Source organism: Hyla sarda, chromosome 6 (assembly GCF_029499605.1).
Source record: "Hyla sarda isolate aHylSar1 chromosome 6, aHylSar1.hap1, whole genome shotgun sequence".
In the NCBI taxonomy this organism is placed as follows: domain Eukaryota; kingdom Metazoa; phylum Chordata; class Amphibia; order Anura; family Hylidae; genus Hyla; species Hyla sarda.
This window is the reverse complement of record NC_079194.1, coordinates 198,444,628-198,588,806: the sequence shown is the minus strand read 5'-3', so window position 1 is coordinate 198,588,806 and position 144,179 is coordinate 198,444,628. Positions and strand designations below refer to the sequence as shown.

At 43.8% G+C, this 144,179-nt stretch overlaps 1 protein-coding gene and 1 long non-coding RNA gene across 3 annotated transcripts; one reads left to right on the top strand and one right to left on the bottom strand.

Moving 5' to 3' along the window:
* Positions 1-48,781: 48,781 nt before the first annotated feature.
* On the bottom strand, positions 48,782-65,736 carry DYNLRB2 (dynein light chain roadblock-type 2). 2 transcript variants are annotated; one of them, XM_056526135.1, is made up of 4 exons: positions 65,656-65,732; positions 63,356-63,431; positions 61,688-61,855; positions 48,782-49,185 (listed from the first exon to the last, which is right to left on the bottom strand). In XM_056526135.1, exons 1-4 carry the CDS (start codon positions 65,656-65,658, stop codon positions 49,142-49,144), a joined length of 291 nt encoding a protein of 96 aa, XP_056382110.1. In that variant the 5' UTR covers positions 65,659-65,732; the 3' UTR covers positions 48,782-49,141. The 2 variants fall into 2 exon arrangements, with proteins under 2 accessions (XP_056382110.1, XP_056382113.1); XM_056526138.1 differs by lacking the exon at positions 48,782-49,185 and adding an exon at positions 51,505-51,620 and having other exon boundaries at positions 65,656-65,736.
* Positions 65,737-65,844: 108 nt separating this feature from the next.
* On the top strand, positions 65,845-121,592 carry LOC130276577 (uncharacterized). Its single transcript, XR_008845174.1, has 4 exons — positions 65,845-65,980; positions 84,655-84,777; positions 88,685-88,836; positions 120,722-121,592. It is a non-coding gene; the product is annotated as an uncharacterized LOC130276577 (long non-coding RNA).
* Positions 121,593-144,179: the final 22,587 nt, after the last annotated feature.

Below are 144,179 nucleotides of genomic sequence, written 5' to 3'. Positions count from 1 at the left end.
AGAGGGAGCGAGAGAGTAACGATCACAATGAGTGACATTAGGGCATCTGAAATTCATTGCTGTACAGAGTTCCGTCACGACTTGTCTATTTTCCCAATGTTAGAAGTTAAACATATAAGCAGTTCTGATTTTCTTTTACTTTCTAATGGCTCATTTTCAAGACCATATTTTCATTACACACTCTGTAAATTTCTCTTACAACCTAGGATCCAGGGGCGGACATATCGCCTGTGCAGCCGGTTCAGCTGCACAGGGGCCCAGCGTGGGAGGGGGCCCGCCCTCACACGCTGGGCCGGTCCTACCATCGGACCCAGTGCACAGGGCCGCCATCAGGGGGTAAACCCATACACTTGTATGGGGCCCGGAGCTTCAGGGAGGCCCGGACGTCCCTGTACTTTTTTTTTTTCCGGCTAGTCAGTGAGTGACTGCGACTGTCACTCACTGACTCCTGGCTGGGTACCCGTCAGAACTATGACCGGGCCTCATAGTCCGGGGGGCCCGCAGGACTATGAGGCCCGCTCTTTCTAGGGCGCGGGCCCCTTAAGAAGTACAGCAGGGCCGGACAGGCCAGGGGCTGATGGGAGTCGACGTGCCCCGCGCAGGCACGCACGTCTACTCCAGTCACCTGACCTGTCCCGGCGCGATCTCCAGAGTCCAGCAGCCTCCCGACGGATCCTCCCCATGCAGTGACACTCTGACAGGAGCAGCAGCTGCACCGAACCCCGGCAGGGTAAGTGAACGGGGGGGGGGGGGGTTGGATGGGGGCTATGTTGTTTGCAGACTACAATGGTGATGAGAGGTGCAGGGGAACTTTTGCTTGGGGTGTTATAGGGGTGATGAGAGGGGGGGGTAATGAGAGGTGCAGGGGGTGTTATGGGGGGATGAGAGGTGCAGGGGGTGTTATGGGGGGATGAAAGGTGCATGGGGAGGTTATGGGGGTGATGAGAGGTGCAGGGGGGTGTTATGGGGGGGATGAGAGGTGCAGGGGGTGTTATGGGGGGATGAAAGGTGCATGGGGAGGTTATGGGGGTGATGAGAGGTGCAGAGGGGTTATGGGGGTGATGAGAGATGCAGGGGGTGTTATGGGAGTGATGAGAGATGCAGGGGGTGTTATGGGAGTGATGAGAGATGCAGGGGGTGTTATGGGGGTGATGAGAGGGGGGGGTGTTATGGGGTGATGAGAGGTGCAGGGGGGGTTATGGGAGTGATGAGAGATGCAGGGGGTGTTATGGGGGTGATGAGAGGGGGGGGGTGTTATGGGGTGATGAGAGGTGCAGGGGGGGTTATGGGGGTGATAAGAGGTGCAGGAGGGTGTTATGGGGGTGAAGAGAGGTGCAGGGGGGTGTTATGGGGGTGGTGAGAGATGCAGGGGGCATTATAATAGTGATGAGGAGAGGTGCGGGGGTTATAGTAGTGATGAGGAGAGGTGCGGGGGTTATAGTAGTGATGAGGAGAGGTGTGTGGGGGGGTTATAGTAGTGATGAGGAGAGGTGTGTGGGGGGGTTATAGTAGTGATGAGGAGAGGTGCGGGGGGGGTTATAGTAGTGATGAGGAGAGGTGCGGGGGGGTTATAGTAGTGATGAGGAGAGGTTTGGCAGGGGTTATGGGGGTGATGAGGAATGATGAGGACACAGAGGATAAGAGGTATTATATTTAGTGGGTATAGTGTGTGGCAGGATTATATTTAGTGGGTACAGTGTATAGCAGTATTATGCTCAGGTTACAGTGTATAGCATTATTATATTCAGGGTACGGTGTGTGGCAGGATTATATTTAGTGGGCACAGTGTGTAGCAGTATTATATTCAGGGTACAGTGTATAGTATTATTATATTCAGGGTACAGTGTATAGCAGTATTATATTCAGGGTACAGTGTGTGGCAGTATTATATTTAGTGGGTACAATGTGTGGCAGTATTATATTCGGAGTACAGTGTGTGGCAGTATTATATTCAGGTTACAGTGTGTAGCAGGATTATATTTAGTGGATACAGTGTATAGCAGTATTATATTTAGTGGGTACAGTGTACAGCAGTATTGTATTCAGGGTACAGTGTCTGGCAATATTATATTTAGGGTACAGTGTGGGGCAGTATTTTATTTAGGGTACAGTGTGTGACAGTATTTTATTTAGGGTACTGTGTGGGGCAGTATTATATTTAGTGGGTACAGTGAATAGCAGCATTATATTTAGTGGGTACAGTGTATGGCAGTATGCTATTCATGGTACAGTGTGTGGCAGGATTATATTCAGGGTACAGTGTGTGGCAGTATTATATTTAGTGGGTACAGTGTATAGCAGTATTATATTCAGGGTACAGTGTGGGGCAGTATTTTATTTAGGTTACACTTTCTGGCAAGGTTATAATGATTACTGTCTTCATGCAGAGGATGAGGATCTGCTGACAGTGAGGAGCCAATGATGTCTGGATGTCAGACTCTGCAGAGAAGATGGAGCTGGGGGAAGACCTGGTCTCTGGACGAGATGAAGAAGAAAAGAAGACGTCACTCAGGTCACTGACATCATTGTATGTTCTTATGACTGTCCCATCAGAGCTGTAGTCACTTGTAAGTTCTGCAGTGATGATGGGTAAAACTGTGTCCAATCTGTGTCTCTTCAGCTGTTACAAAACTACAACTCCCATTGCCTGAGGCTCTCCAGATATGATGGGAGTTTTAGCTTTCCAACAGCTGGAGAACCACTTCAACCGAGGTGATCGGTGGGGGTCTCAGGCCTTGAGTTGTGTAAGGGGCCCCGAAATTTCTGATGGCAGCCCTGCCAGTGCACATATGACAGGGAAACCAGTCTTGCCCAGTCACTAAACTGTTACTTACATCTGCCCATGGGGACTTCCTGGCTGAGGTGCGTGCGGTGAGTGACGTCATCGCAAGCACCTGGACGCTGACGTCCAGCGCAGAGCGTGCGATGATGTGACTTATAGCGCGCACCTCTGCCAGGAAGTCCCCATGGGCAAATGTAAGTAGGCCAGGTAAGAGTGTGTGTGTGTGTGTTTGTTGGGGTTATGCTACGCTACCTTATGTGGGGAATCTATGCTACCTAATGTGGGGAATATATGCTATGCTACCTAATGTGGGGAATCTATGCTACCTAATGTGGGGAATATATGCTATGCTACCTAATGTGGGGAATCTATGCTACCTAATGTGGGGAATATATGCTATGCTACCTAATGTGGGGAATCTTTGCTACACTACCTAATGTGGGGAATATATGCTACGCTACCTAATGTGGGGAATCTATGCCATGCTACCTAATGTGGGGAATATATGCTATGCTACGCTACCTAATGTGGGGCTACGCTACCTAATGTAGGGAATCTATGCTACGCTACCTAATGTGGGGAATATATGCTGCGCTACCTAATGTGGGGAATACATGCTACGCTACCTAATGTGGGGAAATTATGCTACGTTACCTAATGTGGGGAAACTATGCAATGCTACCTAATATGGGGAATATATGCTACATAATGTGGGGAAACTATGCTACCTAATGTGGGGAATCTATGCTACCTAATGTGGGGGAACTGCTGCCTATCTAATGCAAATTAATGTGAGTTGCAGTGCAATTTTATGGCATATTACTTTTTTTTTTTTGGGGGGGGGGGGGGCCCAGGCACATTCTTTGCACAGGGGCCCTCTGTTGTCTGTGTCCGCCCCTGCTAGGATCGTATTCTAATATGTGGAAGGATACTCTAGCTTAGAGGGGTTCTGTGAAGGTGTTTTAAAGAAGGTTTTTGCCTTATTATAAATGGATGATAGGGCATTGTGCTGCTAAGACCCCATCCAATGATCATCTGTGATCTGTGGGGTAATAAAGCAGCAAGTCTTCAGTTTACCTGCCGTGAGATGGGATATTGTAGTGAGATAGGGCTGCGGACATGGTGAGCATGGAGCAGAAGAAAAGCAGACAAGGGAATAGGCGATGTAGAATTTGAGACCGTTTGAGTAAACTTTGTTAGGGTTAATATGCAATTTCTTCTAAAGACTGCATACTTCTGCATAGTATGTTAGGAGGAATTTGTATAGTAAGATCAAGAGGTGACATGCCATAGTGTGAGACGTGATATGAAAAGATGTTGGGGATGCAAGGGTGTCCTGCCCTAGAATTGTTTGGAATCAGGTCCTGAATGATGTTATGCTATACACTATTGTAATACCCCACAATTAGGGTACCTTCTAGCACATACAGTAGAAGCTGGCAAATCATCTAAAAAATGTTGTTATTGCCTGATAATGAAGGACAAAGGGACTGGTGACTATATAAGGACCACTGTTTAGTCCCCAAAAAGTTTAACTATAGGACTGAACTAGAGACTGGACAGTACTGGCCACATAGTGGTCAGGGACCACAAACTGGTAAATAAACTTGATTACTGGTAGAATATACATTGTATGTCAGCACCTATGGGTGGACAGGAATTATTTCTTATCCTCAAAGGCACCAAAGAAAAAAGATACACAAGGCTGGTGGAACCCCGCAAATATTACCTACTGTAGGTTGGGTATACTGTGGCAGCAGATGGCCTCTTTCAGACCCTTAGCAGTATAGAAGGTTCAGGCAAGAGCCAATACCTGTCTTGGTTGCAACCTTCCCTCCCGGAGGCTTTGTGGTTTGGCATACAGTCCCCCAGCAAAGAAAAATCTACTTCAAGTAGATGTATCCATAAATTAAGAGGGAAACCATCATCAAGCTATGTACCTCTGCCAGAGACTAACCATCACGATTGTGCATTACTTAATGTGAGAGAAATGTGAAGAATTACACATTCATTTTGTTTTGCCAAAATTAATCTCCACATGTAAACCCTTTATCTTAACCCGTTCAGGACTGGCTTGTTTTGAGCAGTATGTACTGATAGGTGTTATTGTTTTATCAATGAGTTTGTCAGAACTAGTAGAAGTAGAGAATTCCGCATGGACGAACAGACTTGCGGGATTTATGTAGTGACATACCCACTATATTCAACAAGCCTGTGCTCTGCGGGAGGATTGATAAATGCCCTTATTGTTGGTATCATTCCACATCTCTGTAAGGCCTTGTGGTTGCTAGACCACTACTTTTCACATATCCCAAGCATCCAACATGCACCTTGCACAACTCCCTGTACATTGGAGTACAGTATCCAGGCTTAATCAATGTCAGTCAATTTTTTTTTTAAGCGGTATACCTTGTGATCCTTTCATTGTAACAACAATATCACAGCACCTTGCTGCTAAGCACAAAGAGAGCAGGTCCCCAGGTGCTTTATGCATTCATACTGCTATCTCTGTACTCTACTGCCTAACTTGGCCTTTTATGTGCTCTTCTGCAATCTCCAAGTCAAGATGGATGCACTGATTACAATACACTATGTGTCCCTAAATAACCCTTGTGGAATAGCATGCAATACTTTAGAGAACCTAATACATATCTCAACTTACAGAGAACTGACAAATCCTTTCTAAAAAGCACAAAAGTAATTTTAAACTGTTGTTCAGTCTCACCCTTCTGGGACTAATTTCCCAAACTAGGAAACCCTTTTAAAATTTGAATTCCTCTTTATTAGTCCATTTAAAAAAATGTATCAAACTATGAAAAAAAAACGAAAACTAAATATGATGTGTATTAAAAGCACAGACTATGGGTCAGTTCTTAATGGAGCTTACACTCATATTCCTATCTCTTATGGTTGGTATTGAAGTTCCCAGCCAGGATACTTCTATCTTTACTAATCATTAATTAATCCAACTTATTGAATCCTTTTCTGATCCATGAACTGCTGGTAAAAACACCAAACAATGACACCCCCTGACTTTTCGCCGGCCATAACCAGCTTTATCAAGGGTCAAGGTGTTAATGACATTATACCTATAGTTTGTGGTTTATATGGCCTCTGTTTGTAGGCGTAACCTGCCTCTGTTATTAACCTGGGCCAATCCTTATTTGCCGCTTCATCATCGTCATTAATTCAGCATGTAAAGCTGTCACTGGTTGGTTAATTAAGCTTCCATGACGCTGTCCATCAGCCAATGGTTGACTTACCCATTAGTCGTTCTTTCGTTCCTGCGCAAATAGCCTATTACAGTGGGATGCATTCTTCCGGGTTTCCAATGGTCCTGTGATCAGTCATCTGATCATCCATGTGATTAGTTCCACTCACATGACTTCATACGTTTCTTCATCTTTTAGTATATCCATTACCATGTGTATATAGTCCAATCTGTCAATGAGGACAATATTGCCCCCCTTATCGGAGGGTTTTATTATTAATTCCTCCTTAGCCTTGAGTTCTTGTAAGGCCATTTGTTCCTCCTTAGATTGGAATTCACTCTACTCATTCAGGGTTTCATTTTTTGTATATCCGCTGTAACCATTTCTACGAAGGTTTCTATATTAGAGTACTGTGACAAGTCATGCTGGAGTCATGATGGAGCGTGGTTTAAAATGAGTAAATGGGGCTCTCAGGTTAACCTCCTCCCCTTCATTTTCGAACTCAATATCTATTTATCTAGAATAAAAGAAAAGATATATGGAATCTTAATAATCTATGGAAACTTTATAAATAATGAAGGGATTAATGTCCGAAATAAGGGGTTCAATCCTATAAACAACAACATTAAATATATGAGAAGAGAAATAAGCTGCACCTGAAAGGTTAAATCATAATATATAATGCACATAATAAGCTACACTCAGTTAATTAGGAATAATTAAACATATTTTGGTGGCAGGGATAAGCCACTTAGATACCATCTATTAGAATACGCATGTGCCGAATACGAAGCCTGGGCGTATAAAATATATGGACATAGCGCACAGGAATAGGAATCACATGACTAGATCATGTGAACGGAGGAATAGAGTCACGTGGTACACTCATTTACTCATTTTTCAATAAGTTGGAGTAATTAATAAAACTTCTGAGAGGAGTAAAGATAGAAGTATCCTGGCTGGGAATTTCTATACCAACCATAAGAGATAGGAATAGAAGTGTAAGCTCCATTAAGAACTGACCCATGGGCTATGTTTTCAATACACTTCATTATTTTTTTTTTTCTCAGTTTGATACATTTTTTAAAATGGATAAATAAAGAGGAATTTTACATTTAATAGGGTTCCCTAGTTTGGAAAATTAGTCCCAGGAGGGCGAAAGCCTGAATGGGAATTTGTAACTTGGATTATTAAACCCTGGGAAACCCTTTGTGGGAGATTTGGATTTATATAGCCGTACCTACTGGGACACTAACCAGTCCTGCAGCTGCATCAGGCTTGTCCATGACTCATGGACAAGAGATGACTGATGGACAAGGCAGCATGAGCAGACACACCAATCACCTCCCACCACCACAAGGGAGGGACACGCCCCCTTCCACTAATAGGATTTCTAACAATGTGAGCTAATGAAAAGAGGAATTTCTCTAATAACTACAGGTGATAGAGGCATAAAAATAGATGTACATGTTCAGGATTAGGTACTGAGTAACATACTACATTTTTTGTGTGGGATCTGACAGGTATGTTTTACAAATTGTTCAAGGTAATGATAACACATGTGAATTGCTTGCTGAAAATATTTACAATCCAGCATGCGTCCAAAATGCGTCAAGTCTGAATAGGTGGTCTGTGCAGGTGTGATTTTGTGTACCTTCTGCTAATTTGAAATAAAGCTACATTTCTTTAAGTGCTGGATTGTATGTACTTTCTACAAGTATCCAGAGACGCACCAAAGCGGTTGTGAATCATTGTACTGGGTTGGAAGGAGGTGAGCTGGGTTTTCTCTGCTTTGTACAGAAATTGCTTTCTACAGGAAAGAGTTGCGATAACTGTACTATAACCCTTAGGCTGTATTCAATAACGTATTCAGCTTCAGGTATACATTAGTAGGACTAACAATGCATAGCCTCCAATGAAAAGACGCAATTTATCTCACTGTATGTGCATGCAGTGAAATGTGTAGCCCCCAAATTTATCCACTGTCCATTTTCCCCACTTCAGCCCAAAGTCTGAGTCTCCTACATCCTCTCTAATACACAATGCTCTCTCTGACTTTAGTATACTGATATATACTGTCTAGCTTATGAATATACCTAGCAGGCACATCAAAAGCTTTCATGGTGTTCACACAAAAAGCACCATAATTTGAATGCAGCCTTATGAGTTGTGTATCTCTGTGATCATCAGGTGCCTAGTTTTATCACCTGCTGGTAATGCACTACTCTATGCAGACAACCATGTAGCATCATCTGGCATGTACTGTATATTCTGACTTCATACCCATGAGGCCTTTCACTAGGGCACTGTTTACCCAGAGGACTACTTGTGTTTCAAGAAGGTTATAATTAGACTCTGGAGTCCTATTTCAATAGAAAGAGTTTCATGACAACATTTATGTTTTGCCTGGCAGCTTCTTTAGGAAATTCCTGAAAATATTTTTATTTATTAGGATATATAAACCTGATATCATTAAGTCAATAGCTTATTGTATTGACCAAATTAGATTTAACTGAACAATCTTGTCAATTGGATGATCCAAATTCTAGATATTTATGCCCAAAATGTAAAATATTATAATACAGTAATTGTAATATAATGGTGCCTGTAATGCAGTCTTCCAAACCCAATTTCTTAGTCCATCTCATATGGAGACCCTAAATATGAGTCCATAATATGAAATTAAGGTAAAAGTCCAGCATTAAAGAAGCACTCTGGCTTTTTTTTCTCCCACTATATAGTTCAGCACTGGCTATTATTTAAGAACAACGTAGGCGATTGTATATGGCTTCTAAATACCAGTTTTATTTGCTGTGCAATATATAGACTGTCTAGTATCTTGCCCCCTCGTTCTGTCTAATAGCCCTGCTGTTACGCTATGCGCTCCGGCCTCACACGCTGGCCGTGTGCGCATGGTCCCCTTACCTTCTGCTGCCGACGGGGCTGGGACTCGCACTGCGGGACGCACCCGCATGCGAGCCCCAGTCCGTCACTCTCTGGGTGTTTCCCCTGCCTCTGCTTCCACCTCTCTGCTCCGGCGCATGTGTCCCCGTCCCTTAGGGCGCGCGCGCGCCGGAGCTTTAAGATTTAAAGGGCCAGTACGCTCATTAGTGTAACCACCTGTGTCTTGTTGATAGATTCCTCCACCCTCCTCAGTTCTCTGCCGGATCTTTGTTGCCTTGTGCCCTAGAGAAAGCGTTCCATAGCATTGCCTTGCCGTGTACCAGACCTCCTGCTCTTGTGACCTTGACCTTGCTTCTCTGCCACCTGCCTACTGAACTTCTGCTACGTCCCGACTACGCTACTGTGCTTCCTGCCCTGACCTACAGCTATCCTGACTACGAGTTGTCTCATCCCTTCTGTGCTTCACATCTCCTCAGCCGCCTGTGTGGTCGAGCCGTTGCCGGGGGTTACGACCTGGGTGTCGCCTGCAGTAGCAAGCCCATCCTGCTTTGCGGCGGGCTCTGAAGACCAGTGGCACCATAGACTCCGTTCCCTGGCACGGTCCGAGTCATCTGCCACACAGGTCCAGCGGATCCACATACACCGGAGTTCCTGTCTTCAGAAACGTGAGTGTTACACCTGCAACCTATATTTTTCATTATGCCCTTGGCTTCTTAGTGGCAGTGAGCAGAGGGGTGGAATCTTATTACACAACACTTGTTCAGCTTGTTGGTACTGTTGTTGGTAGCATGTGATGGACCCTTGAGTCTAGTATAGTCCTATGAGAGAGCAAGTGCAAGTTTGCACAACTCTCCTTTGCTTCCAGCTTGTACAAGCGGATAGAGAAAAACCTAGTACAAGTAGAAGGCAGGAGAGACCTACTGAAGCTCCATCTCATAATACACACTGGATTGCCATCAGATAGAAGAGACGGGTAGTGAGAATCAGGGCATTTTTATAACTCTGCAGTTAATTATTGCAGGGAGTAATCTACAATATCACTGCACCCCTGCCCCCATGGATATTGCAATAATGATACCTTCAGCCGCACTTCGATAGGACATACAGAAGAACATCGAGTGCAGTGGAGGGAAGTGATCTGCAATGTGCCAGAAAGGAATTGAAAGATTATGTAATTGTGTAGTATACAAGAAGTCCAATAGACAGAAGAGATTTACCTCTTGTCTACACAGGTGTGAATGCACTCAACTTGTAGTCAGACTAGGATCACATCACTGGTAGAATAGTTTTGATCGAATGCGGTCTCAGCGCAGTAGCGCATTTCATTTCTTGACTTCAGCAATGTTCGTCCTACTTCAAAGAATGGCCCCAACAAGGTGAAAGGGGGGACATGATCACAATCTTCAAATATTTTAAAGGGTTAAATATGGTTCAAAAGTTAAGTGTTTTTATTAAAAGACTTCTAGCAGATGTGGTTGGTAAAACGACAGTAAGTGAATTTAAAGAGGTTCTCTGGTTAACAAATAATAACTTAGTCCCCTCTTTCCTGTCAATTTTTTCATATATATTAATTTATTTATTTTTAAATAGCAGGTTTTCGCCACTTCTAGAATGGTGTAGTATCCTGAAATCATCACAATTCCCCTGTGTTGTGGCATCTCTCATCTCTCTCATATGACCTCTATTTATTTCTAGGGCCTTACTTGTACCGGTGTCTCCTGCTTAACTATGCCCCCGTAACAACATCACAGCAATAACCTGACTTCCATGATACCCTGGTCACATGCTCTGTGAGAGCAGGAGAGAAGCAGCACCGCTCAACGGACAGTGACATAACCATGGGAAACAGAAATATGCTGACCGGTCTTAAAAACAGGGTTGTAGCAGGTTGAAGCACGGTGGGATTAAGTTGCATGGAATCATTAAGGCGGGCTTGGGGATTGGGAATGGATATGTCCGCAACATGGTAGACAGTGGAGAATGGAGCACCAAGAATGTAAAAAGGAAATAATTTAAGGGAAGACTAGATAGATTAGGTGGTCGTTTTCTGTCCACAATATTTTATGATTCTAAACTCACCTAGTTTAGTCCTAATCCTAGGCATAGCACTGCTTGTGGCCACACTTATCACATACTAACATTTTGCAGGAACATCCTTTGCTACAACGAAACATAAGCATTCAAGGCACACTCATCCCAGTGCCTAGTAGTGTTGAGCGGCATAGGCCATATTCGAATTCGCGAATATTCGCGAATATACGGGCGAATATTCGCATATTCGCGTTTTATTTTCGCACATGCGAATTTTCGCTTGCGCGAAAATCACAATATGCGAAAATTTACATATACAAAATTAACATAAGCGAAACTTCGCATATGCGAAAATTAGCATAGGTACATTTTCGTATATGCGAAAATTCGCACATCGGTCTCATACAGTAGTATTACAGCCTTCTTTACACCACACAAGCTGGAAGCAGAGAGGGGGGATCACTGTGATGTGTACTGTGAAAAAAAAAAAAAAAAAAAAAAAACGAATATTCGTAATTACGAATATATAGCGCTATATTCGCGAATATTCGCGAATTTGCGAATATGCGATATTCGCGAATAAAATTCGAATTGCGAATATTCGCGAGCAACACTAGTGCCTAGTCTTTCTGCTGCTGAAGTAAGAAGTTGTCAAGTGGCAGTAGATTCATCACATTGTGTCTTATCTAGTATGGGTACTGTAAGTCAGAACATGTCTAACATATATTATTTTGCTCTGTATTACTTATGGTGTAGCTTATTATGTGGTGTAGCTTATTATATATGGTTTACATTCTCTTTGCTGCCGTCTCTAGTGGATTACATGTAAGCGTATGCAAGGTAGGTTCCATGTTCCTTCTCACTAAGGCTTCTCATAGAAGTCATTAGAAAGTGCTGTGGCCCAAGTCCAACCCCCTCACCCTGTGACTATCATGGCATTGTGTAAAGTATAAATACACCTCAAGCTGCTATCAGTCCATGCTGAAGGGATAGCCCATAGATCACATAGATCTGTGTTTGAACCATGTATCATAGATTTTTAAATACAATGAATAAAGAAGTATTTTAATGTAATCATTAGGTGCTGTAATCTTCTTTTTTGCTCTATTGGTTTGGTATTTGTTTACTACTGGCTGTCTGTGCACAAAGGTGTTTCTAGCAAGGTGAAAGTTGGCCTTTTTTTCTATTATATACCTTGACTGTGTCTTTAAGTTAACCCTCAAAGTGCTGAATTTAGTGAATGAAGAGGGACTTAGGACTCTTTAACCTTGCCTTCAAGCTATCAACAGATCACTTTTTCTTCCCCTATGCTAAAGGGAAAATCTGTGTGAACTATCTTCCTTTTTCACATTAACTGGCTCCAGAAAGTTAAACAGATTTGAAAATGACTTCTTTAAAAAGTCTTAATACTACTAGTACTTATCAACTGCTGAAGTTGAGTTGTTCTCTTGTGTCTGACAACAGTGCTCTCTGCTGACACCTCTGTCTGTCTCAGGAACTGTCCAGAGCAGGAGAGGTTTGCTATGGGGATTTACTGCTACTCTGGACAGTTCCTGAGACAGAAAGCACTGTTGTCAGACAGAAAAGAACATCTCAACTTCAGAAGCTGATAACTAACTGAAAGGATTAAGATTTTTTAATAAAAGTAATTTACAAATCTGTTTAATTATCTGGAGGCGGTTGATATGAATTTTTTTTCCTGGAATACGCCTTTAACGTACATTAAGAAACTATTTCAGTAAAGCCCAAGTTCTCAACTGTGTTATTTTTTTGCAATTATTTGCACCAACATCATGGGCACCTGTATCCTGACAATACAACTATACATAAATGCCCCATTTGTCTCACAATAGTCCTGGTAAAATATATTTATTTTGGCATGGAATAGAGTTTTTTCAGGGTTTTGCCACAACTAGCTAGGCTAAGAAGCTTCCAAGGCCTACAGGCCTACAGAACATCTTCAAAACATACGGGCACTACTAGACTAGTAGTCCTTCACTGCAATTGCACAGGATCAGTGAATGGTGTGATACACCAAACTTTTCCTACTATCAGACTTCATAACATTACTGATGAACAAGAAATTTAAACCTATGTGACTACCGTGTATGGTAGAAAACATATTACAACTTAAAGGAAAAAGGTCACCTGTTTACTCACACTAAACCCAACACACTGGGTTATGGTGTGGGCGAACAGGAGACCGATGCAGGGTTTCTGACCTAGCTGGATTTGAATATTCATTGTCACTGGTCACATGAGCACTCAGTAGGCACAAGCGCTCATGTGACCAGTGCCGATGAATATTCAAATCCAGCCGGGGGGCCCGCCTCCAGCACTGGAAGAAGCTGAACTACAGAGGGACCGGGTGCCGGACTGCAGGTATATATATATATATATATATATATATATATATATATATATGTATAGGTCAGAAACCCTGCCTCGGTCTCTTGTTCACCCACATTATAACCCGGTCTATCGGGTTTAGTGTGGGTGAACGGGTGACCGTTTTCCTTTAAACACATTGGCTCTGATTTACTATTGTAAACTTGACATGTTTTGTCAGGTTGTGCAACAGATTCTGTCTCATTGCACTAGAATTCTGTCTGCGCTAGAAATGAAAAAACCCGACCAACTCTCTATTTTACTGTGAAAAAACAAAAAAGGGGCATGGCTGTCAGGTAAAGGGAGCGTGGTCACAGGAAAGGGGTGTGTTCCCGACATTTTCACAAAAACCTTACATATTTACTAGGGTTTTCACAAAAAATGTGGTGGATAGAGATGAGCGAATTTTTTTTTGAAAAGTTAGATTTAGCCGATTCGCTGAATTTTCCGAAAAAATTTTGGTTCGGTCCGGATTTATTCACACCAAATCGCTTTTAAAAATGGCTATTTCAGGCCTACAGAGAGCCTCAATAGGGGTGTAGAACACTTTGCCTTCTGTGACACGCATAGGGTGTGTGCTGGGTTAGTGAAATAATACTGTTATTAAGTATGACATGCAGATCAGTGGCGTCGCTATTAGAATCACTGTTGCATAGCGGCATAATGACAGAGCCTGGAGGTGGCAGCAGTATGAGGAGACCATATAGTGGCTGAATGACACAGCATGGAGTTGGCAGCAGAATGAGGAGAACATATAGTGGCTGAATGACACAGCCTGGAGTTGGCGGCAGCATGAGGAGACCATATAGTGGCTGAATGACACAGCATGGAGTTTGCGGCAGCATGAGGAGACCATATAGTGGCTGAATGACACAGCCTGGAGTTTGCGGCAGCATGAGGAGAACGTATAGTGGCTGAATTACACAGCGTGGAGGTGGCGGCAGCATGAGGAGAACATATAGTGGCTGAATGACATAGCTTGGAGGTGGCAGCAGCATGAGGAGACCATATAGTGGCTGGATGACATAGCATGAGGAGACCATATAGTGGCCGAATGACACAGCGTGGAGGAGGCGGCAGCATAAGGAGATAACATAGTGGCTAAATGGCAGAGCCTGGAGTTGGGGGCAGCATATAGTGTCTGAATGACAGCCTGGAGTTTGCGGCAGTATGAGGAGAACATATAGTGGCTGAATGACACAGCGTGAAGGTGATGGCAGCATGAGGAGACAGCATAGTGGCTTAATGACACAGCCTGGAGTTAGCAGCAGCAGCATGAGGAGACCATATAGTGGCTAAATGACACAGCATGGAGGTGGCCGCAGCATAAGGAGACCATATAGTGGCTGAATGACACAACGTGGAGGTGGCCGCAGCATAAGGGGACAATATAGTGGCTGAATTACACAGCGTGGAATTGGCAGCAGCATATAGTGCCTGAATGACACAGCCTGGAGGTGGTGGAAGCATGAGGAGACCATATAGCCTCAACAGGGGTATAGAACACTTTGCCTTGTCCTAACACGCATAGGGAGTGTGCTGTGTTAGTGAAATAATACTGTTATTCAATATGACATGCAGATTACAGGCATCACTATTAGAATCATTGCCGCAGAGCATTTGGATGTGGCAGAAAGGAGAACATAGTGCATCAAAATTTAAGAGAATAAAGAGATTTTGTATGTAATTTTAATTTAATTTGAATTTATTAAAATTTTTTGAGTACCTATTTAAGTGAGCATCGAGCTACCGGTCCTCCGCCAGGCAAGATACCTCCTGTTCCAGCCCCTGCCTCTCAGCGCCCCCCTGACTGTGAATGGGCAAATGTTTCATTTAATCAGTTATGGTTTACTGTTATCACTCCAAGCTGTTTCATTGGATTCTCGTTTTAATTCCACAGGTAATGTATGACGTTGACGACCATAGGGCCTCAGTCTTGAAAAGATTACATCGATTTCTTTAAATTTAAATTTAAGATTTATATTAGATTCCCAAGTTTAATGTCCCAGCATTTACTTTCAACTAATACTGTATGTACAAAACCCAATCTAACAAGGAGTCACATGGCGGCACAATGAGTATAGAGGTGGCAGTTGCCTGACGAGACAATAGGGCCTCACAATAGAAAACATTAAAGATATTTTGTAAAATTTAAATTGAAGATTTTAGATACATGAAAATGTTTAAAGTTTAATCTAAGGTGCCAACAGTATAAGGAGACCATATGGTGGCACAATGACACAGCCTGGACGTGGCAGCAGCATGAGGAGACTATAGGGCCTCACAATCCCTAAGATTAAAAATACATTTTCAAATTTTAATTGAAGATTTTTGGTAGCTAGTGCTACCATAAAACATTTTAGGTAATGTTCCAGCAGCATGATGAGACCATAGGGCCTCACAATCCCTAAGATTAAAAGATACATTTTCAAATTTTAATTGAAGATTTATGGTAGCTAGTGCTACCATAATTTTTTTTAGGTAATGTCCCAACAGCATGAGGAGACCATATAGTGGCTGAATGACACAGTGCGGAGGTAGTGGCAGCATGAGGAGACCAAATAGTACCTGAATGACACAGCGTGGAGTTGGTGGCCGCATATAGTGGCTTAAAAACACAGCCTAGAGTTGGCGGCAGCATGAGGAGAACATATAGTGGCTGAATGACACAGCCTGGAGGTGGCGGCAGCATGAGGAAACCATATAGTGGCTGAATGAGACAGCCTGGAGCTAGCATCAGCATAAGGAGAACATATGGTGGCAGATATGCATCATAGCAGCAGCATCAGCAGTCCTGGAAATGACCAGGTGACAGAATGGTGCAGTGGGTGGCAATACCAGTACCCGGTTAAGAAGGTGGATGAAAAAGGAGAACTTGGCATGAGATGTGTGGCATCAGGTGGGTGGCAGGATCAGAATTGTAGCTGAAGCAGGTAGGCAGAAGAAAACGGTCTCTTTTGTAAAAGTGTTACTGTGTACCAGTAAGTATTGAGCATATGCATTGCGTAAAATTAAACTTTTAATAATATGCTTAGGACAAAATATATGACCCCATATTTTTTTTTTTTATTCAAACAAAAGGAAAGGTGTGTAAAAAACACCATGTGCCACCTACACCACCAAGTATTGATGTGATGCAAAGACCTCTAAAATCTGGATGGGAACCTCTTATGGTCCATTGTAACCGGCGGGGAAAAACTTCCCCTGTAAGGCCCTACTCTCGCCCTATTAATTCCCTTCTTGGCAATTGTTAATCACCCTATAAAGGGCGGCCCTACACAGGAAACTCTCTCTATTTCCACCTAAAAACCCTGGGAAATAGCAGCGTTTATAGGGGGAAATAGAGAGAGGTTCCTGTGTGGGGCCGCCCTTTTTAGGGCGAATAACACTTGCCAAGAAGGGAATTAATAATGCAAGAGTAGGGGCTTACAGGGGAAGTTTTTACCCCCACTGGTTACAATGGACCATACTTTGTCATGCTCCACCTTTTAGAGGTCTTTGCATCACATCAATACTTGGTGGTGTAGGTGGCACAAGGTGTTTTTTGCACACCTTGCCTTTTGTTTGATTAAAAAAAAATGGAGTACATATATTTTTTTTATCCTAAAAAAAGTTAAGTTTTAGTTAATGCATATCCTCAATACTTACTTGTGGTCTGATGGCGAGGAATGTCTGTAACTGGGGGGTAGCACCTTAAAGATGTTTTGCACTATCCATATTTGTGGCCGTGAGATGTAGGTGCCACGTCTCCAGTGCCCTGACCAGCCATAGTTTCCAACACGTGTTGTAGTAGATTAAGCAGTGGAATGACGTTGTTGATCCCATAATCCTGGCAACTGAATAATAATGTGGCTTCCTCAAAGGACCTGAGTAAACGGCAGGTGTCACATATGAGCTGCCACTGGGTGACATTGAAGTTACATAGGGTAGTCCCCCTATCTGCTTGGATCATCAAAAAATCGGTGATGGCTTTTCTCTGTTCGTATAGTCGGTCCAACATATGGAGGGTGGAATCCCAACGTGTGGCAATGTCACAAATCAGACTATGTTGGGGGATGCCTTTCTGATGCTGCAGCTTAAGGAGGGTGTGCTTTGCGGTGTACAAGTGGCTGAAGTGCATGCAAAGTTTCCCTCCCATTGTTAGGATGTCTTGCAGATGGGGGGAGAACACTTCAGGAACCGCTTGACAAGCAGATTGAACACGTGTGCCATGCAGAGCGCATGGCTCAAGCTTCTCTGTTGCAGCGCAGACAAGATGTACTTCCTGTAGTCGGTTACCATGGTTCCCATTTCCAGTTTTTGTGAAGTAAGCCATGATTCAATTTCTTTATGAATGCCTTTTAGCAGTTCCTCCCCTGTGTGACTCAGTTTGCCAAGGCCAACCATGTGAAGAACAGCGTGACACCGCCGTGCCCTGCACACATGGTATTCTAGAGGGGAATGGAGACTTGTCTGTGCAGTGGAGGCTGAGGAGACTGTGGGGGACGGGGAGGTGCTCACTGTCGCACACTGTCACAGGACCAATGGCCTGAGAGTGTGGAGGCGGAAGCGGCGGGATCTGTCCAAGTTGCTGTTGTGGTTGTGCAGGAACCACATTCACCTAGTGGGCCGTAAAGTATTGTCACTGACCGTAGTTATAGCTCCACACGTCGGCGCTGCCATGCACTATGGTACACACTGACAGGCTCAAGGACTGGCCCACCTTCTGTTACACAAAATTGTGCACGGCTGGTGCTGCCTTGTTTGCAAAGAAATGATGACTTGGTACTCTCCACCTCGGCTCGGCACAAGCCATCAGTTCTCTGAAAAGTGCTGAGTCCGCCCTTGAAAAGGGAGGGACTGCAGCACCAGCAACTTGGACAGTAGCACATTCAGCTTCTGCGCCATTGGATGAGTGGGCGCATACTGTTGTCTCTTGGACATGACTTCACCGATGGATTGCTGGCGGAATGACTGACTCGAAGTAGTAGAAGCAGGAGCATCTGGAGTGACAGAAGATGTTCATGTGTAGGAGTAAAAAAAAAAAAGAAAAAAAAAAAGACTGCACACCAGTAAGGTCCTGTACACGACCGGTCGAATCAAAAACCTCTAAGCCAAATGACAAGTATATATTAACACCAGCTGACCTACACCAGTGATAAAGAGGTGGCTTTAAAACATAACTTTTAATTATTATTCAATAAAAGATATATATGGTACAATTAGTGCCGTTCCGTGCATGTACACAATAATCTTTGAACCAGAATAGTACTGCTAAAAGACGGAATCTGTTCCTACATCAACCATGTCCAAGTACGGAGTGCTATGATGTTATACACGCACATCCATTCACATAAGGAGTGTTGTGTCAAAGCACAGTCAGCCCGATGTGATTGACCATTAAGTAGTCACTCAGCAATCAATGACTCCCTCAGTCATCCAATGGTGGTGACTGAATCCCCAATGCGTTTCTATCGCCTATTGCAGCAATGTCATCAGGGGAGATATTAGCACAGGAGTTAATGAAAAAAGACCGTCAGGGTATGTGTCGCCTGAACGGACTATTACAAGGGGCCACAATATGCCAATGCACATATCATGCGGTGGTCTCTTGTTTGCAATACTTAGATGTATATAAAATATCAATAAGAATTTCACAAAACCATATGGATATATCTCCTGAGGTCCGATGCCAATGGGGGCCTATCCTGTAAAAGAAAACAGAGCAACACATATAGACAAGTGGCCATATATAATTGATCTTGCTTAATAAATCAACCAGCATAGTGCTGTTCACTCACTTAACCACCTCCGATTGGCTGCCCTGTAAAAAAGGACAATGCCCTCTTCAATATTCGGTTGTCCATTCCACCTGTAAGGAGAGAATACTAGACATGGAGTGTACTCACTGTTCCGTGACTTCAATAGAGAATACCGGTGGTGCGCACTCTCGCAGTGGCGAAGAGGCCGGCTGACATCCAGCCCAGCATGCTGCCAGGGAAGCCGGCGTCTGACATTATATCCTGCGCGACCATTATGTCACGTCCGGTGCGCCCGCCCCGCTTCCCTGGGCGAAGCGTCCTGCGGCGGTGCTAGGTTACCAGCACACGCCGGACGTGTTAACTGTTTGTGGTCCATATATTCGCGAAATATCGCGAATTCGAATATGGCCTATGCCGCTCAACACTAGTGCTCACCATTGTTGTGTATGTGCTTACACAACCCTACCAGGTGAGCAGCTTACATGCTTGTTTAAATATTTTTTTATCCTCTTTTAATACACCACGGAGCGCTGTTTCCCGTTCTTTTCAGAAGATGTGCATGACACACAGCTCCTTTTGGCTGAGGTGGTGGAGCCCTGGCTGGCTGAAAAAGGGATCGTGTGCCACTGGGTGATGCAGCAGGCTGGACCACTACATCGGAGCCACGGTACTCCCAGGTCGCTTTATGGTGACGCTGCATATGTTGATGCAGGACTGTGGTGCCAACATTGGGACCCTGGCCACGCTTCACTTTCTGCTGACACATCTTGCATGTGGCCATGTTTACCTCCTCCAGATGCTTGATGAAAAACTGCCACACCGCCAAGTAGCTGATTGTACCACCAACAGTTCGCACTGATTGACTGCTACTGCCGCTGACTCCAAAAACCCCTGTTCCACTACCTCCCGGGAAGGTAGGCTGTGTCTTAGGAACCCACCCACTGTTGACAGATGTCACTTGATGAAGTGGATGACCATGTTAACCAATTGATGACGGCAGATGGGTTGCTGGTCAAGACACGACCGCTAGCTGATACCGGGAGCTCAGTCCTCTTGCAGCGACTCCTGCTGCCACTCGCCCCTATTCTGCTGCGACCTCTGCCTGATGAATTTAGGCCTCTGCCACTCCTCTATGCATGTCCTGGCACTTCTCTGCCTGACATACTTAGTGCGTATATGAGGGGAGTAAAATACGCTCCACTACGCTTAAATCGTTTTTTGTTTACAACACCAGCAGGTGTGTACTTTTGGCTGGCCTTTCACAGTATCTAGGCCCTTGATACTTTAACAGGAACAAAATAGTACACCACTTAATGTACGTATGTGGTGTGCACTAATGAGCGGAGGACAATGCGCTACGGTACGCTTAAAAAAGTATTTGTGTACAACATTAGCCGGTGAGTACTTTGGCCTGGCCTTTAACTGTATCTAGGCCCTTGAGACTTTAACAGGAACAAAATTATACACCACTTAGATGTATGTATGTGGTATGCACTTATGAAGGGAGGACAATGCGCTCCAGCTCCAAAAAAGTATTTGTGTACAACACCAGCAGTACACACCAGTGCTGCAGCACACGCTGTATACACCCAAAATTGCACTCTCAATCTCACTCCCTTCCCTATCAGTGCTTCTAGGCAGGATTTGTGCTTGAGCTGAATTGCTGCTGTTCTGTGCCAGTGGCGTTGCGACTGGAGTGCGGGGGGTGCGGCCCGCACCGGGTGACACCATCCTGATGGGGTGACACCAGGTACGCCCCCGGTCCTCAGTTGCGCTGTCTCCGTACTAGCTGTGTGTGACTCTGTCAGTGTGTGACTGTGTGTGTGTGTGTGTGTGTGAGTGTGACTGTGTGTGTGTGTCTGTCGCTATCTCTGTCTGTGTGTGACTCTGTGTGTGTGACTGTCTGTGTGAGTGTGTGTGTCTCTCTGACTGTGTGTGTGTCTCTCTGACTGTGTGTGTGTGTCTCTCTCTATCTATCTGTGTGTGTGTCTCTGTGTTGTGTGTTTTTTTTTGTGGGGGGGGAGGGGGGGGTTGTTTGAACCAGCGATCTAATGTGGGGAGACTGCAAGGGAACCTGCGGCCTAATGGGGGGGAAACTACTACCAAATGTGGGGAATCTATGCTACTTAATGTGGGGAAACTGCTACATAATGTGGGGAAACTGCTACCTAATGTTGGAAAACTGCTACCTAATGTGCGAAAGCTGCTGCATAATGTGGGAAAACTGCTACCTAATGTGGGGAATCTGTGCTACCTAATGTGGGGAAACTGCGACCTAATGTGTGGAATCTGTGCCACCTAATGTGGGAAATCTGTGCTACCTAATATGGGGAAATTGCTACCTAATGTGGGGTAACTGGTACCAAATGTGGGGAATCTATGCTACCTAATGTGGGGAAACTGCTACCTACCTAATGTGGGGGAACTGCTACCTACCTTAAGTGGGGGAACTGCTGCCTACCTAATGCTCCCCCCCCCTGGCAGTAGCACCCTCATCATCCACCAGCACACACACCCAGCAACAGCACCTCCATCAGCAGATCCTGATGGTGGATGATGGGGGTGCTCCTGCCAGGAGGATGATCCTGCCGATGGATGATGGGGGTGATACTGCCAGGGGGAAAGCCAGTAGCACCCTCATCATCCTCCAGCAACACCCCCCCCCCCCAGCACTAGCACCCCCATCATCCACTAGCAACACCACCAGATTTATATTCAGAGGGTGCAGTATGTGGCAGATTTATATTCAGAGGGTACAGTATGTGGCAGATTTGTATTCAGAGGGTACAGTATGTGTTGGTATTATATTCAGTGGGTACAGTGTATGGAAGGTTTATAATCAAAGAGTGTAGTGTATAGTAGTATTATATTTAGAGGATACAGTGTCTGGCAGGTTTATAATAATACTTGTTTTCATATAGAGGATGAGAATGCGCTGACATAGTGAGGAGACGTCTGGGCGTCAAATTCTACAGACAGCTTTATATGCTGAAGTGTCGCCCCAGTAACAACTCTAGAATAGAAGCTTATATGAGCCTTTTTACATTACTGACACACAAACAGCTGATCTAATCCTGTTGTTATATGCTACTACCTTCCATTAGATCCAAAATGTATGGGGAAGGAGGAGATTTAAAAAACTCCTGTAATTTCAGTTACAGCGATATAAATCACACTTCTTTTTTCTTCTCACATTTTCAAAGCTGCTTTAAAAATCAGAAAATATGTGAGAGTTAATTTTCGTACCACTTTGGTTTTTATTTTCGTGCCAAAATTGTCAAATTTGGCACCCCAAAAATTTTCTGTTGCCGCCATATATATTTTTATGTGCCAAAATTGCAGAGTTTGGCGCCAAATTTTAAATCTGAGAAAATTCTGGTAGAAGCATCTCACTTAATATTCCATGATTACCAGTGCCCATACAAGCAATGACTGTATGAATAAAACATGTCCAGGGGTTAAATGGGAGTGCAGATGCCATGAAGGAAAAAAAAAATGATTAACATTTGCCAATAGATAAAATTAACATTTTCATAACTGATTAAATAACCCCCCCCAAAAAAAAAAAAAAAAAAAAAAAACATATTTCATAAATAAAATAAAAAAATGTCAAACGTTTCCATGATTTTTACACTAACAAAAGAGCTGGTGTGATTTTTTGATGTAAAATGGACTCTTACCCCTTATATTTTCACCCAAAATATCATGTAAAACTAGCGTGACTAGTGTAAACCTTGGATAATTCTCATGTAAAACTTTGAATATCCAATGGAAACTTTTTAGTGCCACGAAACGCAACAATTTTGATGTGAAGAATTTTGAATATGACCCCCATAGTGTTTGTAGTCTGCTGCCATGGAAACTAATGGGTTTGCATATGTGCTGTATAATCATTTTGTAATATACAGGCAGCACTCTTCCTCTTCTGAGAGTAAATGTGGGTGCACGTTCCCAGAGCAAACCACTTCTCGCCCAATGATATCTAAGGAGTGGGACACTTCATCAGGCTCTTCAGTGAGTTATAGGACAATTGAAGCAGACAGGTTCCCTTTGCACACCTGACTAGTGATGCCATGTCTCGGCCACACTGCAACCTTGTAAAACCCGAGACCTGAGTAATTTTGTATACTATTAAAAATAAATATTGAGGCGAACATTACAGAAGAATTATGAACTACACTAACTTCACAGCCCCTGTGGCCTCCCAGATGTTGCAAAACTTTAAAAAGGACCTACCCTTTTATTTTTCTCCACAATCTGATTTTCTAAATGGTATCAAAATCCATAGTCTTCATTTTCATCTCTACAGCATATCTGTAAGACATTTTTATTTCCTACTGCGGTATGTATTGCTCTGCAGCTCATTCTTTCATATATATATATATATATATATATATATATATATATATATATATATAAATTTACTTGTAATCACCCTCCAGCATAATACAGTATTACAGTAAAACAGATATTATTTCTAGATTTGTAAGAAGACGAGAGATATTATGACAGAATATACTAAAGGCCTTAGGGACATGTAGCATCGTACGTGACCATGTAAGATTGTGCACAATTTAATAGAGAGTACTGCGTAGGTTGTCATGTGCAGTTAGTCTAAATCATGTGTTAGATTGTAACTTTACAAAAAAAAGTGGGAGCTCAACGTAAAAAAGGGAGGGGAAAACCTATACCGAGGATACTGCGTTGCACATACCTATGTGCCAAAAAGAACACTCGTAGTATAAAAAGGAAGGCAGTCCTGCTAGGCTAGGTAAGAGTAGGAGATAGTCTATAAAATAAAAAAAAAAAGAGAAAAAGAAAGAGAAATCGTGTCTAGAATAGCATAAAATATTGACATTTATTTAGAAAATAATGTGAGGTCTGCGGCAGGGCCCTTGTCGCAGACTGGTCACTAGATAAAATGTTATAATGGTATAAAATACTAGATAGATAATAAAAAGTAGATATAAAATATATAAATAGTGATATTACACTTCAACAATTAGACAATGAGACAATGAAGGCGGGGCAATGGGAAAGTGCAAACAGTATCTGTTTAGTTATACTGTAAAGTCATATTATAGGAGCCGGGATTAATGAAGATGAAAGTGCATGGTAGAAAAGTTAATAATCCAATACGGCAGTTTTCAGTAGCGCTGGAGCCTCCCAGATTGGGGCCCACTATAAACACTTTTAGGTGAGGAGATACAGGCGATGCCCCCTCTACCCCGGCGGCACGGGGACTGAGTGCAAGAGGGCAATCGCTATATGATTCGGGCACTTAGTGCCTCTTACCGGCTGCAGTGTAAGCGGTCAGATGCGTGCTGCAGTACTTGTGGTCCGGATGCACGTCCCTCTGTCCCGGCGGCACGGGAGAGATGTAGGAGGGGTCATGGGATCCGGTACTGGGGTCGGAGATGATGGCAGCGCTGAGAAGCCCAGCGATAATAGCGTATGGCAACGCTGGAAGTATCCTCTCTACCCCAACAGCACAGGGAGCAGGTGAGAGGGTAGGTGAGGACCGGCAATGCGGTAACAATTGTCTCAGATGATGTGCAGGGTTGTCTTAACACCATACGCATTTCGGGGAGCGGCATCCCCTTTTTCAATGGTGGAAGTTTAGAAAGACTGTATCTGCTACAGTCTTTCTGAACTTCCACCATTGAAAAAGGGACACAGCTCCCCAAAACGCGTATGGTGTTAAGACAACCCTGCACATCATCTGAGACAATTGTTACCGCATTGGCGGTCCTCACCTACCCTCTCACCTGCTCCCTGTGCCGTCGGGGTAGAGAGGATACTTCCAGGATTGCCATGCTCTGCTACGATCGCTGGGCTTCACAGCGCTGTCACACGCTGCTTCCCAGCAATCATCTCCGACCCCCAGTACCGGATCCCATGACCCCTCCTACATGTCTCCCGTGACGCCGGGACAGAGGGACGTGCATCCGGACCGCAAGTACTGCCGCACGTGGCTGCCGCTCACACTGCAGTCGGTAAGAGGCACTAAGTGCCCGAATCATATAGCGATTGCCCTCTTGCACTCAGTCCCCGTGCCGCCGGAGAGGGGGCATCACCTTTATTTCCGCACCTAAAAGTGTTTATAGAGGGCTTCAATCTGGGAGGCTCCAGCGCTACTAAAAACCTCCCTATTGGATTATTAACTTTTCTACCATGCACTTTCATCTGGATTAATCCCGGCTCCTATAATATGACTTTACAGTATAACTAAACAGATACTGTTTGCACTTTCCCATTGCCCCGCCTTCATTGTCTCATTGTCTAATTGTTGAAGTGCAATATCACTGTTTATATATTTTATCTACTTTTTATTATCTATCTAGTATTTTATACCATTGTAACATTTTATCTAGGGACCAGTCTGCGACAAGGGCCCTGCCGCAGACCTCACATTATTTTCGAAATAAATGTCAATATTTTATGCTATTCTAGACACGTTTTCTCTTTCTTTTTCTCTTGTTTCTAATTTATAGTCTATTTATCTCCTAGTCTTACCTAGCAGGATTGCCTTCCTTATATTGTAACTTCTTTTAAATTGTTATTAAAGGGGTTATCCAGTGTAAACTATCTTATCCCCTATCCACAGGAGGGGGATAAGTGTCTGATCGTGGGAGGGTCCGATCGGTAGGACCCCCTCCCACCTTGAAATCTCCTGAATGGGACCCGTCTCTCAATGAGAGTGTATGCAGTAGATGGCACGCGCTCCATTTATTTGTATGGGAGCACCGATGATGCACAAGTCCAGCAAGGACCCCAGAATGAAATATGATGATGCAACAAAGTTTGTTAGCCTAGTGTCTATGGGGGGTATTTATCAACGGATTTATGTGTTTTATGGCGCATTCTCTCCTCTGTCAATTTGTAAACTTGCTAGGACTTTGTCGGTCCTGTGTATGATTTTTGCAGTGGTCAGTAATTTATCAATTGCATCAATTGTATTTTGGCACTAATTTGCCTGTTTGACGCAAATTACCGCCAACAATATTCTGACATGGAAAACACACATACCATAGGAAGAACATGGTATACACGGGCTTCGGGGTCGCCACACCTGCTCGTGATGTCACGGACTGCCCCTCATCACGCCCCGCCCCCTCAATGTAAGTCTATGGGAGGGGGCAAGATGGCTGTCACTTCCCGTTCCCATAGACTTACATTGAGGGGGCGTGACATCATGAGGTATGGAGCGTGATGTCATGAGAGGGCGTGATGACCCCCGAAGCCCACATCAGCGGTCGGAACTAAATGTTCCAAATGCTGATTTGCTGCACATGTTATGCAGTTGTTTGCAGCTTTCTCTATACAGGATTGACAGAAACCCAAAGGATTAGCCTGGTTGGGCCAATGAACACTGAAAATAACCATACTGGCTTATTATGAAAGTCAGTTTATCTGCAATAGCTGCAAGCATATTATTATTGTTACAGAAAGTATGTCAGGAGCTGTTCCAGGTGACGCATGACCACAACAGAATATGTAGTAAACAACTGCCAAACCATCTGTAAGTCTTATGTTCTATGGAAAATACTACTATATGGAATATAAAGAACATAATTCTGTTTTCAGCAAATAATGGTTATTATTTGCATAATATCAAGTTATGGAATTTTCTAAAATAGTGTGTGTATTAATTCAGCATGGTTTTCTAGAGCTTGGCTTGTAGTCAATCTACTAAATGAGCGAATCGAATCTGACGAATCCGAATTTTTTACGAATTTCAGGAAAATATTCCAATATCACCGCGATTTGATCGCATGAATCACTTCATTAAACTCCATTTAGTGCAGTCCAGGCTCCAGGGCATCTAAAATGGCGGGTCCACGTGTGAGGACATGGGGCAAGCAATCCTGGGAAGGCGGGAACAAGGGTTGGCGGGATGACCCTGAATCAAATGCAGCCTATCAGCAGCCAGCCACTCCTGTGATGTCACAGCCTTATATAATAGGCAGCCATTTTGCGGCCAGTCACTTCAGACAGACAGCAGTGTGTGTTGCACAGAAAAGCATTTTTACAGCAGTGATTCACCTCCCAGTCACATCAGCATTCTATTGCAGAGAGAGAGGGACAGGGAGCAGTGTGTTAAAGAGAAAAGCATTTTTACAGCAGCGATTCACCTCAAGCCCAAATCCAGCCTAGAAGCACTGATAGGGAAGAGATTGAGATTGAGAGAGAGAGTGCAATTTTGGGTGTAGTACACAGCGATTTTGGGCCTAGATACTGTGAAAGGCCAGGCAAAAGTACACACCTGCTGGTGTTGTAGACAAATACTGTTTTAAGCGTAGTGAAGTGTATTGTCCTCCCCTCATATACGCACTAAGTATGTCAGGCAGAGAAGTGCCAGGACGTGCACAGAGGCGTGGCAGAGGCTTGAATTCATCAGGCAGAGGTCCCAGCAGACTAGGGGTGAGTGGCAGCAGGAGTCGCAGCGAGAGGCCTGAGCTCCTGGTATCAGCTAGCGGTCGTGTCTAGACCCGCAACCCATCTGCCATCATCGTTGATTAACACGGTCATCCACTTCATCACAAGTGACATCTGACACCCCCAGTCAACAGTCGTTGGGGAAGTGAGGAAGATCTACTAGAGGACAGTCAGCAGCTATTGCCCAGCCAAGAAGTGGAGGAGACATCCGCTGCTTCCTCAGCTAGGCAGGCAAGTAGTGATGAGGAGAGTGGCATGGGAGGTGGTGTTGCGAGCGTTCAGGCTCCTGAAGCAGACACTGTTGAGAAACCTGAGGAGGACATCTGTGACGTGCAGACACAACTTGATGATGATGAAGCTGATCGCACTTGGGAGCCGGGTGCAGAGGGGCTTCATCATCATCAGGAGAAGAGGGTTGCAAGATGCCCGTGAGGCAGCAGCTGAGCCAGAAAGGTTGGCAGTCAGCATGGTGGCAGAAGTGGAAAGTCTGGAGCCAAACATGCCCGGGGTGGACCACCTGCTTCGCGGCAGCCTACCTTCCCGGGAGGTAGTGGAACAGGGGTTCCTGGAGTCGACGGCAGTAGCAGTCAATCAGTGCAGACTGTTGGTGGGAAAATCAGCTACTTGGCAGTGTGGCAGTTTTTCATCATGCATCCGGAGGATGTTAACATAGTGACATGCAAGATGTGTCGGCAGAAGGTGAAGCATGGCCAGGGTCCCAATGTTGGCACCACGGCCCTGCGTCATCATATGCAGCGTCACTATAAAGCGGTCTGGGAGAACCATGGCTCCGATGTGGTGGTCCAGCCTGCTGCATGCTCCAGTGGCATGCCGCTCCCTTTTTTAGCCAGCCAAAGCTCCACCACCTCAGCCGAAGGGAGCTGTGTGTCATACCCATATTCTGTCGCTTCGAGTCAGACATTCCTCCAGTAATCCGACGGCGAAGCCATATCCAAGAGACAACAGTATGCGCCCACTCATCCAATGGCGCAGAAGCTGAATGTGCTCCTGTCCAAGTCATTGGTGCTGCAGTTGCGGTGTCCCAGTGCAGGTCCTGTCCTGTCCCTGTCTTAAGTCCCCTCAGTTAGAGTCCTTCCATTCCACAGGGCTCTCCTGCAGGACTTGCCCCTTGTTCGCCTCATATAAATGTGTTCCTGTAAAGTGTACAATATTTATATAGAGATGGAATAAATGTTTAGGACCTTCCTAGGTCATGTGATAATGTCATGTGATGTACCCAGAGTTCTCTGGGTTCAGGACCTACAGGCTTTGCAACCAATGGGATTAGTCCAGCACCCTAGTATATAAGGGGCTGCAGTCACTAAATTATGTCTATTGGTTCCTGCTCATCATCCTGTACACTTCAGTAATACCAATTCAAGCACAATTGCAACTAGGCCAAAGCCTAGAGATCCAGCAGCCACTAAAATTGTGAGTTATAACGCTCTATCTACAAATTCTGTGTGACTACTATTCAACTAAAATCCTATAATTAGTAGCACAGTGGCCTGCTTAAAGCTCAAGACTATGAGTCCCAGCAAAGCCTGTGAGGAACCTGCATCCCAGTTACCTCAAGAGAAACTGTTTAATTGTGAAGACTGTTGGTATAAGAAGTTCAGTAAAAGTTCCAGTTATCTGCTGTGGACATTCCTTTTATTATCCTGCCGTTTGTGGACCGGTTGCCGTCAGGGCCTTCTATACAAAACAACCTCGCCCTGGCGTCATGACAAACCAAGGGTTAATACCACCAGACCCTGTAGCATTGTTGCAACACCCCTATATCACTACCGTCCTGGCTTATCACACAGTCCCTCCCTTTTCAAGTGGTGGACTTTGCACCTTTCAGAGAACTGATGGCTTGTGCCTAGCCGAGGTGGAGAGTCCCAAGCCATCATTTCTTTGCGAAGAAGGCAGTACCAGCCATGCACAATTTTCTAGAACAGAAAGTGGGCCAGTCCTTGAGCCTGTCAGTGTGTACCAAAGTGCACGGCAGCACCAACGTGTGGAGCTGTAATTACAGTCAGGGACAATACATTTTCTCTATGGCCCACTGAGTGAATGTGGTTCCTGTACAGCCACAACAGCAACTTGGACAGGTTACGCCGCTTCCGCCTCCATGATCTCACGCCATTGGTCCTTTGACAGTGTGTGACTCCGCCTTCTCATCCTCCACCATGTCCTCAGCCTCCACTGCACGGACAAGTCTCAGTGCCTGTCCAGCATACCATGTGTGCAGGGCACGGCGGTGTTACGCTGTTCTTCACATGGTTTGCCTTGGCGAACGGAGTCACACAGGGGAGGAACTGCTAAAAGTAATTTATCAACAAATCAAATCATGACTTACTCCACGAAAACTGGAAATGTGAACCATGGTGACCGACAACAGGAAGAACATCTTGTCTGCGCTGCTACAAGGAAGCCTGAGACATGCGCCCTGCAAGGCACACGTGTTCAATCTGATTGTCAAGTGGTTCGTGAAGTGTTCCACCCATCTGCAAGACATCCTAACATTGGGAAGGAAACTTTGCATGCACTTCAACCACTCATACACTGCAAAGTACACCCTCCTTGAGCTGCAGCGTCAGAACGGTATCCCCCAACATAGTTTAATTTGCAATGTTTACACACGTTGGGATTCCACCCTCCATATGTCGGATATGAACAGAGAAAAGCAATCACTGATTTCTTGATGATCCAAGCGGATAGGGGAACTCCCCTGTGTAATTTGATGTCAACCAGTGGCAGCCCATACATGACACCGGCCGTTTGCTCAGGCCCTTTGAGGAAGCCACATTATTAGTCAGTCGCCAGGATTACGGGATGAACAACATCATTCCACTGCTTCATCTACTACAACACATGTTGGAAACTATGGCTGATCCGGGCACTGGAGGCGTGGCGCCTACATGGCACGACCACATGAGCCCTGCTGGGGCTGAACTGGAGGAGGAGGGGGAGGGGCACAGTGGAGCATAGTTTAGGTTTCGCGAGATGGGCAGTTTTTCTAGTCATCTGACAGGAGAGGAGGAGCAGGAGTGTAACGCCTGCGCTCTGACCTGACACGCTCGCCGTGAGCACTCTTTACTCATGTCACCACTGCTGGCAGGGCTGGGGCGAGCCCGCATGCGAATCTCAGCCCGTCACTCACCTCCCACTTCTCCGTGTCCTTGCAACCCCAGCGTGCGTGCCCCTGCCTCCTAGGGCGCACGCACGCCTGAGCTCTCACTCTTAAAGGGCCAGTGCTCATTTAATTAATGTCTACACCTGCACCCTGGTCCTTAAATATCAGCTCCTTCCTTGGTTCCCTGCTGGATCTTTGGTTATCTATTGCCAAAGTGAAAGTCCTGTATCTCTGTTACTGTGTACCTCTTCCTTGCTACCTTACCTTACCCTGCACCTGTGCCACCTGCCCTGACCTACTGCCATCTTGCCCCATCCTGTCAGTCTCCTTCTGTGCCACGGCACTTCCCAGCTACCTGTGTGGGTGAGTCGTGCCAGGCAGGGGTAGCGACTTGGGTGCCGCCTGCCGCAGCAAGACCATCCCGCTTTGCCTCGAGCTCTGGTGAAAACCAGCGGCACTTTAGACTACGCTCCCTGGCACTGCTCACGTCATCATCCACACAGGCCCAGAGGATCCATCACCATAACAGTAAGATCTGGCCATGGATCCCGCTGGGGTGCCGTTGCCAGATGTCTTGGATCTATCCACCATCATGGCTCAGCAGTCACAGCAGTTAGCCCGTCAGGCACAACAACTGGATCAACTTTCAGCCATGGTGCAATAGCTCGTTGCCGCTCAGCAGCAACTACAGCAGCAGCCACCTGTTCCTAAGCCTCCTCCTGTGTCTGCAGTTTCCTCTGGGACCAAACTTCGTCTGTCCTTGCATTCAAAGTATGACGGAGATCCCAAGCTGAGTAGAGGCTTTGTGACACAGTGTTCTATCCATATTTAACTCATAGAGGATTCGCTCCCGTGCTAAAGTGGCGTTTGTGTTCAGTGTAATGTCTGGAAAAGCTTTGGCCTGGGCTACTCCTCTCTGGGATCATAGAGATCCGGTCTCCTTAAAACTGTCAGCCTTTCTTGCAGAATTCCACAATGCATTTGAAGAACCAACGCGAGCCTCCTCTGCCGAGACGGCTCTACTGAACCTCTGCCAAGGGAACAACTCCGTCGGCGACTATGCGGTTCCGTTCCGCACTCTTGCCTATGAACTTTCTCGGAACAACGAGGCCTTGTGTGCTACCTTTAAAAAAGGACTTTCCTCTCGAATCAATGATGCTCTCGCTGCATGTCATTCTCCGACTAACCTGAGCGAACTTATCCATTTAGCCACTCGAATAGATGTGCGTTTTGCTGAGAGGCAGGAAGAACTTCCTTTGGAAAAAGAACCTGCCTGACCACGGCGATTCCGTGACCGGTGACCTGGAAAATAAGGGGGTTCGGGGTTGTCTAAGACACCCACGATCCCCATAAAAGGATAGGAGTGAGGTGGCAGGGGTGCCACCCCTCCTATCCCTGCTATTGGTCATCCAGAAGCGACGACCAATAGCAGGTTGGGGGCGATAGGCCAGGCAGAACGGGGAAACCGAAGAGGACTGGCGCCGAAGTCCACTTACCCATCGGCGGCGATCGGCGGCAGAAGAGGACAGCTAGGTGAGTTGCCTAGCAACATCTGGAGGGCTACAGTTTGAGACCACTATACAGTGGTCTCTAAACTGTAGTCCTCCAGATGTTGCAAAACTACAACTCCCAGCATGCCCAGACACCTGTTTGCTGTGTGGGCATGCTGAGATTTGTAGTTCTGCAACAGCTGGAGCGCTACAGTTTGGAGATCACTGTGCAGTGGTCTCTAAACTGTAGCCCTCCAGATGTTGCAAAACTGCAAATCCCAGCATGCCCAAACAGCAAACAGCTGTCTCAGCATGCTGGGAGTTGTAGATGCGTACCTCCAGCTGTTGCATAACTACATCTCCAGTTTTGCAACAGCTGGAGGCACACTGGTTGGAAAATACTGAGTTAGGTAACAGAACCTAACTGAAGTTTTTCCAACCAGTGTGCTTCCAGCTGTTGCAAAAGTACAACTCCCAGCATGCACGGTCTGCCAGTGCATGTTGGAAGTTGTAGTTTTGAAACAGCTGGAGGTTTGCCCCATGTGAATGTACAGGGTACATTCACATGGGCAGGTTGACAGTGAGTTTCCTGCTTCAAGTTTGAGCTGCGGCAAATTTTTCACCACAGCGCAAACTCCTAGCGGGAAACTCACTGTAAACCTCCGCCAGTGCGAATGTACCCTAAAAACACTACACTACACTGACACATAATAAAGGGTAAAACACTACATATACACCCCCTTACATGGTCACCCAAATAAAAATGAAAAACTTATTGTACGGCAATGTTTCCAAAATGGAGCCTCCAGCTGTTGCAAAACAACAACTCCCAGCATTTCCAGACAGCCACTGAATGTCCAGGCATGCTGGGAGTTTAGTAATAGTTGGAGGCACCCTGTTTGGGAATCACTGGCGTAGAATACCCCTATGTCCACCCCTGTGCAATCCCTAATTTAGTCCTCAAATGCGCATGGCGCTCTCTCATTTCGGAGCCCTGTCGTATTTCAAGGAAACAGTTTAGGGCCACATATGGGGTATCTCCGTGCTCGGGAGAAATTGTGTTACAAATTTTGGGGGGCTTTTTCTCCTTTTACCCCTTATGAAAAGGTAATGTTGGGGTCTAACACCAGCATGTTAGTGTAAAAAAAAAGAAAAATAATTTAACAGTTTAGGGCCACATATTTCCGTACTCGGGAGAAATTGCACAACAAATTTGGGGGGGCTTTTTCTCCTTTTTACTATTATGAAAAGGAAAAGCTGGGGCTACACCAGCCTGTTAGTGTAAAAAGTTTTGTTTTTTTACACTAACAGGCTGGTGTTGCCCCATACTTTTTATTTCCACAAGCTGTAAAAGGAAAAAAAGACCACAAAATTTGTAACGCAATTTCTCCTGAGTACGGAAATACCCCATATGTGGGCGTAAAATGCTCTGCGGGCACACAACAAGGCTCAGGAGTGAGAGCGCACCATGTACATTTGAGGCCTAAATTGGTGATTTGCACAGGGGTGGCTGATTTTACAGCAGTTCTGAAAATAAACGCTAAAAAATAAATACCCACATGTGACCCCATTTTGGAAACTACACCCCTCATGGAACGTAACAAGGGGTACAATGAGCCTTAACACCCCACAGGTGTTTGAAGAATTTTCATTAAAGTTGGATGGGTAAATGAGAAAAAAAAAATGTTTCACTAAAATGCTGGTGTTACCCTAAATGTTTCATTTTTACAAGGGAAAATAGGAAAAAAGCCCCCAAAATTTGTAACTCCATTTCTTCTGAGTAAGAACATACCCCATATGTGGATGTAAAGTTCTTTGCGGGCGAACTACAATGCTCAGAATAGAGGGAGCGCCATTGAGCTTTTGGAGAGAAAATTTGTCCGGAATTGAAGGCCACGTGTGTTTACAAAGCCCCCATAGTGCCAGAACAATGGACCCCCCCCACATGTGATCCCATTTTGGAAACTACGCCACTTCCCACCTACCTGTGTGGACAAGTAGTGCCAGGGGTTGCGACCTGGGTGCCGCCTGCAGCAGCAAGACCATCCTGCTTTGCGGCAGGCTCTGATGAAAACAAGCGGCACCTTAGACTCCGCTCCCTGGCACGGCTCACGTCATCATCAACACAGGCCCAGAGGATCCACCACCTGCCGTGACCTTAACAAGGAGCAGCCAGAGGAGCTAGAGGGTTATGAAGAAGGCGAGACAGAGGACCCAGACACACTGTGGTAGTAAGCAGTAGAGATGGTGACAGGGAGTCCCTCCAAGTCACTTCCACAAATGGCACAATGCATGCTCACTTGCTTGCGTAGTGACCGCCGAATTGTCACCATTCGTCAGCGGGATGACTTCTGGCTCTCCACCGTATTGGACCCTCGCTACCGGCACAAAATGGGGGCCTTTTTTAAACCCACTGAGAGGAAGGACAAACTGACCTACTACAGAGACATCCTACGTAGTCAGTTGGACGATGCCTATCTGCACCATTGGATAAAGGAAGAGAAGAAAAAAAAGAGAGAGGACAGCGCCTCGCTGCAATTGAGAAAGGGTACGCAGTGACCCGAGACGCGTCTTGCCTCTGATGTGCTTGTAAAACTGTCTTCAATAAATATGGTTTTACTTGAATAAGAACAGAACCTTGCCTTCACTGGAACAGTGCCAATCTTGGAGTTCTTTTTGTTTTCTGAATTTATCTGCACCATTGTCCATCCTCTAGCAGGTCTGACATTCCACTGCCGTGGCTGCTGGGGAGGGGTGGAGTGGCAGGAGCAGTTCCAGCTCCATCAGCAGCAGCCTGAGTTTACAGTCGCTGATGAGTAGCTTTCTTCATCCGCATAGTGAAGCAACTCATCAGCAGCAGGTAGACCTGGAGCGGGACCTTAACCAGTAGGGGGTGGCATACCTTGACATGACCATGCCAACACACGTTGAAGATCCGCTGGACTTCTGGGCAGCCAAACTTGATTTGTGGCCGAAACTAGCAGAGTTTGCCCTAGAAAAGCTGTCCTGCCCGGCCAGTAGTGTGCCATTAGAGCGGGTGTTTAGTGTGGTGGGGGCCATAGTAACTGCAAGGAAAATGTGGAGAGACTGACCTTTGTGAAGATGAATCAGGCATGGATCAGCCAAGATTTCCACCCACCAATGCCTGATGCATCAAAGTAGATTGACCTTGGTGCCACACCAACACTTCCCAAATATGGATACTGCTAAACATATTAAGGCGCTGCTCCTCAGTTACAGACATTCCTCTCCATCAAACCACAAGTAAGTACTGAGGATATGCATTACGTAAAACTTAACTTTTAATAATATTCTTAGGATAAAATATAGGTACCCAATTTATTTATTTTTTAAATCAAACAAAAGGAAAGGTGTGCAAAAAACACCATGTGCCACCTACACCACCAAGTATTGATGTGATGCAAAGACCTCTAAAAGGTGGAAGGGAGCAATGTATGGTCCATTGTAACCGGTGGGGGTAAAAACTTCCCCTGTAAGGCCCTACTCTCGCATTATTAATTCCCTTCTTGGCAAGTGTTACTCGCCCTAAAAAGGGCTGCATCACACAGGAACCTCTCCCTATTTCCCCTACAAACACTGCCATTTCCCAGGGTTTTTTGGTGGAAATAGAGACAGTTTCCTGATGCTGCTGCTGCCATCTCCAGGCAGTCTCATTCTGCCACCATACGTTCTCCTCGTGCTGATGTCACCTCCAGGCAGTCTCATTCTGCCACCATACGTTCTCCTCATGCTGAAGCCAGCTCCAGGTTGCCTCATTCTGCCACCATATGTTCTCCTCATGCTGATGCCAGCTCCAAGCTGTCTCATACTGCCACCATATGTTCTCCTCATGCTGCTGCCACCTCCAGGCTGTGTCATTCAGCCACTATTTGGTCTCCTCATGCTTCCGCCACCTCCAGGCTGTGTCATTCAGCCACTATATGTTCTCCTCATGCTGCTGCCAACTACAGGCTGTGTCATTAAGCCACTATATGGTCTCCGTATGCTGTTGCCAACTCTAGGCTGTGTCATTCAGCCACTATATGGCCTGCTCATGCTTCCTCCACCTCCTGGCTGTGTCATTCAGCCACTAAATGTTCTCCTCATGCTGCCACAAACTCCAGACTATGTCATTCAGCCCTATATGCTGCCGCCAACTCCAGGATGTGTCATTCAGCCATTATATATATGTTCTCCTCATGCTGCCGCCACCTCCACACTTTGTCATTCTGGCACTATATGGTCTCCTAATGCTTCCGCCACCTCCAGGCTGTGTCACTCAGCCACTATATGCTGCCTCCAAGTTCAGGCTGTGTCATTCAGCCACTATTTGGTCTCCTCATGCTTCCGCCACCTCCAGGCTGTGTCATTCAGCCACTATATGTTCTCCTCATGCTGCTGCCAACTACAGGCTGTGTCATTAAGCCACTATATGGTCTCCGTATGCTGTTGCCAACTCTAGGCTGTGTCATTCAGCCACTATATGGCCTGCTCATGCTTCCTCCACCTCCTGGCTGTGTCATTCAGCCACTAAATGTTCTCCTCATGCTGCCACAAACTCCAGACTATGTTATTCAGCCCTATATGCTGCCGCCAACTCCAGGCTGTGTCATTCAGCCATTATATGTTCTCCTCATGCTGCCGCCACCTCCACACTTTGTCATTCTGGCACTATATGGTCTCCTAATGCTTCTGCCACCTCCAGGCTGTGTCACTCAGCCACTATATGCTGCCTCCAACTTCAGGCTGTGTCATTCAGCCACTATATGGTCTCCTCATGCTGTCGCCACCCCCATGCTGTCATTCAGCCACTATATGGTCTCCTCATGCTGCCTCCACCTCCACGATGTGTCATTCAGCCACTATATGGTCTCATACTGATGCCACCTGCAGGCTCTGTCATTGTGCTACTCTGTGACAGTGATTCTTATAATGACGCCTCTGATCTGCATGTCCTACTGAATAACAGTATTATTTCACTAACCTAGCACAAACTCTATGCGTGTTACAGCAAGGCAACATTTTCTACACCCCTATTGAGGCTCTCTGTAGGCCAGAAATAGCCATTTTTATTATCAATTTGCCACGAATAAATTCGGGACGAATCAAAGTTTTCAAAAATTCACTCATCTCTAGTGTCTATGTATGTGAGTATGTACTGTAGATATATAGTGTAAGCAGCTGGTAAAATAGTGGACAGAAGATATGTATTACTGAGGCTTCTTGCATCAGTAACATAAGACTGGAGTATGGGTCTGGGTTTTGAGAGGGACTGAAGGTTCTGTACATAGCTTCTGATGCTGACATTGTGAAGTGATTTATGAGCACTGCGCCACAACACTGCGCCACAACACTGATAGCTGGGGACAAATAGTAGTCCTTAAAAGATAGTGCTTTGGCACCATATGGGGAGAATGTGTGGTGTAACCACATAAGATGCCAATAGAGGTTGTTTTTGGCCTGTGGACCTTACCATCAAGACCTACTGCAATATTATTAATAAAAAAAAATTAAACAAAATGGTTGCCAGCGCAGATCCCTTAAGTATCCCACTGGTAACAAGACCTTGCTCTTAATATACCACAAACCCAAGTTCTGCTTCATTCTATTATGGTAGAAGTCCCTTACATACATGCTTGAATGTACTAGCATATAAATACACTGCTTAAAAAAACAAAGGGAACACTTAACACAATGTAACTCCAAGTCAATCACACTTCTGTGAAATCACACTGTCCACTCAGGAAGCAACACTGATTGACAATCAATTTCACATGCTGTTTTGCAAATGGTACAGACAACAGGTTGAAATTATAGGCAATTAGCAAGACACCCCCAATAAAGAAGTGGTTCTGCAGGTGGTGACCACAGACCACTTCTCAGCTCCTATGCTTCCTGACTGATGTTTTGGTCACTTTTGAATGCTGAAATCCAAGAAAACTCCTCCAACAATCGGCAGGATCAATCAGGCACTGAGACCAAGGTAAGGATAAGAGAATTTATTACCCACAATGCATCGCATTTCGCGGAAGGTCCGCTTCTTTAGGCTTCTTCTTCAAACCTTCCGCAAAATGCGTTGCATTGTGGGTAATAGATTCACTTATCCTTACCTTGGTCTCAGCGTCAGATTGATCCTGCCGGTTGTTGGAGGAGTTTTCTTGGATTTAAGTTGTATGTTGGTGTGGAGTGGCTGCAGAGACCTATTATCAGATATATTCTACCTCATTGTTGTACTTGGATGAGTACAACTCGCCTTGGTAAATGCAGTTCACATTCAGCGTTTTTCACATCCCAAGGTATCACACTACGGAGCGCATCCTTCTGTTTTTATGTTTTTACTTTTGAATGCTGGCAGTGCTTTCACTCTAATGGTAGCATGAGACAAAGTCTACAACCCACACAAGTGGCTCAGGTAGTGCAGCTAATCCAGGATGGCACATCAATGCGAGCTGTGGCGAGCAGGTTTGCTGTGTCTGTCAGCGTAGTGTCCAGAGCATGGAGGCGCTACCAGGAGACAGGCCAGTACATCAGGAGACACGGAGGAGGTCGTAGGAGGGCAACAACCCAGCATCAGGATCACTACATCCGCCTTCGTGCAAGGAGGAGCACTACCAGAGCCCTGCAAAATGACCTCCAGCAGGCCACAAATGTGCATGTGTCCATTCAAACGGTCAGAAACAGACTCAATGAGGGTGGTATGAGGGCCCAACGTCCACAGGTGGGGGTCATGCTTACATCCACCAACACCAAGCAGGATGTTTGGCATTTGCCAGAGAACACCAAGATTGTAAAATTTGCCACTGGTGCCCTGTGCACTTCACAGATGAAAGCAGGTTCACACTGAGCACATGTGACAGATGTGAAAGTCTGGTGATGCCGTGGAGAACGTTCTGCTGCCTGCAACATCTTCCAATATGACCGGTTTGGCGGCGGGTCAGTAATGGTGTGAGGTGGCATTTCTTTGGGGGCCGCACAGCCCTCCATGTGCTTGCCAGAGGTAGCCTGACTACCATTAGGTATCAAGATGAGATCCTCAGACCCCTTGCGAGACCATATGCTTGTGCGATTTGCCCTGGGTTCCTCCTAATGCAAGACAATGCTAGACCTCATGTGGCTGGAGTGTGTCAGCAGTTTCTGCAAGAGGAAGGCATTGATGCTATTGACTGGCCCGCCCATTCCCCAGACCTGAATCTGATTGAGCACATCTGGGACATCATGTCTCGCTCCATCCACCAACGCCATGTTGCACCACAGACTGTCCAGGAGTTGGTGGATACTTTAGTCAAGGTCTGGGAGGACATCCCTCAGGAGACCATCCGCCACCTCATCAGGAACATGCCCAGGCGTTTTATGGAGGTCATACGAGCACGTGGAGGCCACACACACTACTGAGCCTCATTTTGACTCGTTACATTAAAGTTGGATCAGCCTGTAGTGTGGTTTTCCACTTTGATTTTGAGTGTGACTCCATATCCAGACCTCCATTGGTTGATAAATTTGATTTCCATTGATTATTTTTGTGTGATTTTGTTGTCAGCACATTCAACTATGTAAAGACGAAAGTATCTCATACGATTAGTTCATTCATTCAGATCTAGGATGTGTTATCTTAGTGTTCCCTTAATTTTTTTTGAGTATTTTTTTGGTATATGAATGTGCTTAGGTATGTCTGCCTACAAGAGTGTATGTGTCTAGTTATTGTTATTTGTGTAAGGTAGCACTTTCAAATGTGCAAATTCCTTGCTTAGATACCATACTCATTGACCTTTCACCAGGGCAATATGAAAATTGTATCTTGTGAAAATTGGCACTATGCCTGTGTACATGATAATTGTACTCACACATGACTGCAATGTTTTGGGATAATGCCCTTCATCAGGCTAAGTAAGTAGTTACAGGACAGAATTTGAGATAAAAAAAAACACACAAGGGGGCGCCCCCCGTAGCGATATATTCACTGGCGCGCACCTTCCCCCTTACCAAAGTGATATACCGACCTTTGTAGTAGTGGCTGCACCACAAAGTGCAGCAGTGGTGATGGCAGAGATGATTGTAGGTACTGGCTTCTGTGCTCTAACAAGTATCAGGCTCCCCAGTTGAAGGCCGATGCTTAATCGTAGTGGGTTATTGGAGTAAAAAAGGTTTTGGAGGCGCTGCACAGTTTGTTAGACAACAAGGCAAGACACAAGCAGCACAGGACAACAAATATTTTTATTTTAGTAATAGGGACAACGCGTTTCGGCATTCACCAATGCCTTCCTCAGGTCCACTAGCAGTTCCCAGGATCAGATTGTGCTGCGTGCTGGTCTGGACGTCCTGTCGGAGATCTGTGCTGCCGCAATTCTGTAACAAACCGGCTTTTTTACTCCAGTAACCCACTATAGTTACAGGACATAGAAGCCAGGCACAGTACACGTGTTATCACACCTAGGTGCACACTAATATATTTATCTGTGTGTGAATATTTGTACATGAGGGCATTAGTATGTGTATGTTTATGTGCTGTACTGTATATACAAATGCATGTAAAATCACTTTATCACAGTATAATCCAGTACATGGCGCTGGTTGTGAAATCACTGCCCAACATAAGTACCATGCTTCCAGGATAAACCCCATCCATTTATATCCAAAAAGTTGCCACAGAATAGAACTTTTTTTTTCCATAAAAAGTTGATGTCATGGCAATTGTGTCCTGGTGATTATTTCATTTTCCCGAACCCTCATATCTTGAGAAATGTCAGGATCATTTCTTCCCTGCCCTTTGAACATGTCTGCACTTGTTTTCCTTGGAGAGTAACTATTCTGTCCTTTCCACAAAGATATTATTAAGTATGGTGTCTGGAGGATCAGATGGCATCTCTGTGGATTACTGACAATGTTGATGTAGAGACAGTTCTGAAGGCATTTGCATAAATATAAATAACACTATAGTCAACCATTGCTGCTAGGATAGACTCAACTAAGTGGTCACAAATTTGTCTGCTCCTGTTTATCCGTAGAACTTTACCCAGATCATTCGTTGTACAGCACCATTCTAGTTTGTGGGCAGTGTGTGGTACTTCAAGTAACAGCAGAATATACACTTATATCAGATAGTGTTGAGCGGCATAGGCCATATTCGAATTCGCGAATATTCGCGAATATATGGACGAATATTCGTCATATATTCGCGAATATTCGCATATTCGTTATATCCCCGTTTTATTTTCGCGTATGTGAAAATACGCGCATGCGAAAATTAGCATAAGTGGAAATTCGCATATGCGAACATTAGCATATGCTAATTTTCGCATATGCGAATTTTCGCACGCCAGTCTCACACAGCAGTATTAGAGCCTTCTTTACACCACACAAGCTGGAAGCAGAGAGGGATGATCACTGTGATGTGTACTGTGAAGAAAAAAAAAAAAAAAAAAAAAAACGAATATTCGTAATTACGAATATATAGCGCTATATTCGCGAAATTCGCGAATTCGCGAATATGCGATATTCGCGAATAATATTCGAATTGCGAATATTCGCGAGCAACACTAATATCAGAGAAAGATAAAACACACAGTGTGATATATTCACTTTTTAGCATAGCTATAGGTACTCTGGAGGAAATGAATCAATGGTGGCAAATTGTGGCAATATCATTAGGCGCATAACATAATAAAGATTAATAGTTCACGAGGTTGATAAAAGACAAGAGTTCATCACTGTCAATCTACTGTATATCTCTATTGTGTCCCTACTGTGTTGATCCACAAGAAGGCAAAAAACTCCCCATGAGGCCGATGCAAATTGCCCCATACTAGGGGAAGAATTCCTTCTCGACTCCAAATATGACAATCAGAATAAATCTATGGATCAACATTCTGTCCCTATAAATCTAGTATCCATAACCTGTAATATTATATTGTTCCTGAAAATCATCCAGGCCTCCCTTGAGCTTGTTTGTTGAGTCAGCCATTAACCTGTTAAGGACCAACGATGTAACGTTACATCATGAGTCCGCTCCCGATCTATAACGCGGGTCATAGCGGGTCGGGCCCGGCCTCTAACAACGCCATCCCGTACAGCTGCAGGACACGAGGAGGGTCTCCTACCTTGCCTCCAGGTGTCCGATCGCCAAATGAGCAGTCAAGCGGCATAATCATTGTTCAATGATTTCCTATGAGAAACCATTGATCAATGTAAAAGATCAGTGTGTGCAGTGTTATAGGTCCCTATGGGAGCTATAACATTGCAAAAAAGAAGTGAAAAAAAAGGTGAATAAAGATCATTTAACCCCTTCCTTATTAAAAGTTTGAATCACCCCCCTTTTCCCATTAAAAAAACAAAAAAAAACGTGTAAATAAAAACAAACATATATGGTATCCCCGCGTGCGTAAATATCCGAACTATAAAAATATATTGTTAATTAAACAACACGGTCAAAAGTTCCAAAATAGTGTCTTTTTGGTCACTTTTTTTTTTTTTTTTCCAAATTAAAGGTTTATTTAAAGTTTACCACAGTACAGGTAATAAGCAATAAACAATACAATACTAGAAGCGTCATCACTGGTCAGGTGGAAGGAGTCAATAGTACAAAAAATATGTAAGACGGTCAGGACCCCCCAGTGGGGCTGACCAGTATAATAAACTAAGTCTCATGCATTGTCAAAACTCCGGAGAATAGGATCAATAAATGTCTAGCCGGGCACATTGCCAAGCAGTAATCCTACAACAGCAACAGAGGATCAAATACAATAACCAACAGTGAGACATCGAGTCGAGAGAGGTAAAAGATGAAAGAGGCATAAGAGAAATAGCAGTAGGCGGAAAAGTGAGAAAAGAAGAGGGAGAGAAAAGGAAAGAAGGAAAAGAAATGGAGGGGTAGGAGGGGGAGAAGGGGGGAGAAGGGGGGGAAAGTGATAGGGGAAGCGTACAGCAGGTCAAATATTTTTGGTCACTTTTTATATCATTTAAAAATTAATAAAAAGCGATCAATAAGGCCAATCAATACAAAAATGGTACCGCAAAAAACTTTGATCACAGCGCAAAAAATCAGCCCTCATACCTCCCTATATACGTAAAAATAAAACAGTTATAGGGGTCAGAAAATTACAATTTTAAACGTATATATTTTCCTGCATGTAGTTATGATTTTTTCCAGAAGTACGACAAAATCAAACCTATATAAGTAGGGTATTATTTTAATTGTATGGACCTACAGAATAAAGAGAAGGTGTCATTTTTACTGAAAAATGTACTGTGTAGAAACGGAAGCCCCCAAAATTTACAAAATGGCGTTTTTTTTTCAATTTTGTCTCACAATGATTTTTTTCCCGTTTCGCTGTAGATTTTTGGGTAAAATGACTGACGTCATTACAAAAAAGAATTGGTGGTGCAAAAAATAAGCCATCATATGGATTTTTAGGTGCAAAATTGAAAGAGTTATGATTTTTTTAAAGGTAAGGAGCAAAAAACGAAAATGCAAAAACGGAAAACCCCCTGGTCCTTAAGGGGTTAAAACATCAGGTGACAGAGAGTTTTGTGGTCTAACTGCTCTTACAGTATAAGGCTAAACATAATAGACACATTTGCTTACCTTACATAATGACACACCTTCACCAATACTTTGTCTCAAAAATGGGATCCATGGGGGGGAAGATTTATCAAAATCTGTGTAGAGGAAGAGTGGTGCAGTTGCCCATAGCAACCAATCACATTGCTTCTTTCATTTCTAAAGAGGCCTCTGAAAAATGAAATAAGTAATCTGATTGGTTGCAATGGGCTTTTCCTCTACATAGGTTTTAATAAATCTCCCCCATATATAATAAATTTGGTGTATTTTTGGATCGTCTTAGACATTCACCTTTCTCTTGACACTTTTAATAAAATAAAAATGTTATGAAAGACACGAATCTGTGTATGCCAGGCTCCAATGTCCATTAGAAGAATACAATCCCACACGCAGATATACTGTATAGACAGTGGGGTGAATATACCCAGCAACTAAGGGCATGTGCCTTGGGGACCTCAAGCTAACCTATAAACAAAAGATACGCATGAAATGAGCTTAGGGAGGGCATGTGTGGCTGGAAGACCAAGAGAAAACCTATGGCTGACATTGGGGGGGCAATCTGTGTCTAGCATGGGGGTGTGGAAGCCAATCTATGGCTGTCGTGTCATGTGCTGCAAACAAGAGGGTTATGAAGATAAGTCATGTCATAGCAGGGAACAATATTTGTGGAGGTCTGGGCCATGCAAACGGGCTGGAAAGAAAATGATATTCATTATAATTTTAATAGATTTAATTGCAGTATATTCTGCTACTACGAGCACAATGTGGCAGTATTTTGGCCACTATTGCATTAGTTTTGCAATATATTATTACTAATTATTACTGTGTGTAATTTAGAGGTATATTTTATATGATAAGGACAAATTTTTGTGGGTGCATCAAAAGCTGGACATATGCCTAAGGATTTCTGACATAATACATAATAGTAATAATGATAATATTATCCATCCACTCCCAAATCAACTAATGCCCAATGTGTTTTCATAATCTAGTCTTCCCATAGTCTAGTAAAGTATCCTATTTGTATCAAACACTGTGGGGGAGATTTATCAAAACCTGTGTAGAGGAAGAGTGGTGCAGTTGCCTATAGCAACCAATAAGATTGCTTTTTTTCATTTTTAAAGAGGCCTGTCAAAAATGAAAGAAGTTATCTGATTGGTTGCTATGGGCAACTGCAAAACTCTTCCTCCACAAAGATATTGATAAATCTCCCCCTATATGTGTGCAGAGATTCCATATATATTATATATACACCCACTTGTTAAATAACTACTCAAATCATACCCATCTTTACTTGTCTACCACTGTCTTTCTCAAGCTCATTTGTGGTTTATTTGCATGGTAACCTATACAGAAGGAATGTATTTAAAGGGGTTATCCAATGAATGACAAAGGACATTAACCTTGCATCTATTATTCTACTGTGACCTTTGTATCTCCTGTATGTGTCTCTAATAAACCTTTCTGCCATCCTGCTTGTCCACTTCCCTGCACGCTGTCTATAAACTACAGGTCCCAGCATTCTTTGCTGCCGCTCTGTGCTCACTTCCTCCTAACTGCCGTTTTCTGCCCCAGTCACCTGACCAGCCCCAACACTCGGAATGTTACTAAGCAACCATTACCATCCTGCTTTCATCTGCTGCTGTACTATATAGCAATGATTCACAAAATAGGGGCCTCCATCTGATGCAAAACTATAACTCCCAGCATGCCCAAAAAGTCTATTGCAAAATCTGGAGGGCAAAAGATTGGTGACCACTACACAGTGGTTTCAAAACCATGCACTTCCATCTGTTGCATAAATAAAACACTCAGCATACACTTCAGCTCTCAGTGCATGATGGGAGTTTTAGTTTTGCAACATCTGGAGGGCAATAGTTTTGAGACCACTGTGCAGTGGTCTACAAAATGCACTCCTCCAGATGTTGCAAAACTACAATTCCCAGATAACTGTCAGCATGCTCAGACAGTCCAGGCATGCTGGGAGTTGTAGTTTGGCAACATCTGGCCCTTCACATTTTGCCGAACTACAACTTCCAGCATGCCTGGACTGTCTGAGCATGCTTGGAATTGCAGTTTTGCAAGATCTGAAGGGGCACAGTTTGGAGACCACTAGAGTATGGTTTCCAAAATGAGCCCTTCCAGCTGTTGCATAACTACAATTCTCAGCATGCCCTTCGGCTGTCAGTGCATGCTGGGAGTTGTAGTTAAAAAAAAAAAAACATTAGGTAGGCAACAGTTCCCCCACATTAGAAGCATATTTTTACAGATTCTGCACATTAGTAGTATAGTTTCAAACATCCCCCCTACTATACACCTGGCCTGCGCCGCCCTTCTCTCCGGTGGCATGACGTGTGACCAGACCCGGTGAGCAGCGTGGCACAGCAGGGGACCCTGAACTGTAACAGGGGAGTGGAGGCTGTAGCTGCAAAGAAAAAAAACAGAAAGTTATACTCACCACACTATTGCTGCTCCGGTCAGTGTGACTGCCGCGGCTCACCCGAGTTTCTGCAGCCACTCATCTCCATCCTCTGCGCTAAAGGGCAGTCATCAGTGCCGGGAGCGTAAGGGACCAGACGCGCTGCCTGACGGGTGTTGTTAGGCAGAAGAAGCGGAATTTGTGAATGGAAAATCTGCTTGAAAATTTCCTCCTGAAGAATGACGTTTCTCATTCTTCAGACGGAAATACTCGAGGAACACATTGCAGTCTATTGGAGACTGCGGTGTCTGCGCAGTCCTAGCGCTGACTTATTCAGTTGGCGCTGGCCGCAATCTGAATCTCCGGGTGGAAATTTTCTGCCTGGAGATTCCGCAGTGTGAACCTAGCCTAATAGTTGCCTAATAATTCTGCACACAGATATTCTCCCAAGAAAGCCAAAACCTCACTTTTACTTTCTTAAGGGGTACTCCAGTGGAATTATTTTTTTTTTTAAATCAACTGGTGCCAGAAAGTTTAACAGATTTGTAAATTACTTCTATTTAAATATCTTAATCCTTCCAGTACCTATCAGCTGCTGTATGCTCCAGAGGAAGTTCTTTTCTTTTTGAATTTATTTTCTGTCTGACCACAGTGCTCTCTGCTGACACCTCTGTCCATGTCATGAACTGTCCAGAGAAGGAGAAGTTTGCTATGGGGATTTTTCTAAAATTAAGATCACATGCAAATGACTGATCCCTGAATTGTCAAACTATCTAAAAAGGTTTGTGATCAGGGCACCATAATCTGAGGGGTTGGCCAAAGGTCCTCTTTAAGGTTTGTTAACACTTTGAATGGAGCTTGGAATGTTATAAAGATACATAAGCAAATTTACACATTTAGCATAGAACGCCGGAACTATTTTGAATAGAGAAAAAAAAAAAAGTGATATTATTGATAAGGGTCCATGAGCTGCAACCTGAACGGCATCTGACTCACCTCACTGAGTGCTCCAGCTCCCACATACTGAGAAAAACTGGTCTCAGCAGTGAAGGCCTGCTCCGCCAATCACTGGAGGTGGGGGCCAGATGGTTCAGCAAGGTGAGTTGGGCCCTGTTCAGTCCCCCCCCCCCCCCCTGATCATACACTTAACGCCAATGATGTGGATAGGGGATATGTTTTTATTAATTGAATAAGCCCTTTAAAGGGGTATTCCCATCTTAGCTTTGACTTGAATAGGCCCCACATTACATAATAAAAGACTTACTAATTGCCTTGGTATGTCATACATGAGCCATTGGTGAGCTTATCTGATCTTCATGGCTGTCTGCTCGTTGCCTACGGGTGCTTGCACAGTGCCCAGTCTTCTCTTCCTGGCTGGGTTTACAGGAACGTGCATTATGATGTGTGTGCATTAGCTGCTGGCCCTGTCCATCACCTAACTCCATAGATTAGAATGTGACAGCTACAGGGCAAGTGCATAAGCCCTGGAGCTGTCATATTGGAGGATGAGAGCTGCTGCCTCTTCAATAGTGTCGGCAATGTTATGATATATTGTTACTTATATAATCTACTAATAAGATATTGCACTCGATTAGCAAAGCTTGCTGTGCTATTAGGTTGCACCCTTTGATAGCACCATTTCAGCCTTTTGCATTGCATGGCAGTGCCAGTGACATGCTGCCACTCTGCTTATCTGTCCCATGACATGCCTGTTAGTACAATCTGTGGAAAAGAATTACTGTTAATGCAGCCATACACATTCAATGCTGATCTCCACTAAGACCATGTTCACACGGCAGTAAAATGTGCAAAATGTCCGCCAGGAAAAAATGGGCAGAAATTCCACATATTTGCACGATCCAGACCGCTCGGATTGTCAACAGTGCATCAAAATTCCATTGAAATCAATGGAACTCTGCTGTAGCAGAATGTCCGTGTGGAATATTCCAGTGGAATTCCATCCTGATTTGTATCAGGAGCGCGCACGTTAAGGCACAAGCCGTACTGACGTTACTGAAACAACCCTAGCCTATATTGTCAATCAGTTGCTGGTGTCCTGCTCCACATACATAGTAGTGCAGTTTAAAGAGCACGGCAGGTGGAAGGTAAACACCCTTATGGTGAATATCCCTAACGCCATTTGTTTTTTTTAAACATTTTCAAGTGTCTGTGGTCCCAATCTTTTTATGTTGGTTTATACACTTATGTGAATTATTAATTATAATTTTAACTTGGGGTGCACATTCTTTTGCCTTTTCTTCCCATTTTTTCTCTCTCACTTTTTTTTTGCATTTATTGTTAAAGGGGTACTCCGCTGCTCAGCATTTGGAACAAACTGTTCTGAACGCTGGAATTGGCAGCTAGTGACGTCATAGCCCTGCCCCCTTATGACATCATGCTCCGTCCTTTCAATGCAAGTCTATGGGAGGGGGCATGACAGCCGTCATGCCCCCTCCCATAGACTTGCATTGAGGGGGTGGGGTATCACGTCACGAGCTCCCGGCTCCAGCTTTCGGAACAGTTTGTTCCAAACGCTGAGCAGCGGAGTACCCCTTTAAGCTGTTGTACAATGCAGACTTGTTGTTGAAAAGAAAATGACTGCCAAGTTCCTTCCAGAAACTGTAGAGAGTTAAGGATTGCCTTTACTAACATCCAGGACTTGTAGCAAGATTTATTATGGAGTCAGTTAGTATACACTAGTTTGGAATGTATCATTTATTTGCAAATAATACTTTATTGTAAATTAATAAACACATTTGACTTGTAGGACCGTGAAGTTGTCATATAAAGTTAGCAGCATTGCAAAACAGCAAGGCAGACATGCTGATGTAGGATAGAACTTCTAATATGTCTTCTCCAGGAAAAGCCTAAGCTACAACATAGGCTCTTAAGCACACAATAGTGAACGTAAGTGCCTAGATGTATCTTAGATGTGCTCTCCTACTTCTGCACATCTGTCTCCTTTAGTTCTTAAAAACTTAAAAAGTTGCATCTTTGTCCCATTTACTGCCCTTGGGGGAAGACAAATTCTTATTAAATACAGAACTTTGTGGTGCATTCTTAGTCGGATGGATTCTGGATAACAATCAGGAGATAGTCTTTATCTGAAAAAAAGCAATAGGTGAAAATTAAATATCTTCATGATGTAATGCTGAATAAAATATAAAAAAAGTCACATTAATAACCAACAAGACAATAGACTTCAGTTTGTACAGAGTGTGTCACTTTTGGTGTTATAGTAAAAAGTGTCTGCTGAGGGGTTTACAGTGTGATGGGAATTATTTTCTTTTAACCCCTGTATGTTCTTGGTTATGTAATCCCAAAGAGAAAGAAACAAACACATACCAGGGAATGGAAAGACAAAAAAAATATATAAACAAACCCCATATTCTCTTATGCTCACTTCCTCTTGATCCCGCACACAGCCTGATGGAAGTGCCCCAATAATATCCCCGTATTTACGGCTCACAGCTGATCTTCCTTGCTTTTATAGGACTTGATTTATCTATATTAGTTATCTACAGGTTTTTCTTTAATCCTCACTTTTTCCTATTCTTAGATGACATTTTGGGGCTTCAGAACCATTTACCAGGTTTCCATAGATTTATGGTCTCAACATACAATGGTCGTGACTTGAGGGACCACTGTATATTTATAAAATCACAGGTTTAACATTTCTAGCAGGACTACTCTAGTAGCGTCAAAGTTGTACCCTCATGGATAGGTCAGTTACCAGCCACTTCCAACCTCAAACAAGATGACAGAGTTGGCTTATCAGGAGGGGCAAGGGTACTTTTAAATGTAGGGCTTGCCAATTTATAAGTGTGGGCAGTGAATATGTTACCAGCCTGAATCATATTTTTCCAACTTTGAAAATTCTCTCACCAGCTGCTAAGTCTAAATCTGCATTTGCACATGCGGCCTATGGTGTATATAGGCAAAACTGTGAGAGAGTTTAGAAAAATAATTTTTGAACATGTGGGTGATGTTAATAATCGTAGAGATAAGCCCATTGCCCAACACCTGAATGAAAAGAATGGAGGTAATCTACTAACATTATGCTTCAAAGTAATAAAATCTGATATCAGGAGAGGATTGTCACACAAAAAGAGTCCAGATGGATCTTCAAACTGAATACGGTATACCCGAAGGGGTGAATGAACAATTACATTTTGATAGCTTTCTCTAAGGGGGAGATTTATCAAAACCTGTCCAGAGGAAAAGTTGCTGAGTTGCTCGTTGCAACAAAATCAGATTGCTTCTTTCATTTTTGAAAAGGCCTCTGAAAAATGAAAGAAGCGATCTGATTGGTTGCTATGGGCAACTCAGCAACTTTTCCTCTGGACAGGTTTTGATAAATCTCCCCCTAAATGTGCATTATTTGTGGAGTGGGCATTTATAGACATAGGAATTTAACCATATTGGGTTTACCCCTGATCTGTAGCCCCTCCATTGGAACAATATGGGTCATTATAGGTCATATAACCATGAAGTTTGCACACGCATCATTTTTGTTCTGTATATTTTCTACATAATGGAGTTACTTGCCTGACCTTTAGCATGGCATATATCTGGAGGGTATTTTTTGCTGGTTACCTTACAGTATACCTTGTCTTGACAGATATTTTCTGGTCTTATATAGTGTAGGCCAACCACGTATTTGGTCCACCCCTATAATGCATGGTCTGGTCTTGCTTTAGGCTTATATCATGCTGGCACGATGGTTCAGTATGGGTTTGTTTTTTTATTTTGTTAGCGCATCCTAGTATTGTGCTGGTCCTCACTATTCATGTGCGGCTGCATTCCACCTTGGAACGCACTTCCGCGGCAGGCGCTCAAGGGGGGTGATGCAGTAACCAGTGGGTTTCGGCATCAATGGGAAGGGTGGCCCCTATTTATGACTGCTGGTTAGAATGGACCTAGCATTCCTGACCAATAGGACCATCATCAGTGTTGTGCTAAAGGAACGGATGGATGCTACCATTTTTTGTAATCAGGTGATGCTTATGGTAATTAGTAATGATAAGTCCCCTCTCTGTGATGGATGTAATATTTGTGCCAGATTCTATACACAAACCTAGTTTAGGCTAAACACGTAGGATCACCAAAAAAACAAGGACCATAGTGAACCAATCCATGTAATATAAATCATAGAAAATCTTTATTGATGTACAAAAATATAGATAAAATTACCATAAAAAGCAGAAAGGAGATGGGTACACAGAATACACAGGCAGATAATTGTGAGGTAGATGTAATCATTTAAACATCATGATGCGGGTGGCTGTCTCTCACAAGCTTACGGGGTGAGTATTATATATATATATATATATATATATATATATATATGGTATGATGATAAAGAGTGTGTGATGTGAAAGGAGTGAAAGTTAAAAAAATGAAAATAATGGCGAAAACACTTACCACCACCGAGAATGGGTAGAAACTTTCCTGTTGGGAAGTAGTCTGGCTTGGCTGAAATCCCGATTAGCTTTTCATATTCCTTAACAGGAGCTAAGCTGATACCAGGGAACACTACCTAATAAGGTGGTGTAATGAGCTGCTTTGCATATTCATATATATATATATATATATTATAAATAAAACGCGCCAAAACTAAAATATTCATTCAACCCAAATGGATGAAGAGTTTTCAGTCGATGGATCCATCTGATCTCTAATTGGAGATCTGATCCATCTGATCCCTTTGGGTTGAACGATTATATTACTTTCGCCCCGTTCATCTAAGACTTCGTTGATAGTATATTGTAGCAGGAACACTTTTGTCTACTTTTGTCTAGTGTGTCTGGATTTGGGGGTCATCCACATTTTAAGTGTTTTTAACTGGATGGTTTTGGTATAAGTATTAGTCATCTTTTCATTTCTTTTCTGGTCTGTATTTGTCTATAATAATCATTCCATTCGGTTTTTCATAGGTTATGTTGGCGACCTTCGTTGGGAATAATATATCTATGAACTTCCATTATCATCAATTTCCATATTTTTCCCCCTTTTTATCGCGATATGTGGTTCGGACATTGACATTTTATATATCTTTAATGTATCCACAGGACATATGACCATGCACCTTATTTGTGACCATATCTTTCTGTTTGCCATTATGCAACTACACGACATGATCATGGACTTTAGTTGTCTAAATTTTTGCATGTGATGCACTTTATTCATATTTTACCTATTACATGACCATGGGCAGGTGTAATTTATCTTCCTTTAGTCTTATTTAATGAGTTTTAGGTAAGTACATTTGTGATAGCATATTAATTTATTTTTTCATTCTACCATTATAGTACTTAAACTGTATTTAATCATATTGCATATTAATTGTGTCTGTTAGAGGCAAGTATGCCTAACCTTATATTTTTCTAGATTCATCCTCGGTGGTGGTAAGTGTTTTTACCATTGTTATTTTCCATTTTTTTCACTTTCACATCACACACTCTTATCATCACTGGATTTGTATTTTTTAGTTTTATGTCTAAATGTCTTCAATGTTGTTTTGTATGTCTGGTCCTGTCATGGTTCATGCGTCCCCACTGCATAGCGACACCTGTAGAAGCCGGTGATCGCTATGCAGCGTTGTGCGATCATCTGATTCTCGGTCACATGACCGCTACTTCCGGAAGTGCGAGTGAGACCTTCACCCACATCCCACGCACAGTATATAGTGGCCCCGGGCGGGTCCTGATATATGCGCATAATGGATTCGCCGTGGACACGCGCCTGTCACATCACCCGCCAGTTTCGGCACAAGGGTCATCATAATAGTAAGTCCCACACATGTTGCCCTAACTAGGATTGAATGATTGGTTGCCATACTATTATTTATATATATATATATATATATATATTATACATATATACACATACATACATACACACACACACACACACACACAAACACACAGTAAGCTTGTGAGACACGCCCCCTGACGAAGCATTTCAGCAAAAACATGTTTGGGGTAGAGGTGAGATGTGTTCTGGATAGGATGCATGGTCATTTTTCCATATTTGCACGCTGTTCTACTGTAGTGTGACAATGTATCTGATATGTTTATATGTCACTTATGTATCTTCATTTATTTGTGTGGTAGATAGTTATTCTATTCCATAGCTCTGTGGCTCAGACCTGTTTAGATACCCTAGACATATTTATGGGCCTGATTTGGTCAGTTAATGCCACTTGCTTTTGGTGCTGATACCTACCATGATACATCTCCAGACAGCCACCTGCATCATGTTTAGGCCCCTTTCACACTATGAAAACACTTCCGTTATGAACGCCCGTTAGGAAATCGGCAGTTATGCGGCGGCACAAAATCACTAACGGCCGTTAGAAAACCACATTATAGTCTATGGGATTTTTCTAATAGCTGTTTTAACCCGTTATTGCCAGTTATTAATAACAGCCATTATTTTGTGACGGGCGTATGAACGGGATAGTGCATACACTAATTCTCCCATTACTAATCGCCTGTCACAAAATAACGGTCGGTATTAACGGGGGCGATAACGGGTTAAAAGGCTATTAGACCTTAGAATTAGAATTTTTGGTACAGAATTATTTTTTTTTGGTACATGCAGTAGTTCTTTAACTACAGTAGAATCTTCCAATAGCGGACAATCACGGGGAGAAAAAAAAAGTGTCAGCTATTAAGAGATGTCCCCTATTGGGAAAAAAAAGGCTCAAAAATCTTTCTAAATGACCGAATACTGTACTCGCTCCAGAGTGTAATTACCTATAAAACACGATAAAAAGCATTATTACAGTAGAATCTCTCACTACCCTTTAATCTCCTCTTATTACCCCCTGTACCATTTCGTTCTCCCATGCCATTTTATTCCCCTTGTTGATCCCTCCAATGCCACTTTCCTCCTTTATCCCCTGTGTCACTTTATTCCCACTGTGCCCTGTGCCAAATCATCCCCCTTACACCTTGTGCCACATGACTTTTCCCCTTTCCCCCACCCCCCTGTTATTCTTCTTACCTGGCCATTAGGCTCAGATGATGGGGCTCTAAGCAGGTTTGACATTCTCCTGACGCGTTCTCTGCGCTGCACTCAATGATAGACAACAGTGACAAGTGACACTCTTGACTCTGATCACTCGTCAGTGCCCGCAGCCATAGTGATGTGGCACAAGGGGTAAGAGGGGAAAGAAATGGCACAGGGGGATGTAATGGTACAGGGGGTTGTAAAGATGGAGTGATGAATTTGCACAGGCCCCTTACTGGGGTATTGGCTGTAATCCCCCTGACGGCGGCCCTGTGTACAAGGTATGGGCCAGCACATAAGCCTGGTTGTGTTTTGTCCCCTATTGGGTGTGCCCGCGTCCGCTATTGGGAATGTCCTCTATTCGGAGGGTGCAAATACATAAAGTCTTATGGACTTTGCCGGGGAGGAAAAAAAAAAAAACTGTCCGCTATTGGGAGGTGTCCCTTATTGAGAAGTGTCCGCTAAGGAAGATTTTACTGTAATGGTAGTAATAACCCTCATAAGGGTGGCAATCTTGCTTTGCTAGACAGGGGGATAATGGAGAGGAAGGGACCGCTGAGCCCCCCCCCCCCCCAATCTTACAAGTTCAAGGTTGAGCATCACCTCAGTATACCCTGGTAGTTAGGTGCAAAGCAGCAGAGACAGCCCAGGTCCAAGGCCCACAGTCATCCACACACAAAAAAAAAAAAGAAGTTTGCTGCAGCACACTTGAGTAAATATTCAAGTGGTTTATTCCATTCCAAAGAGCTACGTTTCAGCCACCCATGTGGCCTTTTTAAAGCACGTGCTTGAAAAAGGCCACATGGGTGGTTGAAACGTAGCTCTTTGGAATGGAATAAACCACTTGAATATTTACTCCAATACTCCAGTGTGCTGCAGCAATCGTCTTTTTTGTATGGCTATATATATATACACACACACACACACACACACACACACACACACTTATTTTAGTATGGATTAAATAAAGTTACGTTTTAGAGAGTAATGCATTTTTATACATTTTGTTGATACGAATCATGTTCCAAAATTGTAATTGTCCCTAGTAACGGGGTCCTCAAGTTGTCTGTGGTATGCTCAGTTGCATTGAGGTGAATGGAGCCAAATCGTAATAGCACACACACCCTGAGCTTTATTTTTTTAAATTAGCTCTGTGTGGGACACCTTGGGATTAATTTATTGTCAAGAGACAAGTAACAATTGTAAACACAGACAATCCCTTATGCCTTACCCTAACAGAGTTAAATTACTCAGTAAAGTAGGATGACTCCATCTTTTGTTCGTATTAACCCCTTAAGGACACAGCCCATTTTCACCTCTAGGACGCAGCCCTTTTTTGCACATCTGACCACTGTCACTTTAAACATTAATAACTCTGGAATGCTTTTACTTATCAATCTGATTCCGAGATTGTTTTTTCGTGACATATTCTACTTTAACATAGTGGTAAATTTTTGTGGTAACTTGCATCCTTTCTTGGTGAAAAATCCCAAAATTTGATGAAAAAATTGAAAATTTTGCATTTTTCTAACTTTGAAGCTCTCTGTTTGTAAGGAAAATTGATATTCCAAATATTATTTTTTTTGGATTCACATATACAATATGTCTACTTTATATTTTAATCATAAAATTGACATGTTTTTACTTTTGGAAGACACCAGAGGGCTTCAAAGTTCAGCAGCAATTTTACAATTTTTCACAAAATTTTCAAACTCGCTATTTTTCATGGACCAGTTCAGGTTTGAAGTGGATTTGAAGGGTCTTCATATTAGAAATACCCCATAAATGACCCCATTACAAAAACTGCACCCCCCAAAGTATTCAAAATGACATTCAGTAAGTGTTTTAACCCTTTAGGTGTTTCACGGTAAAAGCAGCAAAGTGAAGGAGAAAATTCAAAATCTTCATTTTTTACACTTGCATGTTCTTGTAGACCCAATTTTTGAATTTTTACAAGGGGTAAAAGGATAAAATTTATACTTGAATTTGTAGCCCAATTTCTCTCGAGTAAGCACATACCTCATATGTCTATGTAAATTGTTCGGCGGGCGCAGTAGAGGGCTCAGAAGCGAAGGAGCGACAAGGGGATTTTGGAGAGTACGTTTTTCTGAAATGGTTTTTTGGGGGCATGTTGCATTTAGGAAGCCCCTATGGTGCCAAAACAGCAAATAAAAAAAACATGGCATACCATTTTGGAAACTAGACCCCTTGAGGAACGTAAAAAGGAATTAAGTGAGCCTTAATACCCCACAGGTGTTTCATGACTTTTGCATATGTAAAAAAAAAAAAAAAAAATTTCACTAAAATGTGTGTTTCCCCCCAAATTTCACATTTTTGCAAGGGTTAATAGCAGAAAATACCCCCCAAAATTTGTAACCCCATCTCTTCTGAGTATGGAGGTACCCCATAAGTTGACCTGAAGTGCATTACGGGCGAACTACAATGCTCAGAAGAGAAGGAGTCATATTTGGCTTTTTGAGAGCAAATTTTGCTCGGGGGGCATGTCGCATTTAGGAAGCCCCTATGGTGCCAGGACAGCAAAAAAAAACGACATGGCATACCATTTTGGAAACTAGACTCCTTGAGGAACGTAACAAGGGATAAAGTGAACCTTAATACCCCACAGGTGTTTCACGACTTTTGCATATGTAAAAAAAATAATTTTTTTTTTACCAAAAATGCTTGGTTTAGCAAAAATTTAACATTTTTAAAAAAGGTAATAGCAGAAAATACCCCCCAACATTTGAAGCCCAATTTCTCCTGATTCAGAAGACACCCAATATGGGGATGAAAAGTGCTCTTCTGGCGCACTACAGGTCTCAGAAGAGAAGGAGTCTCATTTGGCTTTTTGGAAGCAAATTTTGCTCTGGGGGCATGCCGCATTTAGGAAGCACCTATGGTGCCAGGACAGAAAAAAAAAAAACACATGGCATACTATTTTGGAAACTAGACCCCTTGGGGAACGTAACAAGGGGTAAAGTGAACCTTAATACCCCACAGGTGTTTCACGACTTTTGCATATGTAAAAAAAAAAATATTTTTTTTACACTAAAATGCTTGTTTTCCCCCAAATTTTACATTTTTACAAGGGATAATAGCAGAAAATACCCCCCAAAATTTGTAACCCCATCTCTTCTGAGTATGGAAATACCCAATAAGTGGACGTGAAGTGCACTGGGGGCGAACTACAATGCTCAGAAGAGAAGGAGCATCATTGAGCTTTTGGAGAGAGAATTTGGCCATGTGCATTTCCAAAGCCCCCCGTGGTGCCAGAACAGTGGACCCCCCACATGTGACCCCATTTTTAAAACTACACCCCTCACGGAAGGTAATAAGGGGTGCAGGGAGAATTTACACCCCACTGGCATTTGACGTATCTTTGGAACAGTGGGCTGTGTAAATTAAAAATTTTATTTTTCATTTTCACAGACCCCTGTTTCAAAGATCTGTCAGACACCTGTTGGGTGTTAGGGCTCACTATACCCCTTGTTACATTCCGTGAGGGGTGTAGTTTCCAAAATGGGGTCACATGTGGGTATTTATTGTTTTGCACTTATGTCAGAACCACTGTAAAATCAGCCACCCCTGTGCAAATCACCAATTTAGACCTCAAATTTACATGGTGCACTCTCCCTTCTGAGCCTTGTTGTGCGTCCCCAGAACACTTTGCGCCCACATATGGGGTATCTCCGTCCTCAGGAGAAAATGTGTTACAAACTTTGGAGGCTTTTTTTCTTTTACCGCTTGTGAAATTTTAAAGTATGGGGCAACACCAGTATGTTAGTGTACAAAAATGTTTTTTTTTTTACACTAACATGCTGGTGTAGACCCCAACTTTACCTTTTCATAAGGGGTAAAAGGAGAAAAAGCCCCCCAAAATTTGTTAGGCAATTTCTCCCGAGTACGGCGATACCCCATATGTGGCCCTAAACTGTTGCCTTGAAATACGCCAGGGCTCCAAAGTGAGAGCGCCATGTGCATTTGAGGCCCAAATTAGGGATTTGCATAGGGGTGGACATAGGGGTATTCTAAGCCAGTGATTCCCAAACAGGGTGCCTCCAGCTGTTGCTAAACTCCCAGCATGCTTGGACAGTCAATGGCTGTCCGGAAATGCTGGGAGTTTTTGTTTTGCAACAGCTGGAGGTTCCGTTTTGGAAACACTGCAGTAGGATACGTTTTTCATTTTTATTGGGGGGGAAGGGGGGGGTGGTAGGGGGGGGGGCAGTGTACGTGTGTATATGTAGTGTTTTACTCTTTATTTTATGTTAGTGTAGTGTAGTGTTTTTAGGTTACATTCACACTGACGGCGGATTACACTGAGTCTCCCGCTAGGAGTTTGAGCTGCGGCTGCTGCAGCTCAAACCTGAAGCAGGGAATTCACTGTAATCCGCCGCCAGTGTGAATGTAACCTGTACATTCACATGGGAGGGGGGGGGGGGGCAAAACTACAACTCCCAGCATGCACTGACAGAACGTGCATGCTGGGAGTTGTAGTTTTGCAACAGCTGGAGGCACACTGGAAAATACTGAGTTGGGTAATAGAACCTATTACCTAACTCGGTATTTCCCAACCAGTGTGCCTCCAGCTGTTGCAGAACTACAACTCTCAGCATGTACTGATTGCCAAAGAGAATGCTGGGAGATGTAGTTATGCAACAGCTGGATGCACGCAAGTACAACTCCCAGCATGCCGAGACAGCCATTTGCTGTTCCTGAATGCTGGGAGTTGTAGTTTTGCAAGATTTAGAGGGGTTCAGGCTGGAGATCACTGACAGTGGTCTCTAAACTGTGGCCCTCCAGATGTTGCAAAACTACAAATCTCAGCATGCTAAGACAGCAAACTGCTGTCTGAGCATGCTGGGAGTTGTAGTTTTGTAATATCTGGAGGGCTACAGTTTAGAGACCACTGTCAGTGATCTCTAGCCTGAACCCCTCTAAATCTTGCAAAACTACAACTCCCAGCATGCCAACACAGCAAACAGCTGTCAAGGCATGGTGGGAGTTGTAGTTTTGCAACATCTGGAGGGCGACAGTTTAGAGACCACTCTCTAAACTGTCGCCCTGCAGATGTTGCTAGGCAACAGACTCTGGACACGCGGCGTCATACTTACCTCCACCGCCGCCGTGATCACAGCCGCCGCCGCGTAAGTGATCGCCGCCGCCGCCGCTACTGCACGGTTCCCCCCGCTGTGCCCGGACACCGATGGGCGGGCATAGCGCGGGGAACCGAACTTTAACCCCCCCGCCCCCAGTCTTCTATTGGTCGGCCGCTCCGCCGATCAATAGCAGGGATAGGAGGGGTGGCAACCCTGCCACCTCACTCCTATCTCTTCAAGGGGGATCGAGGGTGTCTTGGACACCCCCGATCCCCCTTATTTTATCGCGGCGACGCGATTGATGGGCAGGGGGAGAGCGCTCCCCCTGCAAACACTATAGATGCCGTGATCAGAACTGATCACGGCATCTATGGGGTTAATGCTGCCGGGACCGGCGCGATCGCGGCCCCGGCAGCTGCGGTGGGACTCCGGCTGTGATTGACAGCTGAGTCCCACCCGCGATCTCCTGCACTGCCCGCGGCAGAGCAGGAGATCGCTTGGACGTATGCATACGTCCATTTGCGCGAACGTGTAATTCGCCTGGACGTATGCATACGTCCAATAGCGGGAAGGGGTTAAAGAGAAACTGACAGCTTGTTCACCCAAACTAAGTCCAATTTATTGGGTTATAGTGCACGCGAACAGGGGTTACTCTCATTGGTGAAGTACTTGCAGAGTTTTTGCTGTTTATATCTTCTTTCCTATTGTGCAGCTTTGAGGAATGGAGGCGAGAAGACGGCTCGATAAGCTCCCTTGCCTCCTCAATATTCACTGCCCGGCCCGCCCACATTATGAATATGCAAATAGTGTAACGAGTACACTATTGGACTCCATTACACAGCGCTGCACAATAAGAAAGAAGATCTAAATGGCCGCAACTCAATAAGTACTTCATCAATGAATGTGAGGAACCCCTCTCTTTAAAGCTTTTCGCCCGCACTATAACCCAATATGTTGAGTAAGTACTGGTGAACAAGCTGTCAGTTTCTCTTTAACCCCTTAACGACGCAGGACGTATATTTACATCCTGTGCCGGCTCCCGCGATATGAAGCGGGATCGCGCCGCGATCCCGCATCATATCGCGTCGGTCCCGGCGCTCATCAACGGCCGGGACCCGCGGCTAATACCACACATCGCCGATCGCGGCGATGTGCGGTATTAACCCTTTAGAAGCGGCTAAAGTGAAAGTGACCCAGCTGCTCAGTCGGGCTGTTCGGGACCGCCGTGGTGAAATCGCGGCATCCCGAACAGCTGACAGGACACCGGGAGGGCCCTTACCTGCCTCCTCGGTGACCGATCGGCGAATGACTGCTCCGTGCCTGAGATCCAGGCAGAAGCAGTCAAGCGCCGATAACACTGATCACAGGCGTGTTAATACACCCCAGTGATCACCATAGGAGACCTATAACACTGCAAAAAAAATGTAAAAAAAAAAGTGTTAATAAAGGTCATTTAACCCCTTCCCTAATAAAAGTTTGAATCACCCCCCTTTTCCAATAAAAAAAATAAAACAGTGTAAAAAATAAATAAAAATAAACATATGTGGTATCGCCGCGTGCGTAAATGTCCGAACTATAAAAATATATAATTAATTAAACCGCACGGTCAATGGCATACGCGCAAAAAAATTCCATAGTCAAAAAAAAAGCGCATTTTTGGTCACTTTTTATACCATTAAAAAATGAATAAAAAGTGATCAAAAAGTCTGCTTAAAACAAAAACTTCAGATCACGGCACAAAAAATGAGCCCTCATACCACCCTGTACGTGGAAAAATAAAAAAGTAATAGGGGTCAGAGGATGACATTTTTAAACGTATAAATTTTCCTGCATGTAGTTATGATTTTTTCCAGAAGTGCGACAAAATCAAACCTATATAAGTAGGGTATCATTTTAACCGTATGGACCTACAGAATTATGATAAGGTGTAATTTTCACCGAAATATGCACTGCGTAGAAACGGAAGCTCCCAAAAGTTACAAAATGGCATTTTTTCTTCGATTTTGTCGCACAATGATTTTTTTTTTCTGTTTCGCCGTGCATTTTTGGGTAAAATGACTAATGTCACTGCAAAGTAGAATTGGCGACACAAAAAATAAGCCATAATATGGATTTTTAGGTGGAAAATTGAAAGGGTTATGATTTTTAAAATGTAAGGAGGAAAAAACGAAAGTGCAAAAACGGAAAAACCCTGAGTCCTTAAGGGGTTAAGATCTATAATGGCCCTGAATAAAGCACACTTGGGGAGATTTATCAAAACTTGTGCAGAGGAAAAGTTGACCAGTTGCCCATAGCAACCAATCAGATTGCTTCTTACATTTTTCAGAGGTCTTTTTAAAAATGAAAGAAGCAATCTGATTCGTTGTTTTGGGCAACTTTTCCTCTGCACAGGTTTTGATAATTCTCCCCTATTGTTAGTGTTCTGGTTTTGATAACCCTTTTGAAAACCAGTGCACAGTACAACACGAAAAACAGATGTAAAATACTGTAGTACCTGGAGCAACCATTATCTCATGCTTCTTGGAACGGATCCTGAGGAATGTCAGATCATTTTGAGGGTCCAGATCACGTACTGTGCTTCTAGCTTTCATAGAGAGCTGGTGAAGGAGCGCAGCATACTGTACTGTGGTGGAGTTATCTAGAGTGGTTCTGATAGGAATGCCTGAAAATCAATACATGTACGTATGAAAAGAATGCATTACAGTAAAACTAGTATTGGAAAGAATGTTATCACAAATAGTCAATGACCGGGAGTCATATACTGTACATAGACATACAGTGGTGTTACCTCTAGAGAACAGATTCCACCTATAAGTGAGAAAAAATATGTTCTTCTTAGGAGCTGTTAGATCACTGCAGCAGGCAGACAATAAGAACTTCCATAGACATCAAAACAGAAAGGAACATATATAACAGAAGTATACCTGCTGAATATTAGAACCCAAGTAGACAGACAATAGGATCTTTTTTTAACCACTTTCTCACAGAAACATGAAACAGTGGAAATGATAAATATGGAAACACCAAAATTGGACAAAGTCAGAGCTCTTAGGTAAACCATGCCAAACATGCATATTTACACCAATAATATGTAATAAAGTTATAAACCAACCAAGAAACCATACAAAGGACATTGATTTTTAATTTTCATGATTTTACTATTACTGACTTTTTAAAAGTTTTTTTCATGTGAAACACGTCATTAATATGCTTTTCCTGTGAAGCGCCATTCATACCAGGTAACCTGTCAATCAGGTTTTTTAGTACACGCCTTTTTGTGTTAAATAGTGAATCCGTTACCTATGTCTGTTAAAGCCATTTTTCATTGAGAAAGGGATGTGCGGTCCCGAAACGCGTCTGATACTGGCTAAATAAAATGATATTTGTACTGGCAAATAAATGATATTGCTTATGCATCTATAACTCCTCATCCTTTCTGCGCCTATTGAAGTCCTTTGGGAGTATTTGGAGGTTGCTGTTATCATTACACCTATGTGGTGGCGGGACTGGCTGCATTTTGGAAACTTCTAACAGTGTGGTGCCTGGTACACTAGCACAACTTACCGGGTAAGCGCTTCCAGTAAACCACTGTAAATATCAACTTGCCCGGTTAATGCAATATGGAGCGCTTCTCTTTCTTTTTTACTGGCTATATAAAGAAATCTTTACACAATAATATATTTGTATTGATTTACATCCAAGCGGATTGTGTCTCATCATCCCGGCATTTTTTCAGATAGCACTGCTAACCCCTCATCTATCTACAAACAACTTAAAATGTTAGGAACCAGCAGCAAATTGCTAAGTTTATTTACTATCTGGGTATTGGGATTTGTCCAGCATTGGCTGATACCTACTTTATAAGACTAGGGCTAAACAAATGACTTATCGTTGTGCAACTTTTTAAATATAATACTAAAAAAGCAGTGTCAGAACTAGAAGGGACAGTGGCTTGTCTAATAATATGGCATTGGCCTTCCTACTGAAAATGACAGGTGACGGCACTAGAGCTTCAGTAACATGGAGATCGATGTTGTCACCTGACAAGTGTAGTATCTGGATTGTAACACCACAAAGACACTAATTTCCAAAAAAGATAATAATGGGATAAAATAGATATAGTCATGAATCTAGGTTGTAAGGAATCATCATCATATCTTACCTTCAGCGTTTACTACTATTGTCCCAATCACTCCTTTCTGGGACTGAATCCTCTTCAGGGTTTCTTCTACTTCAGACTTTAAATTAAGCATAAATAAGATAATCAGTCTATGTATGTGAGTCTATGGCAAACTTAAAATGGGCACTGTCATGAAACTTTATGTTCACAAAAAATATGTTATAGTACATATATATATATAAAAAAAAAAAAAAAACATATTTCATTTTTGAAAAATTAGTTTAAAATACTTTCTTTTTTCTTTGAAAATACGGCCATTAGGGTCTCACTCCTGGTGGCATGCTGCAAAGCGGCTGACGTCACAGCTGAGTTTGGACTGATTCAGGCCAGGCATCAGTCCGAATTCAGTCAGCCAGCGCTCGCTCCCTGCCAGTCAACCAGAGAGGCATGAGCGAGCTCTGTGAACGTTGGGGCAGTGCGCATTGGCTCCCTGGCCTCGCTCGATGCCCCCCCTGGTACGTACAGGCTGGCGGCAGTGCGTACTGAATCTCAAGGGTAAGTCTGATCTGAGGTCTTTTATGAAAGAAAATATAATTATATTTACAAGATAATTGCATTTTGGAAGGAGGAGGTAAGGGCAGAAGTCGGCCCCCAGCAGGCATCAGTGACGTCGCACCTGCTGGGGAAGTCGGCCTGCTGCTTGGGGCTTAGTGAGCAGCATTACAGCTCTAAAAATTCACTTCTTAAGTTGGTAAAACATTTTTAAAAAGGCATGGAGGGGGTTTAGGGATAAATGGGCAATAGGTAGGGAAATGTAAAAAATAAAAATGATGGTGGGAGCTACTCTTTAATAGTATGTTAGTTTACTTTTCTGCATTGAATAAAAGATTTCCAGTTTCACAACCAACATATGCAATATAATGCTGCCAGGCCTTCATGCACTGGCTCAAGGAGGTGCATAACAACAATATATCCTGATCCCATAGAGATGGAAGCAGCAGCATTATAGATACAGAGCTGGGTGGGGAGGGGTCTGGGAGCTAGCAGGAGTGATGTGATAGGTGATGATCTCATCCTGTAAATCACAGGTAAGGTGACAAGGACTGACCACTCTGATACCCCAGAAAATCAGTGTTTAATGTAAGACTAGTGATTACATGACCCAGTTACAATAATAAAATGCATGGATGCAGCTCAATAAATGACGGTGCTGTAGGACTAGAGATGGTGCTAGTGCACGAAATGGGCAAATAAATTCCAAAACACCTGAATTCCCTCTTTAATGGGAATTTTCAGTTAACATTTCTACACACATCACATTTCGATGTCAAACCCTGAATAATATAAATGGATGAGTGGTGTTACAAAGGCGCTGCTCATCTCTTACTGTTCAAACAGATTGGTGCAAATCACTGCTGACATGAAAAAATAAATAAAAGCTTACTTCCCTACCCTGATCGCCTGCTAAGGGTGCCCGATCCTTACTGATCCTAACTTCCTCTGACTGGTCGACCCTGCAGGAACTGCCTGCTCTGCCAGGAGATTTATCAAAACCTGTGTAGAAAAAGAGTTGTGCAGTTACCCATAGCAACCAATCAGATTACTTCTTCCATTTTTTAGAGGCCTTTTTAAAAACAAAAGAAGCGATCTGATTGGTTGCTATGGGCAACTGCACCACTCTTCCTCTGTACGGGTTTTGATAATTCTCCCCCATAGTGGTCTTACCTGTCTTAACCTTGCTGCATGCATTGCCACCATTTAGGTCCTCCCTGCACGATGTGCCCTGCGCAATACCCTGGCATCCTACTGCCAATCACTGGCCTCTGCGGTAGTCGGCAAGAGCCCAGTGATTGGCTGTGGTGTGTTCCATCACGTCACCGCTACAGCGATGTAAACAAAGGCGCTGGATGCAGCAAGGCTAATACTGGTGGGTATAGTGTATGCTTTTTATTTCGACACAGTAACAGGATTTTTTTTTTTTATTTAAACAATTCGGACACTCCAAGATGTTCTTCAGCAGCTTCAGTTTGTATCATACACTACTGTACCACAGATGCTGCAGAACATCTTTCTTTATATAAAAGCCACATATCAATGAAAGGACAGTGGACAGCTTGGGTGTGTATTATAATGGATTACACAAAATCTATTATGTAAAATATGGTTTCTTAACCAGGGTGAAAGGCTGTCCGGGCATGCTGGGAGTTGTAGTTTTGCACCCTTGTTGGGAAACATTGATCTAGATCATGTATACACAGACCTATGACCGGCCGGTCATAGGAGAAATAGAAACGAATCACCCATCCCCCGGTTTAGTTATCCCTCAGGAGACCCGCACTCACCATCTTGCTTCCTCCGCTGTAGACAACTGAAAACAAACCGTCGCTTCCCCGGTTACTATGGTCACGCACCGGACATGACGTAAGGATGGGCAGTGGTTAAGGCGCGGTCTTTTCTCCACGAGGGAATCACGTGGCGCGCCTGGCTGGATTTAGTGATTTGCTGCCCCTGCTGGTCACTATGGCGCGGTGCAGTAGTGCCGCCTCTGCTGATCAAGATGGGGCTGGGCAGGGAAGTGCGCACACGATTTGTGTAGGTGTCATGGTGTGTGTGTGTGTGTGTGTCAGGAAGCTGCGGAGGGATACTTCACTTACAGCCATTGAAACTGTAAGAAACCTGTCATAAATACAACTGTAAGAAACGTAATGAAACTATTGTCACAATTTGTAGGGGGGGGGGGAATAAAAATGCAATGGTGCAGTTTTGTAGGGCACAAATTTTCTTCAGCATACAGTAAAAGCAGCGCACCATTTTCCCCCCCATGGGTTAGTATGATTCCAACTATACCTAATTTGGACAATGTTTTATTTTTGTTTTACTGTAAAAAAAAAAAAAAACGTAAAAACTTATTTATTTTTCACCTACGGAGCTCTGTCAGGGTTAATTTTTGCACGGTGATCTGTAGATTTTCAGGACCACTTTTGCGCTGATTGTTTTGATCACTTTCTGCTCTGTTCTTTCAGGGATGGGATTTTTACATTTACGATGTTGACCGGATCAGAAATGGAATAATTTAATAGTTTGGATAATTCTGCATGCAGCAATATTATTCGAATTTTTATTTAGTAGAGGTTTTTTTTTATTATTATTATTATTTTTTTTATATATGTTTAAAAAGATTTTTGTAACATTTGTTTGCACTTTTTAGCCCCTTTAGGAGACATTCATATCAATCACTCAATTGCTTACATATGCATTGCATTGATCTATGTTATCAGCGCTTTGCTAGTACAGATTGCCATGGGCAGACTATCAGAAGAACAGTCACGGCAGGCACATAGGTCTAGCAAAGCCCACAGACTGCCATGACAACTGATCAGCATCTAGTGATTACATGTGAAGGTGCCAATTGGGTTACTGAATCACCTATGGCGCATCTTGAAATTGTTTAAATGTCGCAATCGCTGTTGCAGATAGCAGCCGGCACCTGCTGGGTATGGAACAGGTCTAGGTCTTGAGCCCATGCCATACTCCACTCTCTTACTTGACCTGTGCCGTTAATGTACAGCATGGGTCAGTAAGGGGTTAAATGTATTGTAATAGAAACAGTGATACAGAAATCCAGTGTGAACCCAACCTTGACCACCATTATTGGCTGAGCATGCTCTTTCTGCAAGTCAGCAAGTCATTGGAGGCAGGAAGAAGCGTAGAGGACAGGGTAGCTTAACAGACCTGGTGTAAGCTCCTGTGGACCAGGGATAGGATGCCAGGGTTATGCGGGTCATTCACTTAAAATAGTGTAGTGAAAATTACCTTCATCCTGTTGTGCACCGCCTGCAAAAAAACCTAACAAACATTAACTCACCTTCCTCCGTTCCCCTGTTGCGCCGCTATAGCTGTTCTGTCCTCTGGTGCTGTCTTCTTCTTTCTTCCATGTGCACTGATCATCACACAGCGGTCAGCTTATCGCCAGCTGCAGCGATATCCCACCTTGGCCAGTGATAGGCTGAGCGCAGTGTGATGTAAGGCTCCTTACATAACACTGCGCTCAGCCTATCACTGGCCGAGCCAGGACATCACTGCCGCCGGCGATATGCTGACCAATGTGTGACGATCCGTGCACATGGAAGAAAGAAGAAGACCGGAGGACCAAACAGCTATAGCGGCGCAACAGGGGAATGGAGGAAGGTTAGTTAATGTTTGTTTTAGATTTATTTTATTTTTTTGTGGCCTAGGCACAACAGGATGAAGATAATTTTCACTATAAAACTCCTTTAAGGACAGCTTGGCCAGTGTGACAAAACACAGAGGGAGAGACTTACTGAGCCATATATCACCCAGGGGTATGTATTGAGGGTGTAATGAAGGGCAGATGTTGTTACCCTTAGGGCAGATGTTATTAACCCTTGGTATTCATGACGCCAGGGCGTGGTTATCTTCTACACCACCCGAGGTATGGCTGCTGGTTCCTGGGCCAGGTGCGGGGCAAATAATGGGACAATGGCAGCTTTACGGGACAACAGCAGCTTTACTGAGACAGAGAGATGGTAAAGTCTTTACAGCTCAGTTTAGGAGATGACCAGTGACTTTAGGAGACTTGCGGGCTCACTGGGACTTGTAGTGGGCTTGGACTTAATTATGCAATCCCACACTGACTTTAGCAGACTTGATAGACTTGACTATGACTGACTAGACTTCTCCCCTGTGGTTGCTTACCAGGTTTAGACTTTCACCTTAAGGGGTACACGATTGATGGAAGCGTGGCTGTGTGGTTAGGCCTAGGTCTCCCTTAGGACACCAGACACTCTCAGGTCTTGACTGTAGTGTAGCTCAGCAAGCTTTAAACTGAAACTAACTAGCTCCTCCCTTGGTTTATAAGGAAGCAATTTGGAGGGGTCCTATAGGTCACCCACAAGTCACCTGATCACTGACACCTTCCCTGGTTACATAGGACTTAGTAACCACATTTTAAAGGCACATTAACCTCAGAAAGGCAAATTAATAGGCACTGTTAACCATTTAGGGTATGCAGAATGAAGGTGGACTCAGGGGCACTGAAATAGAGTCCGCCACACAGGACAGAAAAGGGTACAGAAGGCATCTCCTGTACTGGGCCACCATATATACTTTAGAAATTGAATTAGGCTACCAGTCACAGGCTGCCAGTTTAAAAAACTCTACTTACCTCCCGCTGTTCCCCCCGATGCCACCTGTACCAGTGCCCTGGCCTCTGATGCAAACCTCTTTTTGAATCCAGGGGTCAATGGGTCACACTGCAGTTCAGATAATCACTGATGACAGAGAAGTCCTGCCTTGGCCAATGATTGGCTGAGCTGCAATGTGACGTAGTAGGCTGCATCACCAGGAAGAAGACTGTGAAATGGCTCAATTTGTTACACTGCTCAGCCAATCACATCGCTGCCCCTATCGATAAGCTGAGCTGCAGATTTCTGAGTTCAGACACTGATGCTGGATGAGAGGGCCTGGCTTGCAATCTTGTTTTTGGTTCATCCCTGCCAGAGGGCTGGGAGAATGCTTGGAGGAAACCCATTTGCAGTTTCCTGCTAATCAAGAACACCTGGGCCGAATGGGTGGAGTGGAGTGCTGGCCAAGGAAGAGTGGATATATGTCACGATTCGGCTGGCTGGAGGTGGATCCTCTGTGCCAGAGAGGGATTGGCGTGGACCGTGTCGGTGGACCGGTTCTAAGTTGCTACTGGTATTCACCAGAGCGCGCCGCAAAGCGGGATGGTCTTGCAGCGGCGGTAGCAACCAGGTCGTATCCACCGGCAATGGCTCAACCTCTTTGACTGCTGAGATAAGCGTGGCACAAGGGAGTAGACAAGAGCAAGGTCGGACGTAGCAGAAGGTCAGGGCAGGCAGCAAGGATCGTCATCAGGGGCAACGGCAGGAGGTCTGGAACACAGGCTAGGAACACACAAGGAAACGCTTTCACTGGCACAATGGCAACAAGATCCGGCGAGGGAGTGCAGGGGAAGTGAGGTATAAGTAGGGAGTGCACAGGTGAGAATACTGATTAGGCCTGCTGCGCCAATCAGTGGCGCAGCGGCCCTTTAAATCGCAGAGACCCGGCACGCGCGCCCTAAGGAGCGGGGCCGCGCGTGCCGGGACAACACAGACGGGGAACGGGTCAGGTACGGGAGCCGGGACGCGCATCGCGAGCGGGTGCGTCCCACATCGCGAATCGCATCCCGTCTGGGAGTAATATTGCAGCGCACCCGTTCAGCAGGTCTGACCGGGGCGCTGCGAATGAGAGAACGCTGCGAGCGCTTCGGGGAGGAGCGGGGGCTCGGAGCGCTCGGCGTAACAATATAGTAACAACCTGTTAGTTTTTGAAATTATGCTGAGAAGGAAGTAGATCAAAAAACAAATGGTCGATTTGCGACTATGTTTCTGTTTCTCTATTTTTGTTGCACGTTTGTAGTCTCTCCCCTATTCCATGGCCAGCACTCCACTCCACCCATTCGGCCCAGGCGTTTTTAACCCCTTAAGGACCGGAGGTTTTTCCGTTTTTGCATTTTCGTTTTTTGCTCCTTGCCTTTAAAAAATCATAACTCTTTCAAATTTACACCTAAAAATCCATATGATGGCTTATTTTTTGCGCCACCAATTCTACTTTGTAGTGACGTCAGTCATTTTGCCCAAAAATCTATGGTGAAGCGGGAAAAAAAATCGTGCGACAAAATTTTAAAAAAAACGCTGTTTTGTAACTTTTGGGGGCTTCCGTTTCTACGTAGTACATTTTTCGGTAAAAATGACACCTGATATGTATTCTGTAGGTCCATACGATTAAAATGATACCCTACTTATATAGGTTTGATTTTGTCGGACTTCTGGAAAAAATCATAACTACATGCAGGAAAATTAATACGTTTAAAATTGTCATCTTCTGACCCCTATAACTTTTTTATTTTTCCGTGTATGGGGCGGTATGAGGGCTCATTTTTTGCGCCGTGATCTGAAGTTTTTAACGGTACCATTTTTGCATTGATAGGACTTATTGATCGCTTTTTATTCATTTTTTCATGATATAAAAAGTGACCAAAAATGCACTATTTTGGACTTTGGAATTTTTTTGCGCGCACGCCATTGACCGTGCGGTTTAATTAACGATATATTTTTATAATTCGGACATTTCCGCACGCGGCGATACCATTTATGTTTATTTTTATTTTTATTTACACTGTGTTTTTTCTTTTATGGGAAAAGGGGGGTGATTCAAACTTTTAATAGGGAAGGGGTTAAATGATGTTTATTCACTTTTTTTTTGCACTTTTTTTTTGCAGTGTTATAGGTCCCATAGGGACCTATAACACTGCACACACTGATCTTTTACATTGATCACTGGTTTCTCATAAGAAACCAGTGATCGATGATTCTGCCGCATGACTGCTCATGCCTGGATCTCAGGCACTGAGCAGTCATTCGGCGATCGGACAGCGAGGAGGCAGGTAGGGGCCCTCCCGCTGTCCTGTCAGCTGTTCGGGATGCCGCAATTTCACCGCGGCTATCCCGAACAGCCCACTGAGCTAGCCGGCATGCTTTCGGTTTCACTTTAGACGCGGCGTTCAACTTTGAACGCCGCGTCTAAAGGGTTAATAGCGCGCGGCACAGCGATCAATGCCGCGCGCTATTAGCCACGGGTCCCGGCCGTTGTTAGAGGCCGGGCCCGACCCGCTATGACGCGGGGCCACGCCGTGGCCCCGCGTTATAGATCGGGAGTGGACACATGACGTTCCAGTACGTCATGTGTCCTTAAGGGGTTAATTAGCAGGAGACTGCATATGGGTTTCCTCCATAGGGGTTTCCTCCTAGCATTCTCTCCCCTCTTAAATGGCCAGCACTCCACTGCACCCATTCGACCCAGGTGTTTTTAATTAGCAGGAGACTGCATATGGGTTTCCTCCTAGCATTCTGAGCCATGGGTTTGGTTGGGCAGCAGTGGGGCTGTCTGGCCACTGGGTCATTCCTCCTATGGGCTTGGTGTCACGGAAGCAGTTGTTGCTGCCCGGCGCTATGCCAATGGTTGGTTAAGGACCCACTCTAACTAGGTGGCCTTGATGCTGGGAATGGGCTTGTACTTTTTGATCAATATGTATACAAACAACTTATTTGTTTTTGAAATTATGCTGAGAAGCAAGTAGCCCAAAATACAAATGGTGGATGTGCGGCTGTGTTTCTCTATTTTTGTTGTACATTCTCTCCATCAATACTTACAGTTGTCCCAGCCTATGAAACTTGACCAGTGCTTTTGTTGTGCTCGATAAATGATATTTATGCAAAGAACAGCCAATTTACAGCCAATTTCATTTGTGGAACTTTTGTTCTAGCAAATGTTTATAGGTCAACCGGTTGTTTCTTTAAGTTAATTTCAAACCACTAGATGAGCCAAGCCATGTTTCTTGTGGGCTTTAGGGTTCAATCCGGGCCTCCTTTCATAATTCACCCATGCCCATCAGCCAATGCCAATAGCAGGGGAGATGCAATTACGGGTTGCAATAATAAGGCCCTGATGTATGAGCAATACATCTCATCTGATGTTGTTTTGATTTTCTAAATCTCTTTATTTGAACAGCTGGGAAAGGTATTACTAAGATGTCAGAGAGGTGAGCCAAGTTATAGACATTAACTTCAGAGAGAAGGATAACGGGGCATATTAAAGTATTGGTTTTGGGCCCTATTTACCTGATAAATATATAGTGAGCACACTGGGCACTGCTAAGGGTTATGTATGCGTGAGCCAGCTCATGTGCGGACTACATTATGCAAAGCTTTAATAGCTCCTGCAGGATGTGGCTTTATGATGGATGAGGTTAGTTTTGAAAAATGTAAACAGCTGGGCTACTAGGAGCAAGCAAGCCATAAACTTTATAGAAGGAGCCAAGCCAGAGGTTCAGCTTTGGCTCATGAAGAAAATGTTTAAGGCAAGCGTTCACTAGAGCACAGAGATCTGGAAACCTTTATGTGCTAAGCATGTGTGAAAGCGTGTAAACAAGAGCAATGAATACATATTCTGCTGGACAGTCCAGCACATTTCCTTAAACAGTAACAATCCTATCCATCAACATTAAAGTATATACCATCTGTAGAATTAATACATTGGCTGAAGACTTTTATGGTTAAATGTTCTGACAGAGGTAGGGCAATAGGCAGAAAGTGATTATTTCTAGGCAATAATTGAAGGAGCTGTATGACATTCGAAAGACATGGCTGCCTTCTACTAAGACACTGCTGCTCTTGTCCATGGGACATCCCTGTTATTATAGCTCGGTGTCTCACCGCTCCGCTCCCTAAACAGATGGGGCAGAGCGGTGATGCATGCTGGCAATCGTGCGGACAGGGCTGTTCAGTTTTGGGCACCAGTTCATAAAAGGGACGCTCTGGAGTTTGAAAGGGTACAGAGACAAGCAACTAAACTAATAAGGAGCATGGAACATCTTAGCTATGAGGAAATATTAAAATAATTACATTTGTTTAGTCTTAAGAAGATACATTTAGGGGAATATGAGCAACTTGTATATAAGTATATAAGTATTCCTTACAAAAAATTCGTGAAAAACTGTTCCAGGTACAAGGTTGCAGGCACTCCTTCTATCTGGGGAGAAAAAAAGGTTTAGTTTTCAGGGGTGACACACCTTCTTTACCATTAGAACTGTGACTTTATGGAACAGTCTACCTCAGGAACTAGTCACAGCAGGAACAGCTGCGGGCTTCAAAACAGGGTTAGATACATTCCTAGAGCAAAATAACATTAATGCTTATGCAGAAATATAGAATCACATCACTTTATCCAACCCTTCCCTTCAATTCCTTGGTTGAACTCGATGGACATGTCTTCTTTCAACCCTTCTAACTATGTAATTACAGGGCAACTGATGGGACTAGGAAAGTATAGCTCCCCACCCAGGGAACTGCTTAAGGGGATGGCAGGAGAGGCCTACAAACTTCATATTCTTACCATTCCTGGGGGCAGGAATGTCCGCCGGGGAGGATGAGCATAAAGATTTTACCTTATATAGCGTAATGTCCTGAGTTATACACGGTAAAATTTGATGCTTGGTTCCCTTAAAAGAGGATGGACAAACCCACTCGGTAATGGTCCATTTTGATTGCATTAGGAGAAGACATGTGTCACGATGCCGGCTGGCAGGTAGTGGATCCTCTGTGTCAGAGAGGGATTGGCGAGGACCGCGCTAGTGGACCGGTTCTAAGTCACTACTGGTTTTCACCAGAGCCCGCCGCAAAGCGGGATGGTCTTGCTGCGGCGGTAGTGACCAGGTCGTATCCACTAGCAACGGCTCACCTCTCTGACTGCTGATGACAGGCGCGGTACAAGGGAGTAGGCAGAAGCAAGGTCGGACGTAGCAGAAGGTCGGGGGCAGGCGGCAAGGATCGTAGTCAGGGGCAACGGCAGGAGGTCAGGAACACGGACTAGGAACAGACAAGGGAACGCTTTCACTAGGCACAAGTGCAACAAGATCCGGCAAGGGAGTGCAGGGGAAGTGAGGTGATATAGGGAAGTGCACAGGTGGGAGCCAATTAAGCTAATTGGGAAGATTGGGCCAGGCACCATCATTGGTGCACTGGCCCTTTAAATCGCAGAGACCCGGCGCGCGCACGCCCTAGGGAGCGGGGCCGCGCGCGCCGGGACAGGACCGAGGGAGAGCGAGTCAGGTACGGGGGCCGGGGTGCGCATCGCGAGCGGGCGCTACCCGCATCGCGAATCGCATCCCGGCTGAAGGCGGGACCGCAGCGCACCCGGTCAGTGGATCTGACCGGGGCGCTGCAACAACGAAGATGAGGCGAGCGCTCCGGGGAGGAACGGGGACCCGGAGCGCTCGGCGTAACAGTACCCCCCCCCTTGGGTCTCCCCCTCTTCTTGGGGCCAAAGAACCTGAGGAAAAAAAACTCAATTTTTCCGTGATGAGGTCCGATGCAAATTAGGAGGGGTTCTGTGTGGAAACGTACGAGACAGTCCAATCTTTTATTGTAAAAACAATAGATGTAGAGGGGTCTGGCGAGACTGGTCACAGGAACGTAGAACCTGTTGATGAGAGAGGCCAAAAAAAATTTTCCTGCAGATCCGGAATCCAAGAAGAGCATAGTAGAGAAGGAGAAGGTAGAGGCAGATATCCGCACAGGCACAGTAAGGCGTGGAGAAGCAGAGTTGACATCAAGAACTGTGTCACCTTTGTGCGGAGTCAGCGTACGTCTTTCCAGGCGGGGAGGACGGATAGGACAATCCTTCAGGAAGTGTTCGGTACCGGCATAGTACAGGCAAAGATTCTCCATGCGGCGTCGTGTCCTCTCTTGAGGTGTCAAGCAAGACCGGTCAACTTGCATAGCCTCCGCGGCGGGAAGCACAGGAACAGATTGCAGAGGACCGGAGGAGAGAGGAGCCGGAGAGAAAAAACGCTTCGTGCGAACAAAGTCCATATCCAGGCGGAGCTCCAGACGCCATCCGGAAGAACGCATGTCAATGCGAGTGGCTAGATGAATGAGTTCATGTAGGTCAGCAGGAGTCTCTCGTGCGGCCAGAACATCTTTAATGTTGCTGGATAGGCCTTTTTTAAAGGTCGCGCAGAGAATCTCACTATTCCAGGACAACTCGTAAGCAAGAGCACGGAACTGAATGGCGTACTCGCCAACGGAAGAAACACCCTGGGCCAGGTTCAGCAGGGCAATCTCGGCTGAAGAAGCTCGGGCAGGTTCCTCAAAGACACTTCGAATTTCCGAGAAGAAGGAGTGTACAGAGGCAGTGACGGGGTCATTGCGGTCCCAGAGCGGTGCGGCCCATGACAGGGCTTTTCCAGACAGAAGGCAGAACACGAAAGCCACCTTAGACCTTTCAGTAGGAAACTGGTCCGACATCATCTCCAAGTGCTGGGAACATTGCGAAAGAAAGCCACGGCAATACTTAGAGTCCCCATTAAATTTGTCCGGCAAGGACAGGCGGAGGCTAGGAGTGGCCACTCGCTGCGGAGGAGGTGCAGGAGCTGGCGGAGGAGAAGATTGCTGGAGAAGTTGCGACTGAAGTTGGTGCGAAATGGTGGACATTTCCGACAGCTGACGGGTTAGAAGGGCGATCTGTCGGGCTTGCTGGGCGGCCACCGTGGTGAGGTCAGCGACAACTGACAGAGGAACTTCAGCGGGATCCATGGCCGGATCTACTGTCACGATGCCGGCTGGCAGGTAGTGGATCCTCTGTGTCAGAGAGGGATTGGCGAGGACCGCGCTAGTGGACCGGTTCTAAGTCACTACTGGTTTTCACCAGAGCCCGCCGCAAAGCGGGATGGTCTTGCTGCGGCGGTAGTGACCAGGTCGTATCCACTAGCAACGGCTCACCTCTCTGACTGCTGATGACAGGCGCGGTACAAGGGAGTAGGCAGAAGCAAGGTCGGACGTAGCAGAAGGTCGGGGGCAGGCGGCAAGGATCGTAGTCAGGGGCAACGGCAGGAGGTCAGGAACACGGACTAGGAACAGACAAGGGAACGCTTTCACTAGGCACAAGTGCAACAAGATCCGGCAAGGGAGTGCAGGGGAAGTGAGGTGATATAGGGAAGTGCACAGGTGGGAGCCAATTAAGCTAATTGGGAAGATTGGGCCAGGCACCATCATTGGTGCACTGGCCCTTTAAATCGCAGAGACCCGGCGCGCGCGCGCCCTAGGGAGCGGGGCCGCGCGCGCCGGGACAGGACCGAGGGAGAGCGAGTCAGGTACGGGGGCCGGGGTGCGCATCGCGAGCGGGCGCTACCCGCATCGCGAATCGCATCCCGGCTGAAGGCGGGACCGCAGCGCACCCGGTCAGTGGATCTGACCGGGGCGCTGCAACAACGAAGATGAGGCGAGCGCTCCGGGGAGGAACGGGGACCCGGAGCGCTCGGCGTAACAACATGATCCAAGAACTGTATTTCTTGTATACCAAGAGACATTTTCCCAGTTTGACAAATAGTAGATTTTTAAGTAACACTTGTAATACATTTCCATCTTATTTTACATGCGAAGCCCAATCTGAAGAATTAATTAGGATTTTGTACGTCACTAGAAACCTTCCTAGAAACTCCTGAAATATATAATTGACAAGATTTTGAAACACAACAGGTGCGTTGCTCAGCCCAAAGGGCATAACAAGATATTCAAAGTGCCCCTCAGGGGTACTGAAAGCTTTAGTGAACCAGCAGGCCGCCTGAACCTGACTGAAGTGATCAGGGGTTAGTGGCTCTGGGTACTGATTCTGTATAGTAATCTTTTTGAGAGCCTGATAATCTATGCAGGGTCTCAAGCCACTGTCCTACTTATCTATGAAGAAGAACCCAGCTCCCATAGGAGACACAGAAGTGCAGATAAGAACCTTTTAAGACTGGACTGTATATACTCATTCATGGCCATTCTCGCTGGCCCTTAATAATTAAAAATGTGCCCCTTTGGGAATTTAGCCCCTGGAACCAAATCAATAGCATAATCATAGTCTTGTTGTGGGGATAAGTATGAGGAGACCTTCATAAAAAAACAAAAAAAAGTCAGATATAAAGTCAGGAAGATTGCCCTTACCCACACCAAGAGACCCTATACAGACAGAAATACAGTTCACCATGCAGTGGGGGCCCCATTTAATCAATTTACCAGAGGTACAGTTAAACACTGGTTGTAACCAAGGGAGACTCAAAATAAAAGTGACTGACAAGGAACCCACTTACAACAAGCCAACCTCTGGAGTAACATAGTTCATAAGGTTGAAAAAAGACCAGAGTCCATCAAGTTAAACCTCTATCCCTAATGAGTCCCTACTGAGTTGATCCAGAGGAAGGAAAAAAAAACTCATACTAGAGGTAAACATTCCTTCCCGACTCCAAATATGGCAGTCAGAATAACTCCCTGGATCAACGTTCTGTCCCTATAAATCTAGTATACACAACCAGCAATGTTCTTACTCTCCAAAAAGACCTACAGACCCCTTTTGAACTCTTTTACAGAGTTCACCATGACAACCTCCTCTGGCAGAGAGTTCCATAGTCTCACTGCTCTTACAGTAAAGAACCCCGTCTGTGCTGGTGTAGAAACCTTCTCTCCTCAAGAAATAGAGGATGCCCTCTTGTTATATTTACAGTCCTGGGTATAAATAGATCATGGGAGAGTTGTCTGTATGGCCCCCTGGTATATTTATACATAGTTATTAGTTTGCTCCTAAGCCTTCTTTTTTCTAAACTAAATAACCCAAATTCTGATAATCTTTCTGGGTACTATAGTCCTCTCATTCCCTGTATTACCCTGGTTGCCCGTCTTTGAACCCTCTCCAGCTCCACTATATCTTTCTTGTATACTGGTGCCCAGTACTGTACACAGTATTCTATGTGTGGTCTAGTGATTTGTACAGTGGTAGAATTATTTCCTTGTCGTGGGCATCTATGCCCCTATTTATGCACCCCATGATTTTATTTGCCTTGGCAGCAACTGCCCAACACTAGTCACTACAGCTAAATTTACTATTAACTAAATCTCCCAAGTCCTTTTCCACATCAGTGGTCCCAAGTGTGCTCCCATTTAATACATAATCCCAGCCCAGATTTTTCTTCCCCATGTGCATTAACTTACATTTATCAGTGTTGAACCTCATCTGCCACTTCCCAGCCCAAACCTACAACCTATCCAGATCCATTTGTAACCGTGCACTGTCCTCTATGGTGTTTACTGCTTTACAGAGTTTGGTATCATCTGCAAAGATTGCTACTTTACTATTCAACCCCTCTACAAGGTCATTAATGAACATATTAAATAGAACAGGACACAAGACTGACCCCTGTGGTACCCCACTAGTAACAGTTGTGATGTCCTAGTACAGGACAGTACAGGACATGGTCCTGTACTGACCTGGGGGCTCCCCTGCAAGCTCTCCCCCTGTTGTCTCCAGAATGTTGTGTGTATTGCTTTAATGCCTAGACTGTCCCCTAATGTATAAGTAGTACAAAAGACCAGTGGGAGGTCTAAAGGACCTGTGTAAGTCTGTCGATATGTTATGCAGTCACATGATTTGTTGTCACATTTTCTCCCAGAGAGCACCAGCTTAACCTATGACCCGCAGCTTGACCAATGGGCTTTAGTCCAATCCCCCACTATATAAAGGTGCGGCCATGCCAATTCACTCTCTTTCTCTTACCACCTGCTACTGAGCACAGCAAACACTAGAGATCTCAGTCCAAGTGGTCAGCAACTGGAAGACCCCAAAAGCTACAGTCATTCCAGTAAGTCTCAAGTCTATGTCTGCTGTCACTGAAACTTGTCAAGTCCTGCATATAGTCAAGTCCAATACGAGTCAAGTTAATTACAAGTATATTGGTCCAGCAAGTTGTGAGGTCCTTCTGGGTCCTGGCCACCTCTCTGGGAAATCTGGCCTTAGCTGTGAAGATAATTCCATCTGTCTTATAATCAGTAAAGCCTCCGTTTGACCATAACTGGTTGTGGACTCTCATTTCACTACTAGCAACTGGGAAAGCAGAGGAACCGGAACCCCACAATCACACAGGCATCACGTACACTAGGGGTTAACAAAATCTTGTCCCCGGGGTTAATACCATCTGATCCCACCACTCACACCGCTGCACCCATGGTCCCGTCATACACCCGTGAATCACCACACAGTCACCCAATCAGAATAATTACCATTAATAACCACCCCCTGTTTCCTATCACTGAGCCAGTTACTTACCCACTTGCACACATTCTCCCCCAGCCCAATCCTTCTCATTTCATGCACCAATCTGTTATGTGGCACCGTATCAAATGCTTTGGAAAAATCCAGATATACGACATCCAGCGATTCCCCCTGGTCCAGTCTGACGCTTACCTCCTCATCAAAGCTGATCAGGTTAGTTTGACAGGACCGAACTCTCATAAACCCATGCTGATATGGAGTCATACATTTATTTTTATCAAGATACTCCAAAATAGCATCTCTTAGAAAACCCTCTAACAATTTACATACAACAGAGGTTAAACTAACAGGTCTATAATTCCCGGGGTCCCCTTTTGACCCCTTTTTAAATATTGGCACCACATTTGCCATGCGCCAGTCTTGGTGAACAGTCCCTGTTACTATAGAGTCCCTGAATACAAAAAATAGGGTTCTGTCTATTTTCTATCTACGGGGTGAATGCAATCTGCACCTGGTGATTTGCCTATTTAGTTTTTTTGTAGGCGGCACTGTACTTCTTCCTGGGTTAGACAGGTGACCTGTACTGGGGAGTTTACCTTATCTCTCTGTATTTCACCTGGCATTTCATTTTCCTCAGTAAATACAGTGGAGAAGAATTTGCTGATTTTTCCTGATCCCCGTTTTTAATTTCTTCCTCATCATTTTTTAAAGGGCCTACACTTTCATTTTTAACCTTTTTGCTATTTATATAGTTAATGAACATTTTGGGGTTAGTTTTACTCTCTTTGGCAATGATTCTTTCTGATTCTTTTTGTGGCTTTTATCAGTTTTTTGCATATTTTACATTTTTCTCAATAGCGTTTTAATGCTTCTTCACTGCCGTCCTGTTTTAGTAGTTTTAATGCTTTATTTTTGTCATTTATTGCCCCCTTAACATTTTTATTCATCCATATTGGTTTTCTTTTATTTCTGACCCTTTATTCCCATAAGCTATATACCTCTTACAGTGATAATTTAAAATATTCTTAAAAGTCTCCCATTTAGCGTCAGTATTCTTGTTTTTGAAGAAAATTATCCCAATTTATATTTGTTAAGGGCTTCTCTGAGTTGATCAAACTTTGCCTTCCTAAAGTTCATTGTTTTTGTGGCCCCTCGCGAGGTTCCCTTATTGAAGAACAAGTTAAAATGTATTATATTATGATCACTATTCTCTAGGTGTCCTTCTACTTGCACATTAGTTACTCTGTCAGGTCTGTTGGTTAATATTAATATCTAGTAGGGCGCCCCCTCTGGTCGGACCCTGCACCATTTGGGACAGATAATTGTCTTTAGCTATAGTCAGAAACCTGTTTCCTTTATGAGATTCACAGGTCTCAGTCTCCCAGTTTATAGTAGGATAAAGTCCCCCATTATTATCACCTCATTCTGATTTGCTGCCTTGTTTATTTGCCTTAGTAATTGATCTCCTGGCTCTTCCATTATGTTTGGTGGCTTATAGCAAACCCATATCAGAATTTTTTTTAAATTTTTATCTCCATATATTTCTACCCATATTGACTCTACATTATCGTTTCTCTCCCGTATATCCTCCCGCAGTGCGGCCTTCAGACTGGACTTTACATAAAGACAAACTCCTCCCCTTTCTGTTTTGTCAGATCCTTCCTGAATAGGCTACAACCCTGTATGTTGACCGAACAATCACAGCTATCGTCCAACCAAGTCTCTGTTATACCCACTATGTCATAATTCTCCTCAGACATCATCAACTCCAGTTCGTCAGTTTTAGGGACAGACTTCTGGCATTAGTCAACATGCAATTCAATGGTGTATGTTTTTTTTTTCCCTATGAAACCTATCCCTATTAACTATTCCAAACGCTCCACCCCAGGAGCATTAATAAGTCTCTATCTAAACTATCTTCCCCCTCTTTGTTGTAGGTTCCCTCCCCCCATTCCCTAGTTTAAACACTCCTCCAACCCTTCTAGCCATCTTTTCCCCAAGTACAGCTGCACTCTCCCTACCAGTACCTGTCTCGCCTTCCCTGCACTCCTCCTTCCCTCCTTACTGGAGCAGACACCCCCCTGGCGGTCAGAGGCAGAGTCTTGCTGCAGTACTGCTAGCTCTGAAATGGCATCCCCTCATCTGCCAACCAGGCAAACTTGTTGGGGTGTACCAGATCAGGGCTAGTCTCCCTTACACTTTTCCCTCTACCCTGTTTTCTAACTGTAACCCAGCTAGCAGCCTGACTGTCCTGCACCTCTGTCCCACTATCCTCCCCCACCTCTACCCCAGAGAGTACTTGCTCTCACTGAGCAGGAGACTCCTCTCCAAGTTCTCAATGCTTCTCAGTGTTGCCAGTTGCTCCTCTAGATCCAGGATCTGGGCTTCCAAATGAACAACTCGCACACATCTCACACAACAATATGCACCCTCAAACTGCTGTTCAAGGATTGCATACATCGCACTGTGTACACCGGACTGCATTTTCCAACCTGGAGGCGATCAAGTTATGGGGATTAGGGATACTTTACCCCCTGACAAAGGAGTATTAACCACACCAGAGATAGGAATCAAATTTGAGACATGTCAATTGAAGACCCAAAGAAGTGATAAATTAAAATCCACAAAATTAGATTCAGCACCAGAATCAACGAATGTAAAACCAGAAACAGGTTTATCTGTAAAATACACACTGGCTGGTAACAGAATTTTGAAAGAAGATTTAGGAAATACCTTTAGGTATTAGAGTGATTTCCCTAATACCACACATTGGTTTCCCAGCTGCTGGCATTTGGGGCAGGCATGTAGCGTTTGACTGGCGTCTCCGCAATAGAAACATAGACCTTGGCGTTATCGGAAGTTCCTTATTTCTTGAGGGGATATGGTCCCCACTTACATTGGCTCCTCATCTTGGAGAAGAGGAGAAGGTAGAGGATAGAGTAGAGAAAGAGTGAGTGACAGGGGTGACAGCTTATAGTTTCTCTCCCTAAGTTTCCTGTCCAAACTCACCCCTAAAGTCATGGCTTGCTCCAAAGTGTCAGGAGAGGATGACCGGCCAGTAAATCTTTTATACTATGAGACAACCTAAGTCTAAATTACATCTTAATGCGAGATCATTCCATCCAGAAGCAGTACACCAATTGCTGAAATCTGGGCAATATTTCTCTCTGGTCCTGCAACCCTTCTTAAGGGTTGTCAGTCGAGTTTCTGCATAAGCCACTCAATCTGGCTTATCATACAGGTGACCTAGAGAAGCAAACTAAATATTCACAGAATTTAACATGGCAGAAGGTGGAAGGGAGAAAACCCACTCATGTTACTCCCTACTTACAATTCTGGGCCTTGGTACCAGCAGGTTGCGGCCTCATCCGAAAATTTAACTTACAACTTTCACAGAAAACCATGAACTCTTACCGGTCACCAGTGCAGCGATCGGGTAACTTTATATTAGTTACCAAAATGTAAGGCTATCTGAGAGCAACTCACTATTGGCCACAATAACATATATTCACAAAAAATGGAGACCAAAACTGATGCAATATATTCAAACAGTGATCAATCTTTATCATACAAAATGTATTAAAATATACATTAAAAATGGGAAGATAGATGGGTATACAGAATACACATGCAGAAAAGATGGAGGTATAGATGGTAATACTAGTCACATATGATGTGGGTGTGCAAATGGTATGTATCAATGAATATATGCTATCTCATATAGTAGATGTACATAGGAATCACATAGCATGATGAGGCCCACAAGGGTGTCTATAGTGATCAATGTAAATACAGAGCAATTCTCAGATGATGCAAGCAATAGCAGTATATATAGAAAACAGTATCAAATAAGAGGAGAAATATTCAGCACAATAACAACATTATTGAGTAAAAGGAAGATACAGTACATAACCATGCACCCTGTAAGGAGACATCTCACCTCCTCCCCAAACACGTGTTTTCGCCAAATGCTTCATCAGGGGGTCCTCTCTCTTCCCGTTTTTAATGTATATTTTAAGTGTCTACTAAGGCTGTCATGGCATCTATCACAACAGGAAAGCAGCAGATGCAGTATTTGGGCCTGTGTTGATGTCAAATCTGGGGTATAGAGCAGTGCAGCCCTGATGCTAGCCCAAACCACTGTCAATACCTACTTGAATGATCTGCTCTAAATGGCGGCCCTTTACTGGGCAGCGGTCCCTACACTAGACTAAGTGCAGGGTTGTCAAGAATAGTCATACAGTCCAAGTCAGCAACAGTTGGGCAAAAAGGTACCAATACAGAAAACAAAGGGTTAACTAGAAGCAAGCCAAAAATCTAAAACCTAGAGGACAGCTAAAATACAGAACATCAGGAAAAAGGAAAGTCAAGGTCACAGGCAAGGGTCAGGTACGAACGATGGTTCAGTAGAAGATATAGATATAAATGCTAGTGCAGGGTATCAATTTCCTCTCTGTATTCTTTCAGCTAACATACACAGCATCTTTCTGCAAAAAAGGCAGCTAAAAGTGAAGTAAGGATGTCACAAAAATATTGTGTCTGCTTCCAGCCCTAATGACAGGAGTTTTGAGCTGGGACCTCTCGTAATAGTGTTTATATGCCATAATAGTAAATATAGACAGGTGTTTGCTACATGAGACAACCCATTTAGCTTATAATGCTAAGCCAGAATTTTACTAGTGAGCTTTAGAAATATGAAATCTGGAATTTCAGTGGACATGATTTGCTCGATATATAGGAACAGATTGCACAGAAGATGTAGATTCAGATGTCGAGCAGTCAGGCAGTTCTACGGGACAACAGGCTGTGGTATCCGAATGCCCAATTCTTCTTTACTATACTGATAATAGAAGCAAGAAATAGACCCTCTTCTGAAACTCTACCCCAGTTACTGTGTAATGGTGACATTGCGTATTCACAGCTATGGCCCAGGAGTCTGTACACTCTCTCTTTTTCAGCAGTATAATGGAACACCAGTGAGTTCTTATTTGTTCTCCATAGGGATTATCACTTTTCAGGCTAAACTGTTTTGTTACTATATTTTCTAAATGCCTAATACTGTATCATTCTGTATTTATATAAATTTGTGAGTTGTATCACTTACATTATTGTATTATTTCTTCATTTTTCAGTTTGCTTCAATATTCTGTTTGAGAAACGTATTATTAACTCCTGGCTTATACATCGTTGCCAGCAAATAATGGCCACAACCAGAAGATAAACACGTTATTCATTCCTTTCTTGAGGGTTTCTTAGTGATAGTTAGGATAGATCCGCAGGAATCTTATGTTCTCACTGGAAACACTTGGCTTTAAATACTTTCCAAACAGATCACATCTTCCACTTGCAGAAGTTAAATCTGCCTGTATTTTAAGCACATGTCCTCAAGGTGGCGCACAAGGCCTGGCAGAAATAGGCACTGTTCACTGTTCCATGGAAAAAGATGGAAAAAAAAAAAGATCATGAAAGACTATCAAAGCAAACATTTGTAGCTTGCTCCACTTAATGTCATGCCGGTTTATTTAATTGTTGGCATAACTTTGTTAATGAATTCTGCCAAGATATTGTTTTGAAAGGTGCTGAGGGGGGAATCTGTGCACATGAATTATTGATGTGCTTTACTGTAAAACTAGACAGCTTGGGACATCCTGTATATTTTTCTTTACCTGTAGGACATTTCCATGCATCTAGATTATGAGCTCAGGCATTGAAGCCGCCTCAACTCCTAGAAGCCAATATACCCACTGGTAAGGGCAGAGGTGACCAACTGCGGATAATATGGTGCTGAACTGCAGGTAAGAAGCTTATTAAGATTTCAGCAGCTGTTACTGCTCTAGTATGCTAATGGCAACTTTATGGAGCATTTTGTTCTCCTTTGAGAGCAGCTGTGAATATATAAAAAAACACTTCTTTATATCAAATGCAAATTAATAGTAGAGTGGGTTATTTTACAGCAGAATTATGCAGCAATTTATCAGAATGCACGACACTAACCTTAAAAGGTCCAAAAGCTATGTTGTTGTATTCAATTTTGTGTCATTCCGTTGGTGTTGCAGCCAGTCACATTAAAATGACATGACTGTAAAGCTTGGTGATGGGGTAAAGCTCTTCTCATTTACACGGAGGATGTGTGGAGTCCCAGTACAAATGTTTCAATTACTATCTAAAGAAAGTTGTTACGTGGACGACAGTCAAAAGGTTTTGCATAATTCATTCATGTATATGCGGTACTGGAGAGTAAGACCAGGTTCACACTTCGGAATTTCCAGCCTGACAAAATACAGACTGAGATTCTGAGTGCGGCCATGCTGACTGAATTCGACACTAAGATTGCACAGACATTCTTCTGGTGGATTCCAGCAGAAGAATGTACAAGTTCATTTTTCTGGTGGTGGAATTTCAGTGGCGGAACATTCACTGAAATTCCGTAGTGTGTACTGTGCAGAGGAATTCCATTGACAGTAATGAATGCTGCACCAGAATATCTGACCAAAATCCCTACACAGAGGAACAATGCTTTGGTCACATGATTCCCTTAACCAATAGGTGCAGGAGAAGTCCCTAGTACAACCTCTCTATCCCAGGAAAAGGCCCTAAACCTGTTAGAACCATTTAAGGACTGGTCCTAGCCAGTGCCGCATGTGTATCTCTTAGCCCTGCTATTGCTAGGCATACCTACACCTAGGCCACATGTCTTCAACCTAGGTCCCATCATATCTACTGTAATGTCCGTTATTTGTGCTACTCTCCCTGGCTTGGGAAGAGTTAACCCTCCAGCCCTGGGAGTGTATAAAAGGCCTCTTCAGGTGCTACAGGGGGCTGTTTGATTAGTTCTTACTCTATGTCTGTTTTAGTCTGTCTGTTAATATCTGAGTTTTAACCATGGTTTGACTCCTGTTTGATATATAATTTAGTCTGCTTGGTTTTAAGTACATCTGTTGGTTTTTAGGATTATGTATGTCCATTCTGCTTTAACCTTGTTATATTTTAGTTTTTGTTCCCACTATTAGTCTTGTGCTTGTACCCATGCTCAGTATTTAGTATTCCTGTGAGTCCTGAGTTCCTGTCCAAGATGAGATTTTATCATGTTTAAAGTGGATTTTTTTTTTTAATCAACTGGTGCCAGGAAGCTAAACAGATTTGTAACTTACTTCTATTAAAAAATCTTAATCCTTCTAGTACTTATTAGCTGCTGAATACTACAGAGGAAATTCTTTTCTTTTTGGAACACAGAGCTCTCTGCTGACATCAGAAGCACAGTGCTCTCTGCTGACCTCTCCTTGGGGGCAACGGACAAGGGGACACCAAGCAGCAAGCTGTCCATTTTAAGAACTGTCCAGAGTAGGAAAAAATCCCCATAGTAAACATATGCTGCTCTGAACAGTTCCTAAAATGGACAGAGATGTCAGCAGAGAGCACTGTGCTCGTGATGTCAGCAGAGAGCACTGTGTTTCAGAAAGAAAATAATTTCCTCTGTAGTATTCAGCAGCTAATAAGCACTGGAAGGATTAATATTTTTTTTAAAGAAGTAATTTACAAATCTGTTATACTTTCTGGCACCAGTTGATTTAAAAAAAAAAAAAAAAAGCTTTCCACCGCAGTACCCCTTTAAAGAGGGAGAATTCTACCCTTGTCAGAGAGGAGAACGCTGAACAAAGACCTCTCTGCAAGACACTAATCTTTTTGTCAGCCTATAGTCAGAGTTAGTGCTGCTTGGCTACCACATTAGGAAGATCCTCATCTGTAGGTTAAGAGAAGGAGGGGAAAAAAGCAAAAAAAGATGCGGGGCGCTCTCTGGCATAGTAGATTAGGTTCTTGATGGTTAAAAGAAAAGGAGAAAACGCACCACCACACCACTGACCTCCAGAAGTTGTGCGACGGATAGGGCACGACTCTGTCGCGGTATGTGGTGGGCTATTACAGCTTGCTGCTTGGTGCCCCCTTGTACGTTGCCCCCAAGGAGGGGTCACGGAAAAGACAATGAAGGAAATGGAAGCACAGAAAATGTGGGGGTTCTGTCTCCCAAGCGCTACTGTGAAAATGAGTCAGGATGCCAATGGATACACAGGATTCTTTTATTTTATTCGTACGTAAAAGGTACAACTGGACAACGCGTTTCGGCGTGTTCTCACGCCTTCCTCAGGTCCACAACAACAATTCTGAGGTGTCCTGTTCTTGAGTTCCTGTGTGTCGGCCGCCAACACACAGGAACTCAAGAACGGAACACCTCAAAATTGTTGTTGTGGACCTGAGGAAGGTGTGAGAACATGCCAAAACGCATTGTCCAGTTGTTCATTTTCACAGTAGCGCTTGGGAGACAGAACCCCCGCATTTTCTGTGCTTCCATTTCCTTTATCATCTGTAGGTAAAGTAATTTTGGACTTGGAACCTGAGAACCTGTGAACATATATATCTGCATTGCATGAACATTAATCATTACATGTTCATGTGCTAAAACATGTAAATTCAGGAAAGTTGCTATAAAAGCAGCAATTAAAGGGACAGTCACCCAATATCCATTCTTCCGGTTAAAAAGCTGTGACATTTAACGTTATACCAAAAGCAAATGTTGTTACGTTATGCGCTCTGGCCGCACACGCTGCCATGAGCACATGGTCCCATTACCTGCTGCTGCCGGCGGGGCTGGGATTCACATTGCGGGACGCGCCAGCATGCAAATCCCTGCCTGTCACTCACCTGGTGCTTCTCCTGCCCCCGCCTCTGCCTCTCTGCTTCGACGTGCTTGTCCCCATCCCCTGGGGCACGCGCGCCGGAGATTTAAGATGTAATGGGCCAGTGCGCCTATTAGTGAAGTAACACCTGTGGCTCATTAATAAATTCCTCCACCTCCCACACTTCCCTGCTGGATCTTTTTTGCCCTAGAGGCTTAGAGAAAGCATTCCTGTGTATTGCCTTGCCGTGTATCATACCCCTTACTCCGTGACCTGACCTTGCTCCTTTGCCGCCTGCCTACTGACCATTTGCTACATTCCTGACTACGCTACTGTGCCGCCTGCCTTGACCTCCTGCTATCCAGACCACTAGTTGCCTTATCCCACCTGTGCTTTAAATCTCCTCAGCCGCCTGTCTGGTCAAGCCGTGCCAGGGGTAGCGACTCCGCTCCCTAGTACGGTCCGAGTCATCTACCACACTGGTACCACAAGTCTACTGAAACATGAGTGTTACAGATGTATTTTGATAGGATTGCACAAGAAGTTTAAGTAAAGCTTTTATAGGGGTTTCACAGAATTCTAGTGTCCAGAGGGTCTCAGTCTCCCACTTTGCATACACCCCAAAAATCAGTAACATTTACGCTACATGTGATCTAAAGAGAAACTCTTTAAATCAAAACTAAAGAGAAGTTGCACTGCTATTAAATGAGAGAAACGGACCCATGAGTCATGAAAAAGGCATTCCTACTTAAACTATCAAAGACTTGAGCTCAGGTCATTTACAGCTTGTTGTTGCAACCCCTGATTGCCAAAGGCCGTTATCTTATTTGCCTTCTTAGCCAAGTACAGAGAGACTGGGTTTCACCAGCAGTGCAGATTTTAAAGTAAACATCCACATCCAACAGCACATCATGTTGTGGAATAAACACAGATTTGTTGAAGATTTTTCTCATTGAGTTCAACAAGGAAGTAAGAAAAAAAATCACTAGTGAACTGCACTGTTATGACCGTTTCTTTTTATTTCCCACAGATCCACAGAAAGATCTGCAACTGCACATTCAAAACAGGTGTACTGTCTTGGCCAGTGAATTTGAGCCCTTGTCTCCAAAGCAGGAAGAAGACACAACATGGACAGAAGTGAATGGACAGAAGTGAACAGGTGCTTCTGGGGATTAGGGCTAGGTAAGTATGTTTTTATTTCCTATTCCCCCCCCCCCACACAAGTTTATCAATAGCTGGAGGCACCCTGTTTGGGAATCACTGGTGTAGAATACCCCTATGTCCACCCCTATGCAATCCTTAATTTAGTCCTTAAATGCGCATGGTGCTCTCTCTCTTTGGAGCCCTGTCGTATTTCAAGGAAACGGTTTAGGGTCACATATGGGGTATTTCCATACTCGGGAGAAATTGCACTACAAATTTGGGGGGACTTTTTCTCCTTTTACCCCTTATGAAAAGGAAAAGTTTGGGGCTACATCAGCCTGTTAGTGTAAAAAAAAAAAAAAAAATTTACACTAACATGCTGGTGTTATTCCATACTTTTTATTTTTACAAGCGGTAAAAGAGAAAAAAAAAAAACAACAACATTTGTAACGCAAATTCTCCTGAGTACGGAAATACCCCATATGTGGGCATAAAATGCTCTGCGGACGCACAACAAGGCTGAGGAGTGAGAACGCACTATGTACATTTGAGGCCTAAATAGGTGATTTGCACAGGGGTGGCTGATTTTACAGCAGTTCTGACATAAACGCAAAAAAAAAATACCCATGTTTTCATTTACATGTTCATTTACATGTTTTTTACATGTTTTCATTTACACCTCTGACTTTAACGAAAAGTTGTCAAACACCTGTAGGGTGTTAAGGCTCGCTGGGCCCCTTGTTACGTGACTTGAGGGGTGTAGTTTCCAAATGGTATGCCATGTGTGGGGTTTTTTGCTGTTCTGGCACCATAAGGGCTTCCTAAATGTGACATGCCCCCTAAAAACCATTTCAACAAAATTCACTCTCCAAAATCCCCTTGTCGCTCCCTCCCTTCTGAGCCCTCTACTGCGCCCGCCGAACACTTGACATACACATATGAAGTATTTCCTTACCCGAGAAAAATTGGGTTACAAATTTTGGGGAGCTTTTTTTTTCCTATTACCCCTTGTAAAAATTCAAAAACTGGGTCTACAAGAACATGCGAGTGTAAAAAATTAAGATTTTGAATTTTATCCTTCACTTTGCTGCTATTACTGTGAAACACCTAAAGGGTTAAGACACTTACTGAATGTCATTTTGAATACTTTGAGGGGTGCAGTTTTTATAATGGGGTCATTTATGGGGTATTTCTAATATGAAGGCCCTTAAAATCCACATTAAAACTGAACTGGTCCCTGAAAAATTCTGATTTTTAAAATTTTGTGAAAAATTGGAAAATTGCTGCTGAACTTTGAAGCCCTCTGATGTCTTCCAAAAGTAAAAACATGTGCACTTTATGATGCAAACATAAAGTAGACATATTGTATTTGTGAATCAATATATAATTTGTTTGGAATGTCTATTTTCCTTACAAGCAGAGAGCTTCAAAGTTAGAAAAATGCAACATTTTCATTTTTTTCATAAAATTTGGGAATTTTTCCCCACGAAATGATGTAAGTATCGACAAAAATTTACCACTAACATAAAGTAGAATATGTCACGAAAGAACTATCTTGGAATCAGAATGAAAGGTAAAAGCATCCCAGAGTTATTAATGCTTATATTGACAGTGGTCTGATGTGCAAAAAATGCTCTGGTCCTTAAGGTGGTGAAAATGGGCTTGGTCCTTAAGGGGTTAAAGGGGTACTCCATTGGAAAATATTTTTTTTATTAAATCAACTGGTGCCAGAAAGTTAAACAGATTTTATTAAAAAATCTTAATCCTTCCAGTAATCAGCTGCTGTATGCTCCAGAGGAAGTTGTATTTCTTTCTAGGGTTCTTTTCAGTCTGACCACAGTGCTCTCTGCTGACACCTCTGTCCATGTCAGGAACTGTCCAGAGTACAAGTACATCCCTATAGCAAACTTCTCCTGCTATGGACAGTTCCTGTTCAGTCTGACCACAATGCTCTCTGCTGACATCTCAGTCCATGTCAGGAACTGTCCAGAGTACAAGTACATCCCTATAGCAAACTTCTCCTGCTATGGACAGTTCCTGTTCAGTCTGACCACAATGCTCTCTGCTGACATTTCAGTCCATGTCAGGAACTGTCCAGAGTACAAGAACATGGTGGTACTGCACTCCTGGAATGTGGGTGCCATTGTGGAAGGATTCTCCAGACTAACAGAAGAGGATGCAAAGAAAGTAACATTTCTTGTTAACAACATGCGATTAGTGAACATTCCAGTATTATTTATATTTCATGGATTCTGTCCAAACCAGCAGAATATCCATTATTCGTAACTATAAATTAGGCTAGCAAAGTGTAGTTGACACAGCTCACCCTTGTGCCCTCGCCACAACACGGACAGGACCGGACCCCAGTCCAACAATAGTAGCAGAAATGAAGAGAGAGTCCAGCGTGGCAATTCAAGCAATGCTCGACACTTTATTCAGCAATCAGCCAACATGGAAGACAGGTGACGCGTTTCGGACACAGTGCATAGCCTTAGTCGTACTAAGGCTACGCACTGTGGCCGAAACGCGTCACCAGTCTTCCATGTTGGCTGATTGCTGAAAAAAGTGTCGAGCATTGCTTGAATTGCCACGCTGGACTCTCTCTTCAGTTCTGCTATAAATTAGGCTGAGTGATGTGGTTTCCTTCCTGTCAGGACCTTTCTCAAGTTGTATCTTGTACACCACTATAGCAGTGCTGGTGGCAGCTCTAGCTGTAAATGAATGGATGGACGCTCTGTGCAGACCCCTAAAGCAGGCATTGCCCCTCTGCCATGTAAAACAACACCAATATTATAAATAGTACAAGGAAAGTAAGGGAACCTGTTACAGAATATTTACTAGAGCTAGGGGCATCCAGTTACAACTCCGGTATGAATAAGATGCTAAAAAAAAAAGGATTGTGTCTTTGCCAAACATTTATGGTGTAATCCCAGCAGCACAGGCACATGGAGTATGGTTGGTAATGGAAATGCCATTTCTCAGCGTTTACAATGGCAGTTCCATACTGTACCCAAACCTGTTAAGTAATGCTTCAGCGACACAATAGTCCGTTGTATGTAAATGAGCCATAAATGTGAAAATAATAGTGCCCTGCTAGACAGTCTGGATAATGCATTGCGGATACCAAGTTAAGAAAAAAAAATCCTTAAAGAGCTGAATAAGATGTTTTCCAAATCTGAATTGCTATTTAGGGGATTTGATATTTTCCACTAGCTTAGTGAAATATACAGACACCAGTTTCTCTCAGATAATATTTCTTGTTGACCCTTGAAAGTAGAACTCCCTAGGAGTGCGCCATTTCTGAGTAAGGCTCCGTAAGCTAAGTGCAATGTCATCTCTGAGCATTAACCCAGAGAGGGAACTGAGCATTTGCTGTATTAATCTGGTTTTATTTAATCTTGTTTTATTTACTTTGCACATAAGGGAATCTGCACAGTGTGACAACACAGACAGGCAAGCAGGCAGGCAGGCAGGCACACTTACCGTATAGTAGAAACTAAAGTATTGCCAGATCAACAGAAAAGAGAATTATTCCACGTATAGAGAAATGAGAAGTTTTCAAAGCTATTGCCGTATATATGATTAATGTAAAGGATATTTCATAGGCTTAAAAATAGATCTGTGCCTAAAATGTGTGTATTGCATGTTGACAACGGAAGATGCTTTACAAGCTCCCAGCCTCCCAGCTAGCCGTCTTTGGCAGAGGAGCACCATTTCTTTCCAGGGATGCAGGGCACCGGAAACTTCTTTCTTTAAAGTTAATTCAAATACCTTCCTTATGGATTTTCTTCTACATTTTTTTTTCCTTTTAAAGATACTGTATTTTTCATCATATAAGACGCTCCGGCATATAAGATGCACCCAATTTTAAAGCTTAAAAATCTAGAAAATAAAGATTCTGAACCAAATACAATGTAAAGTATAGGACAGTGAGCTTCAACCTGTGGACCTTCAGATGTTGCAAAACTACAACTCTCAGCATGCCCGGACAGCCGTCGGCTGTCCGGGCATGCTGGGAGTTGTAGTTTTGCAACATCTGGAGGTCCACTGTTTGAAGACCACGGGTATAGGAGGTAGTACTCACATGTCCCCGCCAATCCGGACCCGTCACCACTCGTCACCGCTGCCCTGGATGTCGCCCTCCATCGCCGTCGCCACGTCCCCGGGGTGTCCCCGTCACTCCGGAATATCTCTGCTGTCCAGTATCCTCGCTCTCCGTCGCCGTCATCATGCCGCTATGCACGCCGCTCCTATTGGATGACAGGACGGCGTGTGCGACGACGTGATGACGACGAAGGAGGGTGCCGGCCATGCAGGGGATCCCGGCACGGAGCAGACACTGATGAGGCAGGTAAGGTCCCTCCCGGTGTCCTGTAAGCTGTTCGGGGCGCCGCGATTTCACTGCGGCGGTCCCGAACAGCCCCACTGAGCAACCGGGTTAGTGTCACTTTCGCTTCAGACGCGGCGGTCAGCTTTGATCTCCACATCTGAAGGGTTAATACAGGGCATCACAGTGATCGGTGATGTCCGGTATTAGCCGCAGGTTCCGCCCGTTGATGGCCGCAGGGACCGCCGGTTTTAATGTGTATTTGCCGAATAAGACGCACCAACTCCCCCCCAGTTTTGGGGAAGAAAAAGTGCTTCTTATACGGCAAAAATACGGTAGATGATGACCACAATGTAGGTGTAGGAATCTACAATCTGTCTGTGTGTCTTTTTTCAGTCTACCTGTCATCTTTCATATCTATCTTTTTATCTGTTTATCTGTATATCAGTGCATCTATGTATATATATTTGCACAGTAAAATTCCTTTTGTTAGGCTGGCATCGTATAATTTGGAAATTAGTTAGCTGTTTGGCAATTCCATCTTGGATCTTCGATCCTCTCTGGTCTTGCCATCCTTGGACAGTAGAGTCTGAGTGTTAGGTTATCTTTCCTATTCTTTATGAGTGAAAAGGCTATCACAACATTTGGGCATATTAAAAAGCCAAGGAACCTGAACTGGTCAAATTGAGATGGTGTTGAGAAAAATTCATAGATCGGACCTGCTAGGATAGTTATAAAAATTCTCTATTAACCTACATATCTACCTCTTGGGCCATGGATCTCATGAAGGGTTCAGTCTTTATATTACATATGGGGTGGGAGATGTTGTTGGCTAAAGAGAGACATATAGGAGAGATTCAGAAGCACACCCACACATTTTATATTGATGGAGTGATTTCCCTGTGATGCCTTCTTTTTACAATTGCCAGCAGATCCCCAGTCTCCCTCCATCCAACTGGATAAGAGTGCCACAATCCAGAGCAAAGCCATCCATCCTTTTATCAGGCTCCTTGTCTGTAGTGTAGGCCACACTAATGTGCTTTACTCCTCTTCGGGTTCAGAAAACTCACTCTCTGCTTCCAGAAATAACATTTAGGAAGGGGGTTACACAAACAATAGAACAACACAATGCCCAGACCAATTTAAATCCTGACATCAAACTGTATCCCTAAATAAATGAAAATTTTAGACCAGACCTACAAATCTAATACAAATCACAAGCCAGGCCCCAAAATGAATATACACCAGACCCCAAAATGAATACAGACTAGACCCCAAAATGAATACAGAATAACCAGAATTAATTCAGACCTCATACCAGACCCTAGAAAATACTTTTTTATTAATTCAGGTAGTCAGTTAGTAAGCTATGAGATAGATATATGAAGAGACTTGCAGCACACAAAAGAAGTCCATCCAAAATTTCAAAATGGTGGCGTGAGGCTGCAGAAATGTTGCTGTCACTGGAACCATGAAATAAATTAACTTTTGGATGGATTTTTTGTGTGCTGCAAGTATCTTCGTATATTGGATTGCAAGCCCTACACCAAGGCTTATAACCTGCGTGCACCCTTTATTAGTTGTGCTGCTCTTCTTGTAAAATAGATAGATGGATACAGGGGCGGACATATCGCCTGTGCTGCCGGTTCATCTGCACAGTGGCCCAGTGTGTGAGGGGGGCCCACCACTCTTTAGCGCTCACTAATAGGCATGGTACGGAAAGTCCAGTCCCTCCTCCCTCCATGTCATTTCATTAACTATGCCCCCAAGCGGACTGCGCAGCTCAGCTCACCGTTCATGGCAGCAGTGAGTGCCATGCGGCGAGCAGTCTCTGTATGACGAGTGACGCCCCTGACGTTGCACAGGGGGACGTCACTCGTTATCACAGAGGAGTGTACATGGGTGACAAAGGGGTGTAGAGGAGTGTACATGGGTGACAGGGGGATGTAGAGGAGTGTACATGGGTGACAGAGGGGTGTAGAGGACTGTACATGGGTGACAGAGGGATGAAGAGGAGTGTACATGGGTGACAGAGGGGTGTAGAGGCGTGTACATGGGTGACAGAGGGGTGTAGAGGAGTGTACAGAGGGGTGTAGAGGAGTGTACATGGGTGGCAGAGGGGTGTAGAGGAGTGTACATGGGTGGCAGAGGGGTGTAGAGGAGTGTACATGGGTTACAGAGGGGTGTAGAGGAGTGTACATGGGTGTAGAGGAGTGTACATTGGTGACAGAGGGGTGTAGAGGAGTGTACATGGATGAAAGAGGGGTGTAGAGGAGTATACAGAGGGGTGTAGAGGAGTGTACAGAGGGGGTGGACATGGGTGACAGGAGGGTGAACATGGGTGACAGGAAGGTGGACATGTTATTATAACATTATTACGGACAGTGTACAAACCTGACATCCTAACTGGCCATGGTGTGGGATGAGTATGGACTGGATCGGCTTTTCCCAACCAGGGTGCCTCCAGCTGTCACCCTCCTGTCACCCATGTCCACCCTCCTGTCACCCATGTCCACCCCCCTGTCACCCATGTCCACCCCCCTGTCACCGATGTTCACCCCCCTGTCACCCATGTCCACCCCCTGCCAGCCATGTCCACCACTCTCCTGTCACCCATGTCCACTCTCTGCCCCCCCCATCACCCATGTCTACCACCCCCCCCCCCCGTCACCCATGTCTACCCCCCCCGGCACCCAGTGGAGCAGGAGAGGTAAGTTTTATTTATTTTAAGTCTGATCTGAGGTCTGATGGGACTGTATGTCACTGTCTCAGAGTATTGATATGGGGGGGGGGGGGGGGCCTGAATGAGCTGCAGCATATGGGGGGCCCTCTGCTGTCTGTGTCCGCCCCTGGATAGATAGATAAACAGTTAGATTCATCACACTTTACTGATGGCTGAGGTTTGTCTGGTGATAGATTCTCCTTAATACATAATTTGGTATCATGTAACTATCAATTGTGATGTCTCTGTAACTTTTTATGCTGTTAAACTTTTCATTCTTTATCCATGATGTATTCCCTTTTAATCTGAGCAGCTAAGGCCTCTTGATCGATGTTACCATACATTTTTATCAAAGCTTTTTAATTATATTTCCCAAAAAGACAGGCTAATGAAGGAAAGGGAGCATTCCAGAGTTAATGGTTTCTTTCTTTAATTTTTTTAGGTATGTGTGAGTGTGAAGCATATTTAACAGATGACTGTTCTTCCAGTAAATGAAATTAAATGGATAGTTTTAATTAAATTTAGATTAGTTGGTGTATAGTACTGTTCGAAAGGCCGCTGGAGACCTTTGCTGCCACTTAAAATCTAGTGTGACTATTAGTGACATCTACATTTATTATACTGTTTTCTGCACTTTGCTGAATTTATTATGTGCTCCATAAAGCCATTTAAATTTCATCCCCCAACCTTGGAGCAAACATCTAATTTCTTGGAAACTGTAGACGTCTCAGTAAAGCCATTCATGACGTCTCTACAGGATATGTCAGCGGGAGTCAATCTAACCAAATTATTATTAATAAACATAATAAAATAATGATAGTAATACTAAATAGCGAAGCGAGCCAGCAGAAGACAATGCACATTTTCCTAGCGTCACTGTCATTATTCGAGCAGTAGTCGTAGACCCCACTTTGATCTTGAGAATGAGGACCTGAGTTTTTTGTCAGAACTATACAGCAAGTCTCGGTACAGCTATCTCCAGCAGCTGTCATAGAGGAGGAATAAACTGGTGGTTACACATTCTAATGGAAATCCCAGGTTTTGGTTCTCAAAATCGGACCTTGTGATCAGACAGTTATAACTTCTAATGGTGGGACAATGCACTGGCTCATAGCTAAACCTCAAAGCTTTTAAAACAATGGACTAGCACAATGGATGGCAGAATAGGCAAATGCAACTTGGCCATAAAACCTTATGTCTCTATAGTTCAACCACAAATGTAAAAATCAGGTTTATGAAGGTGGTGCTATAGTGCATTGCCTTCTTCTGTGTAGAACCTGGGCAAAGATTCAATTCTCAACTCTCCCACAGGACTGGCTCCCAATTCTGAGGAGGTTGTTAAAGGTGCCTTGTACATCACCCAGCATATGGGGCACATGCAAGCAACCACATTGCTTTAACGTCAAGCACATCAATTTATGTTCACATGCATTGTGCTACACAGGATTTCATTGCAGTCTTCACAAAGCATTCAGTAGTGGTCTAAAGATTTTGAATATCCAATTTCCTGGCATCTTGACATTATCATGGATGCCATTGTATTGGAATTCTGATGTATATTATTTGGCTTATCGCAAACTTTAATCTAGATATGATAGAATGTGGCTGAAATGTGATGTCATTCTTAATTATAGTAACTACAGCTTACATTTGTTCATCTCTGCCAAAGTACCCACTAGTAACAATTCATTTGTAGGACTTGCCTTGGGGCATCATCTTTCCTTCACGCCAGGCTTTGTGTTAGCATCTCATTTGCAAGTTAATTGTAAATAGTGTTAATGATCTTGTAACATTTGGATTCTACTGATGCTGAGGCCTTCCACTAATGCCTATTCATTAGGTAATTATTGATGTAACTTTCTGTTGTCTGGTCAGTGACAAGTCAATAAAGTGCACATGTATTGGCCATCATGCCTTGTCGTATCTGTGTATGTTCTAACCTAGGAGTTCATTACTTGGTCTTATACAAAATGCTGTCAAAAGTACCCCCCCCCCCCAACCGCTTTCTTGTAGATGTCTTATTTTATTCCGCATTTGTCATACTAAATGGTTATCTTTAAATTAAGTGTCATCTTGGGTAAAGGTAACCTTAGTAAACCCATAACACATTTTATTACCTATATTAAATATTTGATGTACTTGTTAAATGTGAATATCCACTTTTTACACCATGTCCTTTTACGTCCAACATTCTGCACTGATTAATTTATTAATGTTATAGCAGTTGAGGCTACATTTTTTTAATCCAGAGCTCCAAATCCTCTACATGAACAGTTTCCACTATTGGTACCATACAACACATCTCAGTCCAGCTCACCCATTTATTGACTGCTTCAAATCCAGCTTGGACTTCCTTTGCTTGGGTAGGCAAACTACATGGGGCAATAACTTATTGCCCAGCAAGTTGTTGCATAAAACAGTTACATCTTTATTTCATCCATGATTAAATATCAATAACTAATACAAACTTTACCGGCATGGTAGTCTTCCATGAAGTTGCTTGGGTTTTTTATTGTAGATAAAATAAAAATAAAAATTTGCAACAACTTGCTAGACAATCAAGCTGTTTCTTTAGATCCCTCTATTGGTGTCCGCAAACAGCCAGAATGTTCTTATTTTTCTCTTTTAAACCTTTATACGAGGGTAAATAAATTCCCCCTGGATCAAGAACTAAAGGAAGCAGTGTATGCGGGGTTGCACTCAGCTAAACCTGGTCACTGGTAGCTCCTGGGTAACAATCACATGACAAAACACATTTTATAATACAATACACTGCAGAACACATGCACAGGGGGGAAACAGGTGCAGGGGCCCTGGGGACACTGAAGGAGGCTGTCTGACAGGGCAGCAAGGTACGGGGTAACATCTCCCGTACTGGGCAGCCACATATATTATATGACTACATACATTTATGTAAAATCCCTCTAAGCACGATTTTTTTGTATTTTCAATTGATTAATTGGAGCTACAGCAAGGGCCCTGCAGGCGTCTCAAAAATGAAAAATGACCCGAGAGGGAAGGGGTTAATAAATTGTATTCTATTAAAATAATTCACTGTAATGTAAATCACCTTTATGTCCACACCTTAACATCCATATTCTTCTACTCACTTCAATTATAAGGTATACTTTTTTAGGGCTGTTCCCCACATTTTTTTCTTTTTCTTGTATCTATTAGCACATATGGTGGTGTGCCTTACAGTTATCCTCAGTACACTCTATCCCAGTGTGAGCTGTACAGATTTTCTCTTTAAAATATGAAACATAATGGGGACTTGTCTAGTTGTAGTCTTGATTTGAATCCAACAGAGATGTTCTTATTGGGCAGAATGATTTCAGCGAATGCCAACCTTTAGCCAGCAACCCAATGGCAGTGGTTATCACTATGTCATGTCAAGGTATATTTCTGCCTTTTTCCAGTGACTGCATAACTTGTACACTTCTATGAAAATACGTGTAATCTATGTTCCAACAAGAGACACCTCTACGCTACTGCAATTACCCTCATCATTTTTGGGTTAAACAGCATTGCAGGCCCTGCGATAACCTTATAGCTGCATAGACCTTCATAAAATATGTCCTATTTCTTTGCTGTCCTGTGAAGGTCCAGCCTTTCTCACTCTGCCTACTTTGCCCCATAAATACGGTGTAGTCTCCTTGGTGTGGTAAGTGAACAAATGTCTGCAAGTCTAAACTATTTTTTGCCCTTTTTGCAGGCGATACAGTAAGCTTGGCAAGAGTCGAGCTGTTTTGGATTCTGAAAGCCAAACTTGGCTTTGTATGTTGGCATCAAGATACTATGTTATAGGGTACAAAAATAAACCTTCAAAATGTAAAAACACACCAAAAACTCCTGAACGGTGTAGGCGAGAGGCTGACACTTGTAAATAATGTTTGGTGAAAATGCCAGAGGACTTAGAAATTGACAGACTGTACCAAAGCATTGTTATTGTTTGTTTAAGGTAGCAGCATATTATAATGTGTGACCCACTGGGGGATCAAAGACCCTGCCATAGCCTGAAATGAACACATGAGACTTGAAGTTAAATATGTGCTCGATAAACTGTTTGCTGAGGAATTGACAGCTAGAACCAAGGCCAAAATATTCGCACAGTGCAGCATTGTTCTTCAAAATGTAGAACTCACGTAGGAGTCAGTAAGCTGGAGATAACTGCTGGACCTCGGTTATAGAAGGCAAACCGAGGTGCAGCACAAATTATTATTTTATTTTGCATTTAGCTTTACCTCCAATTTGTTTAAATGCTTCTTGATTATTCATACGGTTTATTAGTGTTCTTCCCGATTGTTGTGTATACGGTGCTCCGCGTGCGCAGTGATACAGTACAGGAAGCAGCCATGACGCTTCCTGCCTCTGTGAAGGTGCAGGAGCTGTTGGGTCTAAGCAACCCAGATCAACTCTGCAGTAAAAGGACTGTATTCCCCCAATAAGTTAGGCTAATAATTATGCCCTAGTTACAAGGTAAATCAGCAATAAAAGGGTTATTTATGACTTTTACCCTTACTAGGGCCACAACGACCATAAGATAAAGAGAACACAATTGACAGCTGGTTAATTTTGATTATGTATATACAGTGGTAATATAAGCATTTTTACCTAACAAGATTGGTATTGGTCTAATAGGAAGGTATGGGTATTATTATACTGGTACTGCAGTTTAAGAAAGAAGACAGCAGAAATGATGTATTTTGCAGCTGATACATTTGTGTACATGTGTGAAACAAGCTTTAGCACTGCAGTTAACCTGCATCTATCTACGTGACTCGGTTTGTTATGGCTAATGCAATATCAATATACCACAGCTACTAAAGAAATAATTATATTGACAAAATGATCATCTGGTCCTGAGCATACTTTAATTGGCTAGATTAAATATCCCTTCTGTGCATTGACCCAGCTCTTGCCAGAGAAGTTTGCTTTGCCTTGGCTTTAAGATCTTACACTGGATTTATATATTTTTGACCTCCTTTCCTACAGAATTACATGGGTCCATGATCAGTAAAAATTATGGACCACTTACCAATCACTATAGCTAATCTGATAAAGTGTTGGCATATTGCTCTATCATTGGGGCCAAGGAAGAGCTTGATGCTGACTACTGCAGTGCTCGGCTATCAAAAGGAAGAAGTATGTCTATTGGCACTGCACAAGGTGACTATCAGGGTCGGCATTAAGTTTGTCTGGGGCGATACGTTTACGAAGTGATAAAATGCTGGAGTACAGTAAAGTCTGAGTAATGTCATGAAAAGTCAGTCGGTTAGCTGGTTTAGGGAGGTGTCTGGTATGTTGCTTTAGGAAGTCCTTGTCCCTATAGTAGGTTACCTGTAGGAAGGACTCTGTGGTAAGCCTGGGTTGGGTTGAGAAAAGTAATAGCTGAATACATCACAGTGCTGTATACATGTGGACTGGGCATGGGTAGTCAATTTTACCAAAAGTAATCCTGTGGAGGAAAAGTATTCCATCTTCTGTGTGCAGTTCGGGTGCAACTGGTATGCTGCTAGTTCTTAAGCAAGACTAAAGTGTGACAGGTGATGTGGCCTGTGAATATTATAAGGGATTTTGCCACCATAGACACTCATCGCCTATTCATAAGAAAATTAAAGGGGTATTCCAGGAATTTATTTTTATTTTACTATGACTATTTTATTTTTATTTGACTATTTGACTACAGGATCTGTAAAGTTAGTGTAGTTCATTATATAGTGTCTGTACCTGTGTGTGATGGTTTTCTCACAATTCTTCTGTTATTTTCACCCCAATATTTATTTTTAACAAAATTACTGTTGTCTCAGATTTTTCCCAGGTTGCCGTGCGGCCGAGACCTGACTCACTAGTCAGCTGATGACAGGAAGCCTGTCTTCTTTAATGGGTGGAGCGATCGCTTGGTGGGAGAGAGACCAATCTGCAACTAATGCAACAGCTGTAGGCATCCTGATTGAAAACCACAGGTCTTTTGAATGGATGCAGCTCATTTATGTTTCAATGGGTCGGGTGGCTGATGTGTGGGAGGGAGGAAAATGGAATTATGGGATTTGTAGACAAAAATGAAAAACTCAAACAGGAAATACCAGTTCACAAAAAGCTAGCCACAGTCTTATGGCAATCTCACAACATAGCCATTTAGCCCCAAGACAAGCGCAGATCCTTCCTAAGCATGTCCATTACTGTCTGCCAGGTACGTACTAAAATCACCTTATGGTGGATAACCCCTTTAATGTCTGGTCACAGGGAATCCAATTGCTAGGACCCCTTCAATTTTGAAAATAGAGAACATGAATCCTGAAAATCCTGTTTGAATGGACTGACAGTGTGCATACTCAGCTGCCTTTCCATTTATTGTCTATAGGAGTGTTGAAGGTAGCCAAGTACTGTGCTTTGCTATTTTCAGACATGGGCTTTTGCAGTCCTGTTCTTTAGATTAATGGTGTCAGTCACATATCTCGGTTCTGAGTAGGAAATAAGTGTCCGTTGTCGAAAAACCCCTTTACCTGAAGACGTTCAGTTGTTCTGTTTTACTGTAATTGCAGGTTGTAAGGTAGAAAAAGGGAACTTTCCACAGTGGTGGTCTTTTCATACTGAACAGGAGCTAAGAAATTGAGTCTTATTCTTTAAAGGGGTACTCTGGGGAACTAAACCCATAGCCCATCCTTTCCCTCTCACCAACCTATGTATTTGTCTAAATATCATTCATTAGCTATATAGAGTAGTATCCCTCTTTCAGCTGTCACTTTCATGCAGGAAGTGAAAGAAAAACGTAATCTTTAGATCCACTTTGTCTCCTCAGTGAGACCTAGCCCCCTCCCTTCAAGACAACACCACCTGATTTCTGTCTGATTTCTGTTTGGTCTAGAGCTCTGGCTTGTACATTTTTATGTTTCTTAACTTCCCTGGAGTACCACTTCAAGATAGGTTTATTAGCAAAAAACGTGTTTCCAATCTGTAACAGATTCTTCGTCAGGCAAGTACATTTCCACAGGGATAGCCAAGCTTCTACTGGTCGAACTACAGCAGCAGCTCCCATTGAGATATTGAAGGCCCTTCAAGGTGTTGTGCTCTAAGCACAACCCGACTTCGTAAGTGCAATTTTATGCACTCAGATTTCGTATGTACCGTATTTTTTGCTGTATAAGACGCACTTTTTCTTCCCCAAAACTGGGGGGGAAAAGTTGGTGCGTCTTATACGGCGAATACACACCTATCGGGTCGGTCCCTGCGGCCATCAACAGCCGGGACCCACGGCTAATACAGGACATCACCGATCGTGGTGATGCCCTGTATTAACCCTTCAAACGCGGCGATCAAAGCTGACTGCCGCGTCTGAAGAGAAAGTGACACTAACCCGGCTGCTCAGTCAGGCTGTTCGGGACTGCCGCAGCGAAATCGCGGCGTCCCGAACAGCTTACACCGGGAAGGACCTTACCTGCCTCCTCGGTGTCTGCTCCGTGCCGGGATCCCCTGCATGGCGGCGCTCTCCTTCGATGTCATGACGTCGTCGTGCACGCCGTCCCGCCATCCAATAGGAGCGGCGTGCGTAGCGACGTGATAACGGCGACGTGATGACGGCAACGGAGAGCGTGGATCCCAGGGAAGAAGACGTCTGGACCGTCGGGGACACCCCGGGGACGCGGCGACAGTGATGGAGCGACATCCAGGGCAGCGGTGACGGGTCCGGAGCGGCAGGGACACGTGAGTATTACCTCCAGTGGTCTTCAACCTGCTGACCTCCAGATGTTGCAAAACTACAACTCCCAGCATGCCCGGAGAGCCAAAGGCTGTCCGGGCATGCTGGGAGTTGTAGTTTTGCAACATCTGGAGGTCTGCAGGTTGAAGATCAATGTTGGGTGCAGAATCTTTTTTTCTAGATTTTGCACCTTTAAAATTGGGTGCGTCTTATATGCCGGTGCGTCCTATAGGGCGAAAAATACGGTACTATTACACAAGGGGCACGTATTCCCATTTTTTGTTTCCTTTCTGTGCAATTTCAAGTTGGAAAGCAGGGCTGAGGATAGTTAAAAGTAATTCTGTAGCAGGTAGTGACTTTGTGGTTACAAGGACATTAAGAAGCACAGATCCTAGCAACTTAAACTGGTAGGTGAACTCTACGAAATGCCACTAGGCTGAGGGGACAGCATCACTGAGGAACCACTGTAGGACAAGTTAAAGCCAGCAACTACTCTGAGCACAACCTCAGCACAAAGCAGCGTTTAGCAGTGATTAGGCCAAGTGTGGCAGAGGGTGCCTTCCATGAAGCAAGATGCTGTTAATAAAGAACCATAGTTGTGTACCATCAAGCATATATGGGGGAATAGGGTTAACGGTAACAGGTACTGCGTGAAAGATCACGGGGGTCCCCAGCGGCTGGACCCCTGCGATCAGGCATCTTATCCCCTATCCTTTGGATAGGGGATAAGATTTCTTAGCGCCGGAGTACCCCTTTAAAGGGGTTATTCACCATAAGGTGATTTTAGTAGTATGTACCTGCCAGAACTGTGTATTTCCTGTCGAATTTCATTCCCTAAACTACACATCCCATATTTCCATAGTTTTTAAGTATAAGGTCACTGTCACAGCGAGCGCTCCGGTCATCACCTCCGGACCGGAGCGCCCGCTGCTTCTGCCCTCCGTTCCGGGGTCCCGGCGTCTCTCGGTCAGACGCACTGACCGGGAGCACGGGTCCCACAGTGGCAGAGACGCGGCTAGCGTGGTGGCTGGTCCCCGCTCACGCGCCGCGTCCCTGTTCTCCTTACCCGCTCTGCTCTCCTGTATCCCGGCGCGCGCGGTCCCGCTCTCTAGGGCGCGCGCGCACCGGCTTCAGTAAATTTAAAGGGCCAGCGCACCGGTAATTGGTGCGCTGGTTCCTCACCTCCCACTGTGTCCTTCCCATAAAAGGCACCTGCCCCTTCCTGCTCTTGCCAGATCTTTGTGCCTTGTGCCTCTGAGAAAGCGTTCCCTACTGTGATTGTTGCCTTGCCAGTTGCCGAACCCGTTGCTACCGTATACTTGCCTTTGAACCCTTGCTGCCTGCCCTGACCTCTGCTACATCCGACTACGCTTTTGCATGCTCACTGTGTACCACGCTATATCAGCTGTCAGTGAGGTCGAGTTATTACTGTGGGATACAACCTGGTAGTTACCACCGCAGCAAGTCCATCCCGCTTTGCTTCGGGCTCTGGTGAAGACCAGTAACTGCTAAGAACCGGTCCTCCAGTGCAACCTGTGCCATCGCCTCTCTGGTCCAGAGGATCCACTACCTATCCTGCCGGTACGTGACAGTAAGATCCGGCAATGGATCCCGCTGATGTTCCACTGCCAAGTCTAGCGGACCTCACCTCCATTGTGGCCCAGCAAAGTCAGCAGCTGGCCCAGTTGACCGCTATGATACAACAGCTCCTGCCTGCTCAGCAACAGCCTGCTCCTCCGTCTGCACCTGCTGCATCATCTCCGCCTGCAGTTGCCACTGGGTCCAGAATCCGTTTGTCCCTACCTGACAAAGACGACGGAGATCCTAAACTATGCCGAGGGTTCGTGTCACAGTGCTCTCTTCACCTCGAGCTACTGTCGGACCAGTTCCTGTCTGAGCGAGCCAAGGTAGCCTTCATCCTCGGTCTACTCTCCGGGAGGGCCCTGGCCTGGGCTACACCGCTTTGGGACCACGCTGATCCAGCCACCGCATCCGTCCAGAGCTTTTGTCAGGAGTTTCGTAGTGTTTTCGAGGAACCTGCCCGAGTTTCCTCTGCCGAGACTGCTTTGCTGAACTTGTCCCAAGGAAATTCTACTGTTGGTGACTATGCCATCCAGTTCCGCACCCTTGCCTCCGAGCTGAACTGGAAAAATAAAGCTCTTTGTGCTACCACGTGACCTGCCTACCACCCTGAGTGACCTCATCTTGCTAGCCACAAGGATCGACAAACGTTTCTCCGAGAGACAAGAGGAACTCCATCTTGAGAAGGAAAAAACTTGTCCTAAACGCTGCCCTCGTCTGACTCCTGTGTTCCAGCGTCCACCTCTACCTGTCTCTGGGTCTTCCGCTGTGGAGGCCATGCAGGTGGACCGGTCTCGCCTGACCCTGCAAGAACGGAGTCGCCGTAGAGACGAGAATCTGTGTTTACACAGTACCGAACACTTCCTTAAGGACTTACAGATGTGCATTACTAGGTGTGGATTCTTCCTCTCCACGTCTCATTATATCCGTGCAGTTGTTCCTTTCGTCCAAGTCCTTCTTCTCTGCTGCTGCCTTCTTGGATTCCGGTTAAGCCGGCAACTTCATCCACGCCTCCTTGGTCGACAAGTATCAAATTCCTATAACCCGTCTGCCCAAGCTGTTCCTTATTTCTACGGTCAACGGGGAGAGACTGTCTGCTACGGTACAATACCGCACCCAGCCCCTGGGGATGGACATTGGGATATTCCATACCGAGACTCTGGAGTTTCTTGTTCTTCCCTTCTGCTCTTCCGAACTCCTGCTGGGTTTACCATGGTTGCAACGCCATTGTCCTGTCTTGAATTGGTCCACCGGAGAGATTCTGCGTTGGGGTTCCTCCTGCTCTGACCGGTGCTTCAAGCCTGCTCCTATCAAACGAATCCCGCCAGTGCCTCTGCCATCAGGTCTCCCCAAGCCTTATCACCATTTTGCGGACGTCTTCTGTAAGAAGCAAGCGGAGACTCTTCCTCCTCACAGGTCTTATGATTGTCCCATTGACCTGGTACCGGGCTCTACTCCGCCTCGGGGCAGAATTTATCCTCTCTCACCTCTAGAGACTCAGGCTATGTCGGACTATGTACGTGAGAATTTACAGAGAGGCTTTATTAGGAAATCTTCTTCTCCTGCTGGAGCCGGTTTTTTCTTTGTGTGTAAAAAGGATGGTTCTCTCTGTCCCTGAATCGACTATAGAGGACTCAATAAAATCACCATTAAAAACAGTTACCCTCTGCCTCTAATCTCTGAGCTGTTTGACCGTCTCAGAGGAGCCAAGATTTTCACCAAGTTGGATCTCTGCGGGGCCTACAATTTGATCCGCATTCGAAAAAGAGACGATTGGAAGACCGCTTTTAACACCAGGGACGGTTACTTTGAGTACTTAGTGATGCCTTTTGGACTTTGTAACGCACCTGCAGTCTTCCAGGAATTCGTTAACGACATCTTCCGGGACCTTCTCTACACTTGTCTTGTAGTATATCTGGATGATATCCTTATTTTTTCATCCAATCTGGATCAACATCGAGTCCATGTCCGACAAGTTCTCACCCGACTCAGAAGTAACCGCCTCTACGCCAAAATTGAGAAATGTCTGTTTGAGCTTACCTCCTTGCCATTCCTGGGGTATATCATCTCTGCCCAAGGTCTGCAAATGGATCCAGCCAAGCTATCTGCAGTTCTGGACTGGCCACGCCCCTCTGGTCTCCAAACCATACAGAGATTCCTGGGTTCTGTTAATTACTACAGACAGTTTATTCCTCATTGTTCCACCTTGGTGGCTCCTCTTGTGGCTTTTACTAGAAAGGGTGCCAATCCCAAGACCTGGTCTCCTCACGCTGAAGAGGCCTTTCAGTCCCTGAAATCTGCCTTTGCATCTGCACCTGTTCTTTCCCGGCCAGATTCTTCCAAACCTTTCTATCTTGAAGTGGATGCATCCTCGGAGGGAGCTGGAGCCGTATTAACTCAGAAGTCTTCCAGGGGCAAGACCATAACTTGTGGCTTCTTCTCTAAAACCTTTTCTTCCGCCGAGATGAATTACGCTATTGGGGACAGAGAACTGTATGCAATTAAATTGGCCTTGGAGGAGTGAAGACATCTTCTTAAGGGTGCTCCTCACCCTGTGACCATTTTCTCGGACCATAAGAACCTAGTCTACCTCCAGTCTGCTCAGAGACTAAATCCCCGCCAAGCCCGTTGGTCTATCTTCTTCGCCCGCTTCAATTTCCAGATTCACTTCCGTCCCACTTCCAAGAACATCAGGGCAGATGCCCTTCAAATGTGGTGGGTGACGTAACCACTCCCCAACACATTATCCCACCAGAATGTCTCATCTCGGTGGCTCCTGTGGACTTGCGGCTTCTTCCTCCGGGTAAGACCTATGTTCCTCCTCGTCAGAGGTTGCAAGTTCTCAAGTGGGGTTATGCTTCCCTCTTTGCCGGTCATCCTGGAATTAAGAAGTCTCTTCTATTAATTTCTCAAAGATATTGGTGGCCTTTGCTAGAGAGAGACGTCACAGAATTCATCCAGTCCTGTGCGATCTGCGCCCGTGACAAGACTCCTCGTCAGAAACCTGCGGGTCTTCTTCTGCCCCTTCCTGTTCCAGAGACTCCTTGGTCACACATCGGACTTTATCACTGATCTCCTCCCGTGGTATGACAGTCATTTGGGTTGTGGTTGACCGATTTTCGAAGATGGCTCATTTTGTGTCCCTGCCTGGTCTTCAGTCTGCACCTCAGTTGGCCAAACAGTTTTTTCTACACATCTTCCGCCTCCATGGTCTTCCCAGACACATCGTCTCTGACTGTGGGGTGCAGTTCGTTTCCAAGTTTTGGAGAGCTCTCTGTGACCAACTCGTAGTCAAGCTGAATTTTTCCTCCTCGTATCACCCTCAGTCCAACGGCCAAGTAGAACGGGTAAACCAGACTCTGGGAGATTATCTACGCCATTTTGTGTCCTCCCGCCAAGATGATTGGTCGGACTTACTCCCTTGGGCAGAATTCTCTTATAATTTCAAACAATCTTCCGCAACCAATAAGTCTCCATTTTTTGTGGTTTATGGCCGTCATCCTCTGCCTCCTCTGCCTAGGACCTCCGCCCCCTCCTCTGTACCAGCTGTCCTTCTGGACTTCACTTCTATTTGGCGAGAGACCCACGCAGCCCTCCTCAAGGCCTCGGCCCGTATGAAGCTCCAGGCCGACAAAAGTCGTAGAACTCCTCCGAAATTCAGTCCCTGTGACAAGGTGTGGCTCTCCTCGCACTCCTTGAAGTACATCAGATTTAAGGTACCAAGTTACAAGCTGGACCCCCGTTACTTGGGTCCCTTTAGAGTCAAGAGCCGCATTAATCCGGTGTCCTACCAGCTCCATCTTCCTCCCTCCCTCAGAATACATAACTCTTTCCATGTCTCCCTTCTCAAACCTGCTATCATTAATAGCTTCTCTCCTAAACTTCTTTCTCCCACCCCTGTCACTGGTACCTCAGATATTTTTACTGTTAAAGAAATCCTAGCCACCAAGCTCATTCGGGGGAAAAGATTTTTTTTGGTCGACTGGGAGGGCTGCGGCCTGAAGAGAGGTCTTGGGAGCCTGAAAATAACATCTTGGACCGCAGTCTTATCCTCAACTTTCTTGGTGCCAAAAAGAGACAGAAAATCAATGCACTGGTCAAGACCAGTATATGGAGGGTTAATCCAATCACTTTTCCAATAGATTATCCCTTGTGGCAATCCAATAGTACCCTAATTTCCCATATACCAACTAAAATCCATATATTTTAATAGAAACTAATCAAAGATAACCACACATTTAAAAAGTATCAGAGCAGAATTCCTTGGGGTTGATCTATTGTCTTGTGGTATCTCTCTTACTGAGATCAATTATTGATCTCTGTCACTGAGTGTGCCTGCAGCTCACACTCTGCTTACTCCGGAAACTGCTCTGATATAGTTAAAACATCCTACTCTGCCCCCCCCCCCCGACATGTTTTGCTACTATGTAGCTTTGTCAAGAGGTATGGGGCTTCTGAGTGTCGACAGCGTTTACCGGACTCTTTATTACCTCTGTTTGTGTCGTCACATCCCATGCCAATTACTCCCCATCCAACCAAATCCTTCCTTTGTTGTCCTTCCCCTCTAATTGGTAAAAATCCCTGAATGACGTTGGCTTCCTCCAATGAAATCTTGATTCGTTTCTCCGAATCTCATTGGTTTTGATTTAATAGATATCTTAAACAATCAGTATCTTTGTTTACTATTCTCGTCATCTGCGCGTTCTCCCATGCTCCCGTACTTAGTCTCAATAGTGTTTGTTTTCAGAACCGGAACTCTCAGGTAAATGAATACCTCCTAATTCTATCTCTGTGCACTTACATATGTGCGGACTGTTAGTATTTAGATACTAAAACTTGAGACACTTTTATAGGAGATAACTCTCCTCTCTCTACACACCAATGTTATTATAGATTAGTTGTTTCTAGAATAGAATGAGATGATTTTTGAGTTCCATCATTGAATTAGATGACTATTGAGTTCCCAATCAGAACTCGTGGAAGTCCTTGACATCATTAGGTAAGATATAGGATCTTTTGAGAGACACAACATCGGATTCCCAGGGGGAATAGTATAATTTTTTTTTGTTTTTTTTTTTGGGGGGGGGGGGGGAGATTTTGATAGAGAAGACAATTGCTTCTCTTAATGATTGGTCTATTTCTATACATTTTTTTTTATACATATGTTCCTTTATGTCTCTCTTCTTTTGGATCTAGGGAGTTTTGGAATTATTTTAAAACTTATGTTAGAATTGTTGTTTTATAAAAGAATACTAATTATACTTTAATTTTATTTCCCACCGTCCCCAATAAAATATAGTTGAATCAAAAAACAGAGTACAGGCAAGTAGATCCAATTCATAGATAAATAAGCTAGTATAATTAGTCTTCTTTTATAAAACAACAATTCTAAAATAAGTTTTAAAATCATTCCAAAACTCCCTAGATCCAAAAGAAGAGAGACATAAAGGAACATATGTATAAAAAGAAAAAAATGTATAGAAATAGACCAATCATTAAGAGAAGCAATAGTCTTCTCTATCAAAATCTCCCCCCCCCCAAAAAAAAAAAAAAAAAAATAAACATTATACTATTCCCCCCTGGGAATCCGATGTTGTGACTCTCAAAAGATCCTATACCTTACCTAATGATGTCAAGGACTTCCACGAGTTCTGATTGGTAACTCAATATTCATCTAATACAATGATGGAACTAAAAAATCATCTCATTCTATTCTAGAGACAACCAATCTATAATAACACTGGTGTGTAGAGAGAGGAGAGTTAGCTCCTATAAAAGTGTCTCAAGTTTTGGTATCTAAATACTAACAGTCCGCGCATATGGAAGTGCGCAGAGAGAGAATTAGGAGGTATTCATTTACCTGAGAGTTCCGCTTCTGAAAACAAACAGCTCGTGCACATGGGAGTGCGCAGATGAGAAGAAACGCTATTGAGACTAAGTCCAGGCGCATGGGAGAACGCGCATATGACGAGAATAGTAAACAAAGATACTGATTGGTTAAGATATCTATTAACTCAAAACCAATGAGATTCGGAGAAACGAATCAAGATTTCATTGGAGGAAGCCAACGTCATTCAGGGATTTGTACCAATTAGAGGGGAAGGACAACAAAGGAAGGATTTGGTTGGATGGGAAGTAATTGGCATGGGATGTGACGACACAAACAGAGGTAATAAAGAGTCCGGTACACGCTGTCCACAATCTCTTGACAAAGCTACATAGTAGCAAAACATGCCTGGGGGGGCAGAGTAGGGTGTTTTAACTATATCAGAGCAGTTTCCGGAGTAAGCAGAGTGTGAGCTGCAGGCACACTCAGCGACAGAGATCTATAATTGATCTCAGTAAGAGAGATACCACAAGACAGTAGATCAACCCCAAGGAATACTGCTCTGATACTTTTTAAATGTGTGGTTTATCTTTGATTAGTTTCTATTAAAGTATATGGATTTTAGTTGGTATATGGGAAATTAGGGTACTATTGGATTGCCCCAAGGGGTAATCTATTGAAAAAGGAAAAACAGAGGGAGACCTAAGGGGGGGGGTACTGTCACAGCGAGCGCTCCGGTCATCACCTCCGGACCGGAGCGCCCGCTGCTTCTGCCCTCCGTTCCCGGCGTCTCTCGGTCAGACTCACTGGCCGCGAGCGCTGGTCCCACAGTGGCAGAGACGCGGCTAGCGTGGGGGCTGGTCCCCGCTCAAGCGCCACATCCCTGTTCTCCTCACCCGCTCCCCGCGCGGCGCTCTGCTCTCCTGTATCCCGGCGCACGCGGCCCCGCTCTCTAGGGCACGCGCTCCGGCTTCAGTAAATTTAAAGGGCCAGCGCACCGTTAATTAGTGCGCTGGTTCCTCACCTCCCACTGTGTCCTTCCCATAAAATTATTAACATTTGACCGCTAAGCGATCACTAAGACCCTAGATTTCCCACCCAATATAAAACTTAACGTTTAATGAGCCAAGATTAAAATAACCTCACACATATTGATCCATAATGCATTGATTGGCATGACACTGCATGCTATATTAGGTGAATTGAAAAAATAGATTGTGGCTGCAGTCCACAATCTATAGTGTGAGACAATTAAAAATCTAACACATTGCCCGCCCGCCCGACGTTTCGCCACAGGCTGTGGCTTTATCAAGGGCTAAGAGGCAAATGGCGTGCAAACAAGCCTTGCAGGGGTTTAAATAACCTCCTGTCTCTGACGTCATTGAAACATGTCACTTCCTGTATTATCATGACATCTCATTGGTCACAATCCCGTGCAGACTATTGATTGATCGCTTCCTGGCCAATAGAATTTAGACCAGGATGCATCTTGCTAAATTCACTTGATTGACAGCATCCTTGACCAACCAGCAGAGTCCATCCATACTTCTGAACTCCTCATTGGTACCGGAAGTTGTCCACGTATGTGCGCCATTAGTCCTGCGCTAACTGATAGATTCCCGGACCTCCGGTATGGACGCATGCGCAGTGCTGATGCGCAGAGGGACGTGCGCGAGTACTTAGTCATATACAGCCACTGACCAGGAAACTGCGCGAAAGACATATGCGCCGGCACTTAGCCGATTTTTACCTTCATTGCATTTTGGTTCGCACATGGCTATTGTTATAGAAACTGTGATACACAATACAACCACTCAATGTGAACACACGACTGCGCAGCAGGAGTATCGTTAACCTAATTAGAGAACACTAAATTAGTTACTATCTGGCGACAATGGGACAACTAACCTGGCAACGGTGGTATAAAACATCAAGTCAAGGGAGTATTATTCATAATACCGCTAAGATCATGTGATCAATAGTAAAAGATGACTAGTACTCGTCATATTCTGCATGGGAATAGTCATAATTAATATCATCAACGGAAGTTAATCATGAGTATAATTATTAGTAAAGGCTCATAAGGGCTCTTCTGTATAGTATCGATTGTAATGAATGATTCCTGTCCTACAAGAAGGCTGCATAGGTGAAGCCTTCATTCAGTCCATTTGGACTTTGGGATTTTAATCTCCAAATCCATCGGGCTTCTTCTTGAAGCAGTCTGGTGTTGAGATTGCCACGTCTCGGACCCAGTTTACACTGAGTAATGCCACAGAAACGTAATTCAAAGGGAGCATCATTGTGTACAGTCCTCATATGCCTAGCAATTGGCGTATCTTGATAGGTGTTAATAGTACTTATATGTTTTGAAATGCGCCTACGCAATTGTTGGACTGTCTTTCCTACATAAACTTTAGGACAATTGCATGTAGCTAAGTACACTACTCCCATCGTCTGACAGGTAATGAAATCCCTAATTTGATATTTCCGATTATCAATCGGATTAGAGAATTCTTTTGTACGTGGCATATATTTACAAAAATTGCACCGTCCACATGGGTGTGATCCTTGGATTGATGATTTCAACCAACTGGATACAGACTCCTCTGTATAAAAACTCCTAACTATTTGGTTTTGAATGTTAGGTCCTCTACGATAAGTTATAGAGGGGTGAGTAGAGATCACCTCCCTAAGGTCATTGTCCACCTGTAATATAGACCAATATTTCTTTAGTATATTCATGATTTTTTGATTGTGTTGATCAAAAGTTCCGATACACCTAATGATCTTTTGGCCACTATTGTCTTTAGCCAAATTGTGATCACGTAATAATTCAGATCTTGGAGTAGCCCTAGCTCTGGCATAAGCCTTATGGAGGATTTTCTTGGGATATCCTCTATTGGTGAAGCGTCTATACAGGAGATCACATTCTTGTTGAAATTTAAGAGGATCAGAGCAATTCCTTTTGGCTCGTAGATATTGACTGATTGGGATACCTCTCTTCAATGGTACAGGGTGATAACTCTTCCAATTAAGAAAACTATTGGTTGACGTGGGTTTACGATATATAGAAGTGTGAATGTGACCAAGTGAATCGATGGTGATAGTGAGGTCAAGAAAGTGAAGAAATTTATCATGAATTTCAGAAGTAAAGTGCATATTGATATGATTAGTGTTAAGTGCTTGAACGAAGGATTGAAATAATTGTGTAGTGCTGTCCCAAAAAATCAATATATCATCTATATAATGACCCCAAAATAAAATGTGAGAATTAAATTCTTGAAAAGTGTCAAAGAAAACGTGAGTGTCTTCCCACCACCCTAAGAATAAGTTAGAATAATTCGGTGCACAAGGAGTGCCCATAGCAGTGCCCTTCAACTGAAAATAAAAGTGCCTATCAAAAAGGAAAAAATTGTGAGTGAGTAGAAAACGTAAAAGAGTCAAAACAAATTGATTGTGTGCTGTGTACTGAAGGCCTTTAGTAGTTAGGAAATATTGTACAGCATTAAGTCCCTGTTCATGTTGGATGTTTGTATAGAGAGATTCCACATCCAAACTGGCTATGAGAGTACCTGGAGGGAATGTGATCTCCTGTAATTTCTTCACAGTATCCTTGGTATCCTTAATAAAGGACGGAAGGGAGGAAACAAAGGGGGCCAAGAACTGATCTACATAGTGACTAATGTTTTGTGTGATATTATCACACCCTGAGACAATGGGTCTGCCAGGGATAGGGGAACTCCGTTTATGCACCTTGGGAAGGGCGTAAAAGGTAGCTATTGTTGGCGATGGATTAAAGAGATATTTGAATTCTTCTTCTGTTATCAATTGGTCTGTTCTTGCCTCTTGTAAAATTGTACGTAAATTCTGATTGAACTCCTGAAGTGGGTTATGGTCAAGTTTACGGTAAGTATCTTTATCATTCAACAATCTCATTACCATAGCCTTATAGTAACTTTTATCCATCAGGACGATGTTACCTCCTTTATCAGAAGGTTTGCAAACAATCTCATTATTTTGTTGTATTTCCTCCAGTGCTCGGATTTCTTCTATAGATAAATTAGATGGAATATGGGGAGTCCTTGACCTTAGGGAACTGATCTCATGTGTAACCATCTTGACAAAAGTATCGATATTAGAGTATTGTGACAAGGATGGTGTGAAAATTGACTTGGGTTTAAGATTGGAAAAGGGAGCTTCAACTGAAACAATTCCTGTCTCACTTTCTTCTTCTAGCTGTTCTAGCATAGTAACAACTTGCTGGTCTTGTTGTCTGTTCACAGCAGGATTAGTAGCAAGGTTTTTGTGAAATTTATGTAAGGCAAGCTTCCTGCCAAATAAATTTATATCTTTAATCCAAGTGAAAATGTTACAAGGTGGTGTAGGAGTAAATGATAACCCCTTTTGTTATACAGACAAATGATGTTCATTCAAAACTAGGGATGACAGGTTACAAATTTGCAATTGGTCACTGGTAGTATCAGTTATTGTCTGGGAATTGAGTTGTATCCCCATTTGTCGCGATCCCTCAATTGGACCCCTGGTTCTAAAAAAGGATGAGGGGGATTCTGTGGTAATCCTCCCATATGGGTAATCGTTGGAATGCCAGGTACCCGTGGGGCAGCTGTTGTTGCTATAGGACCAGTCATCATTGGGGTCATTTGTACCTCTGCAGGATTGGATATAACAGAGGATAATAATCCATGTGAGTGCATGGAGGGATGACCACCTCCTTGAGTAGTATAAGGTGGGCATGGTTGTGGATGGCCTTGTGGTTTAGGGGTACTCTCAGATTTAAAAGTGCCCGTATTTTTCCTATAAGGTTGACGTCTCTTATTGCTCCTAGATCTCGATCTAGGGTGAAGCCTCTTAGGGCCACTCTGGACGTTAGCACTATCCTCAGTACCTGAGTATTCAGAATCAGAAATATCTGTATATCTATTACCCTGAAAATCTTGTTGTTGTGATTTTAAATAAATCTGTCCTGTCTCAAAATCCCTTTTGTCCCGTACGTATTTTCTATGTTTCCTTTCTTTAATATCACTTCCAGATGTTTTTTAAGTTTTTCCTCTAATAAGGGATACTCAGGTTGTGTTTGAAATATTTGAATTTCACTAATTTGTGTTTCCAACTGTGTACCAATTTTTGTAAATGCAACCTTCTCAAAATCTAATAGATATTGTAACATACGTAAGGAGTTTTCAGTTAGAAGTTGTTGCCAACCTTGTATGAATTCAGTTTCGTTTTGATGTGAATTAGGGGTGATATTAATTCTTAAGCCACGGTAAACAATTTTTTGCTGAAGATATGTTTCGAGACTAGCAATCTCCCACCAAGACCGATAGTATTGTTTATAGGTTTTTTGTAGATCCCTAAAAGCTGAATTTATATCAACTTGATTAATGGGGAGATTCTGAAGTGAAAAGACATGAGCAGCATCAGCTTTAGAGTGCTCTAAATTAGGTTTGTTGGACAGAAATCCAGCCATCAGTGCATAATAAGCTTGACGGTCCACAAGAAGGAGTGATTAACTCCAATTAGTTAATGCAACAAGGGGGACCTATGAGTGGAGGGTAAATCCAATATTATTAACATTTGACCGCTAAGCGGTCACTAAGACCCTAGATTTCCCACCCAATATAAAACTTAACGTTTAATGAGCCAAGATTAAAATAACCTCACACATATTGATCCATAATGCATTGATTGGCATGACACTGCATGCTATATTAGGTGAATTGAAAAAATAGATTGTGGCTGCAGTCCACAATCTATAGTGTGAGACAATTAAAAATCTAACACATTGCCCGCCCGCCCGACGTTTCGCCACAGGCTGTGGCTTTATCAAGGGCTAAGAGGCAAATGGCGTGCAAACAAGCCTTGCAGGGGTTTAAATAACCTCCTGTCTCTGACGTCATTGAAACATGTCACTTCCTGTATTATCATGACATCTCATTGGTCACAATCCCGTGCAGACTATTGATTGATCGCTTCCTGGCCAATAGAATTTAGACCAGGATGCATCTTGCTAAATTCACTTGATTGACAGCATCCTTGACCAACCAGCAGAGTCCATCCATACTTCTGAACTCCTCATTGGTACCGGAAGTTGTCCACGTATGTGCGCCATTAGTCCTGCGCTAACTGATAGATTCCCGGACCTCCGGTATGGACGCATGCGCAGTGCTGATGCGCAGAGGGACGTGCGCGAGTACTTAGTCATATACAGCCACTGACCAGGAAACTGCGCGAAAGACATATGCGCCGGCACTTAGCCGATTATTACCTTCATTGCATTTTGGTTCGCACATGGCTATTGTTATAGAAACTGTGATACACAATACAACCACTCAATGTGCCTCTTAGCCCTTGATAAAGCCACAGCCTGTGGCGAAACGTCGGGCGGGCGGGCAATGTGTTAGATTTTTAATTGTCTCACACTATAGATTGTGGACTGCAGCCACAATCTATTTTTTCAATTCACCTAATATAGCATGCAGTGTCATGCCAATCAATGCATTATGGATCAATATGTGTGAGGTTATTTTAATCTTGGCTCATTAAACATTAAGTTTTATATTGGGTGGGAAATCTAGGGTCTTAGTGACCGCTTAGCGGTCAAATGTTAATAATATTGGATTTACCCTCCACTCATAGGTCCCCCTTGTTGCACTTCCCATAAAAGGCACCTGCCCCTTCCTGCCCTTGCCGGATCTTTGTGCCTTGTGCCTCTGAGAAAGCGTTCCCTACTGTGATTGTTGCCTTGCCAGTTGCCGAACCCGTTGCTACCGTATACTCGCCTGGGAACCCTTGCGGCCTGCCCTGACCTCTGCTACGTCCAACTACGCTCTTGCCTGCTCCCTGTGTACGACGCTATATCAGCTGCCAGTGAGGTCGAGTTGTTACTGGGGGATACGACCTGGTAGTTACCGCCGCAGCAAATCCATCCCGCTTTGCGGCAGGCTCTGGTGAAGACCAGTAACTGCTTAGAACCGGTCCTCCAGTACAACTCGTGCCATCACCTCTCTGGTCCAGAGGATCCACTACCTATCCTGCCGGTACGTGACAGTCACTTTCCTCCCACACATCAGCCACCCCACCCATTGAAAAACACCTGTGATCCTTTCAATGCAATACACCAGTGTTTCCTGATCAGGGTGCCTACAGCTGTTGCAAAATGAACTCTCTCCCACCCAGAGGTCGCTCCACCCATTGAAGCAGGACATACTCCCTTTGATGACCTGACTAGTTATGTAAGTTCTCAATGCACTGCAACCTGTGAAATCCCTGAGTAATTTTGTATGCTGTTAAATATAAATATTGGGGCGATAATCACAGTAAAATTGCAAGACCACCGTCACACAAAGGTGCAGACCCTATATTATGAACTACACTAACTATACAGCCCCTGTAGCACAGTGAAATAAAAAAAGATCCTGGAATACCCCTTTAAGTAAACTTCTTGCTGCCTTTCCTTTCGGCATATTTAATAAATCTGCCTATACAGCACTCGCTAAGCTTCATTCTATCTGCTATGATTTACACCAGGTCACTAGAATAACTCAAAGTAAATCTAGAAGAATGCAGTGGTCACACTCCTTCTAACACTAGGATTCACCCATTTTCTCAAAAGCGGCGAGCGCATCATAACACTCACTTCGGTAAGGGCTAACAAAAATCCTAGATGAAAATTTCAGTCACCATTGCATTCTGGTGCCTGGAATTTGTCTAGCCCTTTAAGCCTATCATGTTTGACATTGTGATGGTGTATCTAGGCCAGCCGTGTTGTAACTGGGTATGAGCTGGTGTAGCTAAGCCTATGGCGTGTTAAACTATGCTGCTAAGGCTATTGCATCTGACAATATAGTGGGGAACTGGTCTGTGTGTTATACTGTGGGTATAAGATGGTGTAATGGTAGATAAATTACTTGCAGCATACACATTATATACTGTACCCTAATGTAAGAACAAAGTATATATATATATATATATATATATATATATATATATATATAATAATTTTTCAACTTTTGCAAAATATAACTTCCAGCTGTAGACTGCCCACACATAGTGAGAAACCATGAAGGAAATTCCAAGAAATGAAGAACAAGTGCTAAATGGCACTTACCGGCATAGCAATTAACCGATTACGGACCAAAGTGGGAAAAAAACCATATAATACATATTGTACAATAAACTACATATTTAAAGAGGTGAACCCTCTCTTCCTCAGGCCATTCACACATAGAGAGAGTTGTGCAACAGCTGTAAAGTCCCAAATTGGAAAATAATGCTGTCTACATAGTAAGAATACAGTGTAATGAGGTGTCAGGTGCAGTCAGATGATCGTATGTCTATAAATTATTTATTGAAAATAGTAAAAACAACTAAGTAGAAGACATAAAGAATTCATATTTGAATCCGTCTCAGTTGGAATGACTGATAGGACAAAGGTAATTCTGTATCTATACTGCATGTTTTCAACGTCTAAAATTTTTTAATGAAAATCAATCAATAAATTAAATGTATCTCAAAATGGTAAAAATAGAAATTATATCTCATCCACAAAAACAAGCTAACCTTGGTAAAAAATAAAGTCCTAGTTCTTGACCTGCAATGATACAAACATGTTTTTTATTCTTCATAAACATAGTTATATTTAGCAAAATAGTAAAATATAAAATAAACTATATATTTTTTTGTATTACCACAACTGGAATGACCTGTAGACTAAGTTAAGATATACTTTATACCATGCAATGGATACTTAAGAAAAAAACAACCGTAGTGGATTTACTACTTTCTCATTTTCTCCCAAAAAATGTAATCCATATTATAAAAATGGCAGATATACTCTAGAATCCAGAATCCTCGAGAAGTTTATTCTTACTAGAATATAGATTTTGACTCTGTCATCCAGTTGTACTGCTTTATTTTCTTATAAACATATTTAAAATCCAATACAAAAAAAGAACCAATAAAGTGTAAGTACAAGAAGTGAATCAGTGAGTGAAATGTTCCCCTTAAATTATGGCAAATATTGATATGAAATTATGTGAAAAAACAAGCCCTCATATGGCTTTGTCAACAAGATGGACCTCCCCCAATGTTTGTCGCTTCTGGAGATGGATTTTTTTTCTCTCTTACACAGGTTAATGTTATTATGTCTCCCACTTATGCCTTATTGAATGAATGTATTTCTGGCGTAAATTAACTTTTTTGTTTTTGGCAGCTAAAATTGCTTTTGCGACTTCATGGAAGAAATCAGTTGTACTTTTAGAGCTAGTTAGGGATAATGGTCAATGACCATCATTATGGTATTCTTATAGATAAAGAGAAGGGGTTCCGGAAGGCCTTGCAGCCTGGGTTGATAGGTCAGTTGACTGTTTTCTTTTTGCTGTTTGACAAGTACTGGGTGGTGTTGCGAGAGTAAGATTCTCCTCCCCCCCCCCTTTTCTTCTTTCTGTCTTACCATTATCATGGGCTTTTTCACTGGATGGCTTTGGCCATAGCTCCCATTGATTATTGCTGACTTCCTGTAGGTCTCAGCATATTTATTATTCTAAGTGCCTCTTGTGCTCTTATGTTCCCGATTGTTGCTTGATAATTCTGTATATGTACGCTTGTTCTTTCTACTGTGCCTTGCGTTATTTTGCACTTTATTTATTTGCTGGTTGTAATGTCTTTGAAAATTTATAATTATAAACTGGCAAAACATTGACAAAGACTGGCCTTTTACTCACTTTCTTGTTCTTTTTTGTCTTTCAGCTATGTGTAACACAATTTGGACCTTGGAAAACCACTTACAGTGTGCTGTCATGTAATCTTATGACTGTTTATATTTTTGGTGTTGTGAATTGTCCCACCAGAGTCTGGTACCTGAGAATTAGTTAGTATACAAAGCAAAGTGTAACCTACTTATTCGGTTTCTATTCAAGGACAAAGTTAACCTGGTATGGGTAACCTATAAAGAGGGTGAGACTATTGAAACATATGGGAAGCTGTAATTTACCCCCTGTTCTAAATTATTATGCAAATTCTATTTAAGTGTCACAAATATTAAATATTTTGTTTTTCAGTTTAACTCATGGATGGCATTGTGTCTCAGGGCTCTTTTGATCACTGAAAACAATCTCGGACACTTGTGATAACTAAATTGCCAGGTGAGCCCAATTTAAGAAAAAGCTACTAAAGGTGGGTGTTCCACATTACTAAGCAGAGAACCATTTTCAAGTAATATGGGGAAGAAAAAGGATCTCTCTGCTGCCGAAAAGAGTGAAATAGTTCAATACCTTGGACGAGGTATGAAAACATTAGATATTTCATGAAAACTTAAGCGTGATCATCGCACAATTAAGAGATTTGTGGCTGATTCAGAGCACAGACGGGTTCGTGTAGATAAAGGCACATTGAGGAAGATTTCTGCCAGATCCATGCATCGGATCAAGAGAGCAGCTGCTAAAATACAATTACATGGCAGCAAACAGATATTTGAAGCTGCTGGTGCCTCTGAAGTCCCACGGACATCAAGGTGTAGAGTCCTCGAATATTCGTGAATATAGCGCTATATATTCGTAATGACGAATATTATTATTTTTTTTTTCTTCACAGTACACATCTCTGCTTCCAGCTTATGTGGTGTAAGAAAGCTCTAATACTACTGTGTGACTGGTGTGCGAATTTTCGCATATGCGAAAAGTTGCATATGCTAATTTTCGCATATGCGAATTTTCGCTTACCTGATTTTTGTATATGCAAATTTCTGCATACGCAAATTTTCGCATACGTAAATATTCGCATATGCGAAAATAAAATGAAAATATTACGAATATGCGAATATTCGCGAATATGACGAATATTCGTCCATATATTTGCGAATATTCGCGAATTCGAATATGGCCTATGCCGCTCAACACTATTCACAAGCAGAAACTGCTGCATTGGGCTGTAAAATACATGAAGACTAATTTTCAAATTGTCCTGTTCACTGATGAGTACCGTGCAACCCTGGATGGTCCAGATGGATGGAGTAGTGGATGGTTGGTGGAAGGCCACACTATTTCAACAAGGCTGTGACGTCAGCAAGGCGGTGGTCATCGGGAGTCATGTTTTAGGCCGGAATCATGGGAAGAGAGCTGGTCGGCCACTTTAGGGTCCCCGAAGCTATAAAGATGACCTCTACAAAGTATGTGGAGTTTCTGACTGACCACTTTCTTCCCTGGTACAGAAGGAAGAACTATGCTTTCCATAATAAAATCATCTTCTGCATGACAATGCACCATCCATCTCATGCTGCAAAGAATACCTCTGCATCAATGGCTGATATGGGGTTAAGTCATGGTGAGAAAGTCATGGTGTGGCCTCCATCCTCCACTGACCTCAATCCTTTCAAGAACCTTTGGAGCATCCTCAAGCAAAAGATCTATGAGGGTGGGAGGCAGTTTACATCCAAACAGCAGCTCTGCGAGGCTATGCTGACATTTTGCAAACAATTTCAAGCAGAAACTGTCCAAAAACTCACATGTTCAATGGATGCAAGACTTGTGAAGCTGCTATCAAATAAGGGGTCCTATGTTAAAATGTAACGTGACCTGGTAAAATGTTTAAAAGTTAAAATGTTGTTAAAAGGTTGATTGAAATAGCTTTTGATTTCAGTAAATATGCCACAAACACAACAAATGACAATTTTCAGTTCTTTACAACCTATATAGTGTTTTAAACTTACTGTGCGGAATAATTTGGAACAGTGCATTGTAAGTTTTTTATGTTTAAAAAAAATACTGTTATCATTAGGAGGTTTATTCAATAAAATTTGAATTGTACTCTTAATAGATGATAACATGAGAATTATGCTGACTGTTATTTGCATAAATTATTTATGTAAATGAGAAAAATATCATTTGCATAATAATTTGAAACAGGGTGTAGACTTGTTGTCTCTTTTTTAGAAATTGAGGGGGAATCTCAAGTCCTGGTGGGCTGGTGGACACCATCATAAAAACTGCCACATTCTGGTAATGCAGTGGTATCTGTAACTTTCAAGAAACCGTCACCTTCCATGAAATTAACCACTAAGCATTTGGGTCTCTCGAGACTGTAACCTCTAGGCTTTTTGTACCACTGTACATGAAAATGATCAGTGAACTTATTTGTCTGAATTATAATGGTATGCATTTGACTTCTTCAAAAATAAAAAGGAGTTTACAGGATTTTTGTTCTCCACCACCTTGTCATGTTTTTATGCAGGGGACTCACACCCAGAAGTGCTGTATTGTGTCTTTTTATTTTACTGTTGTCTCTGACCTTTCCTGGCATTCCATGTAGCCAGAGACAATGGCCCTGACTTTTTTTTCTCGGTTTATGCGCCTAACTTTTTGTCGCACCATTCGTGCGACTAATTCTCCACCCAAATTTTACACCGCACAACCTACACTTTTGAAAACACTTGGAGTGTTTTTTTATTACAAGAAAATGGGCGTGGTTAACCCAAAAATGGGCGTGTTCGTGACAAAAAGCAGAAATTACTCGTAGTACTTCCAAAATCACTCCTAAAAAAGTGTGAGTTTGGCTCACAGAATAACCGACAGCCAAGAGGATGTGTAAAAACTACCAAAAGCAAGTGATTTTGGCAAAGGCGCAGCTTAACGTGGTGGGGAGTGCTTAAACTATTTGCTTTTTTTTTTTTTTTTCATTGTTTTACAGTTCTACACAAGGATTTTTAGAATATGCAATGCATTTTAAACTTTACAATATGCCTTTAATTGTATATGTATATATATTTATATATATATATATATATATATATATATATATATATATATATATATATATTTTTTTTTTTTTGTGGGGGGTTTAAACTCCCATATTACATAGTTACATAGTTAGTACGGTCGAAAAAAGACATATGTCCATCAAGTTCAACCAGGGAATTAAAGGGTAGGGGTGTGGCGCGATATTGGGGAAGGGATGGGATTTTAGATGGTCTAAGTCCAATAATTTTTTTTAGTTCTATTTTGTTTCTTAATTCCCATTAAATCTTATGTTTTGCTTGTTTGGTTTGGCACATGCTGGTGATGATTTGTATTCTATACCCATGTTTTTTTCGTTTTTTTTCTTTTAACCTGGAGTATGTGCAACACATTTTCCTGTGCGACCCAAAAAAAAAACCATGAGACAGAAAATGAACCGACACATTAGTAAATCAGCTGCCAGAAAAAGAGGAGTGAAATTTAAAACACTCCAGAAAGAACACTGGGATTTTAGTAAATCAGGGCCAATATGTCATAAGTCACATGGTCTCCAGGGGAGTGTTGTATGCTGAAGTGGGTGGGTAACAATGTGGTAGAGATTTAAAGTAATTCTATCCACCCATCCACTGCAGCATAGCCATGCTCCCCTGGAGACCATGTGCCTTCTGACATATTGTCTCTTGCTGCATGGAATGCTGGGAAAGGTCAGATACAACAGTAAAAAAAAAAAAAGACATAGTACAGCACTTCCAGGTGTGGGCCCCCTACATGAAAATGGGACAAAGTGGCACACAGAGGGGATAGAAGAATATTACACAGTATTATAACTTGGCATCATGGGCTCAAAGGCTGAAGAAAGCAAAATCCCGAAATACCCCTTTAAAACAAGCGTGATGACAGAGACTCTATAAGCAGACCTGAATCCCTCATTGCAGACATACCACATATCACAAATAGGAGAAAGTAAGCGGGATTCTGCTATGCATTGGAACCTGAATGGAATGTCCCAGCTCAGTGAACTCTGCTGTTACTCCTGGTGGTATTAATAGGAAATACATGATCAATTAAAATAATATAAAGTGAAATATTGACCTTACTACAAAAATTATTTGGCAATGATTTTATGTAAGGAACACTTTCCCTTTATATGTACACTATTCCTGTGTTACAAACAATTTCATTACAAATGTTTCTTGACCATATTTAAATGACTCAAATCCAAATAGTGACGGCTCTAATTAAATTCTCATCCTTCCCAAATGGATAAAAGGTCAACTGTCTTAAACCTCTGCACTTTCTTTGTAATACAAAGCCTCAATTAGATAAAACACAATAATTAGCAAATCTTTTAACTTAAGGCATAATAAAATCTTTAGGAGAGGACATTGTAATCGATGACTTGTAATGACAAGATCATAAATTAATTAATCCCACTATTCAATCGCTTGGCAGGAATCAATGGGCACTAATCCAAATTCAACATGAGGGGCATTGCTTTAGTTACACTGTATCTCAATTTTATTTGTTTACAATAAGACGCACCCAATTTTAAAGGAGGAAAATCTAGAAAAAAAAGATCTGTAGTAAATACTGTAGTAAAATATTTTATATCAGTATAGTTCCCCCACAATAGTTGGCAGTATAGTTCCCCCACAATGGTAGGCAGCTCCCCCCCCCACAATGGAGTCTGTATGTCTGTACTGGTCTGCCCCCACTTTGTTCCGGTCACTGCTCCTCTGGCCCGGTGTCACAATCTACTGCTATGGCCTATGGACCATAGCAGTAGGTGCCGGGACCAGAGGAGCGGTGACCGGAACACTGAAGATTACGTGCCGCCGGTCACTCACCAGGCCCCGGCCAGCGTGCGTCTTCCTCCGGTCCTCCTGTCCTCCGGTGCCTCTATGGTTGTACGCACGGGACGTCACTGACGTCCCGTGCGTACAACCATAGAGAGGCGGAGGATCGCAGGAAGACCACAGGAGGGCCGGAGGAGGACGCGCATCGGCCGGGGAATGGTTAGTGACCCGCGGACATCCTTATGTCCCGAAAAGATTTTTCGGGACACAGGGATGTCCGGCATAGGAAAACCTATGATTATCTGCCTGAGCCGGCTCCTGTGTGCGGCTGCAGGCGGGGGCCGGCCAGAGCAGGTAAAAACTAATTCATGTATACTAAAAACCAGGGTGCCTCCAGCTGTTGTGAAACTACAACTACCAGCATGCCCGGACAGCCTTTGCCGGTCCGGGCATGCTGGGAGTTGTAGTTTCACAACAGCTGGAGGCACCCTGGTTTTTAGTATACAGTTATTAGTAATTCACCTGCCCGTCGCCCGAAACTGTATGTTCCAGGCGTAGGGCAATAAACATAGCCGGTGTGAGGTGAAAAATTCACCGGCGGTCATGAGGCTGCTGCGGGCGGGGAGCAGGTAGTCAGCGCTGTACCGCACCGCCGCAGCCTCTGTACTTACCGCTGACTTCCTGCTCTCGCCCACAGCAGCCTCGGGTGTATATTCGCCGTATGAGATGCACCAATTCCCCCCCCCCCCCCCCCGTTTTGGGGAAGAAAAAGTGTCACTTGGGGAGAAGGAATCCCCTGTTTGAGTATTGTGTCAGCATTTTGTGTTAGTGAAGACTTCAGAAGAGAAAGATTTAGGGGTAGTGATTTTGGACATTCTCAAAATGAGTCAACAGTGCAGCCTGGTGGTAGGGAAAACAAGTCATGCTAGGTTGGGATGCTCAAGGGTATATCCATTATTAAAAGGGAGACGTGAGTCCCTGTATAGAGCACTAATAAGACCACATCTAGAATACTGTTTCGCAAAGGTGTTGCTACGTTTCCAAAAGATCTGTAGCTAGAGCCATGGGTGTGACTATTTTATGGCAGAGCCACAAAGGAGGGGCCAAAACTTTGCTCTGCAAGGGGTTACAGAGAAGGGTTAGTCTTGTTGACTGGTGCCCTGTGTTCCCATTGATGCTGCTTCAAGCCAGCATCAGCTGACAGCAAATCACTGGCTGGGAATACAGTGACCCCCCGACCTACGATGGCCCCGACATACGATCATTTCAACATACGATGGCCTCTCAGAGGCCATCGCATGTTGAAGGCAGCATCAACATACAATGCTTTTGTATGTCGGGGCGATCGCATAAACGGCTATCCGGCAGCGCAGACTGCTTCAGCTGCCACCGGATAGCCATTTACGGTGCCCCGTGTGGTCCGCTGACGATCACTTACCTGTCCTCGGGGCTCCGGCGCGTCCTCTTCGGGATCCCCTGCATCGTCGGTGCTCTCCATCGTCATCACGTCGCTGCGCACGCCGTCCCATCATCCAATAGGAGCGACGTGTGTAGCGACGTGATGGCAACGACGGAGCGCGAGGATGCCGGGGGAAGCAGAGGCCTTGCCGGAGCGTCGGGGACACCCCGGGGATGCGGCGACAGCGATGGAAGGCGACATCCCGGGCAGCGGTGACGAGCGATGGCGGTCCGGAGCGGCGGTGACACGTGAGTATAACCTCCAATACCAGTGGTCTTCAACCTGCGGACCTCTAGATGTGCAAAACTACAACTCCCAGCATGCCCGGACAGCCAATGGCTGTCCGGGCATGCTGGGTGTTGTAGTATTGCAAAATCTGGAGGTCCGCAGGTTGTAGACCACTGTCCTATACTTTACATTGCACGGATCCCTGAACATACGATTCAACAAACGATGGTCCATTTGGAACGGATTACCATCGTATGTTGAGGGACCACTGCACAAGACACCAGTCAATAAGAAGCATTACATCTGTAGCACAAATATATTAGGTGGGGATGCTTGTTCTAAGTTGAGGTAGCACTCACTCTGAAAGTCTGACAGGCAACAGCAGCAGCGCTAAATAGTTTTTACCATTTTAAACTACACCTCCCAGCATAATCTAAGCAGTGATAAGGGTTTTCCGGGAGTTTCACTAATTATAACTGCAAAACATACAGCACTGATGGGACACTGTCAGGCAGAATACACAATGCTATAGATGAAGTCTTCTCTGTAGTCTTCTTTGGCTTGTCCAGACCACAGTGACTTATTTCAGCTACATCTTCTCTCTGCAGAGTCTGATGCCCAGATATCATTGGTTCCTCACTTCTATAAAGAAAATAATTAATTTAACCCTGTACCCCCTGAATATAACTCTGCCACACAATATGTCCTCTAAATAAAACTCTGCCACACACTATGCCCTATGGATATAACTCTTCCACAATCCCCTTACATGTATATAGAACAACCTCCCCTACTCCATGTATATCTGCTAAACTCCCCTCCCTATGTATATAGGCAGAACCCATGTATAGAAACAACCCCCCACCCTCCGATGAATATAGACAAACCTCTACTATGTACATAGGCCTACCCCCTCCCCCATGTATATAGGTATTCCCCCATGTATATAGACCAATACGCTCCTCTTCTTCCTCACATATATAGGCAGAACCATCAACCTTTCTTTTATATACCTCTTGGTTCTTCTTCCTCTGGCACCAGGCACAGCAGCACAATGACGTCATCCTGCTCCTTCACCATGGCTCCGATGTGAGTCTCTTATGTCTGGGGCCTTCAAGAACAAGCGATGAGGTAGAAAGTTGATGACTCTGCTCCACCTTTCTTTAGTTGCTGTATCAGAGTTTACAACTTTATCTGCATCCTAAGGGAGACAGATACAGTTGAAACGCATGCTGATATTTTGCCTATGGTAAAAGCAGTCCTGTGGGGAACTTGACACCCCCCAGTTCAGTGGCAGCGGAGGTGGACTGCCATCTCAAACCTCCATTCTAGGCTGACACCGCAATGGAGTCTGTATGTCTGTACTGGTCTGCCCCCACTTTGTTCCGGTCACTGCTCCTCTGGCCCGGTGTCACAATCTACTGCTATGGCCTATGGACCATAGCAGTAGGTGCCGGGACCAGAGGAGCGGTGACCGGAACACTGAAGATTACGTGCCGCCGGTCACTCACCAGGCCCCGGCCAGCGTGCGTCTTCCTCCGGTCCTCCTGTCCTCCGGTGCCTCTATGGTTGTACGCACGGGACGTCACTGACGTCCCGTGCGTACAACCATAGAGAGGCGGAGGATCGCAGGAAGACCACAGGAGGGCCGGAGGAGGACGCGCATCGGCCGGGGAATGGTTAGTGACCCGCGGACATCCTTATGTCCCGAAAAGATTTTTCGGGACACAGGGATGTCCGGCATAGGAAAACCTATGATTATCTGCCTGAGCCGGCTCCTGTGTGCGGCTGCAGGCGGGGGCCGGCCAGAGCAGGTAAAAACTAATTCATGTATACTAAAAACCAGGGTGCCTCCAGCTGTTGTGAAACTACAACTACCAGCATGCCCGGACAGCCTTTGCCGGTCCGGGCATGCTGGGAGTTGTAGTTTCACAACAGCTGGAGGCACCCTGGTTTTTAGTATACAGTTATTAGTAATTCACCTGCCCGTCGCCCGAAACTGTATGTTCCAGGCGTAGGGCAATAAACATAGCCGGTGTGAGGTGAAAAATTCACCGGCGGTCATGAGGCTGCTGCGGGCGGGGAGCAGGTAGTCAGCGCTGTACCGCACCGCCGCAGCCTCTGTACTTACCGCTGACTTCCTGCTCTCGCCCACAGCAGCCTCGGGTGTATATTCGCCGTATGAGATGCACCAATTCCCCCCCCCCCCCCCCCCGTTTTGGGGAAGAAAAAGTGTCACTTGGGGAGAAGGAATCCCCTGTTTGAGTATTGTGTCAGCATTTTGTGTTAGTGAAGACTTCAGAAGAGAAAGATTTAGGGGTAGTGATTTTGGACATTCTCAAAATGAGTCAACAGTGCAGCCTGGTGGTAGGGAAAACAAGTCATGCTAGGTTGGGATGCTCAAGGGTATATCCATTATTAAAAGGGAGACGTGAGTCCCTGTATAGAGCACTAATAAGACCACATCTAGAATACTGTTTCGCAAAGGTGTTGCTACGTTTCCAAAAGATCTGTAGCTAGAGCCATGGGTGTGACTATTTTATGGCAGAGCCACAAAGGAGGGGCCAAAACTTTGCTCTGCAAGGGGTTACAGAGAAGGGTTAGTCTTGTTGACTGGTGCCCTGTGTTCCCATTGATGCTGCTTCAAGCCAGCATCAGCTGACAGCAAATCACTGGCTGGGAATACAGTGACCCCCCGACCTACGATGGCCCCGACATACGATCATTTCAACATACGATGGCCTCTCAGAGGCCATCGCATGTTGAAGGCAGCATCAACATACAATGCTTTTGTATGTCGGGGCGATCGCATAAACGGCTATCCGGCAGCGCAGACTGCTTCAGCTGCCACCGGATAGCCATTTACGGTGCCCCGTGTGGTCCGCTGACGATCACTTACCTGTCCTCGGGGCTCCGGCGCGTCCTCTTCGGGATCCCCTGCATCGTCGGTGCTCTCCATCGTCATCACGTCGCTGCGCACGCCGTCCCATCATCCAATAGGAGCGACGTGTGTAGCGACGTGATGGCAACGACGGAGCGCGAGGATGCCGGGGGAAGCAGAGGCCTTGCCGGAGCGTCGGGGACACCCCGGGGATGCGGCGACAGCGATGGAAGGCGACATCCCGGGCAGCGGTGACGAGCGATGGCGGTCCGGAGCGGCGGTGACACGTGAGTATAACCTCCAATACCAGTGGTCTTCAACCTGCGGACCTCTAGATGTGCAAAACTACAACTCCCAGCATGCCCGGACAGCCAATGGCTGTCCGGGCATGCTGGGTGTTGTAGTATTGCAAAATCTGGAGGTCCGCAGGTTGTAGACCACTGTCCTATACTTTACATTGCACGGATCCCTGAACATACGATTCAACAAACGATGGTCCATTTGGAACGGATTACCATCGTATGTTGAGGGACCACTGCACAAGACACCAGTCAATAAGAAGCATTACATCTGTAGCACAAATATATTAGGTGGGGATGCTTGTTCTAAGTTGAGGTAGCACTCACTCTGAAAGTCTGACAGGCAACAGCAGCAGCGCTAAATAGTTTTTACCATTTTAAACTACACCTCCCAGCATAATCTAAGCAGTGATAAGGGTTTTCCGGGAGTTTCACTAATTATAACTGCAAAACATACAGCACTGATGGGACACTGTCAGGCAGAATACACAATGCTATAGATGAAGTCTTCTCTGTAGTCTTCTTTGGCTTGTCCAGACCACAGTGACTTATTTCAGCTACATCTTCTCTCTGCAGAGTCTGATGCCCAGATATCATTGGTTCCTCACTTCTATAAAGAAAATAATTAATTTAACCCTGTACCCCCTGAATATAACTCTGCCACACAATATGTCCTCTAAATAAAACTCTGCCACACACTATGCCCTATGGATATAACTCTTCCACAATCCCCTTACATGTATATAGAACAACCTCCCCTACTCCATGTATATCTGCTAAACTCCCCTCCCTATGTATATAGGCAGAACCCATGTATAGAAACAACCCCCCACCCTCCGATGAATATAGACAAACCTCTACTATGTACATAGGCCTACCCCCTCCCCCATGTATATAGGTATTCCCCCATGTATATAGACCAATACGCTCCTCTTCTTCCTCACATATATAGGCAGAACCATCAACCTTTCTTTTATATACCTCTTGGTTCTTCTTCCTCTGGCACCAGGCACAGCAGCACAATGACGTCATCCTGCTCCTTCACCATGGCTCCGATGTGAGTCTCTTATGTCTGGGGCCTTCAAGAACAAGCGATGAGGTAGAAAGTTGATGACTCTGCTCCACCTTTCTTTAGTTGCTGTATCAGAGTTTACAACTTTATCTGCATCCTAAGGGAGACAGATACAGTTGAAACGCATGCTGATATTTTGCCTATGGTAAAAGCAGTCCTGTGGGGAACTTGACACCCCCCAGTTCAGTGGCAGCGGAGGTGGACTGCCATCTCAAACCTCCATTCTAGGCTGACACCGCAGCACCACCTGAATCAATCGGCGCTAGGATCGGCCGGACATGTGCCATCTCCATTTATGGCAATGCATTTACAAGTGGATTCCAACAAAAGAATGAACATGTTAATTCTTTCATCGGAGTCTGGAATTTGAGTTATATTTTAACGCAGAAATTCTGCAGTGGTCCTACTTGATGACAGCTGTCACCCAAAAAATGATGCTATTATTATGGCTACCAACTTGTTACTGCAATATCTTGTTTCTGGTATTTTAATATTTCAGTTTCCAGGACAGAGCAATACACCCTCCGTTAAAGCCACCATAGGGCTTTTCTAGAGACTTATATAAGACTCCAACCTCTTGGCTTCTGCTTTGACATATTAACAGCTGAAATGTGACGCCCAAGTTAATTCATTTTGTATAGTGTAAAATTCCCACCCCTGTAAGTCGTGTCTGCTTATTACACTTTGCTATTTGGGACCTCCAACTTTCTGCCAAGATGTAAGCTGAGCCATGGTCCCAACACAGCCCTAAAGTGTGGAGTTGACATTTAAGATGCTGTGCAACTGATTTGAATACGTGACATTACAGTGTGAACGATAGACTCGCCTTAGATTCACATATGCAGAATGAAACTCTATTTCAGTACATTCATATGTTAAACCATTTAGCTTTATAAGAAGTTATATTCTATATAATAAACATATAATATATATTACAATATTTACTGAAATCCTTGTGTGAAACAGGGAGTCAACAGTTTTGACACAAGAGCCTTATTGGGACATGTAACTCACTACACATAGTAATATTGTAGTATACTTTCTATACTGCTCTAGGTACATATTATGACTGTGGACAACTTATAAGCTATATGAGTCTTACCTTATAATATGAGGTAGATAAAAACAGATATTTTTCTTGCAGCGCTGGACCAATGGAATTGGAAGAGACCAAACTCTTATGGTTATAAAGGAGTAGCGTTTATTGAAAGCACGTTAACGCGTTTCTGGCCTGAAATGGGCCCTTCATCAGGACAAGGTGCTAGAACCTTGTCCTGATGAAGGGCCCATTTCGGGCCAGAAACACGTTGACGTGCTTTCAATAAATGCTACTCACTCTACATGCGAACACAGGTGTTGTGCTCTTAGCACAAGACCAAAGGATGAGTGAGATTCATATGTTTTCTTCTTTATAACCATTGTTTAACTATACTTCACTAGGGGCGCACGTCCTGTTTTTTCCTTTTTTCCTCTATATATTACCTTATAATATGGCATCCAAAACTGTCTTTGGGACCATGCTGTATCTCCCTGTACATTAGAAATCATAAGAAAGTATACAAATGATGAGGTTCTTTATTAAAGAGTGAACAAAGCTTCAAAAGCCATAATACAAAGCTTTTTCCTATTGTAGAAACATTGCTCCTAAAAAAGAATATATGTGTAATATGGTACTGCATGGAGTACCTTATGGTGGAGCACAAAGTTCCCAGATTTCCAAAGTACAGAGCCAAAAGGACCAAGGGCCTTTTCATGTGGCAGAATATCTGAGCGTAATTCAGTGGAAATATTGTGCTCGGAAATTCCCCTGCAGCAGCCTACCATTGATTTCACTGAGACTTTGATCCACCATGCACATGTGGAAATTCTGTGGCAGAAAACTTAACTTCTGGAATATGCAGAAAAAATTTATATTTTCATTCTTTCAGTGAGTCAGCTCAGAAATGCTTTGCTGTCTATGGGGATGGCACATTTCCGAGTGATCCTAGCACTGACTAAGCCAGCATCTTCCATGCACGATATGTCCGCCCTTAACTTTTCTGGGGAGACATTCTGCTGTGTGAAAGGGCCTTAAAGAAGATATCTAGTGATTAAAAACGTATCCCCTATCCTAAGGATACTGGATAAGTTACAGATCGCAGGGGGTCCGACCACCGGGGCCCCCCGCGATCTCCTGTACAGGGCCCCGACAGCCCGCACGAAGCGGCGTCTGTCATGCCCCTCAATGCAAATCTATGGCAGAGCCGGAGTGCCGCCTTCGGCAATCTCCAGCTCTGCCATAGAGTTGTGTTGAGGGGGCGTGTCGGCCGCTGCTTTGTGCGGTGGTCAACGCGTGCTATCTGGCCAGCGAGCTGGGGCCCCATACAGGAGATCGCGGGGGCCCCAGCGGTCGGACCCCCTGCCATCTGAAACTTATCCCATATCCTTAGAATAGGGGATAAGTTTTTAACCACTGGACAACCCCTTTAAATAGTGCCTTTCTACAGCCTCATGCACACAGCTCCGCCCTATGGCCCTAGTCATTACCAATAATATCACCATTACAACTTTTATTGGTACTGACGTGTAACTTTTTCAGGGTCCTGAATGACAAATATATTCGACTATGCAGCAATATATCCCCTGTTCACCATATTACTATATACTTTAGTTAGGTTTACCATTTATATGTCTAGAAGAACTTGGTAATAAGCTGCTGCTATTTCCTTTTATCATTCCTGGAAAACAGTCAAAAATAAATATTTGAATTAAAAAATCACCTAGACAGGATTTTCATATATATGACCAAGTAAAGGTATTAAAGGTTACTGTTTGGATTAGGGGTAGAAAGCAGGGGCTTAGCTAAAGGTGGTTTAGAAGTAGCAGTAGCATCCAGTCCTGTGCCTCTTAGAGCCTAAAAGCCCCACTACCAAATAATTAGTCACTCGTATTATAAATGCAGATTTTGCGTTGGGACAGAGTTGTGCCTTTGGCTGAAGATCAATTTATGTAATGCTAAGTTCACACGGCCGTTGTGCTCCAACCCGGTTTGGGTCCATTTGGCTCTTTTTTTTTTTTTTCAACAAACAAACACAGAATGGGTTGGAACGCGTCAGGGTTCCGGTATTTTAAGGGAGTTGAGAGAAAAAAAAATAGAACATGCAGTATTTTTTTCTCCGCTCAACACCCGTCCTCTAGATGGACTGGCTGATGGAGCTCCATTTACTGGAGCATACCGGCAATGTGAACAAGCCCTAAGCCTATATTTTACATGTCATATTATGACAGAGAGAAACTGGTATAACTTCGGTCTTTTCTGTGCCCCCAGCAGCATTTTCTTCGTCAGTATAACCCAGGAGTCATGAAATAACAGTGCAGAATTTTACAGGTCCAAGACAAACTCTTGAGAATGCTGTGTGCTCTGTTGGTTTAGGAATCGAACTCCCCGTCCTGTGGGCAGCTCTGTGTCTTTTGCATGTATTTTTTTTTTGATGTTCAAATGAAAGAGTCTGACTGCTTTTCTTTCTGTGACACACTATACTTTTCATGTAGTTGTTCAATAAAACCCTCCGCTGGCATATTCTGAAGGGCTTTTTTTGTGTGCAGCTAAAAGACAGCGTGTGCATGAGATGGGCCAAGCAATCTGCAAGTAATTACCACTCCTGACAGTTGACAGTATCCACCGTGTTGATGTTTAACATATTTTTTCACATGTTTTTTTTTTTCTTTTTACCTCAGTTCTGGTACTGAAGAACTATAATCCACATTTTTTCTTTTCTGCTAATAGATGACTCTTAAAGGAATGTTATACCCTGATATGGTTTTCTTCTTATGGGCAACCTGTAATTTACCTTCCCTAAGGTGTACACAAGGGGTATTCTGGCATTTTACATCTTATTCTCTATCCAAAGGATAGGTAATAAGATGTACGATCGCAGAGGTCCTGCCGCTGGGGACCCCCGCGATCTCGGTGCAGCACCCGGCATTCTGGAGGGGGCGTGGCAGTGACCCCACCTAGGAGGCAGGGCCCGGAACAGAAATGGCGGGGGCAGCACCAAGTTCGCGAGGGTCCCCAGCGGCCGGACCCCTGCGATCGTACATCTTATCCCCTATCCCTATCTTTGGATAGAGTATAAGATGTATAAAGCCGGAATACCCCTTTAACTTTCCTACCAGGTAAACCGATGTTCCCATGTTCAGATGCCCACTCCTTCTTTACTGGCTTCTAATGGTTTGGTGGGACTAAAACAGCATTGGAGATCTTCTATTTGCTCAAGTGCAGCCAACTCTAGCTATTGCACATGTGCAGGAGCCATCCTATTCAGTTTTATTGCAGGGGCAGAAGGATGGCTGTGATGTGAATAGAAAAGATCTCAGGCTATTGCACATACCTGGGAGCCTTCCTATTCGCTAGTATAGCAGAGGAGTATGGTGGCGGGGCCAGGAGATAATGCACATTCTCTAGCAATGCATGCTCACAGGTACTTGGCTATACTCAAAAGGGAAAAACGGTTTGTGAACTGTACAGGTGTGGTCTCTGTTGCTGGACTGTAACCATTAGAAATGTGGGATGAACATTGCTAGAGACATGGAATGGACCAAAATAAAGATATACAAAGGCCATAAAAGTTATATATACACACAGGTATTTTCTAGTACAATGCATTTTAAAAGTTTTTATATTTTACATTTTGTTATGTCGCAGGCTTGTCCTAAAATAAATGGGGGTTTCCCCCTTATCGGTCTGCACTTAATACCACATAATGACAATGTGAAAAGGAAAAACTAAAATATTCCATTGACATTAGACCCTTTCTAGAACCATTTATTAGTAATGGCCTTTGGCAGTGGTTACAGTCTCTATTTTTCTTGGATATGATACCACAAGGTTTGCACACCTTGATTTCTTCTCTACAGATCAAAGTCTCAAAGTCAGGTTGGAAAGGGACCGTTGTTAAGCTGCTATTTTTCGGTTACTTTCAGAGATGTTTGGGTTTAAGTCAGGACTGGCTGAAGACTGAAGGAAATTCCCAGAGTTGTCCCTAAGCCACTCCTGTGTTATCTTGGCTGTGTGCTTAGGGTCATGGTCTTGTTGGAAGGTTAACCTTTGGCCCAGTCTGAGGTCCAGAGCACTCTGGATCAGGTTTTTATTAAGCATCACATGAGTGATGAGCAGAGCCTGTTTCCTTCGGACACAATGCTTAGAGTTGGTTTCATCAATTTGAAAAGTCCTTTTAGGTGCTTTTTTTTTGCCAGTTCCAAATGCTTCCATGTGTCTTTTTCTGAGAAGATAATAAAAATAGTAAAAATTGGACGTATTGAACAGCGTCTTCCCCAATAAACTGGATATGCCAAAGTGAAATGAACAATTGGCATTTATTAGGTCAAATGCGACTTAGTTGTTTCGAACCCGGACTGGGTTCTTCATCAGGCAGTGGGTATTACAGGCACAAAGCGTGCCAACTTAAAAATATACACAGACATTTAATTGCTGCCGGGTCATCGGGTCATAAGGGAAAAAAAGTTAAATATATAAAATACAATTATAGCACTATAGTAATAAGACAGAGTATAAATAATACACATTATATGTTTAAACTTATTATTGCATAAAGACATCTGTGGTATCTAATTCCACATATTAAGCATCGCTAGAGACCTCCGCCAGGGAGCCCACGCTGCACTGAGAACAAGTAGAGGTTGTGTATAATAGCGGGACAGTGCGAAACAGTGCAAAGAGCAGATATTTTCATCCGATAAGTATAACAGAGTAAATTCCTCAACTTTTCTGTATCTTATTATACAGCGCTGGAGACCTCCAGAGGGGACCCCAAGCTGTCATGAAATTGCGTAGAATAGCGCAACAGTGTCAGGAACAGATGTTTACGTCCAAAAGTTTGGTATAACATAATTGTATCACTCCAGAGCAAGTTAGCTGGCATCATTGTATCATTCCGGAGTAGGTTTATTGTAGTTCTCTGCAGCGTTGGAGACCTCCAGACCGGGGCCTAAGGTGTAGCAGAACGGAAGATTATTAGTGGCCAGATCAGTAGCTATACTTATAAGTATTATGATAGCCAGACCGGTGGTTAACCAGACTGAAGTGACTGAGGTTAGCCATGACTATAAGTAAATAATGAAAATAATAATTTAAAAAAATGATAATAAAAATTGCAGGATAAAAATGGTCGGTAAGTAAAAAGTGATAATAAAATTTTTAAAAAATGCAGTATAAAATGGCTGATAATATAATAAGTTAAATGTATAGATACAGTAGTACCGATAGGGGGGCCTTAATCACATAGATAGGGATGAATGATAATCATGGTAAAGGCTTAAAGGCGTACTCCGCCTCTAGACATCTTATCCCCTATCCAAAGGATATGGGATAAGATGTCAGATTGCTGCGGTCCCGCTGCTGGGGATCTCCGCTGCGGCACCGCGCTATCATTACTGCACAGAGTGAGTTCGCTCTGTGCGTAATGGCGGGCGATACAGGGGACGGAGCAGCATGACGTCATGGCTCCGCCCCTCGTGACATCACAACCCACCCCCTTAATACAAGTCTATGGCAGGGGCGTGACGACCACCACGCTCCCTCCCATAGACTGGTATCGTGACGTAACGATGCTCCGGCCCCTGTATCGCCCGTCATTACGTGCAGAGCAAACTCACTCTGTACAGTAAAGACAGCGGGGTGCCGCAGCGGCGATCCCGGGGGTCGCCAGTAGCGGGACCGCGGCGATCTGACATCTTATCCCCTATCCTTTGGATAGGGGATAAGATGTCTAGGGACGGAGTACCCCTTTAAGTATGAACATATGGAAACCAGTTTAGTTGACCATATGACGGTTTCTACCATTTCATTCCGGCCCCGAGGGGAAACTGTGCTCAGTTTGAACATCCAAAATACCCCACGTTTCTTTAGGAGTTTGAAACGGTTGAAGTTATTTACTGTAATGTGGTCAATTGGGGTGACTCTGATGGGATCCATCTCAGTAGGGAGCACTGTAGAGCAATGTCTGGACAATCCGTGTAGTAGGAACTTTTTCTTTATATGTTGTCTGTGTTTATTGATTCTGCAGTGCAATGGTTGGGTTGTCCTCCCCTTTTTCTGAGAAGAGGCTTTTTTCCTGCTACTTTGCAATAAAGCCCAAATTGGTAGAGTGCTGCAGTGGTGGTACGCTTCTGAAAATATTAACACAACTGCACCCTGAGGGGGAGATTTATCAATGTTGTATGTCATTGTTTTATTTTTTTTTTGCATTGCTTTTGACTGCCGTGCACCTTATTTATCAAAAAGGCGCACGGACTTGATAAATATTGTCTTTTTTTTTCATTACCTTAGAACGCACTGGAAGCCCCCAAAAGCAGTTTGTCTTATGAAGCAGTATACTCAGCTAGGTGAGACTTATTTAGCCAATTTTGACCAATTTTGCACAAGCCAAAAATCATACTGCTGATTTTCTATTTTAACAAGACACCACAATCTAAAGTAACCAAACACAGCAATTTTTCATTGTCAAAGGGTTAAACAATTTAACCACGCTGTGCTATTTACAGAACGTAAAAAGAGAAATGCAAACTTGGAATGACTGAAAAAATGTAAAAAAGGGTTTGTATTTTTTAAATGAAAAATTATACACAATTCTAACAGCTGCGGGCAGGTGGAGATATTAAGGAAAAACTGTTCAATAGCAAAAAGGCAGAATTGTACATTAGAAAGAAATGAGATTTGGTACATTAAATTGGTTAAATAATTTGAACATGGATACACGCCATCTGTTTAAAACTGTAAATGCAAGAGTGTGGGGGTAATAAATAACGGTCGGGTTTAAATCTAAACATTTAAACCTGAAGTATAGTTTGAAAGAAAAAATTTACGTATAAAACATGTACATCATCTTAATTTTTGCAAATTAAAAAGAGGTAAATAAAAGGAAAAAAAATGAGCAAACAAATTTAGTTAAATTGAAAAAATACTATATTTGAAAGAGGACACAGTGTTATAACACATAACCTTATGTAATTAGAGCAGTATAACAATGGTGACTCCAATCAAGGTGTCATGTGCCACATTATTCCTCAAGCAAGTGGCTCTCCCTGAGATATCACTAAGCCTGCAAGATGCTTCTGTCTGTTTCCATGGCACAAGTATCAGAAGATCAGACTCATGGACTTGCTCAGCATAGTCATGCGAAGATCTGAACTGACTGACAGTGGTGCTTAAAGGGGTACTCCGCTGCTCAGCGTTTTGAACAAACTGTTCGGAACGCTTGAGCCGGCATCGGGAGCTCGTGACGTCATAGCCCGACCCCTCCCCTCAATGCAAGTCTATGGGAGGGGGCGTGACGGCTGTCACGCCCCCTCCCATAGACTTGCATTGAGGGGGCGGGGTGTGATGTCATGGGGGCGGGGCTATGACGTCACGAGCTCCCGGCGCCGGCTCCAGCGCTTGGAACAGTTTGTTCCAAATGCTGAGCAGCAGAGTACCCCTTTAAATATTTATCTAGGTTTGTTGCTCTAATGTTAATTCTAAAGATTTGAGTATAAAGAATGTAAACGCATACCTGCATGAGTGGGATGTTTTCTGTTGTTTGAGACTAATATGGAGATTTGAGAGACTCCTGGTTCCACTTTGCACCACTAGTTCAGCTAGTGAATTAACTACTAAGGCTGATATATGCAATCGAAACCAGTCACTCCCTTCTCATGTATCCAGAGTAGGAGAAAATCCCCATAGCAAACATATGCTGCTCTGGACAGTTCCTAAGATGGGATGTGATGTCAGCAGAGAGCTCTGTGTTCCAAAAAGAAAATAATTTCCTCTGTAGTATTCAGCAGCTAATAAGTACTGGAAGGAATAAGATTTTTTTAATATAAGTAATTTACAAATCTGTTTAACTTTCTGGCACCAGTTGATTTAAAAAAAAAAACAAAAAAAAAATAAAAAGGTTTTCCACCGGAGTACCCCTTTAACAGATCCTTTAAAACCTGTAAGGACCTCTATGGATTGGACTTGTATTCCAGCGCATCCCACAAGTGCTTGATAAGATTGAGATCTGGGAAATTTGGAAACTAATTCAACACCTAAAACTTTGTCATGTTCCACAAACTATTGTTAAATAGTAGAATTAAAGGGTGTACTTGATCTGCAACAATGTTGAGGTACACCTCCAGTAAATAGCAGGACCCAAGGTTTTAAAGCAGAACATTGCCTCCACCAGATTGCCTTCATAACATACTGGTGCCATCTTTTCCGAAGGTAAGTGATGTGGTAACTGATACACACATACCTGGCCATCTTTATGAAAATGTGATTTACCACACCATGTGTAGTGAGTGGTCTGTGTTAAGCAGCCCCACGTGTTCTTTCACCTTTCCATCATAACCAGCATTATTTTTTTTTTCACCAATATGTGCAACAGTAGTCAGTAGTAGATTATAATATGTGTGGTTTAGGTGGCCACCTGGAGACTATGGCTCCTGGAGGGCCCATGGCTGCCCAAATTTCCTATATTTTCTGCGGTCCTCTGCTCTTAGAATCCAGCGCTACTGTGGTGACACAGGGATGCAAGATATACTTGTCAAATTGTGACAAGGGCATTGTTAACCTACATGGTCCGAGGTGGAGACAGCTTCTCCTGGGCCAGGTGCAGGGCAATAAACACACCGATGCCATATTGCCGATAACTGTCTTTTTTACTGTGGCCGGAGCATATGGTACAAAACTCACAGTACAGAGCAAAGTAGAAGGGATGCAGTGTAACCTGAGGGAGCCCTGTGCCTTGCTGGGACTTATGGTGCGTTTCACCCACTTTAGATATGACAGACTTGAGACTTGGAGATATCCCACACTGACTTGGGTTCTGCTAAGGTCCAATTTACCGAAGCCGCCAGGGTATGAACTCACCAACTCCTGTGCGAGGAACACTTGCAGAATGGCGGGGTTGATTTGATAATAGTTTTTTTCAGGCCTCCCTTTGAATCACCTCACACTTCTTCCAACTCCTTTCCACACTGCAGCTCACATGGAGCTCTGCACAGCACTCAGCTCTAAGCTGAACTCTGAACTGGAGATCTGAACTAAACTGAATAGCTCCTCCCCCCCCTTCACTATATACAGGGCAATTTGGGAGTTCCTACTGGGCAATCAGGGTCACATGGGTACTCTTCATTATACCTCCTCACAGATATCCAGAAAATGACTTAAAGGTACAGTGCAACATAATAGAACAAATATCACAAAGAATATCACAGCATCACCTGAGCAGCAGGGCCTAGGTCAGGCACCTAAAGCAATGTTTACCTGACAGGAAGCACTCCGGTACTGGGACACCACATTACTTGCTCTGAATTTCCAGGTAAGCACAGATTTCTGGTGAGAGACGTTCGCTTTGCTACTTCTCACTATCCTTTCTAGGCCGCGAGCAGTCTTAGGCCTAGCGGAGCTATATGTCTGATCTTTTGATAAGCCTGTGTTGCCGGTCCATTTTTTATCATCTGTTTGGTTTGCAGCCAAAAACAGTGATATATGATGTGAAAATAAATTTCCTATGTCTATGGGCCATGAGCCCAAGTGATATTACATAGCTTTCAGTGACACTGGCGACACTGGTGTTTTTAATTTTTGGTTATACCAGTACTCTTTATAAAACACAAGTAAAAGTTATGTTTTAGGGTGGAGATATAAAGAAAGGGTATTTATGATCCCTGGTTAGGGATCTTGTGTTGTTTACAGTTGGAAACTTACCTGTCCTGGGAGAAAGAGGACAGAACATCCTTGAAACACACTGTACATTTTAATAAATGTAATGTTTATGTACCCACTGATTGTGGCAGTGCCAGTTATTCCCTGGAGGAGAGAGTGGTTTGACTATTGGCAAACTACTGTGTAGGGGCACTAATGGGGGCTAATTACTGTGTGGAGCACTATAGGGAGGGGGTGGAGAATTACTACTCTGTGGTGGCCCTATTGGGGCCAAACTACTCTAAGAGTGCAATATTAGAGGGGGCTAACCATTGTGTGGGGGCACTATTGGAGGGTAACTAGTGTGTAAGGAATCTATTTTATGGGTCACAAAAGGGGACATTATCATGATTTGGGGCACCATGGATGGGGAATTTGTATTGGGGAGTGTTGTAAAAGTGCAGAGTATTAGATGCTTGTCTGACATTTTCTGCAGAGATGATTTGGGACCAAAAGAAGGCATCAAAGCGGTCTAATTGGGAAGCTGACAAAAGTGGAAGACTCTGATCAGAGAAGTCGCCCCCTGGATGTAACTGTTTGTAATTACTATATGGTCACTGTATAGGAGTAATGTTGGCCTCCATATAGGCCCAGATTTATCAAAGAATGTCTCCGGTAGAGCTATTTTCCCACATTTATTTGGGTGGTGGGTTTGACTAGCGTGCATCTTATTTATAAAGAAGGTGCAGCAGGTTGATGAATTTTGCGCAGCTCTGCTGTGGTAGGAAAAGCTCTACCACATACACTTTTTCTAGACGCTTGTGAGGGAGGGAAGTAGACACTTTCCCGGGTCCTGAATTTGGCAGGTTAGGTGTTTTTACTTAATTTCACAGAGCTGCCGGGATATTTTTACTTGCATTTTAGACGCTACAATCAAATTTGATTGCGGTGTCTAAGGGGTTAAAGCCGGGCATTACCATGATCGGTGATGTCTGGTATTAGAGATGGGTTCTGGTGGCAGATAGCCGCCAGGACCACCCAGCTATGACCTGCGCTCAGCTCATAGAAGGAGAGTGGGATGCTGTCGTCCACAAGAGGTTAAAGGTTGAATTGCGGAAGGTAGAAGTGATTCTCATGCCTACTGGTAGGTGGTGTAGCTTTGCGCCTAAAAAAAGTATTTTTGCACACAAAATAGTGACTTTTGACAAAAGTCGCAAATGATAAATACGTGAGCACTGCATGGTCAAAAAGAAAAAGTTCTATGGGTAGGCAAAAAGAGTGAAACTGTCTATATCAAAAGACGCATAAAAGTCTCTAAATATACTGCTTGTGCCTGAACTGTGCCTAAACATAGACAAAAAAAAGCTCTAAAAGCAAAGATAAATCTCTCCCATAAGTGCTTTGGAGTATGGTGGTATTATGTAGTCACTATATTCTAGTAATATGTGGTCAGGGTGTGATGTTATTATTTGCCTTGGTGTACTGGATTTGGTAAGTAACAGTATGATGGTAATATTTATGTGATAATACTTGTTCCTTGCATACTGGTATTTTGTAAATATGGATATGGTGTAGGGGTGAGGCAAGTTTTGTTAAGAGCCCAGGGCCCTTTGTAATGTTAATTTGTCTCTATCAGTAGCTCTGCCCTGAGATTGGACCAGACAGGTTAACCTTTATTCCATGCACATGAATAAGCATTGGACACTATTGATTCTATTGCTGGTTCCGTGGGTGTCCCTCCTGGGAGATACTGGCAACAATTGGACAGATTGTATTGACTGGGAGAACATTTTATACAAAGTGATTGTCTTCTAGATCAGTGTTTCCCAACCTTTTTTGGGTCGGGGCACACCTCGGAATTTTTTTTTTCCGCGGGGCACCCCTACCGAGGTTGACGAGCAAAAAATAAAAAATAAAAAAACTATGAACAAATTCCTATGCACACTGCATATATCTTATCTTGCATATATCTTATTTTCACCCACATTAGGTTGGCAGTATAGTTACCCCCACATTAGGTTGGCAGTATAGTTTCCCCCACATTAGGTTGGCAGTATAGTTACCCCCACATTA

Excerpts from the sequence above, each read along its gene's own strand:
- DYNLRB2 (XM_056526135.1), bottom strand. Across the intron at positions 61,856-63,355 it reads AATAGTAGTAAACGCTGAAG|GCATTCCTATCAGAACCACT; the intron begins GTAAGATATGAT and ends ATTGATTTTCAG. Across the intron at positions 49,186-61,687 it reads TGAGATAATGGTTGCTCCAG|ATAAAGACTATCTCCTGATT; the intron begins GTACTACAGTAT and ends GCTTTTTTTCAG.